General features: G+C 45.4%; 1 protein-coding gene across 1 annotated transcript; it reads left to right on the top strand.

Annotated features, from left to right (window-relative positions):
* Positions 1-26,880: 26,880 nt before the first annotated feature.
* Positions 26,881-98,787, top strand: GPR50 (G protein-coupled receptor 50). The gene is made up of 2 exons (XM_077825568.1): positions 26,881-27,055; positions 97,919-98,787. The coding sequence occupies exons 1-2, from the start codon at positions 26,881-26,883 to the stop codon at positions 98,785-98,787; spliced, it is 1,044 nt and encodes a 347-aa protein (XP_077681694.1).
* Positions 98,788-144,179: the final 45,392 nt, after the last annotated feature.

Genomic DNA, 144,179 nt, shown 5'->3' with positions numbered 1-144,179 from the left:
ATCCCCCTGAGTTGTGCTGTGTGCTCAGGATCAGGGCAGGGAAGCCTTTAGTCTGAGGAAGATGAGATGCAGGTTTGGAGGTGACAGCCCAGAGCATCTAGTTAGTCCCAAGGCCTTTTGTGGGTTACCTTTGACAATGAGCTGTTGAGAGCCTGAATACTCTCCTTATCCTCCACCCCCAAAAGGAAGCTAAAGCCTCTATCAATAATAAGCTTAGAAGACGGTAAATCTTGGTAATGAGAAAAACAGAAGACAGCATCTGCTCAACGCAACAACCGTGTATATGGTCTGGTAAACAGCTACTGGAATTATCTGCCTGTTATTACATGGGGTGCATCTGAAAATTTCCCTACATAAGTAGCAGACTCCACATTATTTTTTTAGAGTTGCTGCAAATTCTAATATACACACAGTCCTTTGTCAGTAGAGGCTTTGGCCTGGTACTTACAGCTTAAATTTACATGCAGCCTTAATCACAAAACTAACAACTAGCTGCCATCTTTGTGTGTGTGCGAAGTGTAAAATGCAAGACAAGAAAAAAAGGCCACAATAGATACACTATCCCCCAGCAACGCTTGGCATTCCTCCTTCCTACTCCTCCCCACTCTAATTTCAATACCTTCTTTTACAGATCTGGTTAAAGATTTAGGCTTCAGAGATTGCTTGTTTGTCTATTTATCAATGTGCAGGAGAACTGGAAAATGTGTGTTTGTTTTGATCTGTGAACATGAGCTGAGCTGACAGATTACAGGTGTACTGGTATTTTGGATAAATGTTTTGGACAGATGGTAGTTAAAACACTGTGGTACGTGGAGTGAGTTGGGAGGGGGACACACTAGATCATCATCTAACATAACTGCCTTTCATTCTTGGGCACCTCTAGGTGATGGTGCATAGCAGAGGGGTGGATATTTAGCTACAGCGAATAAAGTGGAGGGTGGCTGGACTGCAGAAAGTCACAATTTTGCTTTAAAAAGTGCATAAAGCCACATCTGCAAAAAACGGGAGGGTTCTGGAGGAGGAATCTGCATATGGTGTGTAATGCTTTTATGAATTGGGTCTTTAATAATTTACATTACCAGTTTAATACTTTGAATACAAATTATCTTGCCCATATGCTATGCTGACAAATATAAAAATGGAGTAATCAAAGCTGTAATAGCTCTACAGCAAAAAGACATAAAATGCCACTAGAAGGCTTAGGATAAATTATTACAGGCACACACTAGCTATACGGCTCCCTGGTGCCATTGGATGCAGTGCAATTTCTTTCTCAGTCTTTGCATTTGGGTTCAAAGGCTGCTGCAGTACAGTAATATGACCACACAAAAAAAAAAAATCTTTGAGACACACAGTGTTCTTAAAAAACCCCAGACCTGTTTCATAAACACTGCAATTTAAATTCTGCTCTGGCATTACATGGGCTGTAAAGAAAATATAGTCCTGCTCTTATTTGTAGGGAGTACCTTATTTTTCAGACATGGTTATTTGCATGTATGATAAATCACAGTGTTCTCTTGCCATCTTCAGGGAGCTGGTGTGTACTGCAGGTCATTGCTGGTTCATCAGCAACATTGGGGGCCACAGCTACATTCTGTTACAGTGCAGCATGATGCATTAGTGCCACTTCTGTTTTAACCTCTCTCCTGGGGAATACGTAAACCAAATGTTGTGGGTTTCCGTTCATTGCTGTCAGCCTCCTCCTCTGTCTCTGCTGGAAGAGCGCCTAGCCATGCTGCCGTCGGAGAGGGCCAGTTGGCTTTCCTTTCAGGGAGTTTACATTGTGGCTCTTGCAAGTAAATCTGGACCCCAGAACTGCACAGGCTGGGTTCCCATGTTTAGATGAACGCTTGATTTAAATCAGTACAGGAGTTCTGGAAGAGTTTCCTTCTCATCATTCCAGCTTAGTGGGAGAGATTCCCCTGCAGAATAGGCGGAGGATTTTCTCCCTGAACTACAGGCTCTTGGAACATCCATGGAGGCCTCATGTCTCTGGGCTGCTGCCGCTGCCTTCCCCCAGGGCAGTCCCCAGTGGTTAAAGTAGACTCCCACAGGAGGAGAGCTCTCCCTGCTCCAGCCAAAAAGGGGGAGCTGAGGGCAAGCTCCAAGCCAGGGAGGGCAGGAGGAACTCCCCCTCTTCGATGAGAAGAGGAGGCAGAGCTGTGCTCCCCACCGTTTTGCCTGACTTCAGACCCCACGTGCCATGCAGCCATTGTCTGCCTCCCACCTCTGCTGTGCAGAGCCAAGGGGACCAAGTGATAGTTAATGCTGCTTAGAGTCTGGAGGGGACTACGCTGTGGAAAGTGGCTGCTTGCTGCTTCCATCTGATCCTGTCTCCCTGCTCTCACCCCTTTAACCACAGAACCCAGACCCCACAGAGCTTGCACTGAAGGGCTTCACCAAGGATCCAGGGAACAGGGAACCCAGCTGTGAAGCTGGCTCTTCCTGGCTCAGTGCTCCTCTGGTGGGGTCTGACAGCCCCTTGTCTTCCTGTGAGCAGAGAGGGGAGCGCAGCCTATGCCTAGCATGAAGGGATGGTGGGGCCTCTTTCATCGCCTTGGTACGTCTCATTTAATCCTTTCCATACCACTGCGGGGGCCTGGAGCTCTGGTGCACCTCGGTCCTTCCTTTTCTCTGCCTGTGGCCCATAATTGTCTAATTTCCTGAGGGTCTCATTGACTTCAGTCTCCTTTCTTGTGTTGGGATGAGTGGGCAGGCACTGGGTGGTGTTGGGGGAATGACAGACAGGAGGGATCTTATGGTACATAAACTCTGACTCTAACAGAGTGCAGCAGAGGGCTCTGAGACTGTGTTGTTAGCCTGCTATCTTTCAGTTGTGTAGCCATTGCTTAACTTAACTTAACTGGCACTGTAAGAAAATGAAGCAGCTGTGGAGAACAGAGGCACAAGCTGTACTCAGTAGGAAAAAGTAGAATAAAGAGATGCTCTTATTTGTTGGATAAAAATGTAGACATCAGGAGTGTGTATCATGGGAGATAGCAGTTTGTTTTGTAAGAACCACTCTATTCACTGCTGCCAACTCATGTCCCTCCCCAGCTTAATCCTCCATAGAAGGAGCCAGTGAAGACTTCCATTTGCACTCATTGAATTTCTTAGCTTTCAAGGTTACTCCATACAATGATTTATCCTAGGCTTCTGATATGACTGGCTCTAAATAAAGCCTCTCCCAGACTAAATCATTAAGGCATGGCTGGAATTGCTGTTCTTCTGTCCAAAGTGAGGCTGATGCAATAACTTATTTCCCAAAGGATGGGATCTTTCTTATTGTATACAGCTGAGTGTCTCAATCTAGGTACTCCTGTGGGCCCATCACAGTGGTATCTCTGTACCTCGGGAACATTAGTGACTTTATCTGCACTACAGGCCAAACATCAGTAGACCCATTTTACAGACAAGGGGACTGAAGCATAGAGAGATGCTTGCCCAAGGTTACACAGAATCTGTGGCAGAGGTGGGAAGTGAACCCCCGCTCACTTGAGTCCCTGCCCAGTGCCTTAACTACAGACCATCCTTTCCTGCAAACTGTTTCATGTGCCAGTAATAATCACTCATCCTTTGTCCAGTACACCCTTTGGAACACCTTCATGTGACTCAAGAGGGTATAAAGATCTACAGAAAGCCACAATAATTATCTCCTTTGTAAATTGCTTTGGGATCTCTGGAAGGAAAACTCTGTGTAGGAGCCAGGTATTCCTTGGGCTGGAAGGCACTACTCAATATAGGCAAGGGTGGTGGAATCAGGCTCTAAATTAAATGCTTTTGGGGTGAAACCATTCCTGATGCTTGAGCATTATGTGCCACCTACATCCATGAATAACCCAGAGGACCAGCCATTTCTCTAAAAGACCAAACCAGTACCTCCAATCTACTTTTTCCAGGACACTTTCCTGCCATGATGCAGGGGGATACCTTGTAAGACATTCTGTTACTACACCTCTGTATGCTGCGTATCAAAATAACCTTGACGTGAAAAAGCATGGTGGAGGAAAGGGACCCTCCTCCAACAAAGTTAGCTGATAGCTCAGCAAGAAGTTTCCAGTCCCCATTAATTAATGAAATGGCAGAACGGCTACTACACCCATCTGGACATTGCCTTTGCTTTTGAATAGGTGTAGGCTTTTCCGAAGGGTGAGTGCCAGTGTCTTAGATCTAAAAAACTTTCAGTAGTAATGAAGGTGAGGGTTTCTCACATGGTCAAACACTCATAGGAATCCATCCATCAGTCCTAGAAGCTTTGCCCATTTTAAGATTGTTTTCATCGCCTACCTTTATACAAAATGGGGAACTAACTGATCACATTGCCCCATAAATAAATTGGATAGCTCAAGATCACAAGGAAAAAATATCCTCATCATTCAGAGAGGGATTTTCAGCATAAAAGGTTTTATAGGACTCATAAAATATAACATTTATCTCTGTGTGAGAGGTAAATATTTTCCCCTCTGAATCTCTAAGCAATGCAATTTTGTTTGAAGTCTCCATTTGTTTAAGGCTGTAGAAGGCAATAACTCACCTGTTTTCTCCCATGATTCCCCAAACTATTGTGTAAGTCAAAATAGAGCAAACTCAGCTTATGCTCTATGTAATTTGTCAACTTCATATCTCAACTGAGTCCTAACTTGGAGCTTTCATTTGGAGTTTACACAGGGGGCAGCTACCTAATCTCTATTCAGTTGCTTATATCATTGGTAAACAGCCCCAATTTTGCCTTTGAAATCAGATATACAACACAACCCCTGACAATCACCTCCAATATGGCCCAGGAAGGGGAAATATAATGTAATTTAGCTCCAAATGACTCATAATTTCACAATTTAAAATTTGCACCGTGATTTGCCTTCCACAAGAGAAGCACGAAAGTGCCTTCTCCCTGGCATGCGCTTCTCAACGAACAGCCCAAGGAGACCCACTCCAGGTCAGAGATCATAAATGAACAAAGAGAAGCCTTGAGTAGTCAGCACCATCAATCTGCAGAAAATCAAACAAACAAAATAAAATAGAATGCATGTAGTGTGATCGGCGGAATAAAGGGATAATGTCCCTCTGTAGGGTTTATTAAATCGTCACTAAGCTCATAGACCCAACTACACATCTCAGCTCTAACAAGGGCTCAAAACCAGGCTAGATATGTGCTGGCTTAGGTACAGCCCTGTCTTTTGGAGGCTCTGAAAACAAAATACAGTCACACAACATCAGTGGTGGAACTCAAGAGTAGTCTTTGTCTGGAACAAAAATGCCCCATTCTGGGGTCTGATACTCCATGGTGAGCATCTCTTAGCCCCTATCTCCCTGGTGGAGGTAATAACAGGTATATGTTATGCTGTAGCGAATGGAAGGGGTCCAGGGAGCACAATGTCTGTCTTAGCTTTCCTGGCTGTATAAGAATGGAGAGACACTTGGTCTTTAAAACATTCCCTTTCTGGAGCTGTGTGCTCTCCTGTACCACTGATTCTATTAACTTAAATACTTTTTCTGCTGGGATTTTCTATATCTTTGTGATGCCATCCACTATTGTAAGGGAAACATAGAACTCTGAACTCTGACTAGTCGCAAAAAGAAAAGGCGTATTTGTGGCACCTTAGAGACTAACCAATTTATTTGAGCATGAGCTTTCGTGAGCTACAGCTCACTTCATCGGATGCGTATATGAAGTGAGCTGTAGCTCACGAAAGCTTATGCTCAAATAAATTGGTTAGTCTCTAAGGTGCCACAAGTCCTCCTTTTCTTTTTGCGAATACAGACTAACACGGCTGTTACTCTGAAATCTGACTAGTCGGTTACAGGAAAAGGAGCTGTTTTCAGATGTCTTGTTTGAATGTGTGTTCATTGATCCTTGTTTTGAATCTGCACATATATTCTGCTCCTCCTCCGCAGTCAGAAAGGGCTCTTTGTTTTCACTGTTATTTGCATTCCACTTTCAAGCTTGGAGCTTTGCTAGCTGGCATATTGGCCTTTGTGTGTTAATTGATGCATCACTATCTCTAAAGTGGCAATGTCCTTGTCCTGCTGATTAAAATGCCAGGTCAGAGGTCTCCCTAAACTCTGTATTCTTTGAAAAACTCATGCTTTCAAATACAACAGTTCCCAGTTAATTCTAATAGTAATAATATTTCCCTCCAATATAGCACTTCTTATACATAGATCTCCGTGTGTTTCGCAACAGTGGTCAGTAAGAGTTCTGGCACCCTATACAGTAGGTCACGCTATACAACTACCAGAGGAAGGATGGGTTGGTGGATAAAACACTGGACTGGGACTTAGGGGATTTAGGTTCACTTCCTAGCTGTGCTGCAGATTTCCTGTGTGGCCTTGGGAAAATGACATGCTCTTTCTGTGCCTCAGTTCCTCATCCATAAAATGGGGATAATAATCATTCCTTCCTCTCACATCCAGTCTGTTTGGATTGTCGACTTTTTGGAGCAGGGCCTCACTGAAACACAGGCAGCAAAAGCCTCCAGAAAATGAAAATAAAGTGCCAGGCCTGATTCTCACCCAGCTGAACTCCAGTTTTACATCAGTATAACTCCGTTGACTTCAGTGGAGTTACTCAAATTTTTGCACCTGTGAAAGGTGAGATCACAATCAGGCCTGGATCCTTTTTCTATGGCTGCTGCTCGTGTCTTTTGCTGTGCTGCAGAATTGTTAACCCAGCCTTCCAGAAAAGGCCTCCAGCCAGAGAAAAGCAGGTCCAAGGGCATGACTTCACTCCGCATTCACCCCATTTATTCCACTGCATGTGAACTCTGCTATCCAGAACCTGATTCATCTCCGTGATGTGCCAACATCAAAGACAATGTCAATGCTACCGTTTCTTTTTCTGGCTCTATTTTTTAAAAAGGAAATTGGATCCAAAGCCTACAACAATGGTGATGTTATCAGTATTAGTAGTTTTTTCTATTTCAGTAGCTCTTGGAGGCACCAATCAGCACCTCCCTGTGCTAAGCACAGCACATACATATAACAAAGAGACAGCCCTCACCCCAAAGAACTTAGGGAGGGATAATATTTGTTAAAAATTGAAGGATACAAAGTTAAAGTTCTCATAGCGACCTTATCTTGCCCACATCACTTGTAGATTGCTAGTTATATAAAATGTTATACCTCGCTATGATCAGCAACTCTTTCATTCTCTTGCTGTTGAATTTACATTTAATTTAACGTTCACTGTACCTCTCTCTATGGATTAACGCACAGCTCCATAATTAAGACTTGAACCTAACTTACTATTGTAAGCCTGATTTTTATCTTCCTCCCTCAAAAAATGACCCTCCTGAAATTTCACATCTCATGCCAGAGTAGAGTTTTCCTGAGAAACCTTGTAAAAATCACAAAAGGATTTTTAATTGCACGGTGGTTTTAAAATTTTCCTGTTCATTTTTAAAATTTTTGTTAACTGGACTTGTTGCATCAACTGGCCTAAAAGCTCCAAATTTGTTTTCTTTAGTCGGCTTTTAAGAAAACGGACACTGAGGGCTAGTCTACACTACTGTGTACATCCATGCAGCTGCACCGATCCAGCTGTGCTGCTGTAGTGCGTCTGGTGAAGACGCACACTCCCATCGGCATAATTACTCCACCTCAATGAGATGCAGAAGCTAAGCTCCGCTGACTTAGCGCTGGTGTGGACAGTGCTTTGGTCAATGTAACTTGTGTCTCTCAGGAGGGTGGCTTTTTCACACCCTTGAAAGATGTAAGTTACATCAACTTAAGCAGTACTATAGACAAGCCCTGAGAGAACTCTTCAGATGCTCTAATTGTCCTCCCCGTCTTTAAAGTAAGAGCAATGGAGTAAAAATACTTTCTGCTTGAATATTTCACCTAAGCACCTTTAAAACAGCAAAACAATCAGCTCTTGTAATGATCCCTGAGATCCATTCCTTGATTCTGGTAAAGCAGAAATGAAAACCAACTTTTGTGAGACAAAAGATTGTATTGTCCTCAGAAGACTTGAAAAAGTGGACATTGACTTTCTGTCTCATTTGGATAATGAACTGAGAAACCAGAATTGCTTCATGTGAAACACCACTTCTGGGTGTGTCTGTCTCCTATAGTGAATTTCCTCTGCCGTCCCGTATCTTCCAGACATTTCTAATCAGAGGAGAAAAGCCTTACCCCTGGGGAATAATTACTCAAGGAGGTTCTGATTAATCTGATTGAGGCCAGGGAGAGTGGTGAGCCACTGGTTCAGTTTCTGCAAGATAGAAATTCTGGAGACATAAAATTATATTTGATAAAACCTGGGAGATAAATCTCTGGGCTGGGCACAGAGGGGATCCCAACCAAATGTAAACTGAAATAGAGACTTCTGCATGCAAGAGCTTCTCTCTTCAGCCTCATCATAGGGACTTGCTTTTATGGTGCAGTTATGAATGGTTGGGAGCTTATACAAGATGCTACTGGGAAAGTCACTGAACTCCTCGGGTTCCTCTTTCTCTTTGGACAGCTCCCAGCACATCCCCAGTGCAGCAGTAAACCTGACAGGGAACTTCTGTAATACTAATGTTAAATACTCATATCACTACTAATAATTATCTGTATCATCTATTTAGATTTTTGCAAGGTCATCCATCACCATGGTATCGGAGCACCTTCAATGAAAACTAAACTCTCTTTTCCAGCCTTCACATCAGGAACAAGTTTAAAATTATAGTCGAGATTACATATGTGTGTGTGTGTGTGTATAGTGTGTGTTGGGAAGCTGATATGTTTGAGAGGTTCATAGCAGGATATCTAAGTGGAAGAGATGGGATTTGCATTTAGCCTCTGGAGCAGCAAGTTATTTGAGCATGTGCCTAACTTTAAGCACATTGGGAAAATTTTCAAAAGCACCTAAGTCATAAAGGAGCCTAAATCACCTTAATTTTCAGTGGGCTTTTGGTGCTTTTGAAACTGGGACTTAGGCTCTCAAATCACTTAAGCATTTTGGAAAATGTTACCCATTGACCCTCCCATGCTTAAAGCTGGGCATATGCTCAAGTACCTTGCTGAATCAGGGTCTTAATTATGAATGCACTGAGGATGGAGGTCATTTTTATTTCATCTGGCCATAGGCTTGCTCTGGAGCCTATGAAAGTCTGGACTCCTGTGGCTATGAGTCTTCCCCTCACTCTCCCCAGCTTTATTTTTCCAGCCGAGTGATGCTGTCGTGTGAGGTCATCATGATGAAGAGAGAGGCTGGGCCCAATATAATGCAGGGCTGGGAAAATCTGTACAGCGACCTTGATTTGGACGTAGTGTATCAGCACCAGCATAGGGAGCACCAAATTGGGGTGATATGTTCTTGGTCAGTGAGCAGATGAGGTGCTGGTTTCTAGTGGCCCTCTAGCATACGTAGCTTCCGAAGGAAAGCAGCACCAACATTACAGTGCCGGTGTGAGTATTTTGTGGGTTACTGCTGGTTAATAATATCATAGCCGTTTCAGTCCTATTGTTCAGAGGGAGGGGAGGGAAAGAATCCCAGCTCAAGAGCAAACTTGCTGTAACCCCTTTGTTAACATTTTCACATTCCTTTAAGTGCCGCACAAAGCTTTTGAATGTTGCTACAGAGAGTTGTATTTTGTTAAGGAAGGCCACAGCGGGAGGTACTCGTTTTAGAAGGATGGTGCCATTCATGATGCTTATCACCCTTGTCATCATTTATCTCTCTTGACCTATCCATTTCCATCAGCGGTTTTTAAGCAAGTCTGCCACTGGGAACATAATCGCGTCTCATGTACACCTATTACACTTTCACTCCTAGTGAGCTCAGGGCTGTAAAGCTCTCCTCTCATAATTGACAGGCAAAAGCAATATATTTCATACGATGAAACATCTCCAATAGTCGCCAGCTGCTATTTCCAATAATAAGAAGAAAATAAAATGTAATCTAGCTAGTGGGACTCCATTAATGCAAGTGCAGTGGTGTTGCTTGAACTGGGCTACATAATTAAGAGATCAATGTTCTGACTAGACGTGTGCAATCCCTCTGTCCTTTTGGTGTTGTCTGAGCCGGGGGGGGGTGGGGCGGGCTTGCAACAAGATGCTTACTGCCAAGCACTTGTAAAGTTTGCAATAAAGAGTCACAAATCAGCCCCTGGGCTGCTGAGCTGTCAAAATATTTCCTAGTGAGTTAGAGTCCACCTAAGGTTCTGCAGCTATTGGGTGTCATGAGCTCATTCTAGAGTCATGGGTGGTTTTATTTTTGTTTTGTGAGGAAATGAAGAGAGGGGAGGGAGGGGAAAGCAGAAATAGGAGGAGAGTCCCCCTATAGAGCGCTGTCTTGAGCAATTTTTTAACTTTCACCATCAGAAAGACCAAGGGACAGAAGGAAAAAGGGGAGGGATTAGGATCCTGAGCTTTTAGAAGGCATAGGTAGAGAGTCACCAAAAAGCAGATTTAATTAGAGCTGTGAAAATCTGGGTGGGTTTGATTCACGGGGGATTCATATGAAACCCTTAATTCTGTACCTCATAAATTTACACCCCGTACATTTCACTTTGAAGAAATGCAAACTCTGAAGGCTGGATGTGACCGGATCCACCAGTTTTGGCTCAGAACCATGTGAAACCCCAGTGTTTCCACCTGAAACTCTAAATCTCTCACTGACCCACAAAGGAGTGACTATATTGTGGTGGTGGAGTTTGTTTTTAAATATGGAAATTTCACTTCTGAAACAACTCTGGAAATATTTGTCCTTTTTCCAGAAGAAATTATTTGTTGTGGCCCAATCCTGCAAATAGATGTACTGGTGCACACTTCAGTGAGACCAAGCATGGATGTTGTGGGTGGCACAAGTGTGCATATGTGTGGAATTGGGTTCATTTTTGCAACAACAGTGTGACCGCTGCAAAAGGGGCTTTTTGAAAATAATTTATGGAAAAAAGGCTCCAAAATTGGAGGTGGTTTTCACAAAAAGAGCAACCAGGCAATTTTCTTTTTTTGGCTGATTCCCAGCTCTGCTCCTAACTGTGAGCTGCCGTGTCTGGACTTTGCATGCTCTGTGCCACTATTTCCACATGGTACAAAGAGAAGTAACCCTTTCCTTGGGCATAAAGCACATCTTGAATGTAAATCTTTGTCTTGCAAGTCCTGTTGGTGCTGCTGTGGCAGTCAGAGATAAAATCCAGATGGAAAACTTCCGGGGGGAGGGGGTTAATTAAGCTGTTAGACGGTAGTAATGTATTCTACGAGCCCCCTCTAAATTGCTTAAAGATCCTGAACAGAAGGCAGATTTTATAGCTGCAGAAGGTGAGACTCTTGTGGAATAAAAGGGGCTTTGGGCCCGATCCTGCAGTCCTTAGGCAAAACTCCTGTTGACTCCAGTAAGAGTTTTACCTGAGTTTGGACTTCAGGGTCAAACCCTGTTAAGAGTATTAGGGCCAAATTATGAGCTCCAGACTCAGTCCTAGAACTTCAAACCTCATGGAAGAGGTTGTGAAGAGGCAGAGGCTCCTCTGATGGGAGGAGTTAGGAGCCTACAGATTTTGAGGCCTGTACCCCCCACCCCAAACCCAGTGGAATTAGAGCCATTCCTCAGGCAAACCTCGTCACACCCATCCCCAAGCATGGCAACATAGTTCCTGCATTGCCATGGGCTAGGCTTTAAGGCAGGTAGCTCAGCAGCAGCCACAAAGGGGACAAGGAACAGAGTGAGGTGGACAGTAGAGCTGAAGAAAAGAAGGAGCGGAAAGCATTCTTCGGGGCTTAAGGAGCTACAGTAGAAATCCCAATGGAAAAGCTATTAAGGCCTGGGCTACACTAGAAAATTAAGTTGGCATAAGTACAACGTAGTTAAGCTGAGCTAACCCCTGGTGTAAGGGGCTGTGTCGGGGAGGTGGATTACCTACACCATTGGGGGAATCCCTTCTGTTGGCATAGGTAGTGTGTACACTGAAGTGCTACAGCAGCACATCTATGCCTCTGTCGCATTTAAGTGTAGACAAGCCCTAAATGCTATTCTTTTTGTAACAGAGAAATGTCCCCAGGAGGTTTCAGTCTTAAAGGGACAGGCATTTGACTGTACCCTCAGTCATCCCACTCTTACACTTGGTGTGTAGCCCCTTTAATTCACATTCTGCTTTTCAACACATTCTCTGGAGATGTCTCCAGATGAAGCTGAGAAAGGTTCCTCTTTTGCTCTAGTTAAAAGCAGAGCTTGAAGCCAAAGAGGGCCTTCCTCCCCAAGGAGGTGGCCTGTCATGTGAGCAACTATTTTATTTAGTAGGCCTCTGAATTGTACCGTTAACATCTGCTGAACAAGCAGAGCCTGAAGTAACTCCTCCATTCTTAGGAAATGTAAAGGGAAAGTTCCTCTTTGCTAAATAATTAAACCACTTAAAACTTTTCTAGGATTCAGACTAGTCACCAGATGTGTCAAGCATTTCAAAGTGGACAGAAGACCTTCCATGCACACACAGCTACTTTATTCTGTTGTCAGCAATCATGTTGGGTTAAGCGATTACAGAAGTTGGGTAAAATGCCTTCCCCTACCCCCTCCTCTTTTACACGTAAACAGGCTATTTCAGTGGCCTTGACACATGGCAACACTTCCTCAGTGAGGAGTGCCTCTGCAGCTGGGATTCCAAGCACCCAGCAACAAAACCCACCAGCTTGATTATTTGTATCTTTTTCCTTCAGTGTGATCCGGGCTTGTTTATATTGATAGTCTATACAAGAAATAGGGTTGTCAGTTGTACAGAGATTTAAAGCCTCACTCAGGGAAGGGGAGGGTCTCTTGTTTGGGATTCACTGTAAGGCCATTTTAAAAGTATTTCATGACAGTGGCAAGAGATTTACAGTTTCACTTATTTTTAATTGTCACAATGCAGGACACTACTGATGTTACTGGTTCATGTGCATGCATACACACATATGCACTTTCTCACTCCTCAAAAGGATTTTGGGCTCCAAAATGAGCACACTAAAATCAGATCTCTAAAATCATCTACTTGACACACCCTGTCAGAGGGCAACAGAAAAAATATACACGCCCTCTGCCCTGGAGTTAAGATGCCAGCGTTTTAACTTCACAGGATTCCCTTGCATGGTGATACGTATAATAGCTTTGGTAGTCTGTATATACGTTTCCATCTTCTGCTTGAATTCAATGGGGCTACTCGGAGAGCAGAATCAGGCACTAATTAAGTACGAGGACAGTGGAGCAGACCCTGGAACCACTGAAGTTGATGATTTTTGCATTTGACTTTTATGGGATCAGGATTTGGCCTGATGTTTCAGATTCTGTTTGAATTTTTGTTTGTTACATAGCTTCTGTGCTCATAGTGCTATTTGTATGTACAGCTTGCAGCGTGCACGCTGACTGAGTTGCAAACCATGGACCAGCCACTATGTTTAATTAATATCGCTAGCTATTCCACCGCTTATCTGGCCACCAGGGAGGGGTGAATACAGTGGCTATGAAGTCAGTGGAGTTATGTCAGGAGGAAATTTGGCCCTCTCTCTCCATGTACCAAAAGTGTTGAGTCTTTTTTTGAGATGAGCCCATAGAAATAATATGCATAATTCAGTCATCATCTTACAAATCCTTCAATTAGTAAAAGCTTTTTTGGAAAGGAAAATTTGATCGCAATCAACTTTGCCCTAGATGTGTCAAGAGCTGAGATTCCCAAGTGTCAGTTTGTAACCTTCGGATTAGAGCTGCCGTCACTTCCTTTTTAAGATGTGAAGTAAATCTAGGTCATCCTGTGTATTTGTTTTTAATATGCCTAATTCAGATCTCATTCATGTTGTTTGCCCAAGTTTGAGATGAAAAAAATCCATGATTGGAGGCAGTAAGTCAGCATCAAAGTCGTTCTTTTAAAATCATATACCTCTCTGAGCATCTGAGCAAAGGAAGTGGTTTGATGTTTCTTCCTTAGGCAACGTTTACAGTCATTTAATATTCAAAGTATGAGAAACACAAAGTGGGTTGTTTTCTTTCAGATTTCTGCATTAATATGTTGAGTTGAATGAACTGGCTGGTGTCTAGTCACCTCTGGTAACTTGTTCTCTGGGCAATCACTGAATGCCCAACATGAGGCTGATGCTCTGGAAATAGAAAAGGGGAAGTGGCAAGACATGAGGACTCTGGTTGGTCTGATGGTACTGCTCCTCTGGGCATGAAAGCATTCAGTGGGTTTTGCTTGTTTCTTGCTGATATCTCTTTGAGGGCATCAGTGCCGGGCCATTCATCTCAATGTGCAATTTTTAAAATGATTTGTCTTACAGTAGCAACTAGTGGCCCTCCCTCAGTTGGGAGGCTCCACTGCGCTTGGTCCTGTGAAACACCTAGTGAGAGACAGTCCCGGCACTCAATCCAAATAGATGAGACACCTCCACACCCTGACCTCCCCTCTCGTCCAGGGCCAGGTGAGACCTATTTTGCCCTTCACAATGTTTAATGAGGGATACAAATCAAACCTAGCCATCCTCTCCCTGACTGTGGGTTGGTTGGTCTTGCCATGCAAGAACAGAACACATGTTTTTAGATGAGCTCTCTGTCACTTTCTAATTCCAGACTGTGGAGACAAGTGGACCTGCCCTGACACTGGGCAAGGGAAGTCAGCAACAGGCCAGGTTGAAAACGAACAAACTAATTAACCCTTTCATTTCCGTGAATGGATTGGGGTCATGTAGAAATGGCTATTGAGATTGGAGCGAATTTGTTCTGACTGGGGCAGTTGGAAGAACTGCAAGGAACTATGTATTCTCAGTGGAATAAACACCACCTAAACAGCTATGGAAATCTCTACAGTGTGCCTGTGATGGGCTGAATATGTCTAGATCGATTTGCAAACTCTATTATGTTTTCTGAATGCCTTTGGCAGGTGGACCAGGCCCTGAGTCCCCCTGCTGGAGGCTTCACCGCCCTCTCACACCTTGCCCCAGAAATGGGCAGTGGAGAGGGTCCTCCAAGCTGCCTAGAGTGGCACAGCCAATCAGAAAGGGGCTGCAGAGAGCAGCCAATCAGGGCCCAGCAGGCTATTCTAAGGCAAGCTGAAGGCTAGTGTGAGATCAGTTCCTTGCAGGAGCTGGAGGCGTGTGGCTGGCTGAGTTACAGGCTCTTGAACAGAGCAGGGCTGCAGAGACCAGTGGGAATGAGAAGGAGCTCTGGGCTGGTGGCTCTCACTCAACCAGACAAGGCCCCGAGGTAAGGATGAAGAACGTGTTTGTGCTGCAGGGAATCATAGCAGCATTGCATCTTGATTAAAGGGACATGGCAGATGGCTGCTATCTTTAGGGTCTCTATGCTGGGACCTGGAGTAGAGGGCCTGGGTCCCCCTCAGCAGCTACTGGAAAAATGGCCTGGGCTTTAATGCACCCCAGAAAGGGAACAGAACTCTTTTATTGGCCCAGAAGGAGAGCTGGGGCCTGAGAGGGTGATGACATTGCCTCTAGGGCGGGAGCCTTGGATTATGGCTCAATGCCAGGGCTGAGGCTATTTTAAAGACTGCTGGACTAATTAAAGGGCTGAGCCCAGGGAGGGCTACAGGGAAAGAAAGGCCAACCGAGGGGTACTGAGAGAGGCTCCTGTCAGACTGTTTCCCTGGAAGGTCTTTTTATTTCACATACAGACTGTGTGACTAGGCCGGAGGGCTGAGTCACTGAAGACCCACCACAAACAGAGAGAGTGTGTGTGAGCACATACACTTGGACAGGGGGCACTCGAGAGAGGCAAGTGAGACCCCATTACCATGCCATTTTGGGCCCAATACAGCAGACTGGGGTCTGGGGAGCTCAGCCAGGGCTGTAACCGTGGCGCTGTGTGAAAACGAGACGGGTTGCTCTGCTGCGGCCTCGTAAAACGCTTTGTGTGTTGGTCTGTGTGGGTTACTCACTATTCTGAGGAGTTTAATTTTGGGGGGTGGTGGTGGTGGGGAATCGCCTCTTGCAGTTTGATCAAGGCAAATACTAATAAATGTAGATAAAACAGCAGCAGCAAAGTCCCACGGTGATGCCTAGGAATTGCTACATATATGGGGATGTTGGCCCTTGAGAGTACTTGCTGATGGCCCAAAATACTAGGGCTGTCTTGCCCCAGAACTGTGGCTATTCAGTACTATGGTGGCCCCCATGTCTCCAACAGGGTGTTTATCTCACAGGCACCTGGCAAAGATGGACTTTATTGCACCTCCCATGAAAGCACCCAAGGGAGACCTTTGTGAGCACCCTCTTCTGGAGTCCTCCCTCCCCCACTCTTCCATAGCGAGGAAAAAGGAGGAATTTTCCACTCATAAAATGGAGTAGCAGTTCAGTCCTCAGAGGCCATGGACAGATTCCTCCCTCCCTCCCCCCCCCCCCACATTTCCACAGGAAGTCCTGCACCATCCACGTGAGCCCTTTGGCCTCTGTGCTGGCTCTGGGTTCTTAGCTCCCTTGTGACATGGTGTCATCAGGAGAGAGTCCCACCCTCCCTGTTCTATCCCTGAAGCCCAGAGAAGCTCCTGTGCAAAGCTACAGTACAGAGACTGCTGCAGGGTCCTGGGGAAAGGGAGATTTGCAACTGGTGGAGGCAATGGTGGGCTGGAGAGTGAGCCTGCCCTGCACTCACCTGGCAGCAGAGGCTCCTGTCCTGCTAGGCTGGGACTACCTCCCCCATTCAGAGTGTTGCAACCTGGCAACAGGGCAGCTGGGCCAAGTTTGAGTGAGTGGCATTGCAACGTGGCTCACTGCAGGGCCACATGACCCTGTGTGCCAGGTCGCCACACGCAGAGTGGGGAGTTGGGCAAGATCCCATGGGACAGGAACCGCCGTTGCAGGGTGAGCGTGGGATGGGCTCACTCTCCAGGACCATGTTGTACACCTCCTCTTGGCAACTGCATAACAGGCTTGAAAAGGCACCACATATACCCAAAGCTGCCTGGGTGCAGTTGCCCCTTTTCTCCCCTCCCCCCGCCTTGTAGCTCCGCCATAGGGAGGCCTAACTGTTCCACCACGGTTTGCTCAGGGGCAATACTATTAAGTACCCAGCGTGCCAGAACAGGGCATGAATGGCTACGGGTGCGGAAGAGGGGCTTGTTGTATTGCCCTGCCCGTCCGTGTTGTGACTTGGCATTCCCCAGGCTACGAGTCAGCTGTAGTCCTACAGAGATGTGATGGCCATCTTCATCCCCGAATCCCCTTGTTTAGATTTACACTCATCTGCCAGCCCCGAGAAGCACTCGCTCATCCTTCCATGTAAAGTCGCGATTCAGTGACCAGAGAGCCACCGAGAGAAAACAAATTCCCCACAGATCAGGGGGCATCTCGTTTTGGGAGCAGACAATTTGCTGCATGATGAGGCTCTTCTTGCTGCCAGCCGCTTGGAAGGCGCTGACGGTGCAGCGTGTGTCCCAGCTAACTCCGCTTTTCTCAATGGCAGTGCCGTCGTGGGAGCGCTGCTAACAATCCTGCCAGGAAGGGGCTGTTTATAGGCTGAGCAGAAATTCCAGTGCCAAGCAGCTCGTTAGACTAGGAGTTAGCCCCATTCAGATCCTGTGTTTGTGAACTCAACCGTGTCCCCAGTGCGTGTGCATGTGTTGTTTTCAAATGCCTCCTTCCCTGGGAAATGCAGTGGGAGGAGAAAGGGAATGAAGCAGCATGCTGGTAATAGCTCATCTAAAGTGATCACTCTCTTTACAATGTATATTTTTTCATGGTCTGTGTGTATATATAAAATCTCCTCACTGTACTTTCCACTTTATGCATCCGATGAAGTGAGCTGTAGCTCACGGAAGCTTATGCTCAAATAAATTGGTTAGTCTCTAAGGTGCCACAAGTCCTCCTTTTCTTTTTGCGAATACAGACTAACACGGCTGCTACTCTGAAATCTCATTCCTAACATGAGAAGCTAGCCTCAACCATAACTCTTGAGGGGCTAGTCCCTCCTACAAGATCACTAATAGATTGGTAACGGGAATTTAGCATGTTTTGGCTAAGGCATAAGAACTAACCACATTGATCTGTGTACTCGTACCTGCTGGTTGTCCTATAGAGACTTTACACCTGCTTTAGACACAGCTGTAGTGGCAGAAGCCCTAAAGCCTCAAAGTTCAGGAAAAGCATTTTTGGACAAAGTGAGAAGGACTGTCCCCTCAGAGGGTTAAAACCATTGCAAATCCACCTAGCTCAGGCATAACTGTGGGAATACATGGGATCCCATTTCCCTCCCCATTCAAAATTATATGCTTCAGGTTGTACATGTTGTAAATAAAGTAGATTACAATGATCTATGAACTCTGTTTCTGTGTCCACTGATTTCTCCTTTTTAGAAGGAAATTACTTCTTGCATAAGCCCCAACATTCCTTCCTGTCTCAAATTTGTTTCCCTCCTGTGCTCACCAGAAATGAAATTTGCCACATTGGTACCTAGCAACCCCATTGCAATGGGAGATCTGGAATTCTATTTACTTGAACACGTACATATTGTGTCTGAATCCAAGATTTTGATTAGGCACTTTATGGAGCAATGGCTTTGAGCAGTTCAGACCCAAACTATGACCGTGTTTAGATCCAGGGACCTGAGCATGCGGTTGCAGGATGGGACTAACTCTTATCACACCTTAACGTAGCGGGAGCCCTGCTGCAATTCAGTGGGAGTTATTAGTATCTGATGAGCAGCGAATCCAGCTACAGGTTTCTTGCTCGGGCCCATTCTCCAGTGTATTAATGACTGTGCCATAGCGCTCTGAGCAGGACCTCAGCTGTAACCAAGAAGCTCGTTTTAGAACAGGAGATTGGGGGTGGGGGGATCTCCCCTGATGCTCCAGTTCATGAATCGTCTCATGGGCTGACTGCCCTGCCTCTGAAATCAATCACCCCAATGAAAGCTTTTATTACACTCCAATTTGGACTGTGATTTCTCTACCTCCCCCCCCCAATCATCAGGTGCTGAAATACCTGCTCCTCTCGTCTTTAAGTGAGTGTTAATTATTTTGGCAAGCACCAATAGCTCCCCAGATTAGACTAAAGGAAATAGATATGTCATTTTCACTGAACTGGCTTGGCTACAGGGAAAAGATAAATTGGCCTGAAATCTGATGAATTAACTATGGTGGTGTTTGTGGAGAGCAATCATTATCTTTGTATATTTGACAAAAATTAATTGTCTTGCCTACCTTGACTGAGTCAATGTAATCAGCTTGTCTCTGTGCAGAAAAAAAATCCATCATTTCTAAGTGATTCATTAAGCAGTATTAAAGCTGTCTCTAAAGACAAAATAATCTATTTAAGGAGGACTCTTGGTAGCGAGACAGCGGATTAACACCTCAGCTATTTTTCAATTATGAGGGGTTTCAGTTGTTACAGTGTACCTAGTTTAACCCTTGCTGAGCTAAGTGATGTGCTGGGTATGGACAGGAAACGGGGACACTTTCAACCTAGCCAGCCAGTGACACAGTGTTGCTGAGATGGATATGTACTACACAGCAGCAGGGAAAGGATTCACTCGCTTCTGACCTGCGCAGTCTAGACATCAGTGCAAACTGCACAATTCCAGCAGCATCTTTCCCAGACCTTAAATCCAGCATGGATAGAGCTTGGCTGTCCTCTGCTTCGCTCCTGGTAAAGTCCCTAATGTTAGATCTCCAATTGACACTAGACTTCAATTTATCCACCAGGCTAAAAAGAAGCAGCTCTCAGAACAGTAATTGTCAGCAATTACGGCTACGTTTTATGTCCTGTAATGATGTGACTAAACAATTCTGCGCTTCCCGGAAACTCAGGGATGGACAATCCTCAGGCGTTTGAACTCCCATGTTGTTTAGACCTGCTCTCAGACCAAGTTCTCAAAAGTGATTTTTTTGAGGGCCTCTGTTCTTAGGAGCACAACTTGACACCCTATAAAGGGTTCTGATCTTTCAGAAAGAAACCCCTCTCTGAAAATCAGGCCCCTTTAAGGCATCTTGAGTCAAGAACCCAAAAATCACTAGTCACTGTTGAAAATTGTGGCCACTGTGGTTAAAACTCCACTGGCTGCATGCTAGTGGCTATGCTAGAAATCTCTCATTGCTCCCCTTGTGTGGCAACAGTCTCTTTTTCACCTTTTTTTTTAACACAAGTTTCCTAAGCAGCCTCTTCTGAAGGACTGTTCCAAGAGCTGTCTGGATGTTTAAATGAATTATATTAATTGTTTTCTCCTTTAATATACTCTTCTGTTAATTCTTGCCAAGAATTTTAACAGTTCAGATCGGACTGATTTACCCTTCCAGGAGTCAAGCTGGCTTGTTGCTTAAATTATACTTCTGAGAGACATTGTCTCATCCTGGTCTAAGTATGCAGGAGCCCCTGAATTCTGATCCTAGCTTAGATGCTGTCATGGTCATGTGTATGGTCCTGGAGGCAGAGGAGACTGTCAACTACCTTTGCGTCCTTGGGGTTCCTGGCTGCTCTGGGGGCCAAAATACCCTGTTGACTAAATTAGAGCTGTCTCAGGGAAGCTTGAATTTAGAGCATCCTCCCTAGAGCTGTCTTAGGGTGGTTCCAAAGCACAGAGTCTATGCCATACCTGCAAGCATCCCCTCTCGGCATAGTGGGGCATCACAAGGCAGGCAAGGGTGTGGCTGGAGTACATTGTATTCTGGCAATCCAGGATCAGAGTAACAACCCAGAGCAGGTTGTTCCCACAGCTGGCATAATTTAGAGCAGCTCCCGCCTTAGCCCTAAGATGATGAGTGAGGGAAATGGAAAGTTTACGCGAAGCTACCTTAGGATTAAGCCTATATCAGTCCATACAGATTCACAGCACAGCTCTGCATATCCGCACGTTTCCCATGTTGGTTTTCTATAACTGGAAAGGCTAAATTCTGTGACCTAAATTAAAATCCATGGTGATTCTCCCTCTGCACTAAAGCATATGTTAAATGGACTGATTGAAACCTCCCTCTTTAATTCTTTTCACCTTTGTTTCCTGGTATAGCCGGGTTGTCTTAACTAGTCCAGTGAAGACATGGAGAAAACAGTCTGAAAATTATATGAAATACTCTACTGAAGAAAAATGCTGTTCACTGCACTTTATCATCATTTATGTGGCAACTTCTGTACTTAGCAGACCAGAACTTCACACCTGTCTAACACCAGGGCAAACCTCTCTTTGCTACTTGGAACTGGTGAAGATCAGTCTAGTTAAGTAGAATTCATACTAATACTCTCCTAATTAAGCAGCAATCAGCTGACATTTGTTATTGTTAGGCCAAACTGGTTCCATGGGAAAAATCTTAATTAAGGGTTTGTCTCCATGGGGAAATTGACCAGCATAGCTATAGTGGCATAATTATTCTTCCCTGGTTATGCTGGTGTAACTCTCCTGGGTGGACACGCTATTCGGGAATAAAAGTGGCTTTATTCCACAGTCAATTATTCCTTTCTATGCTGGTCAATTTCCTCATGTAGGCAAGTCCTACCCAGATTCCTTAATTCAAAGTGTCCCAGTGTAATAGACCATACACATCAATCCAGGATCTGACCGTGTGGCAGAAGAAGGCCAAATGCTTAATTCAGAGCTAAGGAAAACAACTCTTTTGCAGCCCTAGTTAAGATGATTGTCCTTGCTTCGTTTCATATTTGGTTCTCTGCTCGCTCTTCTTGCAAACTTATCTGATGTCTTTATCTTTCCTTAGCTTCTCTCATCCCCCAGCTCCCTAGCCAACATTCCTCTCTTTCACTAACAGAATAGAATCCTTTTTCCTTCTCAGGCTCTGATACGCTAGCCCATGCTCTGTGCCTGACTGCATGAACTGCAGATCATTACAGAAGCTGTCTAACATTGCTTGCATTTCCTTCCGTCCCCTGACGATACTTAGACAGGCCTGACCTAAATTATGAAACAGTCTTACTTTGTTCAGTTGTTCGTTAACTTGAAAGACATGCTTAAACACAAGGTAGGATAAAGGAGCTGCAGCTTCCAGACAGAGGTTTGGACCAGTTTCAAGGACCAGAAAGCCTCACTACTATGATTTTGCTTGCCTTACTCACACTGCTAATCCCATTGATTTAAAAGGATCACTCATCTGAATAAAGACTAGGCACTGAACCAGCCCCGGGAATGGGGGCAGCAACCTTAGGCCTCACTCTCTCCTGTCTTGCAGCTTGTGTGGTTACAAGCTTGTGTGCAATATGGGTGTAAAATGCCACCTTTCCAGTCTGGTGCTGAGTTGCATGCCCTCAGCACTCAAGGCCCAGTTTCTGAGCTTAGTCCAGGCTGTGCTTGGTGCAGCTCAGCGGGGGTGGGCAAAAGTGTCGGTCTGCATTTCATCTTGATGCCTCGGGTTGGCTGGGGCCTGGGCAGCTCTACTTGAGGCCCACATGCCCAAGCCCCAAGGGCCCAATCCAGCAAGCAGGAATAGTTGGAGGGCTGAGCTGCTCAGGAGGCAGGATGGGGTAGAGCCTCTCTGCTCGCCTTCTGCCATCCAGGGAATCCCCCTACCCAGGGAGAATTCCCAGACAGCCAATCAAATTGACTTTCCAGCTGGGTTGAAGCTGTGGGAGCAGGGGGTTGCACAGGTGTAAATGACTGTCCGAGGCAGCAGAGACTCCAAGCACTTTCATGTGCTTGGTATGTGTATAAATGAGTTTAAATAGACCTGAATGTGTCTTTTCTCTGAGTCATAGAGTTTAAGGCCAGAAGAAACCCCAGATCATCTAGTCTGATCTACTGTATATCGCAGGCCACTCACACGCTAACCCAGTGGAAATCAGGATCTCAATGGAAGTTGCAGATTTGCACTCTGAGCAGATTACCCCATATTCAAAGTTTTATACTGTGCAAAAGCTGGCTGGCTTTCTGCCCAGCTGTCCCTCATATCTGCCTCTCTAAGCAGTGATCAGTGCTAGCAGGGGCTGTACCTTTTGGGAGGAGGTGCATTTAGTTGTACTTGTGCTGTGGAAAGAAACCCAGCATAGAAAGTAAGGTGGGGCTTGTGTACACATCTTCCCCAACAGCATGTAGAATAAGTCTCTCTCCCCTCCCCCCGCCTTGTTGATGGTGCCAGTTCTTCATACATCACATGTAAAATAATAGCTATTCCCCAGGTGATGTGGCCTAATGGCTAAGCCACAGACTGGCATTCAGGCAGCCTGGTTCAAGCCCCAACTCACCTAGCTGAGTGACCTTGGGCAAGTCATTGTCTCCCTCTGCTTCATTTTCCCTGCCTGTAAACTGGGGTAATCATACTGGCCTCCTTTGTAAAGTGCTTTGAGATGTATGGGTGAAAGAGCGAGGTATTATTGTTTGGAAAGAGTCCAGACTCTTCTCTCTCCTGTTCAATGAAGTGTCTTTCGCTCCCTCCCACCTCCCGTGTTTCTTTAAGAATTGAATGCTAATCAACCACCACCATCATTCTTAAACCACATTTCTTCCGACATGCTTCATCTTACTGAGGACTAAACCCAGGGGAAGTCTGAATTCCTATAAATTCATGAATTATTTAATTATTTAAGATTTAAAATAGATCCAAAAACTGTTTTAAAGGGTTTAAAAATAGGGAGCTAGAGCAGGACTGGATTAAGGTAATCTGGGACCTAGGCACACTCCCAAACGAGAGCCCTTGTTGGCTGTATTCCCACATGATGGTCACTACTCCATGCCGTGGTCGTGCACTATGACTCAACACTTCCTGGGGGATTTGAAGCAGTAGTGGAGATTGCCTGGACAAGAACTATTTGCAGGACTGGTGGGGGCCTCATCCCCATTCCTACTGGGGGCGAGTAAGATCCATCCCCATGCCATCATCTCCTATCTTCAGGCAGGATGGGGTCCGTCCCACAGGAGGGAAGACTCAGTCCTCACTTGCCTTTATTGGCAGGTGGGCTCCTTCTGACGCCATCCCAGCAGAGCCATGATAAGTGTTGTGGCGGGGTGCACCCAAAGAAACAGGATTCAGAGTTAGCAGTCCATTGAGATGAATGGGACAGTTCACCCTTCTCAGAGCAATTGTTTCAGCCCCTCTGCAGTCTCAGGCAGACATCACTGCATCAGGTCACTTTTTTGAGGTTCTCTCCGCAACCGGAAAGCCTGGAGATCTATTTTTAAAAGTGAAAACCGAGAGATACATGACATCAGAGGACTCCAGGAACTGGGGCCCTAGGCACATGCCTATAGCTAGAGCCTATGCCTTAATCTAGCCCTGGGCCTGAATCTCCTGATACAGACAGGGCTAAGGAGAGAAGCTAGCTGACAGCTTACCTCGCCCAGTCCCTGGCGAGAGAACAAGCAGGTGAGTAAATTAGACGGGGGCTTTGTTTGCACTGTGGATTTTGGGGGAATGCCACTGAACTGATTGTAGCCAGTTGGAGCACCAGTATAAACTGGCTGCCAGCCTTCCTATAAGACATCTGGACCTGCTGAGTTACCCAAGACTGTGCTAAAGATAATGGTAGCTGATGTGTGATAAAGCGTCCTCAACATCTGGAACCAGCAGTGCTGCCATACCCCTGCTACAGCAACAAGCAGGAGATTCCAATAAAGGCCTCAGTTACTCTGAGTGAGCGCCTGGATACGTGTGGGGGAATTCCTTCTACTGACCTTTCAGGTACAAATGCTGCATGCTACAGGCTGTACAGCAAACAAAAGCATGCGCTCAGGTGGGTCAAAACTACTCTCTGTTTTCTGTTTTAAAATCTCACCCCCCCAAACATCTGCACAGTCAAGTGTTGTGTGTTGTCTCCTGCCCCCCTCCCCACCTCGCAATCACTGAGATACAGTCTTTTCCATCTTGGTGAATCAAACACGTAGTCTGGGTGGTGAAATGGGGAACCTTGGTGGAATGAGCCCATTTTACCTTCTTTTGTTAAATACGCTGTTAATTTAAGTAAGCCATGTCCAGTGTGTTTGGTACAAGATTGTAGGAACCTGAGATTTTGAAAAATCACCCATGATTTCCTTTAAACATGGGTTATAACTTAAACAAAAAGAAGGGGTTTGAGAGGTTCTTCATTGGTGGCTGTAGTTTATTCTGTGTACTTTTACATGGCCTTGTATTAGGAAGACAAAGTAAACACCTGTAAGGCCTCAGTCCTACAATGAGTTGCTGCTGACTTCAGGGGAGCTCCCTGCGAGCACAAGCGTCTGCCCACGTGCAGCTCATTGCAGGATCGGGGCCTAACACAAGACGGCACAAGGCAGGTCTGAAACCAGCATTAAAAAGTTGAGAGAGAGAGAAAATGAAAATGCCCTTTCATGGAGTCCTCGAGAGGATGCCCTTATGGAACTGCGCTTGCGAAAGGAGACCGCGTGGTGGCGCCATCTGACAGCTTTCCCACGCCCTGAGACTGGCAAAACTTTTTTTTCCCAGCTGAGATTCCCACAGAATAACGGAGTTGTCTCTGCCTTCCAGCCCCGTGTCCTACACCAGAGACCTCCAACTGCCTTGCAGACCACGTCTCTTGGCTGCCTCCCCTCCCATTCAGGGTTATCTCCCCATCTGTTCACAAGCCCATAACGTCCCTATGGGCCACTCTCCAGCAGTGATAACTGATTTCATATTCAGTTAGGTTCATGTTAAGGTCGCCCTAGAGCCAAGCCTTAGCACAACTGAGCGCGCCTGTGACTCAGTCCCTGGCTGGAAAAGAAATATTTCCCGCTGCCTTTTCATGAGAATGCTCAGTTGGAAGCAAGGAGAAAAGCCAGGGGTAGGTGACCGGGAATAGTTTGGCGGGGCACCGTTTGGAGATCTCCATGTTAAACTGTTGGACAGTGCTTGGAACCTGAGATGCTCTCAGCTGGGAGCTGCAGTGGCTACGTTCACTTCTCTGGTTTGCTGCAAATTCATCTCCGGGGCTGACTCTGCTAGTTCTTTCTCCCCAGGCCCGGGAACACACAGCCCAGCCCTCGCTGTGTCCAGGCCGATCCCAAAGGTTGCTGGGGTTACAAAGTCCAGCTCTCCCCCCGCACGGAGGAGTCAGTCAGCCCTGGGAGCGCTGGCCCAGGGTGGAGGTCTCTCCGGCTTGGACCTGCTCTTTGCCGGGTGGCTGGGCCCACCTGTCCCTACCCCTGTGGTCGGTCCAGGCAATGTACCCTCTAATTTTTGACAGTCCGTCTGTGCAAAGAATTTCCTCTGTGCAAATTGTTGTGCGGATGGGCAGATCTTTGTGCCTGCCCTGTTTTGCCGTGTGCAGCGGGTTTGGGATTTGTGTGCACGCCCACAGCTTAGAGGGAACAGTGGTCCCAGGCAGATGGGTGCTCTTCTGTCCCCCCCGCCCCCTTTCCCCAGCTGGGGTCAGTAACAGGAAGCGGGGAAGGCGGCGGAGAACCGGGGCGCTCTGTATCCGACTGGGGCCAGCCGGGTCAGCCACCTTCCCAGGCAGGGAAGGGCGCCGGGGCAGCCGCTGCTCGGGGCCGGGCTGGGAGCCCGTGGCCGGCGCGCACCGCTGGGAGCGCACCTCTCCCTGAGGAGGCGCACGGGGGCGTGGCACCGGCGCTCCCCCCTCCCGGGCACGGGGGCAGGTGTCAGCCCCGGGCCCGGCCAGGAAGCCCCGCCGTTGCGCACGGGGAGAGCGGCGACTCCCCGAGGGGGGCGGACACCGCGCGGGGGGGGGTCCCCGAGTGGCGGGGCCGCGCAGGAGACAGGCCGGGCTTGGCTTGACGAAGGTGGGTGTGTGCGAGCGCCCCGGGCGGCGTGGGGCCGGAGGGGGGCAGGTGCCCGAGGCGAGGCGAGGCGGGGGGCGCCCTGGAGAGGTGGGGGGACCTCTTATTTGGCTGAGCGCTCTGCCGCCAGCGTCTTTGTCCGGAGCGGGAGCTGGCAGGGGAGGGAACGGGCCGGGGGGGGGAGTGATGGCTCCTGGCTGATGGGGTGGGACGGGCAGCCAGAGAGGATCCGGCAGCATGAAGAGCGGTGTCAGAGGCGGCGCTGCTCCCCGGGGAGGAGCCTGAGTTTGGGGGCTGGAGGGGCACCCCTGGGAGCGCTGCACATGGAGCTGCGGGACGGGAACGGGAGCTGCCGGGACTGCAGCCCGGGGGCTCGCCCGTCCGCCGGGGCCACCACCGCCTTGGCCGCGGTGATCATCTTCACCATCGTCGGGGACCTGGTGGGCAACGCGCTGGTGATCCTGTCCGTGCTGAGGAACAAGAAGCTCCGCAACGCCGGTGAGTTCCGCGGGGGCGCACGGCGCTGCGCCTTCAGGTGCCAGGCCAGCCTGGGACTGGGGCTGCTCCGACCTCCGCCCGGGGCTGCCCCTCCAGTCCCGGGGCCTCAGGAGGAGGCACTCGGACCCCTCTCCCCCGGCTACGTGTGGGGAGCAAACTCCCGGAACCCCTGGGCCATCTGCCGGGGGGCCTGGCGGCTCCCAGTCTGGAGCTGCGGGGAGCCCGGGGGACGCGCACTGGAGCTTTGCGAACTCTTCCGCCGCGCCGAGCCCCGGGGTGTGCTCTGCGCCCCTGCACGGACGGAGCCGGGACTCAGCCAGGGGGACTCAGCCAGGGGGGCGCTTGGCCGCAGGGAGCTGCCCGTGTTTCAGATCCACCCTGCGTCAGCAGGAGAATCCCAAGGGCAAGAGAAATCGTCTCACCCCAAGCCCGAGGCTGCTCCGCTTTGCAGCGGATGGGAGTTTGGGTACTGACTCCCCCACCGGAGCAGGACCGGCCCCTTCGCGCTGCAGGTTCTTTCCCCTTTGCCTTCACTGTGGCTATATTTTTGGGGCTGATGGCTCCCAGCTGTTACCGCTACCGAGCCCTCAACCAGCTCCGGGATTCCTCTGGGATCCTAAATGCGAGGGGCATTTAGGATTTAAAAATAAAATGGAAAGCGAAACAAAGCAGCAATTGTGCCCCATTGTAATCCAGCTGCAGGGTGATTATCTGCAATTAGAGGAACTGCAGAACTAAAATTTGACAATGAAGGATATAATCAATTTCTTCCTTGGGATTATGGTTTTAATTGGGGAGCGAAACTAGTCCAAATCCTTTATTCTAATTAATACTCTGCATCTGCAATCTCTTCAAGTCACTGAGCACCATATTATTTCACTAAGATACAATCACACCAAACTTTCAGGGCTTTTTCCAAGTTGGCATAGCTCAATGTATCACTTTCCCTGACTTCCTATGTGCAAAGCTCAAAGTGTCTATTTAACATGATGACCTGATCCTGCTTCTAGTGAAGTCAGCTGGAGGAAAAGAAGCAGGATTGGGCCCTCACTTTGTGTGATTAAAATATTAAATACTTGTCACTTGTAGCATTTTTCACGGGTACTCTTTAAAATGCCTTGCAAAGAATTTGCCTGTGACTATCCCAGGCTTCTTAGCTGATGAAAAGGAGATGGGGATCAAGGTAACACAGCTAGTTTGTGACAGTGGGGGAAATAAAACTCAGGAGTCCTGACTCTCTGCTCTGTGCCATTTCCATTAGACTGTGCTGCACCTGAGTTACAAACTTGCTTTTCTTTCTCATGTTGCGTTTTGTCTTCAAACGGCTCGGAACTTTTTTCCTTTCTGTCTCCCAGGGATAGCTGCAAACAAAGGACCCAGTCCTGCAGCCATAATTTTGGTAAAACTCTCATTAACTTGAATGGGAGTTGTCAAGGTTCCTTCCCCACTCTGAACTCTAGGGTACAGATGTGGGGACCTGCATGAAAAACCCCCTAAAGCTTATTTTTACTAGCTTAGGTTAAAACTTCCCCAAGGTACAAACTATTTTACCTTTTTTGCCCCTGGACTTTATTGCTGCCACCACCAAGCGTCTAACAAATATATAACAGGGAAAGAGCCTGCTTGGAAATGTCTTTCCCCCCCAAACCCTGCACCCCCTTTCCTGGGGAAGGCTTGATAAAAATCCTCACCAGTTTGCATCGGTGAACACAGACCCAAACCCTTGGATCTTAAGAACAATGAAAAAAGCAATCAGGTTTTTAAAAGAAGAATTTTAATTGAAGAAAAAGTAAAAGAATCACCTCTGTAAAATCAGGATGGTAAATACCTTACAGGGTAATCAGATTCAAAACATAGAGAATCCCTCTAGGCTAAACCTTAAGATACAAAAAGACACAAAAACAGGAATATACATTCCATTCAGCACAACTTATTTTATTAGCCATTTAAACAAAACAGAATCTAACGCATATCTAGCTAGATTACTTTCTAAGTTCTAAGACTCCATTCCTGTTCTGTTCCTGGCAAAAGCATCATACAGACAGACAGACCCTTTGTTTCCGCCCCCCCTCCAGATTTTAAAGTATCTTGTCTCCTCATTGGTCATTTTGGTCAGGTGCCAGTGAGGTTATCCTAGCTTCTTAACCCTTTACAGGTGAAAGGGTTTTTCCTCTGGCCAGGAGGGACTTTAAAGGTGTTTACCCTTCCATTTATATTTATGACAGGAGTCTTGCCTGAGAGAGAACTGCAAGATTGCTCTCAATATGAGCATGAACACATGCGATCTGGGAGGCTGGGGTGCAAAAAAAGAGGGATCATGAAAAAGAGAGAAGTCCCATGACAATTGTAAAGACTTGCTGGTAGGACCCTGCTGTACATGTAGTTAGCATACTTGATCTTCACTGCAGTTGGTAATAACCAAATAAATGGGGAGTAAAGATTTTTCCAGTTGCTTGTCACTGTATACTTTGAACGCCGTATTGGTGGTTTTAAAACCCTACTTCCTTGACACACATCTGCGTTCAATCTCCATGACTGAAACCACTTTTCATGTTTTTTTAAATGGCAAGAAAACTAGCAAAATCAACACCAGTATCAGTAATGTCTAAGTGTGGCATTTATTGTTCCTGGGGTCCATTAGTTTGGTGAAAAGAGCTGGCTATAAATGGTTCTGCAGTAACTCTGTGTATTCCTTGCGTTGGCTCTTAAAAATGCACCATTGTGTCTGTTTCTGTAGAGGGAGCGAAACAACCTCTAGCTCTGCAGCTAGTAAAATATTTTAGATATCAAGTCGCCACTACTTGCAATGTGTTCAAGAAAGTCATTCATAACGTGGGGACACTTTTTACCTCCATGATCTCTGTGTAAATCTGGAGTAACTCAATAGAGATCAGTGAAGTTACTCTGGAATTAAAATGGTTTAATGGCAAACAAAATCTGGCCCAGGACATCCACTCTATATGAAAACATTGCACCAGGCTTATGTGAGTTTAAATATTCAGTTGACTTAAGTTTGGTTTCCAAATCTGATCCGTGTTCATGGGAAGGGACAATAGAGAATGCTTTTTATAAAAACTTGATAATCAGTAACTTGTATGTTCTGAGTAGAATGATAGAGGTGTGAAATTCAATCACTTGATTGCATTTCAGATTTTAAGAGGCCCTTTCTAGGAAAATCGAGGTAAAACAGAATCTAAACATGAACACAGAGAGGTTTTTTCATTAAGTGATAATGGGGAATATTTCCAAACCTTAATGATTCCCAGGAGCTCACTGCTTTAAAAATAAGACAGAGGGATCTACTGTTAATAAATCCCATGAAAATGACCCTCTTCATTAACAGTCTTAAGTTTTTATTAAATTGTTTTATAAACTGAAATCAGAACATGGCTAGTATAGAATCAACAGATGTAACTTTGGAGCAACAACTGATTTCAGGGGACAAGTTCTGCACTCCCTCATGAGTACTATTGCCATTGTAGTGAGTGGGTCTGATCTTCATCCCATTTGCAATGAATGGCATAAATCTGGAGTAACTTTGAAGTCAAACAGGTATAAACAGTGTGAGTAAGTGGAGAACCTTGGCCCTACTTTGTCTGGCTATATCAAAAGAAGGACAGGAGATACTTCACATGGGTTTAATCAGGCCGCAACTTTATTATTAGACGTCTGGGAGCACCCGGCAGAGAAAAGTGTACAGTGCAAGCAACTCCGTGTTCATTCAATAATTACCTGGTGGCTTCTGCCAGCTCCCCTTCATTTTCCATCCACGTCCCTCAGCCAACCCACAACCACCTTATTATCCACCCCGCCTCGTAGAAGGGTTAAGGTGGGCTATAAGAAAAGGGGCTTGGCTCCCTGCTGTGCCAATCGTTGGACCCCGAACCACCGTACCCGGTTCCATTCCTTTAACCAACACCTCCTTTTTATGTCCTTTTCCAAGCCATTTGTCCGCTCACTGGATGCTTTCTCTATGGAGTACCTGCACTGGACATCTGCCCCACACTTACAAAATAAGTTGCGACATAGCCTACCCCCTTTCCTCCTCACTGTAATAAGAACTCCTGGAAATCTCGTAGGGAAGGTGAAAAAACCCCACTCTGCCTAGATCAATCTGGTGGTGAGGGAAAAATTACTCCCCAGCCCCCACTAGAAAGGAGCGACTAGCGCAATACCCATGGCAGGTCCTAAGCAAACCTGCTAGTTGCCACCTTAAGGGGAGGGAGGGTCGGTGGGTGCTGCTTTGCCCACTGCATGGAGAAAGGGTGTCTACTGCCTGGGCTTGCCCCTTTTAAGGCCTTCTGCACTTACATTCCCAGGGGATGAGTTAGCATCACCCTCACCCCACTTTTCTGCAGCAGTTTCTGACCTCCTTCCCTCCCCCCACCCAAAGCACTGCTACCTTCCTCCAGCAAGCCCAGACAAAGTCAGCGTCCCCACCCCCTTCAGGTGCAGTGTGGTCATTTCCATGGTGATAGTCCCACTGTAGCCCTAACAGAGACCTCTAATCATTATGAACTGAATATATTTAGACTGTGACAACTACAAAATAGTGACAAATGGTTCCACCAGCCTCCGGCAGGTGTGTGTTAAAAATTCTCTCTTGCACATTCCGTTGGCTTGATAACATTTGAGCTGAATGTGGATGAAAACTTTTGCTAAAGGAGCATGTTCTTCAGGCTGAAGCTCCAGTAGTACCCATCTCCAGCTTTCTTGAACACGCTAAAAAATAATAGGGCATAGAGCCTAGTCCTGGGTTCCTTGAAAACCCAAACCTTCCACTGGCATCCCGAGGAGCTTTTCATGTATGAGAATGCAGGATTGGGCCCAAGACTGTAAATAGCCGAACCATTGTTTTTATTAGCAACGAGAAGCAGGAAGAAATATAATAACACGTCACTTTAGTGCTGCGACGTGGCAAGAGGGCCGAAAAGTGCACTGTGCATTTGTATAAACAGTTCTGGCTATCTAGTGACAAGGTATGAGTTTCTGGTAGGCGCTGTGGATCTTTTATTCTTGCTTTATTCCCCAGGCGTTCTCAAAAACGTGGTTAGCCTGTTAACTGTTGCCCTGCCAGTATCTTTATATTAATTCAAGATTCACCTCATCTTAGTTTCTGAGCATATTTTGCTATTTTATTGCCAATAAGCAATTTTCTTTGTTACCAGGGGCCCAGTCCTTCAGTTCTAACTCAGTCCTTAGCCTTACAACCTCCCCATCAATTTAAATAGCTGTTGTTCCTGGCAAGGACTGAGAACCTGATGCTGCAAAGACTTATATGAATAAGCCCTACTTATGTAGGAATTTGTAGGATCTGGCCCTAACGAGGGGCTGGAAGATCAGGTCTCTGATCCTCCCACAAATATATTCATTTATGTTCAAAGTTGGGGTTTAATGAAAAGAGTAGGTTGCAAATTAGCTAGACTTAAGGGTAGAGGGCTTATAAACTGAATTTGGTGGATGCCAGATATATTAGAACATAAGAGTGGCCATAATGGGTCAGATCAATGGTCCCACTAGCCCAATATCCTGTCTTCCAACAGTGGCCAACATCAGATACTTCAGAGGGAGTGAATAGACCAGGGCAATTTATCAAGTGATTCATCAGGTGTCGTCCAATCCCAGCTTCTATCAGTCAGAGATTTAGGGACACCCAGCATGGGGTTGCGTCCCTGATCATCTTGGCTAACAGCTGTGGATGGACCTAGCCTCCATGAACTTATCTAATTCTTTTTTGAACCCTAGTTACATTTTTGGCTTTCACAACATCCCCTGGCAACGAGTTCTACAGTTGACTGTGTTGTGTGAAGAAATACTTCCTTTTCTTTGTTTTTAAACCTGCTGCCCATTAATTTCATTGGGTGACCCCTAGTTTGTGTGTTATGTGAAGGGGTAAATAACACTATCCTAATTCACTTTCTCCACACCATCTGTGATTTTTATAGACCAATATCTTATCTCCCCTTCGTCGTCTCTTTTCCAAGATGAAGAGTCCCAATCTCTTTAATCTCTCCTCATAGGGCAGCGGTTCCCTAGCCCTAATAATTTTTGTTGCCCTTCTCTGAACGTTTCCCGGTTCTAATGTATCTTTTTTGAGATGGGGCAACCAGAACTGCATGCAGTTTTCAAGGTGTGGGTGCGCCATGGATTTATATAGTGGCATGATGATATTTACTGTCTTCTTATCTATCCCTAATATTCTGTTAGCTTTTTTTGACTGCTGCTGCTGCACATTGAGTAGATGTTGGAATGATCCATGATGACTCCAAGATCGGTCTTGAGTGGTAACAGCTAATTTAGACCCCATCATTTTGTGTGTATTGGTGGGATTAGATTTTCCAATGTGCATTACATTGAATTTCAGCTGCCATTTTGTTGCCCAGTCACCCAGTTTTGTGAAATCCCTTTGTAACTGTTCACAGTCTACTTTGGACTTAACGATCTTGAGTAGTTTTGTATCATGTTCTAACTTTGCCACCTCACTGATTACCCCTTTTCCCAGAACATTTATGAATATGTTGAACAGCACTGGTAAGTGTAGGTTCAGTAGCAAGGTCTCCATTGAAGTTGCTCGTATGTGGTGGTGGGAGCATTGGGTCTAAGAAGTACTGCTCAAGCGGGCAGCTCCTAGGGATATCCTAGAGCATAACCCAGTGTCAGGAATGAGAGCCAGCAACTGAGCCTGGGACTAGCTAGCTCAGTCTCCAGCCAGACCAATGAACACAGGTGAGCTCCAGCAGAACTGCCTGATTGGCTGGGGGGAACCAGCAGGTGTGCTCGGAAGCACACCAGCAGCAGGTTGTTGCTTGCTGATCCATGCTTAAGCCTCTTCCAGCGATTGCTTCTGTGCCTGTCTTGCTTCCAGCCTTGTTCCCTTGCCTGACTTCTGATTCTGGCTCTGACCCTTGGCTGTCTCTCCTGATTCCTGGCCCTGGCTCTAACCACTAGGAAGGACTCTGGCTGTAACCACTAGGTCAGACTACCCATATCCAGGTTGCTGACACCCAGCCTCTACTGGACACACACACCCTGGGCTAGATTATAATTTACAATCTGCTCCGAGTTTGATCTAGTGTGCAGTTGCACCACCCCAGGAGCAGACCAGAGGCAAACTGTCACTCAGTCCCAGTTCCTCCCCTGGTGAAATATTTCATCCATTTCCTGAAGCTGCCTACTCCCTGCCTTTTCACCTGGCCAACTCCTCTGGACAGCAAGTTAGAGGGGCAGGGCAAAGCCAAGGCTCTTCCCACTGCCTGCCCCTCTCTGCTCCAGCCCTGCCCACTAACTAGGTAAGTTCATGGAGGATAGGTCCATCAATGGCTATTAGCCAGGATGGGCAGGGCTGGTGTCCCTACCCTCTGTTTGCCAGAAGCTGGGAATGAGTGACAGGGGATGGATCACTTGATGATTACCTGTTCTGTTCATTCCCTCTGGGGCACCTGGCACTGGCCACTGTCAGTAGACAGGATACTGGGCTAGATGGACCTTTGGTCTGACCCAGTCTGACCGTTCTTATGTTCTCACTCACAATGAGGTGCAGAGGATGAGAAGTTCCTGCTCTCGTGCCAACAGCAGTTGCCCAGTCTGTGCAGTAAAGGGGGACCCGCTTCGCTAGGCAGGGAGTGAAGTCTTACAGTCGAGTCCTCTACCAGTGGTGTTTGAAAGATACATGTGTGACAACAAAAGGAGCTGCACCTGTTCACCGTGGTCCCTGACACACTAACGACCTCAACAAAGAGCTGATCAATATAGTTTATCAGATGACTCTTTTCTAGCAAATTCATGTTTTATTCTCTCTCCCCACTTCTGTATTTATAGTTACAAAAAAAATCACTATTATACACAGCAATGAATCTGTTTTTTTTTGTAGATAGGTTTTTTTTTAATTCACATCTTAATTTGCTTAATTTCATGATTACTGCGTAATTCTCACTCACACCTTTGCATCTGCTGAGGCAGCATGCAAATTTTTAGACGGGAGTTAAAGACTCTTGGGAAACTTTGTTGGACTGTGTGTCTAGTGCTATTGCTGTCTGCCGAGTATATTAGCCTCATGATCTATATTTGCAGCTCTCACTAATGCTACAGGCCATTGCAAATGTGACTTTCCCCCTCACGTGTATCCCTCATGCTTCACGACAGAATGTTTGTTTGAAACGAAGATAGAAGAAGAAATGTCAAGCGCTGCAGTGCACTGGTCCATTTCACTCTGGCTTTCTTTCTCTCTTCACTTATGTATCTTCCCCTTGTGTTGTGGGATGCTGATTGCCTTAGTTATGCAGTATCTGGCACAAAAAACCCCCACTCTCTTCAAAAGTACATGTATAAAAGTACATGCCCTTCCACTGACCTATGAATGATGTTTGGCTAAATGTGTATTTGAACATTCACTTTCTAATCTGGGCACAATAATTCCTCTCTGGCCTACCAGAAAAGGGAATGGCACAAGTGTGACAAATTTAGTTCTGCTCTGAAAATTGATCATAACAGTGGCAACAAGATTCCATTTTACTGTGTCTCAGTGATGCTAGATTGCACTTTCTTAGCTTCCTGGTAAAAAGGTGTTTTGGGGTTTATTTTTTCGAACTCTGAGAGCGAAGCTGTTCTTTCTGGCTCATGTTTCATCATCAGAATGAAAAGATGCTGCCTGTCTTAATGTCAGTGAAAGCTCATTGGGTCAAATGATCATTGGTGTAGCTCCAATTAAATGAACTAGTTCAACCAATTTTTAATCCATTTAATATGGGCCACGGTGACTTTTGTGTAGTGCTAGTTTTTCATTATCAGAATGTCATGTAAGATTAAGTCAAATACCTTACCGAAGTCTCAAAATATTTGGCAGTACAGTTGCCTTTTAATCAACCAAACTTGTAACCTCATTAAAAAAAAATCATTTGTTTGACAAGACCCAATTTTCCATAAAACTGTATTTATTGGCATTAATTCTGCTACCATCTTTTACTTCTTTGATAATTTCATCCCATATCAACCTTTTCATGATTTTGTGCGGAATCCATGAGCTTATAGTTTCCTGGGTTACCACGGGCAGACACAGAATTGGATTCTGTATCCTCTCCAGAAGTTGGTCACCCTCATTCTTGTTGTGCTTTGTCCTCTTTCCTTTGCTAGGGCTAAGTCTGAACAGGAGCACTGAGGCCATTCCCATTGAGCTTTGTGGCTTGAGCCCAGCCCTACCAAGGCCTGGCCTACACTCAGCTTTTGTGTCAGTATAATTAGTTTGGATGGGATTGTGTGGGTTCTGTTTTTACAGATAGTTACATGGTAAGGTTTGTACTAGTGTATGCAGTAATACTGGTATAAGGCACCTTTATACTGGAGTAGCTTATTCCCCCTCATATATAGTAATAACTATACTGGTCTAAAGTGCCTTTTTTCCAATATAGCCGAGCATAACTTTGCCAGCATAAAGTGGTGCAACGTGTGTGGAGACAATATGCTGAGCCCACCTTCTGAGAGCTCTGGTTTTCTGTCAGATGCCAAGTATTCATCCCAGGCACTCAGCAATGCCTAGTTATCTTTGGCGTTTGAACATGCCTTTCCGCAAAGCATTCTTCTCGGTTTTTGAGGCTGATATTCATAATGCAAATCACAATGGATGTTTCTTTAAACAAGTAAAGTCTGAGAGGGTTGCCAGTCTCCACAATGCTGCCCTGTGCCAGCTGCTAAATTGTGCTTAGGAGTGAAACATTATGCCCTAGGGATAGGCAAACCAGCCTAGTCCTCTGTCTGTTCCCAAACTGAAATGATTCCAAGTGTTGTGCTGGATTCAGATCCTTGTGGATAGAGGAGCTTGTCTCTCTCTCACTCTGGAGTTGACTCCTTCTCTTCCTCCATGTGACTTGTCCACCTTTGTCGCACTTCATAATCTTCCAACATATCTTGTTTCCCTCTTCCTTCCTTTCTGCAGCAATGCAACAGGGCTTCCCATCTTTCCACCTAACCTACGTAGAGCATTACCGCTCCAATCCTCCGAGCCGCAAAAGGGGTTTGAGAGTCCCAGTCTTGCCCCTGAACAGACATCAGGAGCTGCTCAGTCTGGATATTTACTTCCAGTGTCGAGAGAGTTTCCTTTAATATATTAAAACCCAGAGTTCTTCCTGGGAATGTTCCACATGTTGAAACAGGGCCCCTGAGCAGGCAGACTTGCAGTGACACCTAAATGAAGGGGAAATTAATTTAAGGCATTTTTGTTTTGGGTCTTTTGAAATGTGTTCCCTTGTAATTGTGGGGATGGGCAAATAAAATGGGGTGCCCAGAGGCTGTGTTAGTGGGTCCCCAATTTGTAAAAGTGCCCGTTGTCTGAACTGTTCTCACCACCCTCCTCCCTTCATAAGAACAGAAGAATGGCCATACCGAGTCAGACCAGCAGTCCATCTAGGCCAGTATGAACCAACAATGGCCACTGCCAAGTGTGTCAGAGGGAATGAACAGAACAAGGCAATAACTGAATGATCCATCCTCTGTCATCCAGTCCCAGCTTCTGGCACTCAGAGGCTTAGGGATGACGCCCAGAGCATGGGGTTGCATCCCTGACCATATTGGCTTACGGCCACTGTTGGACCTATCCTTCCCACTTGTCTTTACTTCATGCTCTTTTCACCCTAACATAATCCAGGCGTTGCTATTGTTTTTATGACCCGGCCACTCGCATCTCTTGTGAAAGATTTGCTCTCTGGATTCCTCTCCAGGGATTCTGATGGCCTTCCCACGCAAGAGCCCTTACTCTGAAAACCCTCTTTTAACAAGCCTGGTCTCTCTGTGTTCTATCAGTGATGGCTAGTCCCGTCCCAGGACCCATGGCAATTGAAGGGCTACTAATAAGGGCTGGGCTATGCTTTAGGCTTGTTGGGGAGGGAATGAGTACTTGGTGGATGCCCCAGCAAAGCCGTGAACTGTTCCCTTCCATTAACTGGCCTGTTAGCAATGGGCATGCTCCTCTGTGGAGGGTGCAAAATGAATGCAATGGGCTGAATGTAAATTCCTCTTGTACAAACACTCCTGCTCCTTAAAGCTGCTGATCTGGTTTTGAATGACTGAGGCGTTGCCTTCTGAGGGGCTTGGACTGAACATTTCAAATGGAAATCCTGTTTGTCGCATGAATGAACTTTGTGCTGAATCCCAGATCCACGCCTCCGCTGTGTCAACTTCATTTATTGTCCCCTAAGGAAGGCACAGCCTTTTTGGCAAACGATCTCTCCTCTTAGCCTGTTGGGTTTTCTTATGAAGCTCCACATGTGAAAGGAGAGCTTGGGCTTAGTGGGTGATGTGTAAGGGTTAGTTTGTATTCTTCAACGCTTAGCCGAACAATCAGCTGGGGCGATCGTTCGCTATTTGGTTCATTCCTGCATGGCCGCAAGGGCTTGATAGCCTGAGAGTCCAACACTGGAATAGACTTAATGAACCCACGTAATAGGGGGTCTGCCTCTGGGCTGCCTCCACCCCTCGGTTGTTGGAATTTTATCCCGGATGTTACAAGCCACCCGGAGAACGCTGGAACGTCTTGTGACAATGGCCCCAGTTGTCTGTAGACCGGAGCGACCATAAACATCTGCATTATAGATGAAGTCATTCCACTTTATGCCCAATATATGATGTTGGCATTTTGTGTGGAAAGCCTCCAGCTTTGCCCACTCTGAAAGGAGTAGTGTCCACGTTTCGCAGCCATACAACAGTACGGGGAGGGCACAGCTCGAATAGATCCTGACCGTGGGTTAGTTTAGTTTAACTTATTCTCCTTTAGACCTGCTTCCTGCCCTGCTATCAATTATAAAGGCGCCTCAGAGGGTGTAACTACCACACAGAGTGGGACCTGGAAGAAGGGATGTATCAAAGTCGGACGGGGCTTCTCCTTTTCGCTCATTGAATCGTGATGATAAGTAGTTTCGCTGACCTCAAATGCTCAGATATCATGAGACTGTCTAAAAATCATGAAATATTGAGGTTTTTTAGGTTGCTTTTTGTTTCCAAGCCTGTAGGGTTCATGTTTTCATTTTTTTTCTTCGTAACCATGATGACTAGAAACTCTTGTTATGGAAGCTGGGAGTCCTGTGAATCACATGATTCCACCAGCTGGAGCTTTAAGAAAAATGCCCAATATTGCAAGACTCACAATCCAATGGCGAAAGCTGGCAACTCTAAGTTCTAGACCTTTGTGATAGGCACTGTCCAACCTTAATAATCTGTGTAGGAGACTCTTGGAGTCTAATTTCTATCACCTTGCTCACTGCCTCTGTATTTGTCCCTGAATGCCTCATTGAGGATTTTATTTCTGCAGATATTTTCCTAGAAAGAATTACAAATTTAATCTTAATGGGGTAAGTTAATGCATTTAATGTAACTCTAGCTAAGATTTTAACAATTGGAGTACTGGTATGTATTTACACAGTGGGCAGGGGTACTTGATGGATACAGCCTCTACTCCCAAGACCTTGCAGTCTGTGGCCCTGATCCTACAAAGGTACCTCACAATAGGTGGTGGCTGGCTGCCCTCTGCTCCTAGTGAAGTCAATGAGAGGATGTATTGAGTTCCTTGCCGATTTGGGCCCTGCCCTAGATGGTGCCCAGACACAAAGGGCCATTGGAAGGAAGACTGAGACAATTGTCACTTTAAATCCTTATTTGAGCTATTTATTTATTTACTAAAACAGGGCCAGTACCTGCTCTTGGATACAACATAATCAGACAAATCTAGTTTCCAACAAGCTGTATTAAATGGCTCTGAAAAAGGCCAGAATCATGTATAACAAGGATGCATTGGCTAGTGCCCGCTCAGTTACAGAGGCTTAACCGACTGACATACGTTACGATCTGTCATGCAGATGCACGTCTCTGGGTTAGTTGGATTAAATAATTCTGACCTCAGAGTTATCAGTTACTTGGTTTGTAGTGCATTCAGTCCAGTTAACTCTAGCGAATCCAAGCCGAATAATACTTGGGTAAGGTAATGGGGAGGAAACAAACCATAAAGCGAAGATATTTAACCTGCAATATTAACTTTCTGTTCTTTGTTACTCGAGGGGTTTTTTTTTAATGTATTTCATAGAGTGGGAGGGAAAATGGTGGGAGTAACATTTGCTGTTGGAAATGTAACTAAGTCTAGACCCAAGAGAGGTTACAGAACAACCTCCAAGAATGAAAGCAACTCTGCTTCTGAATGCAAGGGGCCTCTATTGCAGGGTCACCTGGATGTTGACATTATTCACCCTGCTTGGGCATGTTGCCTGAGTCTGTTGTACAAATGGCATTTTGAAGTGTTTTTGCTGCTGCCTGAGGCAGATCACTCCAGGGGGAAGGCATAGGGAACTATACAGAAAGGGGAAGAGAAAGGCATATTGCATTACTCTAAAGCTTCTGTTTCAGGGTTTAAGCCCATCTGTAACTATTGCAGATAAAGATTAGAGTTGTGAAAGGGTGTAGGTGGGAAATCCGATCATCACACATCTGCTTACTGTGCCGTTCTTGCACGTTCTTCTGAAGCTTCTTCTGGACACTGTGTTAGGCTCCAGGTCTGAGCTAGTATGGTAATTCCTAGCCTTTAAAAGTCTCTTCCTAGTTCTGTAGAACATACCCATTACACACGGGCTATGGGGTCCAAATTGGAAATCCCAGTGTTTCTTTTTCTGGAAAACTTTGTAATGGCCTTATTGAACCATTCTGTTTTGATGATGCTCCAAAATATTAAATATCTATACAGAATACATCAGAACAAAATGAGTAAGGAAAATGAAATTCTCCATCTCAAATTGTTTTGGAACTTTTCCATTACATTTTATCAAAATTGACATGTTCCGGCAAAACACTTCAGGTTTGACTAAGTAGCATTTTCTGATGGGAAAACTGTTTCACCAGATTTTTCCACCAGCTCTGCTAGGGAGCATTTGAAAGCTTCCAGTCCCTACCTTGAGAAGCTGAGCCTTCCCCCAAGTCGCTGAACCAGTTCTGGCCTCACCTCTTCTCTGCCAGGAATTTACCCTCCCAACCTGGCCTTCAACCCTTCGCTTCTGGGCTCTCTCAGGCCAAGAAGCAGCAGTGAAGCTGGCAACATCAGTTAACACCAGAGGCCTGGGATAGAGGGTTGCTGGCCTTGAGATGGGGGGTGGTTCCATTAGCAAGGCCAGTCAATGGCAGAAGGACAAGGCCATGGAGTATGAGGCTGTCTGCCCACTATGAGCTGGTAAGGGGGAACTCTCTCTTGAGAAATACGATGGAAGAGGTAGGGGTGGGGGGGCGCCAGGTGGCAAGGCCTTGTGAGGGGGAAGGGGCATTGCAGAACGTGGAGAGCAGGAAGGCTCCCTCTCAGGGTCCCACGGTTTAAGAGAGGGTGGGATTGTGGAGAAGTGGCACTTCCCCCTGGTTGGTGAAATACTTTCCGAGTAAAGTCCGGTGTTGATCTTGGTTGGTTTAAAGGAAAATTGATTAGACAACATTCAAAATATTCACTCTCGGATTTGAATAATGTTGTTGAAATAATGTAAATACAGTTTTTTTTCAGAACCCACTGGTGTTCCGTGACAATGCCAGCTATTTATCTGCTGGTATTGCCAAGCACGTACCCTGAAGCCAACATGCAATGGTCAGGGCTCAGTCTCCAAGCTGCACAGAGCCCTCTACTTCCACTGCCTACATTACAAGTTGAGGGTGGGCAGGACTTTGATGCCTGTCAGCCAGTCTTCCGTTTTCCAATTGAATGTCTAAGTGGCTAGTGTCTAAATTTAATTGTTTTACTTCAAATTAAGTCAGTTTCTTTTTTCAGAGCCCAGTTCCTGGGATCTGCTACAGTGACTTAAGGAGAGGCATGAAAACAAAATGCATTCAGTAGTGTTTAGTCTAGGCTGGCATGGCTGGAAAGTCTGGGCTCTGTATCCTCCATTCCATCCCCTCTCCTTCCCTCCCCTTCCACATCTCCTGCTCTGCCTTTTGCTAGAGGGCAGATGATTCTCATGCTAACAGAATCCATTCTTGTTGAGCTAAAAACAAAGCCTTTGAGAATGAATACATCTTAACCTGAATAAATGAGCAGGGTGATCTCAGGGTGAACATCAGGAAAACTCATGAAGGGTAGATGGGGGGTGGAACTAACAGTTCTTCTTTCGTTCATTCATGGTTCAGATCTCTCTTCTCTAGAGCCTCCTGGAAATAGTAACCATTACCTCTAAGCTGCTCAGTGCTCAGTTGTACAATGAGCATATAAACTAATATATATGGAGAGAGTGCACTTTATGTGAATATAGCTATATCTTGTAACCAGGGAATATGTTCTGGCCTAGCAAGAGATAGATTGAATGATGAGAAACCTTTCCCCTCCAACCTCTAATATGCGAGGATAGACCAGCTGCAAGTCTAGCAAATATGTCCCCAGGTAGACACTTCTGTATCTTATCAATAATTAAGTGTTTTGGCTAATCAAGGCTGAATCATCTCCAGGGACACCCTGACATCAGCATTCCCACTACCCCCCCTCCCCCAACCGCTCTGCACAGCCAGCACTAGGGTCCTGGGAGCAGCTGCAGGAGCAATGTGGCTGCAAAGCAGCAGTGGGGAGGGGCACCTGAACACATGCCACCAGATTTGCGTGGCTCTGCTAATCAAGTGCACAGCATTTGAATCACTCCTGGACAGCTGCCTAACTGCGCAGCTTAGCGGGAACAGAGGTGCTGTTATATGTGGCTACCTAGATCAGCCTGAATCCTAGGTTAGACAAGGCCTTTGAGAGTAGTGTGGAGGTGTAAGTAAAGGGAATGAAGCAGAGGAGATCCTGGAGGACAGTCCTCAATACAGTCATTTTACGTAGTCTCTAAAAAGTTTGAAACTGATACATAAAACCAACCGGAATGGGCAAGCAACAAACAAGCCCTTTACAAAGTACTGGTCCTCTCCAGCCTCCCTTGTGCAGATCCCCACCTCCCTAGCAGTCTCTTGTCCCTTCTACATATCTGTGTTTATTGATATACCAAGAGACACATTCCTCCCAAAGCACATGGAATTCTTAGGGTGGACCATTAATCTTGTGAATTGTTCGTGTGTAGCCATTTCTACCTCTTCAGCTTAAAACTGGGTCACAAGAGTGTTTCCTCCTTTCAAAGGCTCAGTCTGTTAATAGAACCAAGGGCAATTGCAGCTTTTTCTTTTTGTAAAGAGTTTGGGGTCCCAGGTACCAACAAAACTGGGCAGCGAATAGAACTGACTTAGGTGGTGGTTTGACACCTCCCCCCACGCTATCTCTATAGCATTCATAATAATAATAATATCTAGTTCTTTAAATAGCACTTTCCATCAGTAGATCTCCAAGCACTTTACAAAGGAGGTCAGTATCAGTCCCTCAATTTTACAGATGGGGAAACTGAGGCACAGAGCTGAAGTGATTTGCAGCTCTCGAGTGACTTACCCTGTATCTTCACTAAGGGTGGTAACCAGCCCACTTTGCCATTGAAGCAGAACCTGGGCTCTAACTCACTCCCTCAGCTAGCCCGGCTTTCATGCACCACAAAAATTGGGTGACACGGTTTTGTGTGTGGATGGGAAGGGAAGGGGAGTTAGGGGAAACACTCGGGTTAACTCTGCGGTGAAGAGTTCCCTTCCATTTGAGAGACCATCCAACAAATATTTACAAACATTGCTGCACTATAATGGTACCTGGACTGTGATGATTTGAATGTCACAATTTGCCAGAAGCTGGGATTGGGCGACAGGGGATGGATCACTTGATGATCACCTGTTCTGTTCATTCCCTCTGGGGCACCTGGCACTGGCCACTGTCAGAAGACAGGATACTGGGCTAGTGAAACGAGGCAGGATAGGATGTGGAAAAGTGCCATTTTCAGAGCTGCTAGATGTAGCTGAACAGCAGATCCAAGAAAAGGTGCCAATGAGGGGAGACAGTTGGCAGTATCATACAGTTCTATATTTGGAAGCCCTAAGCCACCTTTTTTGTTTTAAGGGCTTCTAATTGGACTCGTCCAACTCCTGGACTCTTTGCTTCCCAAAGGAAGGTTTTAATCACGTGCTGCTGACTCCTTTTAAATGAATTGGGTGTGATTTGAATTGGCAGGACGCGAAACGTTAAGTAATTCAGTGGCAGAGCTGCTCTCGTTCTGGCAGTCTGGATACAACCCCGCAGCAAGAACATTAATTTCCTCCCATTTACAGCATAGGAAAAGAAGGTTTCCTGTAGGTCACAGTGCCCTAATTGGTAAGTTCTGGAATCGGCACCTGAAAACTGTCCAAGAGCCAGCACCGAGCTCTTGAGTGATGTTTCTATCAAAAGGCTGGATGGTCTCCCTTTGGCTCTTAGCCTTTGTTCTGTTAGATCAATAAATAGAGGCATGTCCACAGCAGCTTGTAAATCAAGGTTTATCTACCTGGGAAAAGTGACCAGCAGAACGAGAGCAGTATAATTTATACTACCATGGCTCTGCCGGCATTGCTCTAACTCCCTGTTTGGGCGCTTCACTTAAGAATACAAGTGACCTTTATTTCAGACTAACCCCACTGGAATGGAGTACTTGTGGCACCTTAGAGACTAATCAATTTATTTGAGCATAAGCTTTCGTGAGCTACAGCTCACTTCATCGGCTGCATACTGTGGAAAATACAGAATGTTTTTATACACACAGATCATGAAAAAATGGGTGTTTATCACTACAAAAGGTTTTCTCTCCACCCACCCCACTCTCCTGTTGGTAATAGCTTATATAAAGTGATCACTCTCCTTACAATGTGTATGATAATCAAGGTGGGTCATTTCCAGCACAAATCCAGGTTCTCTCCCCCCGCGCGCCCCCCCCCAAATCCACTCTCCTGTTGGTAATAGCTTGAGTGGGGTGGGGGGAGAGAAAACCTTTTGTAGTGATGAACACCCATTTTTTCATGGTCTGTGTGTATAAAAACATCTTCTGTATTTTCCACAGTATGCATCCGATGCAATGAGCTATAGCTCACGAAAGCTTATGCTCAGATAAATTGGTTAGTCTCTACAGTGCCACAAGTACTCCTTTTCTTTTTGCGAATACAGACTAACATGGCTGTTACTCTGAAACCCACTGGAATGGTCGCTTCTATCCCGAATAGCATCCATGTGGAGTTATAGCTGCCCCAGCCTACATTCTAGTTCTGCTGGGCAATTTCCCTGCGCAGCTAAGCTCCTACTTAAATCTTGCTGTGTTCTCTGCCTGAGACCAAACACACACAGCTGTGTAATGCAGAGCTCAGCTTCAGGGTTCGACTCCCTCTCCGTGCCTGGCATGGATCCCAGCAATGTGGCAGGTTGGTTCATTGGCATATTTGTGCCTTCCCCTCTGTTAGGGCTTGCAGGGCAGTGCTAGATGACTGGTCATCTTCCCTGCAGGTTCTCGTATGTGGCATCCTTCAGGTGTCCTGCTTTGTCATTCAGCTCATTCACTGGGGCTGTGATGCACCTAGGGGAAACTGAGAGGTGTGTTGGGTTGCAGTGTTGTCAATATGCTCCGCATACCTAGTGCTGTGTCTTTAATTCAGGGACTTTGGTCTCTTTGTTGCCCCTGTACCTTGTTTAGGTAAAGATCTGGATGAAAATAAATGGGCTGTGACACCACCTGGATAAGGCAGTGGGATGTACTACAGGAGTGGGTGGAGTTAGTCTACATAAATTGACTCAACCTGCCTTTCATCATTGAAGGTTCGATTGCATCCATTGCTGCTCCTGGCTTCTCAAATAAGTTTCAGTGGCCCAGGGTCCCTATCCATCTATTGCTGGCCAGGGTGCTCCTATCTAATGTGATCCTGGAAGCTATCATCCTCACCCTTGCCATCTCCAGATGCATTCTACGTAGGGTTAGCCTGAAGTCCACCTGAAAGCTTCAGCCAGTGCAGAGTGGACCTGCTCACCTCCAGTTGTTGTATATCCATCCCACGGGCCCTGTTCACTTCTGGGTGTAATTCCAGCCGGTGGTGGTCTTTAATCCCTGAATGTTCTGTGACGCTGTCACTTGCCGTATATCATGTCATGACACTTAAACTCCAGGATCCAAGAGCCTCCCAATTTTAACATTCCAGGACTCGTACCAGGGTCTCGGATGAGCATCCCCATCTTTGGAAATTATTTTCTATAGCAGCCTGACCTACGCAGGGTCTAGTGACCACTCAGGCATGGTGCACCACTCCCTTATTCTGCTTAGAACTGGATTATCTCCTAGTTTTGTATTTTAATGTGCAATGAAAGCACCGAGATGCCATGCTGATTGGCAAATACCCACATGAAACAAAAGGCTGTGTAACGTGTGAATGCTAGGTATCGAGCATACGTATGGGTTTGTATGTCTCACATGAGAGAATCTGTACATGGGCCCTTTGAGAATGATGAAAACTGAAAGGAATAAGGAAGAGAATTTAATGGAATGAGCCAGCATGACTGTCTATCTCATAGACATCCCCAAGAGCTCAAAGTACTTGAGAATCTCTGCTCTAATGGAATCACAGGTGCCTCATGCTATTCTTGAAAAGAGGCAGCACAAAACACATCTGATTCAAAGCTTTTCGTCCTTCCTCTGAGTGGTAAATGACCCACTTTACAGCAGTCTAGCCATCTACTGAGAGGTATTTAAGGTGGCAAAAGAAGAAGAATAGGTTAACGATCAGAGTGAAAATTCAGTGCAAAGTTAATGCCAGGATGCCACGAAGTTGAAATCTAGGTAAATTATATGTGTTAAAGTAGTTTCAGGCCCCAAACCTAGCCCTTGAAGCCCCGCACAATTTTGTGCTTTTGAATGTATATGTCTGTCTGCTAGAATGTTCTTCACTGCTCTGTTGCTGCATGGAAAGACCATTTAGAAACTTGCTGTTCAGGAGAAAAACGTGTAACAAAAACTGTGCACCAAACAAACGTATATTTTTCTCTCTAAATGATGGTGTTGCAAGTAACAATAGTAGGTGAAACACTGTTGGACAGAAGTGATTCTTAAATTGCTGATGTCTTTAGTTGTCTAGGTAGTCATACTTGTGATAATAAATCAATGAAACTTCCGTGCCAGGTATTTTGGAAGGCGAGCCATGTTGCTCTGTCTAGTTATGTGATGTTCGTATCTTCAGTGCCAATGATATGAGAGCCTGGATAATCTTGAAATACAGGCCAGGAATACTTCTTCCAATCAGAACACATCTATATTAAAAATTCAATACCTCATGTTTATGATTTGTAGAAGGCTTGTTGTGAAGGTGACTAATTTTTCTCATACGGCTCTTGCAGGGTGACTACAGCTTGTGTTCTGTAATGGTTAATTTATAATCTTCATTGTGGTTATGATGTGAGTAGTTGGGAGGGAGGAATACCCATCAAACGGAAAGGAGAGGTACAGATTCTACAGCACCATGTTACTTATGCTCAGGTAGAACAACTTGTTTTGCTACAGAGATTCCAGAAGACCAAAGGCCAAATTCTGGGTAATGTTCTCCCCCCTGGCGGTGCAAGTGACTTTTGGCTGGGGTAAGAGAATAACCAGGGGAGGGAGCTTTTCACCTCTTCGGTCTGGTCCCCAGCATCACTGGAACCCTACGAATTTGTCTCTGCCAGGGGAGGGTGAGAAGCAGGTGATCATAGAGCTTCCCCCAGCTCTCCTGCAATCTATATGGCTCTCTGGAGATCACTTGGGTTCTTTGACTGTGTGCATGCTAGGTCACCCTCTCCTTCTGCCCCTGCTTGGGGAGGTGCTGGGTGTCAGGCAGACAGAAAGATGAGCAGGAAGCTCTGCCGCTCAGATCTTGTGGTGTCCTTTCTGTTATGCATAGTGTGGGAGAGAGGGCTAGCACAATGCTTGTGCTGTGGCTTAGTCTCTACCTAAGCCATGAATGTTTTAGGGGCAGCCTATATTGTGCCTTGGGTTGGCTCTCTGCACAGGGGTGTTGCTGTCTGTGGGCTCTCAGTATCAAAAATTGCTGAGACCAGAACTTGTCCAGTTATTCACATCCAGGCAGGTATTACCCCTAGCCTCAATATGTGGTGTCCACGCCAAAGGAAAACACCATGACAATGGGCATTACCTGACACAGTTGGCAGTCTCAGCAGAAGGATAAAGACTGAGTAGGCCTGGTAACCTGAACTTCTAGTGATGGTCTCTGTGGATAATACAGGCACACTGCTGCAAGGCAATGTGAAGAAATTTGCACTGCTGTTGACTATGCTACCTGTGGATAAACAGGACGTCATTCTCCAGCACTGTGCAGCTGGCATCTTTCGTGAGTATTAAATTAATTGGCTTAAAAAAAATAGCCAGTTGTAAAAAGTCTGAGTGATCCAAATACCTCAGCTATCTAGAGAAAGGCTAGCCAAGGTATTTGTTTGCTGCTGAGTCCACATGCCACAAATGTACTGTAGTGCAGAACCGCTGTAATAACGGGGGTATTAATACTCTGACGTTGGTGTATTTTTGGTGTCAGGCTATATGGAGAGGATAGGTTGGCAGTCCACGCTGCTGTAACTTCCATTTCAAATTGTATTAATTTCTTTACAATTGACCTCCCTGTTAAAATTCTGTTTATTAAATGATTCCCCAAACTTTGGAAGTCTAGCTGTATTCCGGAACTCCTCTTAATTCAGCATAGGCTTTCTTGAGTCTCCCTACATGGTCTGTGATGCCAAGTATTTTACAATTCATCAGGCATCATTCCAGTAACTTCCCACGTCTGAAATACCGAAGGGTCACCTAAATATGGTAGGGCAGCGTAAATGTTAACTCTCTGATTTCAGTAATGGGCACCCTCCGAGGAAGAGCCTATTTCAGTTCTTTAGGTCAAGTCTTTTAGACTCTACATTTATTCTGTGTCTTCCGAATACCTGTGATCTTTTAACTACTTCATTGATTTGATAATATTCTCTACAAGGCTCTGTTGGCGGGATCTTGAGAAGTAAGAAGCAACCTGAAGCTCAAAGTACCTGTAAGGCATCCCTGGCAAAGGACTTAAAGGTGTTGTAAAATATACTTAACAAAGACATAAAAGTTGTTGGTTTCAAAAGCTCTTCTGTCCTCTGTTCTTTACTTGAATAGTAAATGATCTACTTTAAAGCAGCTGAGCTAGTCATTAAGATGTATCTATATTAAATAGCAAAAAGTTATAGAAATAGAAAACAAAAATGTACCCAGCTAAAATGAATTTTAAAATAACTTTTGGCATTACAAATGACAATCCAGGTTCTGTCAGAGTAATTATGTAGGAAACCTGATTGTTAATGTCACTTTGAGAAGAGTAATATTTTTAAAAGACAGACAACTCTTGGCATGTAGAATTTATATACAGGTGTTGCTGGTTAATCCAATATATTCATTGTGCGTCTTTGTAGCGGGGTCGTCATCCTGCTCCAGCCTGGGAGAGGTTAAAGCAGCCGTGAAGAGGGTTGTGGCTGGGAAAGGCTAGGCTGATACAGGGAAGCAGCCACAGGTGTGGCCAGCTCAATCAGTGCCCAGCTGGCCCTTATAAGAGGGCTGTGGGCCAGAAGCAGGCAGAGTCTCACTCTGGCCTTGGAGTGGGAAGGGCTAGCTGCCTAAGAAGTACCTGAAGTGGAGCAGGGCTGGGGAAGGGTAAAGGGAGCTGGGGAGCTCCATTCTGGTAAACCCCCAGGCTGCAGGCCTTGTGCAAGGCGCAGAAAGGTACTGGGGCTACAGAGGAGCGGCTTGGGAATAGGCAGAGGCAGCTGGTCCTGACCCCTTGCCGATGATGAGTGGCCATTAGACTGCAGTTTGCCCCAGTGAGCGGGGGCTAGATGATGACTGGCAGTAGCCACTGAGGCAAGGTGGGCTTAGAGGGTTGGGGAGGGGAGACCCAGAGTCGGGGTACTGCTGGGGCAGAATCCCAAGGGAAAGGGGCACTGGGGCCTGGGAGGGACATGGGCCCAGCAGCAGGTGAGACACCTGCCTGCGGTTGGGGAAAAAAGCTAATTCCCAGATGACCAGCAGGAGGTGCCACATGGGTGAGTCTTCTTGCTACAGTCTTCTTCAAGGAGGTCATCTTAGAACCTGCATTGCCAGGAGTGACTTAGTGACCACATGTACTAACCAAACCCTGCAATGCACTGATGGCAGCTACTTGATTTAAAGTATGACAAGTATGTAGCAGAGAGTGAAATTTTATTATGCATTTAGGGTGTCACTGTCAATTTCAGCAGGATCAGGATTGCACCCACATGAAGTACAAATGAAACTGTACTGGTGACCAGTTTCAATAGTCACCCTAGCCCATATTTAGTGCTGGTGTGAGGTGGTGCAACTGAAATCATTGGACTTGCACCAGCTTAAACCAAATCTGAGTTTTCCCCCCCCTCATCTTAAGTGGCCGTTATAAATTATCCCAGGAAAGGACAATCTAACAACCCAGCTCATCCCTTACAGGTGTCTGGTGGATTGGATTGCGAGAGGGACTTGTGGGTGTTTCAGGATGACCTGTGACTCTTCAGAAAGGCTGGGTAATGGGACAAGGATCCATCTCTTTAAAAAGACTGTATGGTAATGATCTCTCTCCTTAGTGTTCTCTAAGCATGTGGGGAGTGGATTTTGGCTTACATGTCTGTTCACTGGTAAATCTTCCAGTCATAATTTAAGGGAAGGATTAGTTAATTAAATGTCTACCTAAAAAGCTTGGCTGTTTTTAAATAGATCTCAAGCAGATGTCCTGCTCTTGGCTTTAAGATTGGCACCTCCTAGGTGAGGAGCTCTCAGACATAATTATTTGGCAGATTGTTTTGTTAAGGACCCTCTTGTAGATGGCCTCCATTGTCACCCTCCCAATCCACCGCCAGGTCTTCTGACTCTCTCTCTGGAGAGCATGGACCAAGGCGACTCCAGTCTGGAGAGCAATGTGAAGCCAATGGTCAGGGTTAAACTGCATGTAAAATCCACTCTTCTTCCTTTTTTTTTTAACTTGTTCCTCTTCTAGTCTTCTCCTTTCTGTTTTTTTTCTGTAACCTTTGGGTATCCAGTTAAGTAACCTGTACCATAATTGTAACAACACTGTTAGTGGTGTGGTATGTAATGGCTTTCTCTGTTGCGTTCACATCTGTTACTGGTTAATTTACCTGATGGATGAAGAAGATCATGTATGTTAGCAGCGGTGGTACTCAAGAAGTCCTTTAAAGGGTTTCAAAATAACTGAAACGACTTGTGTTTTTTTTTTATTTAAATCCCTCAAGCAAATGATAAAAATTGACTTTCAATGTTTTATAATGTTTTCTGGAACTCTACTTCAGATAGCTTTGAGAAGAGACATGAAAACCAAATCTAACCTGGGGGTATGTCTACACTGTTCTCTAAGCCCAGGTCTCTGGGACCTGGGCTCATGGGCTTGGTGTTTCCAAGCATGTGCTTGAACCTCCACACTGCATTGTAAATCTTGGCTTACAGTTGCTGGACCTGGGTCTCATGTCTGTGCTAACAAGTCCATACTGTGCTCCGCAGAACTTCTGATTCAGGTCAGTGGCTTGACCTGCCCCCAGACTGCAAAATGATGGGCCTTGGACCTGAGTTACAGCAGGACTTGGGCTCTGATCCTCCCTCACCCCAGCAGACTCCTAGGACCCACGTTCTGAGGGTTTGCTAATCCGAGTCAGACTTATTTGTGTATGGATGGAAGCAGGGTTTGGGCTCAAACCTCAGCCAGAGCCTGGGCTTAGTGTGAAGTGTAGACATGCCCGTGGTATCCAGTTAAGGGCTTAGCATTGGGTTCTACAAAACTTGAGCTGGAAAACATATGTGAACAGGATAGGGCTGGAAGGTGGGATACAAGCAGAATGTATGTTCTATCCCTGTCTTCTGTCCTGTGTCTGTCTTGTCTATTTAGATTCATCTAAGCTCTTCAAGGCAGAGACGGTCTCATATGTTTGTACAGTGCCTAGCACAAAGAGGCACCGTTCTTGGTTGGCCTCCAAGCACTATCATAATAAACATGATACTTTTTTTTTTTTTTAAAGTGAGTCAGAATCTTTAAAATCCTTCCAAAAGCTGCAACTTCATTAAAAATTATTTGGTCAGTGTCTGGATGCCCAGTGAGTTGTACTAACGGTTTCCATAAAAATTAGAGCGATAAGAATGCACTTCATCGGATGCATAGAATAGAACATATAGTAAGAAGACGATATACACATACAGATAAGTTAGAAGTTGCCATACAAACTGTGAGAGGCTAATTAGTTAAGATGCGCTATTATCAGCAGGAGAAAAAAGCTTTTTTCTCCTGCTGATAATAGCTCATCTTAACTAATTACAGGCTTCAGAGTAGCAGCCGTCTTAGTCTGTATTTGCAAAAAGAAAAGGAGTACTTGGGGCACCTTAGCGATTAACAAAAGCTTATGCTCAAATAAATTTGTTAGTCTAAGGTGCCCCAAGTACTCCTTTTCTTTTTGCAAATACAGACTAACAAATTTATTTGAGCATAAGCTTTTGTTAATCTCTAAGGTGCCCCAAGTACTCCTGTTCTTAACTAATTAGCCTCTCAGTTTGTATGGCAACTTCCAATTTATCTCTGTGTGTGTGTGTATATATATACACACACAATGTGTATATATACTTCTTACTATATGTTCCATTCTATGCATCTGATGAAGTGAGCTGTAGCTCACAAAAGTTATGCTCTAATAAATTTGTTAGTCTGTATCCGCAAAAACAGGAGTACTTGTGGCATCTTAGAGACTAACACAGCTGCTACTCTGAAACCTGTTTAATATCCAGATGCTAGTGAGTCATGTAATGTTGACAATCAGGGGTAACACTTTGTGCTCTCCTTAGGAGTATATCCAAACCGTGATTTCTTATGTAGTTATTTTAATTTATTGAACCAGGTTATGATTTAGAAAGTTTCCTTGGGCAGGAAAAGGAATGAAAAACCATAAATCTGTTTGAACTCTAGTGGCCTGATTCTCCATTGTCTTGTGCCGTTGCTTCCTCCTGTAAAAAGCAAACAGATCAGAAGGGTTCTATTCTGCATGCTGTTGGCTCAGATGCAACTCTGTTGCCTTGCAGACTTGTGCAGAATAGGACCCTATGAGAGAGAACATCTGCTCTCACTTAGATGCATGTTAATCATCTGGTTTCTGTGTGGTGAGGGAACTAATGTAAATGTTATCAATATGACCTTTCTTTTAGAAATGTCTCCATATACAAAAAGCCACTTACAGACTGTCACTGTAAAATACATTAATAAAAACAACATCATTGTGAAAACAACATAAATCTCCCAGAAAGAGCATAGTAAATAGGCTCAGAAGGATTACGTTTCTATTAGTAAATATAGGAAAAGTTGATTTCATCATAAACACACAAACCTATTGAAAAAATATTTCCATCAACTAATAACTGAAATTTACAGATAAGAAAAATGCTGCTTGAGAACTTATTAGAGTTTGATTTAAGGATATTTATTTACTTTGTATAGTTTTGACATGTGATGTTGAGAATTTCAGGATGTTGTAACCATTGGGGTCCTGCTCCAAAAGGGGATCGTGTGTGTGTCCCCCAAAGCTGTTGTGAGGGGGGGTTTGCATGATTGCCATATTCACTTCTGTGCTGCAGAGTTTTCTGCAGCTGGAGGAGGCTCCCAGAGGTGTAGATAGATCCGATCTCCCCAGTGCTGTTGGGAGCACCCCAGCTGGGGGCTCCTAGCTGCTAGTCCAGGCCAGTGGTGGATTAACGCATGGGCCCATAGGGCTGGTGCCAAGGGGCCCTGGACAATTTGAAAAATGGGTGCCCAGATCCTGGCAGGAGCTACAGGGGTTGAAGCCCCAAGCCTGGCCAGGAGCCAGGAGGGAGTGCAGAAGGCCTGAGCATGGGTGGCCCAGAGCCCGGTCAGGAGCCGTGGTGGGCAGCAGTCCTGAGCCTCAGCTGGAGCCACAGGAGGTGGGGCAGAAGCCTGGAGATTGGGCAGGAGCTTTGGGGGGCGAAAGCCCTGAGTCCCGGCTGGAACCTGGATGTCCCCAGCCCCAGCAGGAGCCATGAGGGGTGGGACAGCAGCCTGGGCAGGAGCCACAGGGGTGGCGGGGGGACAACTCTGAGCCAGGCTGGAGCTGTGGGGGTGGCAGCCCCAAGTCCAGGTCCCTGAGGCCAGGCAGGGGCCGCAGCCACTGCACCCCCAGCCCCGACAGGAGCTGCAGGGGGGAGCAGCAACTCAGAGCCCAGGCGCCTAGAGCCCTGGCAGGAGCCACAAATGGGGGTGCGGCGGCAGCAGTGGGTGGAAGCCCTTTCACTAGGGAGCCCCAAGCCCAGGCAGGAGCCGCAGGAGGAGGGCGGAAGTCCTGGAACTAGGGTGCCCAGCCTAGTACCACCCTCACTTCTGCACTGCCTGTGGAGGTGGGTCTGATCTCCCCCCGCCCATAACAGCCGTGCAGGGGAAGGACAAGTCCTGTCCTTCCTCAGCCCGGCTGATTTTGGAGAGGTCAGATTTCATGGGGAAGGGCTTATTTCACGGCCTGTGACATGTTTTTCATGGCTGTGAAATGGGTAGGGCCCTAGTTATAAAGCTTAAATTTTTTGAATCTCAACATCTACTGTCATGAAATAGTTGTCCGTTTTTTTTTTTTTTTCTGGCAACTGTGTGAACATTTAAATGTCTAAAAATTGAAAAAAATGCTTAACAATAGATGTCGATATCATCAATTAAAATTATACAAATTGAATTTGGCCAAGCCTACTTACATAAGACTGCAGCAAATGCTGAGAACTGCATTCGCTGCATGTATGGGTCAGTGGGAGTTAGAAATGTGCAGCTCTGGTAAATCAAAAGCAGTCTGTTTCGTAGCTACATACACTACAATATTCATGTTCTGTGTTTCTCACATCCAATCTTTCTGCTCATCTGTAAGCAAAACTTTCATTGGCTTCAGTGGGGAGTCCCATGGTGAAAACTATTGGAATTGCCAGCAGTTAAACTGGATGCAGTCACTTCTAGATGTACCCAGGAAAATTTTAAAGACCCCTTTCCCCCCCTCCCCCCCCCGCGCATGGTTCTTTAAGACTTAATCTGCAGTAAAGCTAACAAAGTGAGAGAATTTCACTTTTCATAGTCTAAGGAAACAAAGAAAGCGTTGTAATGAAATAGGCAAAAGACAGTGGGGCAATGTGGAGGTCCTTTTTCAGGTGCCACTGTTGGGGGACAGAGGAGGGGAAGGGACAATGGCTCTGATCCTGATCCCCCTTACATGGGTCTTACACTGGAAGAATTGCATTAGTTTTAGTGAAGTTTTACAGTGATGCAAGTGAGATCTGAACTGGGTCTAATAGGAGTTTTTGGCTGAGTAAAAACTGAAAGCACAATAGGATTTGGACCAATAAATATAGTTTAAAATAATGTGGCCGGATACTTTATTGACAAGTTCATCTAAAGTTATGCTACTAATGCTTGACGCTCTTACTGAGTCTAAATGCAGCACCTTGTGTAAAAAAACAAAACAAAACCCCACTCTTCAAACATCATGATGCGCAAACATTTTAAGAGTTTAGAAAGAAATCAATAAGCACTGATAGTTAGCATAATTCATGTGCACATTCTGCATACAAATGTTTCAAAAAGCTTTAGTCTACAATGAAACTGAGTGTTTTAGCTATCAGCCAGCAATACAATACAATACTACATGAAGGAGATGGGCATACCAAACAAGGAACTTTTAAGCCATGAAGAAATCCATCAATTCAAATCAGCCGGCAGCCACGATCGTGTCCCTTTTGTTAATGCCCTATAATTCAATCTGTTTCAGAACTAATAACAGTAATCACTCCTAACCAAAGGAGGCAAATGCTGCTTCCATTTACAAGGGTGTAAATCCATAGTCACTCAGGATTCACACCCCTGCGAATGAAAGTAGCATTTGACCCCCCCCTTTCCATAGTGACCAAACAGGTGTCACAGGTCATATCACTCTAGTACTTTCCCCACCTGTACAGGCTCCAGCCCAAGCCTGAACATCTGTATTTTAGACCATCCCACAGCTGCCCTGGGCTCCGAGACTCGGTGCTGGGGGCTTTTTATCGCAGTCTAGACGTAGCCTTAGGCAAAGAAACGTTAAACAGTTTGCCCTAGGGGGTTGGGATGCAGGACATGTGCAGGGTTTGGGCTCCAGCTGGGCAGTGCTTCCCTCAGGCAGCTCCCAGTCCGTGGGGCTAAGGCAGGCTTCCTGCTTGTCCTGGCTCCATGTGACTCCTGGAAGCGGCCAGCATGTCTGGCTCCTAAGTGGAGGAGCCAGGGGTCTCTGTGTGCGCCCACAGGCACCGCCCCCATAGCTCCCATTGGCCGCAGTTCCCGGCTAATGGGAGCTGCGGAGCTGGTGCTCAGGGTAGGGGTAGTGCGCGGAGCCCCCTTGGCTGCCCTTGCACTTAGGACCCAAACATGTTGACCACTGCCGGGAGCTGCGTGGAGCCAGGATGGGCAGGGAGCATGCCTTAGCCCTGCTGCACCGCCGGCTGGACTTTTAGCAGACTTTAGCATTCCAGTTGAAAACTGGACAGCTGGCAACCTTACAAGTAACCCGATTCCAGTGTCTTAGTATTGTCTAACATTTGGGGATCTTTATCCCTTTTCATTGTAAAACTTTGTTCTTATGCAAAAAAAAAAAAAATTCTACTACTGAAGTATATTAAATCTATACTTTGAAGCTGGTTTTCAGAGAGCAAAGTAATGGGCCTTATCTACCCACTGAGTCAATGGCAAAACTCACATTGACCTCAGCAGTGCAGATCAGGCCTCATGTGGATTTGTTTGCCAACAGTTTGTTCTATGATCAGCTACAGAAATAAAATGGGCCTTGCAAAATAGAAATGGAGAGCGGGAGTTTAGAATCAGGAAAACTCATAGCATTTACTAAAGAAATTTGGAGCTAAAACTCCCAGCCAACCTTTTTCCCTCCTGGCGTTGACTCCAGAAAAAGGAGGGCGACTATAATGTATGCTACAACACTTAAAATAACAACAATAATAATAGCGTAAGCTAAGGACGGAATAGGCGTCCCAATAACATGGAGCCATCTGGTAAATATTTATGGCAATGAAACTTGGCTGCTCTCAGATGTCAACATTTTATTGTATGTTGTGGTACTTGGAAAGTCTGTAACAATGTATAATATTACAGATACACTTGGTCAAAGTCCACTGAAGGAGAATTCACTCAATGTGTGCGCACACAACAATGGATAGGAGCCAGAAAGGAACAAATTAAAGTTTCAGTGGGGACCAAAGTGTGCAGTAGTTAGGTAAACTGTAGAATAATGTGAGCATCTGCCCACTGGAGCATCAGGCAATGATTGATTTATTTGAGACCTTACTGATTTGTGTGGGCTAAAAAACTGAGCAGAAGGTGGGAGAATAAGAGGTAAAGGGAGAAGAGACCAAGGGACAAGAAGGAAAGAAGATGGGAGGGAGAATATCAGTGAAGAGTTTCTAGCTTGTGGGATGTAGACTTACAATAAAAGGAGCTCTTATGTTATGAATGTTCTGCAGCATCCCCCAGGATGGAGAGAATTGGTCTAGCTTATCTCTTTTTGAGGGGATGATGGTTTACATGATAAGCATGGATGCTAGTTCCATATTCCCTGCTTTTCTGTGTCACAGTAAAACTCTGTTATAGAAGATAAGTTTGTTTTCCGTAGGCAGGATGGATCACCCCCATCAAGGCCAAGGTGATCGAGTACCTCTCTGAGGTATGGGCGTGCGTAGTTATCCAAATGAGGATTATCATATGTCAGAAGCAAAATATACTTACCAGTGAGTATGTGACCAATGGCATGTCCAGTGAACTGCAGAATCTACAAAGCTTATGACCTGTGGTCGGCTGATGTTCAGTAGATTTGTTTTGATATTTTGTTTTAGGTTAAATGTCTGTTGGGTGATGCTGGAGTGTGGTTTGTGTTGTCCCACACTACTTTGCATCCCCCAGAGAGCTATTGAGGTCTTAATTTTGGACCAGGGGTTGATAGATGAGTTGGATGATTTCATGACCATCATAAATCATAACTAGATAAGAATACCTTGTTCAAAAACAAAGCCTTGATATGATAGTCTAGCATTGTTTACATGGATGCTGGAGCTGTTACAATGTTGACGTTAAGCAAAAGCGCCACATCCAATGGAAAAAATTTAAATAAAACAAAATATCTTCCACTGACACTGAATCAAAGTTATGCTTCATTGGACTTGAAATAATGGCAACAGAGCAAGTGCTTTCCAAATAATTTTTCCATTTAAAATGAAGACTTCAGTTCATAATGAAGAGGAAATCCCTTCAAAGCATTCATAGCAAGATCCTTCACCATTCCAATGTGATTCTTCTTTATCACTTACCTATTGGAAGAAGTAATACAACTGAATTAGGATAAATCTCTAGAAAAGAAAACATACCAATTTCTGAGGCTGATGCAATTTGAAACTACCGAGTTCATAAAGGAAACCTCAACCTGACCCTTAAACTATGAGATTGGGAATATGATGCTCTTCTATTGGAGCAGGGGTCCGTGCATCCTGACAATAACCATGATAATTTAATAACCTTTTAGCTGAAGAGGCAGTCCTAGAATTATAGTGAGTAATGACAGTTTATAGAGCTGCTGGCACTAGTGCCTGAGTGATAAATCACAGGCTCCGTGGACTTTTATTATGCCACAACAAAAGTGAGAATAGACAATCAAAGTTGGATTTTCTTTATAGGAAGATTGTTCACCCACAACAAGGCTCCCTGACGATAATGGTTATTTCAACCATCTAAGTAGGCTCCAGGCAGGCAGGAGTTGAGGTGACTTCATCACTGACAGGCTGCAGAGGGAGCCCGTTCCAAAGGGAATTTGAATTAACTGATATGACCACATCCAGTCCTAAAATGGTTCCCGGCTTGCCACTTCTGCTGTGGGAAAACTGAAATTGAGCTGGCATTGAGTCAGCTCCGGGCCTAGCCTGCTGCTCCTGGTTGAAGTAGTAGATGATTCATTCTGCAAGCCAGCTGAACCAGGTGTAAGAGGTGAGGATTTTGCGTTTTGCAGCGGCATTGCTGCTGGCATCGAGGGCTAGGAAAGGTGATGTGAAGGGATGTAGCTTGGCGGGGTCTCATGCAACTAGTTATTGTGGGGTAGATGTTGTTCAACATGTACCCAAATGCACAAAACCTGATGTTTTCAAGAACCCGCAGCCTCTGCGTTAATTCTGGAAGGCCTGTTCTGAAACTCCTGCTGTTTGGGTTCATGGCAGCGCTTTGTGGACAAAGCACTCCCAAAGCTGCCTATTGTGGAACTAAATGTACTGCACCCTGCAGAGTGCACAGTGACTAAAATGGAACAGGTTTGGACCCCTAGGGCAGAGCAACTGGCTCCTGAGTAGCTAATATTCATTAAGTCGGCTCAGATCAGTAATCTGAACTGCAGAGGGCCCAGTCCTGCTCCCACTGAAGTCAGTAGGACTCTTGTCACATTTCAGTGACAGCTGGATTGGGCCTTAGTCTGATGGGGACATGAGTCTTGCATTGTCTTGAACAGGGGTGGGCAAACTACGGCCTGCGGGCCGGATCCGGCCCGTCAGAGCTTTGGATCCGGCCCGTCAGGGCTTTGGATCCTGCCTGTGGGATTACCACCTCTGTGGTGCTGCAGGCCCCGTGCCGCTCCCAGAAGTGGCTGGCACCACGTCCCCGCAACCCCTGGGGAAGGCGGGGGGCCGAGGGCTCTGCGCTGCCCTCACCTGTGGGCACTGCCCCCCACAGCTCCCATTGGCTGGGAACAGGGAACTGCAGCCAATGGGAGCTTCGGGGGAGGTACCCACAGGTTATGGCAGCATGCGGAGCCCTCTGTCCTGCCCCTTCCCTAGGGGCCTCAGGGACATGGTGCCCGCCGCTTCTGGGAGTGGTGCAGGGTCAGAGCAGGCAGGGAGCCTGCCCTGGCCCTGGTGCGCACCGCTGCCATCCTGGAGCTGCTCCAGGTAAGCAGCGCCAGGCCAAAGCCCACACCCCGAACCCCTCTTGCACCCCAACTCCCTTCCCTGAGCCCCCTCCTGCACCTCAACCTGCTGCCCTGAGCCCTCTGCTGCACCCTTCCTGCACCCCAATCCCCTTCCCTGAGCCCCCTTGTAAACCCTGCACCTCTCCTCTGCCTCAACCCCTTGCCCTGAGCCCCTTCCTGCACATCGGACCCTCTCCTACACCCTGCACTCCCTCCCGCACCCCAACACTCAGCCCCAGTCCTACATTCATGGCCCTGCATGCAATTTCCCCACCCAGATGTGGCCCTCAGGCCAAAAAGTTTGCCCACCCCTGGTCTTGAAGGTGGCAAGGTTGGACCTTGAATGGTAGTGAATTGTACATCCAAGGACCTTCCAGTGAGTACCCTGTCTCCCTGCTCATTCAAACCTGTGTCCCACCACCAGGGCATTCCCATATAACCCAGCTACCAGGGGTACAGCAACTGTACCTGAGATAACTAGACCCTAACCCACTAAGGGCTTTAAAGATAAGGAATGGGTCCACCAGATGGATTCAGAACTGGATTAGCAGCCAGTGCACACAGCACTGGTGTGATGTCTCTTGCCAGTGTGTCTTACCTGGCCTCAGGTCACTGCAAGTATTGGACACACTGCAGTCTCTGGATGGGCTTGATGGTCAGCCCAAGGTTGAGTCGGCTGCAAAAATCTAACCTGGAGGGGAGAAAAGTAGGCAGCTGCTACAGCTTGGTCCACACATGAGGTGGTAAAGGAGTCTCCTCCCAGTTGAGGATGAGCTGATGGGAGCGGGTGAGGGGGGGGTGCGCAGAGAAAAGGCCTGTCTGCAGAGTCTAATAATATATTAAGATTACTCCATGTAAACAACTAAAATCCATGTTTTAATTATTGTTTTGGCAACAGTCTCCTCTTTGCAAAAGGGCCGTCTTGACTAACTGAGACCAATGCCATAGCATGAGCTCTACCTTCAGAACGCTTCCTTCTGCTCACTAGCACCACCTCTGGTTTACATGGATTGAGCTGGAGGTGGGTAGTTTTAATCTTTCCCTCACAGTCAGGGAAAGGGTGTTGGCGTCTTTCCCTGCTTTTGCTGCACCTCACCCCACTGACGTTTTAGAGAGATTTTTGTGAAAGATTACAATTGAGAGGCTCTCTCTAAAAGGGCAGTATTATGAATAGGGCCCTCCAAATTGATGGCCATTAAAACCACTGTCTCTAGCTGGAGGATGCATGGTACCTTAACTACGGTTCTCTGTGGACTTGATTTTTTTTCATTCAAATCCTTCATGTCTCTTTGTTATGATGCCTGCATGTGCACTTCCTCTGGCCCTGCCCTGCCTCCTTCTTTTAAAGTGAAGAATTAATGTTAAAGGTTCTAGAACACCTCATTGCTGCTCTTTCTTACCGCTAGAGCTCATATGTTGAGAGAGAAACTATATAGATCCAAATCTCCGTATTGTCCCCAGGGCTGCCGGTCTAGTCAGAGCAGTCTGGTACTTGCCAACTCTGAGCCAAACTTGCTTTTCCAGTCTACTTTAGGTGGCTCAGAACACCCGGTGACCAATTACGACTTGAATAAAATGTAGCCTTCAATCATCACAAGTTGGGTTTTCACCTGTTCTGTTTTCCAGTCTGTGGGGCTATATTTGGACCCATCCATTTTCTCTTCCAACAGGGGAACATGGCAAAGCTGCCCTTCCACTGAAGAAGGCTTCTTATTCTGGTAGGCTCTTGGGCCACATGTTAGACCACAACTAGAAGAATTGCATTTGTTGCTGTGCCAGGTCAAATGACCTTGTCCAAGGCAACTGGTTTCTTGGTACATTTTTGACACTGGCCTCTGGAATGCATCAAACAGCCCCCTTTTAAAAGAGGCAATGAAAAGATGGCAGTGAGACTCAAGATGCTAGACTCAGCCATTCATCCCAATTTAAGTTTTACAATCACTGTTTTTTCGTGTCTTGCTTGTTTGCTAGATGAGCTAATAAAAATGCAAATCCAGAAAGCAATTTGCCATCCATATTAGTGCTGTGCAATCTGCCTAGGCAAGACATGCATTGTGTGCCCCAGGATTGGCTGTGCCCACAGGACAATTCCATCCGATCCCCACATGCGCACACAGATGTTGTTTTGTAGAACAAAATGGCATCCTCCACACAGCGTGACCTCACAGGCACCGTATGTGCATGGTCCTGCCTTGTGGAGGGCACCATTTTGAATGTGTAGAATTGCACGCCTGACTATAAATGTCTCCGCATGCCACTGTTCATCTTCTGGAATTGGTGAATTTCATTTCTGTTAGAGAGAGGGCGTTAGAATGGGTTTGTCAGAGCACTGCCAACTCATAAAACTAAGTAACAACCCATTAGCGAGCACATTCATTTACATCAGCTAAAGCCTTGTTCACCTTGAATGCCAGCAAGTGCCTTCTGCTTTTCTCCCCCCGCCCCGAGGTAATAATTTATTTAATTCAGCCAGGTTTCTACGGCACCTTTGCTCAAATAGAAAACTATATAATGGTTGCTCCTTTTAAAACTAGATACTGTATATAGCCCTCAGACTCTTAAAATCCATGTTTTAATTAGTTTTGGCAACAGTCTCCTCTTTGCAAAAGGGCCAGTATTTGAAAACACATGGGACCATATTTCTGGGAATACAGTCATAGTTGTCAATTACCACTTCTCATGCCTGTAACCAAGTGCCTCTGTTACTGTGCGTGTAATTGAGAGAGCCCTGTTTCTTCGTGTCAGCTTGAATTCCCATTCAGGAGGGGTGCTGATTCTACAGTTTGCACGGCAGGCTGGATTGCAGTTAGCTTTCTTGCTTTTTTCAGTCTCCTTTTGTGTTAATGGTACTTACTTAGGGCTGGATCCTGCCAACGCTACCCAGGATAGTACTTGCTATCCTCAGTAATCCCATTGACTTCAACAGGACGGCTGAGGGTAGTAGACCCTATGTTGGATAGATAGTAAGTGTTTGCAGGATCCAAGTCAGGGCAAGGGATTAGCTTCCCCAACACGGGGCTGAGCTAGTGAAGAAAAATACCTCTGACTTTGATGCCAGCAGGAACCTCTCAGCAATGCCATATATTGTCACTAGTTTTCCAGTTCTCTGCCATCTCAATAACGTTATAACATGAGACACACAGCAGATGAGTACCAGTGATGTGTTGGGCTTGGATTCATGCTGAAATGCCCTTTTACTTCAAAACTCACCTAGATCAATATCTACTGGGAATAGCTATAACTCAGAGTCTGCACCCCCATGGGTATCTACCTCTCCAGAGACCTCATAATTCCTTGTGGGGTTCAGGATACATCCATATTTCACCTTTAACATTGCCAGACTTGCTCCTCTGGCAACTGGAGTAGGAATCAATCCTGTCCAGGAAGCCAAATGTGGGCATCTTGTTAGGCTTTGGAGTCCCCAGGCCATGTGGGTCTGCGCCTCCTCCCCTTACTCCATTTTCCCCTAGGGTTTCAGCTTTCTCCAGTGTAAACTGGGCACACGAGGCAACCACAATTCCAAGCAAACACAAATTACTGTCTGTCCCTGGCTGCTCTTTGTGATGTGGCTGGTCTGAGTCACTGCAGGGTAGCTCATGTGGGCTGGTCGCCTGGTAAAGGCACTGCTGGGCACAGTTTCTGCTGCAAGTTTGTGGAGCACTAGTTCCCGCTTATATCCAGGTGTGCTGCTTTGGAAATGCTTTGGCGGGCAAGTTTTCTAGGCCATGCCCTCAGTGCATTGTTTTTTGGCAGGTGTACCTCATCTGAGCCCCAGGGCTCAGTCTTTACAATCTCAAGCAACCAGTTTTAGTGGTGCAAAGTCATTGAAAATTTAGCCCAGCAACACTCCGATGCAGAAACTGGAGGCACTGCCATCGCCATCACTTCAAAGCTGCTGAATCGTTCGAAAGTGGGGTCTGGTTCAGGAGGCTGCATTATTGGAATTGGCCTGTTGGAGACCAGCATGGTTTAAAATGCTGCCAATACCTAGAAGCAGCCAATACATACCATGTCTCCACCTTTCAGGCTGCTAGGCTGTGAAACAAGTAGGATTTACCATAACATGCAGCCCCTTATCTCCTGTAATGACCAAACAATGTGGGAATTGTCTGGAAAGTACTGATAAGAGGCCCAATAAGTGGGACAAGCAGAATCAGTATATTTCTGTCAGAGAATGCTTCAAGGTCCTTGGTGTTGCTCCAGCCATAGAGCATAAAGGCTTATTCCCAGAAACTTCAGATAATGGCATAGAGAGTACATGTATAAAGTTTGCAGATGATTCCAAGTTGGAAGGGGTTCCAAGTGCTTTGGAGGCTAGGACTAAAATTCAAATTGATCTGGACAAACTTGGGAAATGGTCTGAAGTAAATAGAATGAAATTAAATGAAGACAAATGCAAAGTACTCCACTTAGGAAGGAAAAATCAGTTGCACACATACAAATTGGGAAATGACTGCCTAAGAAGGAGTACTGTGGAAAGGGATCTGGGGGTCATAGTGGATCACAAGCTAAATATGAGTCAACAGTGTAACGCTGTTGCAAAAAAAAGCAAACGTCATTCTGGGATGTATTAGCAGGAGTAATTGTAAGCAAGACACGAGAAGTAATTCTTCCGCTCTACTCCACACTGATTAGGCCTCAACTGGAGTATTGTGTCTGGTTCTGGGCACCACATTTCAGGAAAGATGTGGACAAACTGGAGAAAGTCCAGAGAAGAGCAACAAAAATTATTAAAATTCTAGAAAACATGAGCTATGAGGAAAGACTGAAAAAATTGGGTTTGTTTAGTCTAGAGAAGAGAAGACTGAGGGAGGGGGAACACAACAGTTTAAGTACATAAAAGGTTGGTACAAGGATGAGGGAGGTAAATTGTTCTCATTAACCTCTGAGGATAGGACAAGAAGTAATGGGCGTAAATTGCAGCAAAGGCAGTTTAGGTTGGATATGAGGAAAAACTTCCTAACTGTCATGGTGGTTAAGCGTTGGAATAAATTGCCTAGGGAGTTTGTGGAATCTCCATTGGAGATTTTTAAGAGCAGGTTAGATTTAGTTCTGCCATGAGTGCAGGGGACTGGACTAAATGACCTCTTTAGGTCCCTTCCAGTTCTATGATTCTAAGACCAGCTGTGTGTGGGTGGTCTTATGTGAGATCCACTTGGAGCTGTGTGAGCAGCAGGAGAGTTTAACAGGAAACCAAGACATAGCAAAGTCTGTTCTTGAGGCAGAGTTGCTCCCTGGGAACCAGGCATTTGTTTTGGGCTGAGATCCCTAAAGAGGGGATCCCCTGCATGCTGCTTGTGATCATCTCTATTCCACAATTGGCATAAATTAAACAAGTCACACTTAGACTATACCCAAACTCCACATCACTGTTTCTTCCTCCACTGAGAAGCTGACCTGCAAGGCCCTGGATGTCTGCTATCGCTTCGCTGAGGGCAATAGTATGTACTTGTGTAGCTTGACTAATAATTGACTTTTAAATGCATATAGCATGGTTTCTTGTGGTGAGATCTCTACACACTTTGCAAGCTGTAGACAGGAATCCCTTTCTGCTAATGCAGAAAGGCAAACACCTCTGGGGTGAAATGTGGCATGACTCAACAGCATACAGCTACACAAGAGTTTAGGGCAGGAAGTGAAGAATTCCATATCCATTTAAAACTACAGAAACATGCTGAATGTAATTATCCAAGTTAAGACTTGGCCAAGCGTAAGAACTCTACTCTTAAGGTGTGTCTGTACTGCAGTCAGGGTGCATAATTGTGGCAAGTGTAGACATACCTGAGCTAGCTTTGATCTAGCTAGCAGGAGCACCAAGAGCAGTCAGGTTGTGGTCGCATGGGCTGTACAAGACTGTTTGGGACCCTCAGAAAATTACTTGGGTGCCAAGCCTGTGCTACTGCAATTTGACTGCTATTGGGAGTTAGATCAAAGCTAGCTGAGGTATACCTAGATGTGCTGCAGCACACCTCCTGGTGGCCGTGTAGACACACTCCGCGGCACTCTAAGGGTATCTAATGACCCCAAGCGGTCATGAGCTCAGTTTTACATCACAGCACAAATGGCCTCTGACACCTGGGTGGGATATTGGCTCGATCCTTAAAGGGAAGAGCGCTGCCTACTGACTCTCCAGCACTAGGTCCCGCAACACCAACATCTCTGCTTTCCTTGGAGGGCTTTCGTCAAAACCCGGCTTAATTCAGGAGATTAGAAAGGATTCCAGCACAGGACAGTATGGTTACGCAAATTGCTCCCTTTACTCAAATTGCATGGTGTCCTAAGGCTGGTAGGAACTCTTCCACATCGGTACCGACTCTTCAGTGTCAAGCGTTCAGCAGTTCAGTGGAACGACTTGTGTGCCTAAAGCTGAGCACATGCATAAGTATTGGCGGATTTGGGGCTGCAGTGACTATTTCCTACTGTATTGTATTTCTGTACCACCTGTCATCTAGTACCAGTGATTTCAAACATCAGTGAATGCAGGGAAGTATTCTCTACGCTTTCCAAAGGGGAAATGGTCCAGAGAGGAAGTGACTTGTTCCAGGCCAGGCAGCAAGCCAGTGCGCAAGTCATCACTGGAAACCAGAACTCCTGTTCCCTCCAGTCTGTCGCTCTAATGACATCTGTACTTCCTCCTGTGCATAACAGATTGGTTGAGTGTGCTCAGAGCAGAGGGTGGAACTCGCCTCCGATTAGCTGAGTGTGAAGGTGGCTTGCAGTGCATTATTTCCAAAGGGATACAGAATTCAAAATGACATACTGTGTGATCCTGTGCACTTCTGGAAGACAACAGCCAGTAACTTCTACTCTTACTTTACACTACAGGTTTAAAAAAAACCCCATGGGCATGGCCATTCTTCACCAGGCATGGAAGAACATGGTTCTTTCCCTTTCAGGAATTCCAATGTTGATAAAATGTAACTCACTCTCAGTTAATATTTAACAGTCGTATTTGTCTTATCTGTCGAGAAGTCAGGAGCAACAATAGTTACTGTACTAATTCTAAAATATAGTACCCCCCAAAAAAAGGGGGGGGGATGACGACCCAATCTGATCAGATTTATGACTTTGATATTGGAGTGCTGTAGTTAATACCAGATTAACATCCTGTGACAGACCCGGACCAGTGGGGTACAGGAGTCTGGTAGAAAGCAAATATACTGGCCACTGGATGAATAGTTTTCTGTTGCCTGAGTGACCAGAGCAGGGGCTGCCCTAGAGCAGTCAGGAACCTGCTAGAACCAGTTAAGACAGGCAAGCTAATCAAGACACCTGGAGCGAATTAAGAACTTTCTAGAATCAGTTATGGTAGGCAAGCTAATCAGGACACCTGGTTTAAAAAGGACCTCCCATCAGTTGGGGGGGGGGCACGTAAGGAGCTGGGAGTGAGGGGATGTGCTGCTGGAGGACTGAGGAGTACAAGCGTTATCAGACACCAGGAGGAAGGTCCTGTGGTGAGGATAAAGAAGGTGTTGGGAGGAGGCCATGGGGAAGTAGCCCAGGGAGTTGTAGCTGTCATGCAGCTGTTCCAGGAGGCACTCTGGACAGCTGCATTCCCCAGGGCCCTGGGCTGGAACCCAGAGTAGAGGGCGGGCCTGGGTTCCCTCCAAACCTCCCAACTGATCAGACACAGCAGGAGTTGACCTGGACTGTGGGTTCCACCAGAGGGGAGGTCTCTGGGCTGTTCCCCGACCTACATGGTGGATCAGCAGAGACTGCAAGGTTTGTTCTTCTCTTTTTCCGCATGCTGGCCAGTGATGAGGTTATCTGAGTGAACAGCAGATTTGAGCCATGAAAGTGGCCAAATCGAGGGCTGCCGTGAATCTCTGAGGCAAGCAAATCTGCCAATAAGCGCAGGACCCACCAAGGTAGAGGAGGAACTTTGTCACAATCTGTAGAGTTTTAGTAAACGCTCTGGGATATGTTACCTTTTTATATCTAAATCTTTACAAGGTTCTTGAGTTACCGTTAGGATTGCAGCACTAAAAGCTTTGTCTGTTTTCACAAGAAATTGGATCCTTTACACAATTTGATTGCATGATATTTCGAAACTAAATATGAAAGGAGGAAAAATGGGTCTGTCGTTTTAATGGGTTCCCTCTGGTTTAGCATCTTAGTTTTTTGGCTAGTGTTGCTGTCTTCGGGGCCTGTTTAGATTGTCAGTCATACGGAGCTTTAATGAAGTGCAAAATTTTTTCCCCAGCTGTTCTTTGTCATTTAGTATAAATCTGCCTCATCACAGTTTGTTACCGAATGCATAAGGACCTTAAGTATGAAAAGGCAGCACTTGGCATGCGTTTCCACTTTATCACTAGCATTGAAGTAGCAATTGCTCACATTGGGAAGACTGTTTGTTGCTGGATTCAGGAAGGACTTGGAATTTCTTGGTTCGGACAACAACCCTACTCCTGTTGCTTCTGTGGTGCAGTCTTAATTAGCAATTAAATTATGTTCCCTGTTCTTCTTCTACTCCGAACCCTGGGCTTTGACATCCGCTAGAGACGAAGGCGGAGTAAATAATGCAGCCAACCAAACATGCTTCTCCTGGGCACACCTCTACAGAAGATGGCACCACACTGATTACACCCTGGTCTCGGCTTACAATTGAAACTGACCGAGTGACATTCCTCACAGTGGTGGAAAATTCACTCCCCCGAGGGCTGTAGATAAGCCAACCTAATTCCTGGTGCAGATGCAGTCAATGGAAGGATTCTTTCACCGACCTAGCTACCGTCTCTCGGGGAGGGGGACTGCCTACACTGATGGGTGGGGGGCAGAACCCCTTCTGTCGATGTAGGAAGCATCTGTGCTGTGGGTGCTACCACAGCATCGGGGCACCCGTGCTGCTGTAGGGCCCATCGTGTAGCCATGCCTGCTGAGTTTCACATTGTATTATCTCTGGGGAGCTCTCAGAGGCAGGGAGAGCGCTGTTCTGCAACCAGTTGACCTTTTTCCAGGTTCTTAGGTCAGTTACACTCCCTTGTCATTGGAGAACATCACCCAGTTTTGTATAGGTGACACTATCTGACTCAGATGATGTCCCCTCCCATTGTACTCCATATGCCAGGGCTGTTTCTTGGGCAGAACAAACAGGTGCAATTGTTGGTATGTCTGTGTTCTGCAGGAAAGTAGTGTCTGCCCTGCCACGCAGGGAGACACCCCTTAGTTTAATTACCCTTCCTTAGGGTCCCACCAGGCATGTTTGCTGGGCTCTATTCTGCTTTTATCAACATTCTCACTGGCTTCTGATAATGCACCACGTCAATTTTTCTGACATTATTTCTGCGAAGCTCTTTAATGCAGGCTAAGTCTGCATCTTAGATGTCTTGTCACGCTGCTGCTCGCTTTTGTGGGTTGCTCACGGAGCCTTTTACAAAGCGTGAGCTCTTTTAATCTACATTGATAGCATGCCGATTTGATCTTTGCTGAGGCTGGAAATCCTATTTCTTTCTAAATCTATAGTAACAAACCCATCTTTTGTTGCCTTTTTTCAATGGTATGTGATTTGTAAAGTGTCCTTAAGGATTCAGGGTGAAGTTGCCATACAGCAGTTTGTGTTTGTTTTTGCGGTTTTCTTGGGTACCACATCATCTCGGCAGAAGATAGATTATTAAACACAAGTTATTTTAGTCCCCTGAAACAGAAATACTTCATTGGCAAACTAAAATGTGGAGTTTTGATAAACCAAACACTAATGCAGTGAATCTTACCTGAGAGAATCAATTGGGAGGTGTGTGTCGGGGGGAATAAATTGGGAGAGGGGCTGAAATTGGGAGAGGGGCTGAAACTATTTTTATGATGCCTCTTGAGTAATAACTCTTTAAAAACAGGAAATTGCCACACTAAAGTAATTACATTTAATTCAAAAAGGGCTACATTTTCAGGATGGCCTAACTGAAACCTCTTTGTGGGTGCAGATAACTGCAGATTCAAATTGTGATTTGGACCCACAAAAATGGAGGGGTCAGCATCAGAAATTACAGACCAATTCTCTCCCTTCTTCCCCACTACAGTCACCTGATTGGAGTTGGACAACCCAGAGGCAGTTGAAAACTTTGCAAAAATTCCAAAGTTTTCAGGAACTTTTTAGGGTTTCACAAAACTATTTGTGTGACTGTTTCTTTTCTATAAATGGGGAGTAGAGGAGAAGGATGGAAAAGGAGGTAGCTGTTAAGCATTCATGCAGAATGAGGTTTTTATCAAAAGCTTAGTAATCATTACTTGTCTCTCCTTGTTGGAGAGATGTGGAAATGAAGGCATGTCCCCTAAAGTTTACAGCATTAAAAATCACTACAATTTAAAAATGCAGAACTCATTTCATCTTACATACATCCCATCATTCTGTCTGGCTGGGGAGAATTCACACACTAATGACATGAGGATTCATGCCTTCACCTTCTAGCTCACTCAGCTGGTCTATCAACGTATTTAGGATTAATATGGCTTTTAAAAACTTTTATTGGGGGTGTTGGACAGAAGTATTAGGGTATTTAGGGTTGTAAGTAACAAGAATTCATGATCTAGTGTGGCGATGTGACACTCACCCCTGCAGCGCTTCCTGTGTTGTCCTGGGAATTAGCTCTTTTTTTTTTTCAGCCTTGGAGCACCCTCTGCAGGCCTGTGTCCTGCATGCCTCAGGCCCCCATGTCCCTCCCGGACCTCAGTGCCCCTTTACCTTGGGTGCTGCCCCCTGGCCATACACCCACTCTCTGGGTCTCCCCACCACGGGGAACCCCAACCTTCTATCCCCACCTTGCCTCAGTCTATGGCTACTGCCAGTCACGATCTAGCCCCCGTTCACTGGGGCAGACTGCAGTGTACAAGCCATTCATCATAGGCAAAGGGGGGTTTGGACCTGCTGCCTTGGCTTACTGTGGGCCGCACCTCTGCAACCCCAGTACCCTTCCTGGCCTTTCATCAAAGGCCTGCAGCCTGGGGGGTTTCCAAGCTGGAGCTCCCCCAGCCCTGCTCCACTCTAGATGCCCAACCCCCTCTATTGCCAGAGAGAGACTGCCTGAGCTCCTGGCTCCCAGCCTCTTTATAGGGCCAGCTATGGCCTGATTGGGGCATGGCCCCAGCTGTGGCTGCCTTCCCAGTCAGCCTAGCTTTTCCCCTGCCCCAGCCCTCTCCAGGGCTGATTTTAAGCCCTTCAGGGCAAGAGCAGGTGACCACCCGGCTACAGGAAGGAGAGGTCAGTCTGTTCAGGCTGCCCTGCTGGCTGGAGCGCTCTCCCTTCCTGGGCTGCTGCTGTTTGGAGCTCCCTCCCTCCCTGGGCTGTTGCTGCTGGCTGGAGCTCTCTGCCTCCCTCCCTGGAGGGCTGCTGCTGGCTGGGACCCCTTCTGGGAGCCACTGCTGTTGCTATTGCTGTGGGGAAGGGGGCCTTGCCGGCCTGTCCCCCCCCCCCTCCATCCCCACCCCTTTGGAGGGAGGAGAAGCGAGGACCCCACCACCACCACTGTCATCCCTTCTGCCTGGGTCCTCGCCTGGCTGGCTGCCGCCCGCTTGCTGCTGCTGCTGAGCCGGCTGCCTCGTCGAGGAAGAGGAAGGCCGCTGCGAGGAATTGTGGAGGGGGTCGGTTGTTGGACTGAGTGACTTTAACAGCTGTGCTCTTGGGGTGGTGGTAGCCTTTTGCTGCTGTGGGGGGCCGGGGAAGAGGCGTGGAGCCCTCCGCCAGTCTTGCTGCCCCCCACCACATCTTCCTTCACCACCACCCCTTTTTGCCACCGCCCCCTCCACCAACCCAGCTGACCATCAACACCTGCTGCTCGCTCCTCGACGGGGCTGCTTGCTTCTTCGCCCACCACCATTTGGGACTGTTTCCAGCAGCGAGCAAAGACTGGAGTGAACCCCACAAGTGCTCATGGGTCCCCCCCCTTTTGTTTGGACTTGGTCCCCCTCCCTCAGTTGTATTTGTCAGTCTCCCCATTACCCCCCCAGCCCAGTTTTCTCCTCCCATAGCTCCCGGGAAGATTTTTTCCCTGGGTGTTTGCCTGTCCCACCCTGGCCCCAACCTAGGTTCCTGGGTTTGTTTTGTGTGCCTGCCCCGCCCCAACCCTTGCAAGTTTGTTGCTTTGCCTGCCCAGCCCTTCCCCAGGAGTTGGGTTCACCCCCTTGTGCTCTACTTGCCCCACCCTCAGTTGTTTGCTGTTCCCCCTGACTCCCGCTGATCCCTGCCCCGCCTAACCCGCAGTTTGGTGTGCCCATGTCCCCTTTCGAAGCGCTTGTGGCCCCCCCCCCACTTTTTAAGTTATTTACCCTGATCACTGCACCTCCCCTGATGCAATTATAGTCCTTCCCCTTCCGAGTGCAGCCGGAGGAGCCAGCGCCCCGCCCTGCGCCCGTGATTGTCTCCCTCTCCTTTGTTGTCCCCGTGTCCTCCTGTTGTTAGCACCCTTCTCCCCTGCCTGCAGCCTAGTGGGGAGGAGTGGTTGCTTCTTCCCTTCCCCCAGGTGCCCCCTACAATTCCCCCCCCGCCCACGCTAGTGCCCTCCATCCTGCATAAAGTCTAGCAGGGAGGAGTGGTTGGCCCTGTCCCACCTTCCCTATTCCTAATACCCTGTTTGCTGGACCCTCCTCCCCTGCCTGCCGTCTATTGGGGAGGAGCAGTTGTCCATTGTCCCACTCCCGATTTAGGGCCTCCTCCTGCCTCTTTCCACCATGGAGGAGGACCCTGCCTCTGCCCCTGGCCCCATCCCTTCCCCTGCTTCTGCCCCCACTGCTCCCATAGTTCCTCCCCTACCTGCCCCTGCGGCTACCCTCTCAGCCACTACTAGCTTAGACTCCGCTGCTGCCATGGCTGCCCCTTCCACTGGCAAAAAGGGCCAGGGGAATAAAAAGGGCAAAGGCCCCGCCCAGAAAACACAACATCCCATTGGCGGGGCCGCCTTCCTTGCCGTGGCCCTGACATCTGCCGCAGTCCCTTCCTCCCCAGCCGTTCTCTCCACCAGCTCTGGGGGCGCTCCATCTTTTGCCCCCAGAGCGTACGCCCAGGTAGCCACCGCCCTCCTGCATGCCGCCGCGCCATCTGCCCTGACTGCCACCTCGGTACCATTTCTGGTGGCCAGGGCCCCTTCCCCCTCGCTGACCAGGAGGCATGGCGTCCGCTGTCTCCTGGTGTCCACCTCGCCCCACGTTGAAACGTACAGGTGGGCGTTGGTGAGGGTGGTAGGATCCACAGCCATCGTGGCAGCCTCCAAGATGTATGGTAAGGTTGTGTTCTTCCTAGTGTCGGAGGCCACCGCTCAGGAGGCGGTAGAGAAGGACATGGCGGTGGGGGGCGTGTTCATTGCCCTAAACCCCTGGAGGACTTGGGCGTACAGGTGGTATTGACCTCTGTCCCGCCCTTTCTGCCCAACATTGCCCTGTTGCCTGCCCTCTCCACCCTGGGGAAACCCATCTCCATCATCAGCCCTCTCCCACTGGGCTGCAAGGACCCCGCCCCCCGCCACGTTCTCTCCTTCCGCCGGCAGGTGCAGATTAAGTGCCGCCGGCGATGCGTGGTGGGGTGGCGCTCGAGGGGTCCTTCTTGGTGCCCTATCAGGGGGCCCATTACCCGGTCCACTATTCAACAGGGGAGGCCCGGTGCTTTCTCTGCTGGGCGACAGGGCACGTCTGGAGGGACTGCCCCCTGACCCGGCCCAGAGGAGCATATGGGACCCCTGAGACCTGGGAGGGCGCCGGCCCTGCCACCACCAGCGACCCTAGCAGCCCAGCTGCCACTGCTGCTGCCCCTCCTTCCATGGAGTCCTCCTCAGCACGGACTACAAGGTCATAGCGAAGGCCATCTCACTGCGGCTGGGGTCCGTGCTGGCGGACGTGGTCGAGCCCAATCAGACCTACACCGTCCTGGGCTGGACCATCTTTGACAACTTGTATTTGGTCCGGGACCTCTTGGAGCTGGGGCGTAGCGATGGTCTATCATTCGCCCTCCTGTGCCTGGACCAGGGGAAGGCTTTCGACAGGGTGGACCACGGGTATCTCCTGGGCACCCTGCGGGCATTCGGCTTCGGGCCCCAGTTTGTGGGCTTTCTCCAGGTGCTGTATGCTAATGCGGAGTGTCTGGTCAGGATCAACTGGACCCTGACTGAGCCGGTCAGCTTCGGGTGGGAATACGGCAGGGGTGCCCCCTCTCGGGCCAGCTGTATACTCTGACGATTGAGCCCTTCCTCCGTCTCCTCCGCCGGAGGTTGACGGGGTTGGCACTTCGGGAGCCGGAGCTGCGGCTGGTCCTGTCAACGTACGCCGACGATGTGCTCCTCGTGGTCAAGGACCTAGACGACCTGGTGCGGGTGGAGGCCTGCCAGGCCGTTTATTCGGCAGCCTCCTCCGCCCGGGTCAACTGGGTCAAGAGCTCTGGCCTGGTGGTCGGGGACGGGTGGCAGGCGAACTCCCTCCCACCCGTGCTTCAAGCCATCCAGTGGAGCGTGGGTCCGCTGCTCTATCTTGGCGTTTATCTCTCCGCCACGCATCGTTCTCCGGCGGAGAACTGGCAGGATTTGGAGGCCAGGATGGATGAGCGGCTGCGGACATGGACAGGACTGTTCCGGTGAATCTCCATGCGAGGGAGGGAGCTGGTGTTGAACCAGCTGGTCCTGTCCATGCTCTGGCACCGACCCAACACCCTGAGCCCGGCTCCCGAGGATGGCTCTGGAGTTCTTCTGGCCGGGGCTGCAGTGGGTCTCTGCAGGGACTCTGAGTCTCCCCCTGGAGGAGGGAGGACAGGGCCTGGTTTGCTTGTGCAGCCAGGTCCATGTCTTCCGCCTCCAGGCCCTGCAGAGGCTCCTTTACAGTGCAGATAGTCTGGCATGGAGCACGTTGGCGCACACCTTCCTCCGCTGCCTCCGAGGGCTCCGATATGACTGGCAGCTTTTTTTTCTCCATCTGAGAGGCCTTCCACGAGACCTCTCCGAGCTGCCGGTCTTCTACCAGGACCTCCTCTGGACCTGGAAGCTTTTTATGGCGACCAGGTCATTTGTGGCCACCGAGGGAGCGGACCTTCTCGTGGAGCCCCTGCTACACAACCTCAATCTCCGTGTGCAGGTGGCAGAGTCTCCCTTGGAGTGTCGGAGGCTGGTCCTGGCAGAAACCACAAGAGTCAGACCTCCTGGATTACGACAGGGGGGATTGGGTGGAGCCTCGCGTGCTCGGACGATTCATGGGGCTTTCCACCCTTCCGACCCCTAGGTGCATACTCCAGGAAGTGAAGGCCGCCTTGTCACCCAATTCTCTTGCTTTCCTGTGGCGAGCCCTGCGAGAGGGGGTTCCCCGCTCACCCCTGGCCCTCCGGACATTTTTCTTGGGCCCCGTTCCGCGAGCCCCCCTGGCCTCCCTGCTCCCACACTCCGAGTCAGCTGCTTACCCTGCAGCCGGTCCGGTTCCGAACCACGCCCAGAAACCATCTATACACGCTCGTGCTCCATATGTTACATTTCCTCACGCTCGTGTCCTGCCCCGACACCAAATGGCGGGACTATCTTCCTCACCCTCTTTAGGTGGAGCCCCGGTGGGCCAGCCTTTATTCCACCTTGGTCCCACGGCTCGCCGGGGACATTAGTTGGCGGCTCCTTCATGGAGCCGTGAGCATGGGCGTGCACCTGATGCGGTTCACCCCTACACCTGAGGCCTGCCCCTTTTGCAGCGTAAGGGAGAACCAGGCACACGCCTATCTCGAATGCACCAGGTTGCAGCCCCTATTCTGGCTCCTCCAGAACCTCTTGTTGAGGTTCTGGCTGCACTTTTCCCCACACTTGTTCCTCTTTGCACACCCTATCTGTGGCCCCCCGAAGTCACAAGACCTCCTCATCAACCTCCTCCTGGCTCTGGCCAAAGTCTCCATCTGCAATACCAGGAGAAGGACGGTGGACGAGGGGGTGCTCTGCAACTGCGGGGTCTATTTCCATTCCTCCCTAGTTTCACGCATCTGGGCAGAGTTCTACTGGGCAGTGTCCGCGGGCTCCCTCGACAGCTTTGAGGAGCAGTGGGCGCTGTCCGGGGTTCTCTGCTTGGTGTTCTCATCCAGTATCCTCATTTTGAACCTCTGACCCTCACTCCGGTCCCTGTTTTTCCTTAGTTGTCCCCCATAATCAGTTGGTCCCTGGGTCCAGTGGTCCCTCCCGCAAGGCTGGGGAAGGGGCCTTTAGTAGTGGGTGGAAGTGCGCCCACCCACTTCCCAGGTTTTTCAATAAGACCCTGCTATGTCTATATATATTCCCTTTTATTACTGGTCCAGCTCTAAATGGCACTATCTGAGATGCACTGAAGGCGGAAGCAAAGTCTTTCATACCCACCACGAACTGAATTTGTGTCTTAAAATCAACAAATGGTTAGTATTCAAAGACTTGCTCTGTGCCTCCATGGTCTGTAATGAGGCACATGGCTAAAGCTGCACATTACCACTTTGAAGGCTGTAGGTATAGAAGTTAAGTAGCTTAAGTGTAAAAGAGGAGAAAAATCCCTGTGATTTTTTTTCTGGGTGATGAAAGTTTAATGACAGTACAAAGGGAAATAGTGGAAAAAGTCTGAGAAAACACTTGAAAGCACCATTGCCTGGTGGTCATTATAAAACTTAAAAAAAAGTCCGGTCCCACCCTTAAAACCCCCCAGAAGCGAGAGCTGGGAAAGCTTTCCAAATTTAGGCTGCCAAACAAATGTTATTTGCATTTCTTTGGTCTGGATCAATGGGCTTTCTTTCAAGATTTTGTCCTTTCCTGGTTTTGGCTGAGATGAAATGTATGGGTTTTTTTTTCTATTACTATGACAATAGAGTAGTTGTTTTCAATCTGTGGTCCACGGACCCTTGAGGGTCCACAAACTATGTCTAAGATTTCCGAAGAGGTCTGCACCTCCATTCGAAATTTTTTAGGGATCCACAAATGAGAAAAGGTTGAAAACTACTGCAATAGACCAACGGCTCCCAAAGTCTGAGTTGCGACCCCAAATGGGGTCGCATCATCAGCAGATGGGGTCGTGGTGATCCCTCGTGTGCAGAGGATGCCATTTGGCATCACACAGTGTGACCTCACCTGTATGGTGCATGCGAGGTCATGACACATGGAGAACACCATTTTGCTCTACAAAATGGAATCCTCCATACAGCATGACATTACATGTACCATATGTACGAGGTCATGCTGTGCAGAGGGTACCATTTTGCTCATAGAGGTCTGGGGTCCCGGGAGGAAATAATTCATTAAAATGGGGTCTTGCCTGCAAACATTTTGGGACCCTCTGCAGTAGAGCCTTTTGTGGCAGATGTTGTGCATACTCTTAAGAGATGGTCCTTGTTCTAAGGAGCTAATCTAAATAGACAAAGCCTGGGTGGGGAACAGAGACACAGACAGGGGTGACTTGTTCAAAGTCACACAGTGCGTCAGTGGCTGAGCCAGGAATAGAAGCCAGATCTCTTGACTCTCAGTCCAGGGACTTACTCATTAGGTCATGTTGCTGACCCAGTAATTAATGGTCTTCTTCAGCGTGTAAAACTGAGTCCCAGAGCAGTGCCCCATGCAATGCAGTTACAGCATCAGGCCCCCTAGGGTGGAGAGCTTTGACGTGCCTTTCTAGTTACTTCTAATGGCTTCTCCCTATCATTTCAGGGTCTCTCTTCCTGTGGCATCTTGCCTACATTCTAGCCCATGAGATGTTGTCTCCACTGTCTCCTCTTTGAAAAAGAAACCCTAGAGCACACCTATTGCTTTACTGCAACATTGTCCTAGGCACATAAGTCTATGTGAAGAAACAATTGGCAGGATCTGTGGTGGGTCTTCAAGTGCTAAGCTCCTTGTTCTCCTTTTAATATCCTCACATGTTCAGTCTTTCAAGAACTTTTTCCATCATATTTGTCATCGGCAAAACCAGAGAAGCAGATTTCTTTCAGCAATAAGTCTAGTAGCCCAGAATTTCCAAAAAATCTGCAGCTCCTTGTCATGCCTAGCTTGTCCCCAGATTTAAAACTATTCCATAAACCCTGAGATATATTTGGAGCAAAGATCTCACCACTAGCCTGGGAGCGGAACTATACCAGCATCACTTGTGCTAAAACTAAAAAAAGTCCTTTAGAGCTTGTGTGGTCTCTTGATTGACTCAATTAAAAAAAAATCCCTTATTGTTCGTATTGGACCCCAGCCAATATGACTTATGCATCTCAAAAACGTTCCCAGGTGAAAGGGACTCTTCATTTCTTATGGGATTGCTCAAAGATTTTGAAAGAATTGGATGGTCCCTGAGAGATTTTTGTTTCAGGTTCTAGTTTTCCACCTAAATGTGTTGCTTTTATGCATTTAACTCCTGGGTTCTCTTGCTGGCTTATGTGGCCTTGGGCAGGTCATCAATCCTTTCTGTGCTCTCATTTTCATCTTTTGTGATATGTGGGAAATAATGCCTGTCCCTCAGCAGTGTTGAGGCTTACTTACTACTTCACAATATCAGCTAACGCCTGAAAAACCATGTTGAGACACTCTGATGACAAAAGCTGCATAATGGTAGGATATAGGTGATGTAGGATACATTCTTCATGGCTAGGTCCACAGATCCTACAGTAGCTCTTGAAACCCTTCTAGCTACTAGAGCTAGAACTAGCTTGGGACTGAGAAGAGCTGAGAGCTTGCTGTTATGGAAGAGAAACAGAACTCTCAATGGACAACTTGGGCTTCTGTGCAGAAAGAGAAATTAGAATGGTTTTCTTACTTCCTGCTGCAGTAACAACTAGGTCATCAATCTCTTCTTGACCTATGTTGAGTTCAGTCCTTATTACCAGAACCTCTGTATTTAGTCCTGAAAAATTAAATGGAGAAGAGTTAGGGTTGTCACCTCTACTAATTACTGTATCAGATGTGCTTCAACTGAGTCAGTTTTGGTCATGTCCTCAGAAAGTCAGGCTTACTAAGAAGTTCAGATAAAGTGGATAACGTTTGAATAAATAGTTGCAGTTTCTCCAAAGACCTTGGAGTTACTGTGGGAAAGGAATCGGCTCCACGGTGTGTTTCAGTATTTTAGAGCTGTAAGTATGTGTATAAGGTAACACTGCATTGTATAGTCCTTCTTTTTTATGCCAGAAGCCTAGATTTTGCTCTGTTCTGCTGCTGTGCATCTGGACTAATACCGCTGGTGTCAGTGGAAATAGACGAGGTCTGTAATTTTCTAAGAAAGGGAGTGAGATGGAGAGCTGTGCAAATGGATTTTTTTTCAGTTAGATGGCAATTTTGGGAAAAAAACCTTGTTTTGGGGGTGAAGAAAACACTTCCTTTTGACACAATCCACACATTTGTAGTTTTTGGTCCATTTTTACATAAAACTAAAGGAAATTTTGAAACAAGTTTTTTTTTTTTCAAACTGAAAAATCAAAATATGTTTAGAAAAGGTTGAAATGAAACTTAATTTTGGGGGGGAATTGTTTTGTTTGACATGAACAGTGAAATCAACACTAATTTGCAAAACATTTTGTTGCCGATTTAGCATTTTGCACCAAAAAAAGTTTCGTCCAAAAATTTTCCTCCTAGTTTTAGGTAGGTACCCAGATCCCATTGATATACAGTGGGAATTGGTTGCCTAACTCACTTATGCTCCATTGAGAATCCCAGCCTGCGTATAAACCAGTATAACAGATCAGAATCAGTTCTACAAGAATCATAAGCCATATGAATCTGTAAATCAGGTATTGTATATCTTGTCCATACTCCTGGTTTTATCTTATCTTATCAAGATTTGCATACTCAAGTAGAGAAGGACTCCAACAGCAGAATATCTATCTGGATTTGAAACATTTTCAAACTTTGGCGGTGGGGGTTGGGATGCAAGGTTCTGGTGCTGATCCATTTCTAGTTTTAAGCTATTTCAAATCTGAAAACGGCACAGTAGAGAATAATTTAAATCTTAATTTGAATGTCTCTCAAATTAAAGCCCCAGGAGTATGACTCTTAGCATACATAATAATATATTTGGCATTTAATTTTCCTTCTGATTTACATTTCCTTGGATGCCTGTTGATGCATACAGAAGATCTTGCAATGATTGCAGTAGGCTTTGAAATCCTACATAAAGCATATTATGCACCCAGGGTGCACTTATTAATTAATATTTTAATAAAATATGACTCAGTGTTGTGGAAGACTTCCAACATTATTTGTTCCACAGATTTAAATCTAACCGCTATTAATTTGTCGCCCTTTCTCCTGAAAGGATTTGGCATGATAAATTCAATCATTGTCTATACAACATTTTAATCATGAAGTTTCTGTTGTGGCTGGTTAATGGTGAAATAGTTTAAGGCCTTTAAGTGCACATAACAATTTCAAGATGTTCTATGCTGGTTTCCACTAGCTGTATGTTTTTTGGCTTTATGGGGTAGTGCCAATACAAATTGGCCAAATTAATATCTAGTGTAACAACTGAATTAATGATTTATGGCTCTCAAGGTAATGGACCTGATTCTCCATTGCCTGGCACCTGATAGTCACTTTGCACTGGTGGAAAAGTCTGTTAGAATGGTAGTTTTGCATCCAGTTTGCCCAGGTGTCAGTGCCTAAGCAGGGTTAAAAGTTGTACTGGCCCCAAAATGGAAAACGTTCTTTAATGAAAAATATTGAAGTCCTCTTCTTCCCTCCCCCTCTCCAGATTTCATAAATAAACAATGCAAAATTTCCACAAGCTTCTTTTGGAACTTTATTCCACTCCACATGCTCTCTCCTCCTTCCCTCCTCCCTTCAGAGGCAAAGTGGAACAAAGGAAAAATTATGAAAAATGTACAGTTTTTGGGGGGTTATTTTCCAGTTTTGTCAAAAAATAAAACTTCTAAAAGGTTTTGGTGGAAAATTTTAGACGTTTTTGTTGGGCATGGGGGAGAAGGGAAGAGGCCATCTTTCTTTCTTGGGGTGGGTTGGGGAGGGGAAGGGAAATGTCAACCAGACTTAATTGTATGTGGAAAATCAGGTTTGGAAATCAGGGGAGTTACATTAGGATGTAGCCCAGTACACCTTTTAAATTAGAAAAATTAGAGAAGCCTGTTTTGAGCAAACCCACCTCTGCTTTATCTATAATGTATGTGAAATAATATCATTGTACCTATACAGGCTATTGTCTAACTGTGTTTCTTTTCTTCTTTTCAGTTATTTTCTCTTCTCTGTCCCTGGGTCTTTTTCTATGTTGCAATATTATTCTCTTGAGCACCTCAGGTTCTCCAATGTTGCTGGTGATTTTAGACCCACCCTTCTGAGCTCTGCATAGAATCAGACCCTCCTTTCCATGCTCAGGATGGCTTTATGGTCAAATGGGGCCTTAGCTTCCTTTCTCCATCCCCACTTCCTTATGAGTACTTGTTTCCTTTCCCCCCTCTTTAATGCTGCTTTCCACACCCTTCTCTTTCATTGCTTAGTGACTGGGGACAGAACTAATTCTCACACAAGGCTGTACACTTTTGGCCAGAAATGATGTCCATTATGTGGAATATATATACCAAGAACATAGTAAATAAATATTGTGATAAACACTGATCTGTTTAAGCAGCAAAGACCTGTGACACCTTATAGACTAACAAACTTATTGGAACATAAGCTTTCGTGGGTGAATACCCACTTCGTCAGATGCATGTAAACTGATCTGTTTGTTATAAACCTATTCACCAGTCACGTCAATGGGGAGCTGGGTGCATATTTAGTGGGGGAGAGAGACCCTAACTGAGGTCCCCAAAACAACTTCAAACTTCAAAACTGCTTCAATATTTTTGAAGTGTTCAGGGGTCATGAGGCTGTATCTCAGTTTCTGCCTTGCTTGGAGAGAAGCATGAGCTTGGAGTTTAAAATATTTTACAGTCTGTAGAGAGGTTAGATGCAAAAATGGAGCAAGAGGACTTCTGAGATTTCCACCAAGGAATTATTATGCAGACCTCCTTTCAGGCACCTGCTCACTGGGAGGTGGTATGTATTGGCCTCAGCCTTGCTAACTGCCCCCAAGCCCTGAAGAACGCTGCCTTCACTTGGCCACCAAATAGATCAGTCAAAACCCAGACTGTTCAGGTGACATCTGAATGGCGCTCTTGACATGGTAGCGCAGGTGTAGGATCTGAATTAGCAGAGACCTCGTGAGGCTGTGGTACAAACTTCCTCTGCCAAATGTGAAGTCTGAGTGCACAGCTCCAGAGTAGTGGCCTTGAAGAAAATCTGAGGGTGAGGAATATGGCTCAGAAGGACATAGATCCCCTGCCGGCCCCTCCTTACCAGTTATTTTATACAGCACTTACCTGATGCAGTGTTTGAGCTCATAAATTACGCTGTTGTGTTTTAAAGTGGCTAAAATGAAGAAGGAATTTTTATGTTAACATTTCTGAATTAGATAAACATTCAAGACAAACGCAGTGTGACTCGGATATGATGCGATGGTAAATGTTCATGTGCTTGTGGAATGTGAATTGAGACCTATTCACACTGCAAGTCCTCTGGAATTGGAGTGGTAGCATACTTCATGATGGCTTTCTTTATTTCCAGTGTATATTGTGACCACATTCTTCTCTGTAGGGTCTGATCGTGACACTGTCACTCATGTAAATTGTGCTTAAAAGCACGATTAAGGAATACTCTCGTGAACGGGGAGTTTGCAGGGTCAAGCCCTTGAACACTGTTTCCCTGGCAGTTTTATGGGGCAGACCTTGAGTTTTCTAGTGTAAATGAAGAGTAAATCCTTCAGTGAGTTTATTACTGATTTACAGTAGTATACTTGAGAGAGATTCTAACTCTCAAGGAGTAGACCTTATTTGCAAAATTTAAAATGTATAAAGGAAGGCTCCTAGCTAAAACCCTTTCCTAGTAGGTAGTTTAGCAGTCTGTACCACTACTATTGTTAGGTTATCCTCTCTAAAATGCACATGCATGCCCACTCCACAGCCAATAATTTCCAGCGTGCTCTATTTATAATGGTCATGAGTAATAGGAACATGGGAACTTCTTAGAATGGAAAGAGGCCAGACAGGGATGTGTAGGACCATCTATTGTTGGACTCAGGAGTAGTATCCGACAACACTCTTTCAACTAATGCCACTTAAATTGTTGTTCCTCTTCATCTCCCCGCATTGTAGCTCTTGGTAATTTATTTCACATGTTAACTTTTCATCTAAAAGAGAAATTCTGCTTAAATGTGGTGGCTGTCTTGTTTTGGTACCAAACCCTTTGTGCTTGTTGGACATAGTGTCAGATACAACCATGGCACAGTTTAGTGCAAACATTATAAGGTGACAATGGCAAAGGTCTTTCCTGAGGCCACATTAATAATTGAAGCCCCAATTCAGAACAGCATTTAAATGTTCTTCAGTATTATCCCAAACTGTGGCCTTTATACCTTCTGACCAAAGCACAACCCTCGCCAGGTTCGCTCTTGTCTGTTACTATTTTATTACTCTCACTCTTGAAGATAACCTTGCAAGACACAAGTTTGTATGTTAATAGGAAAGTTGAATCTGATTAGTATAGTATCAGTGGGAAGGTTAAAGCAACTAATACATTACATGGTGGCAAAGAAGCAGGCTTGGATGAGTGCTTGAAGTGCATGCTACACAAAGTATTCTGATAAATTTATATTAACTTCCTGAGACAGTTGTGTTTTCTCACATCTAGCTGAACCTTCCATTGCCTATCATCCAATCTGGGAACCATGAATGATCACCAGCTATAGACTTTGAATGCTGCTCAGACCAGCCAGCTGTCTTTAAGATCAGAGTCAGAACAATTACTCAAACTCAAAATTACTAGCTGCTCTGCTCAAAAAATGTATTTTTTGTAATGATCTCTCTTGGACCAATAAGGGTCTGTGCAGAATCAATGACAGTATGGCTGTGCTCTTCCAAGAAGCTCTGGAATAAAGACATCTGGGGTTCCATTTTTTTGTATCTACGATTTCCATATAAAACCTGCTCAGCTTACAAGCAAAAAGAAGTTTCCCGTTGTCGAGGGTTCCATGCATAGTCCCTTTTGGGTGGCCTACTTTTACCAAACTGGCTCTCCTCTGTTTAACTCAGAGTAGACCAGTCCATCAATTTAACATAAAATAATTATTCAGCCCCTAAGCTCTGGGCTTACTGTCTTCCTTATCTCCCATTTGTTTACTTGAAAACAGCCTGAGATAGGGCTATTGTCCCTCTGCTGTCCCAGGCCCGTCTGCTTCCCCTTCTCTCCTGCTCTTTCCTTTATAGCTGGGCATGTTTTCCTTATTGGTCCCATCTGTGGGGGCTTGTCTCCATGACTGGCAGTTCTGGCTGCTATGCTGCAGCGCGATCAGCCTGGCTTCCTGTGGGCGGGGAAGACGCGCGCTCTCTCCCTCTCTTCTACCTAGGTTCCATGTGGGGTTTGTAAACTCCATGATACTCCGCCATCTCTCACTGCCAGCCCTGCAAACAACTTGGACTGGAGAGAATCATGGCTAATATTATAGGTCCTGCAGGTTAAATTAAGCCTTTGGTTACAACGGTGCAACATTCATTGCCTACAGAGGATTTCTATGCATGCAGTTGATTGGGCCTGACGCTTGATACAAAGTTTCTTAAAGATGCAGAAGAAGGAAGAGCATTCAGCTCCCTTTTTTGTTAGTTGTTTGCTCTGCAGAGCTAACAGGAACAGTTAAGCATTATTTTTGTCACTAAAGTTGGCTACAGATTCAGCTCTGCCTTTGGATTCACACTGGTTAAAGACCTGTTCAGTAGAAAGCTGATACCGGCATGTGGTCACTTTTCAGACTAGAAATGCACTTTAACCAGCAGCAATAGCTGAAGAGCACTATTACATCTCTTAAATTGAGTTCAGACATTACTTCAGAATGGAGGGTAAAACAAAACTGGCCAACTGAAAAGAAAAATAGCAGATTTTAAATTAAAAAAAATAATCTAAACCTTAAATGCACGAAGGATAATTATTAGTGATGGGTGAACCAGTTCATAGAAAAATGTGAACTTCTACTAAGTGGTGGATTTTTCACCCTTTGAGATTTCAGATCCAGACTGGATGGCTTTCTGTGAGATATGCTTTACCCCAGCGCAAGTCATTGGGTTCAATACAGGAGTAACTGGGTGAATTTCTCTGTTCACACAGGAGGTCAATCTGCATGATCTAATACTCCCTTCTGGCCTTAACACGAAAATAAGAAATTACCCAGACTGTTGCTCCGTACATGAATCAAGGGTGAACTGAGCCTTTTTGGATGATTTAAAGATGGGGTAGTGTAACTATATATTTTCAGGTTTCAGAGTAACAGCCGTGTTAGTCTGTATTCGCAAAAAGAAAAGGAGGACTTGTGGCACCTTAGAGACTAACCAATTTATTTGAGCATGAGCTTTCGTGAGCTACAGCTCACTTCATCAGATGCATACCGTGGAAACTGCAGCAGACTTTATATATACACAGAGAATATGAAACAATACCTCCTCCCACCCCACTGTCCTGCTGGTTTCAACAATTTCCATCCCACCACCAACCTCAGCCTGGTCCAGTCCACACAAGAGATCCACTTCCTGGACACTACAGTGCTAATAAACAATGGTCACATAAACACCACCCTATACCGGAAACCTACTGACCGCTATTCCTACCTGCATGCCTCCAGCTTTCACCCTGACCACACCACACGATCCATCGTCTACAGCCAAGCTCTGCGATACAACCGCATTTGCTCCAACCCCTCAGACAGAGACAAACACCTACAAGATCTCTGTCAAGCTTTCTTACAACTACAGTACCCACCTGCGGAAGTAAAGAAACAGATTGATAGAGCCAGAAGAGTTCCCAGAAGTTACCTACTACAGGACAGGCCTAACAAAGAAAATAACAGAACTCCACTAGCCGTCACCTTCAGCCCCCAACTAAAACCCCTCCAACGCATTATTAAGGGTCTACAACCTATCCTAAAGGATGATCCAACACTCTCACAAATCTTGGGAGACAGGCCAGTCCTTGCCTACAGACAGCCCCGCAACCTGAAGCAAACACTCACCAACAACCACATACCACACAACAGAACCACTAACCCAGGAACTTATCCTTGCAACAAAGCCCGTTGCCAATTGTGCCCACATATCTATTCAGGGGACACCATCACAGGGCCTAATAACATCAGCCACACTATCAGAGGCTCATTCACCTGCACATCCACCAATGTGATTTATGCCATCATGTGCCAGCAATGCCCCTCTGCCATGTACATTGGTCAAACTGGACAGTCTCTACGTAAAAGAATAAATGGACACAAATCAGATGTCAAGAATTATAACATTCATAAACCAGTCGGAGAACACTTCAATCTCTCTGGTCACGCAATCACAGACATGAAGGTCGCTATCTTAAAACAAAAAAACTTCAAATCCAGACTCCAGTGAGAAACTGCTGAATTGGAATTCATTTGCAAATTGGATACTATTAATTTAGGCTTAAATAGAGACTGGGAGTGGCTAAGTCATTATGCAAGGTAGCTTATTTCCTCTTGCTTTTTCCTACCCCCCCCCCCCAGATGTTCTGGTTTAACTTGGATTTAAACTTGGAGAGTGGTCAGTTTGGATGAGCTATTACCAGCAGGAGAGTGAGTTTGTGTGTGTATGGGGGTGGGTTTTTGGAGGGGGGTGAGGGAGTGAGAGAACCTGGATTTGTGCAGGAAATGGCCTAACTTGATTATCATGCACATTGTGTAAAGAGTTGTCACTTTGGATGGGCTATCACCAGCAGGAGAGTGAATTTGTGTGGGGGGGTGGAGGGTGAGAAAACCTGGATTTGTGCTGGAAATGTCCTAACCTGATGATTACTTTAGATAAGCTATTACCAGCAGGACAGTGGGGTGGGAGGAGGTATTGTTTCATATTCTCTGTGTATATATAAAGTCTGCTGTAGTTTCCATGGTATGCATCTGATGAAGTGAGCTGTAGCTCACGAAAGCTCATGCTCAAATAAATTGGTTAGTCTCTAAGGTGCCACAAGTACTCCTTTTCTTTTTATATATTTTCATTCATGCAAATCTCTGAATTTCCATAATGCACTTGTGTCATAAATATAAAGGGAAGGGTAAACACCTTTAAAATCCCTCCTGGCCAGAGGAAAAACCCTTTCACCTGTAAAGGGTTAAGAAGCTAGGATAACCTTGCTGGCACCTGACCAAAATGACCAATGAGGAGACAAGATACTTTCAAAAGCTGGGGGGAGGGAGAAACAAAGCCGCTCTCTCTGTCAGTGTGATGCTTTTGCCGGGGACAGAACAGATTCTTTTTACTTTATTAAAATTCTTCTTTTAGGAACCTGAATGCTTTTTCATTGTACTTAAGATCCAAGGGTTTGGGTCTGTGTTCACCTATGCAAATTGGTGAGGATTTTTTATCAAACCTTCCCCAGGAAAGGGGGTGTAAGGTAAGGGAGGATTTTGGGGGGAAAGACGTTTCCAAAGGGGCTCTTTCCCAGTAATATACCGGTTAGACGTTTGGTGGTGGCAGCAATAAAGTCCAAGGGCAAAAGGTAAAATAGTTTGTACCTTGGGGAAGTTTTAATCTAAGCTGGTAAGATAAGCTTAGGAGGTTTTCATGCAGGTCCCTACATCTGTACCCTAGAGTTCAGAGTGGGGAAGGAACCTTGACAACCTGAGATGATGAGCCGAAGTGTTGGTGACCCATGGAAAAAACCCGTCTTTCCAGCTTTATGGGATGCAATGTGAGACACATTGGAAATCTTGTGAGCAGACTTGTCCTCGCAGTATTTCCTAGCCCAGCAGTGCAGACTCGAAGGGGTAGGATTTGGAAAAGCACTTTAAATTTGGTCGTTTTAGCCAAAATGAAGTAATGAATCTTTTGAGTATACCCATTGCAAATAATTGGACTAGATGCTCAGCTCTGATTTGGAATTATGCTGAATTATAGTAGTTGAGGATCTGGTTCAAATCTTGTTTAAGAGCAACAGAATTAAACAGACCTGAACTAAGAATAAGTCTAAAATCCGAGAGCAAACCATGAATTTAGTAGTGTAACAGATTCACACACACCCCCCCCCCAGCAGCTAAGCAGTGTAATACACAGGATATAAGAGGTAAACTTTAATCAGACCCAAGTGCTTGGTAGAAATTAATAGGCTTCCACAGTATACAGTGAGAGCTTTTATTACTCCCTAGAAATATATACTCCTTACCATTACATTTAATATTAAATAACAGGCTGGCAGCCGGTCAGTGTCTGATATATTGGAGAGAACAGTTAAGGATGACAACAGTCACCATGGAAAAAGTGACACCATGTATGGCCATTCCAGAAGCCCAGGTAGAAATTCAGACTTAGCACTGCAGGCTTTCTGATGGTGTAGTACAACTTCATTCCAGAAGCAGCGCACTCAGTTAGAGGGGGACCAAACCTGCATTCATTTGGTGCAGGAAGCAGCATTGATAGTTCCATCTTTAAGGAATGGTCATTAAAGTGAGGAAAAAGCTCTGAAGCAGTAGGTATCTCAAAGCATACCCATAGAAGAACACCTATTGACTCCAGCCATTCAATGACTTTTGAATTATTCCAACATATCTCAAAGGCCCTTCACTGCGGGAAAGGAAAACTTTGAATTAACCTGGAGTATCAGCATTAAACTTTCTTATTTGGAAGGACCTTCACTGTGTCCTTGAATTCAGATAGTTCCATTTCCTTTAATCTTACCTCCCACAGATGCATAGACCATTATGAGATTTTTTCTTTACTGTCCGTTCATTACCTCTGTATCATTTTACACTGCACAGCCAGAATTCTGGAACATTTGGCAGGTCATTTACATTTCCTGTTCAACAACAAGAAACTACACTTTATCCTAACCTAAATCCTGATGTAACAATAACCTCAGAGAATTGATTTTTTTTTATTGACTTCTTAAATGTGCAGCTATAGTACTGAACAAGCATTTGTGGAATATGGAATTAGCTTGCCTTACATAGGCTTTTCACTTGCTTCTATTTGATTTGCTCAGTGTCGTCCACCCGCACCATGTACGTTATAGCAGTGTTCTTAAAACGCTGTATTTGTATGTGATAATGGAATTGATCCTAGTCCCATTATCGAAGGACTGTTCCTAAAACCCCCTTACTCAAGGGGGTTCAAATGAATCGTTAGCCCCGCCGAGGCTATAGCTACCTTGTGGAACCTATGTCGACATAGCTATGCTGGCAGAGCCCCCTATGGTAGATGCAGTGTGTACCAATAGTTTTTCTACCGGTTTAGGAACACAACCTCCCTGAACAACATTGTGCCCACAGAAGCACTCTTCTGGGGATTTTGTGGTTATAGCTCTGTCACTGAGGGAGTGTGTGGGTTTTTTTGTTTTTTTTTTCAAACCCTGGCCAACATACCTATAACAATAGAAGTTTTCAGTGTAGACCAGGCCTGATGTAATGATGCAAGGCCTACACATTACAGTTAGGGTTGCCACTTTTTGAATGGCACAAAACTGAACACACCTGCCCTGCCCCACTCGCTCCATCCCCTCCTCCCTCTGTTGCTTGCTCTCCCCCGCCCTCACTCATTTTCACCAGGCTGGGGAAAGGGGTTGGGGTTAGGGTTCGGGGGCAGGGGGGAGGATGAGGACTCCAGCTGGGGGTGCAGGCTCTGGGTTGGGGCTGGGGATGTGGGGTTTGGGGTGCAGGAGGGGCTGCAGGCTCCCGCTGGGAGTGAGGGCTCTGGGGTGGGGCCGAGGATGAGGGGTTTTGGGTGTGGAAGAGGGGTTCAGGCTGGTGTGGGCCACAAATGAGGAGTTCAGGGTGTGGTAGAGGGCTCCATACTGAGGCAGGGGGTTCAGGTGCGGAGGAGGAGGTGAGGACTCTGTCTAGGTGCAGGATCTGGGGTGGGATGAGAGGATTGGGGTGTGGGAGGGGGTGCAGGGTCCAGGCAGTGCTTACCACAGCTACCAGGGAGTGGCCACCAGGTCCCTGCAGTGCAGCCTCTAGGCGCATGGGTGGCCAGGGAGGCTCCATGCACTGTCTCGCAGCCACAGGTGCTGCCTCTGCAGCTCCCATTGGCTGCAGTTCCTGGCCAATGGGACCTGTGGATCCAGCACTGGGGCTCTGGCCGCCCATGCTCTTAGGGGCCACAAGGACAAGGTGGCCACTTCCGGGATCTGCACAGAGCTAGGGCAGGCAGTGAGACTGCGTTGGTCCTGGGTCCCCGTGACACCACCGTCCGGACTTTTAGCGGCCTGGTGGGTGTTGCCGACTGGAGCCTCCAGAGTCCCTTTTCGACCAGGCATTCCAGTCGAAAACCGACCGCCTGGCAACCCTAACTACAGTAAGGGCTTGCAGCATGAGGCCCAAATAATACTAGAGTATTTCCATTACTAACCCAATACATCATAGCTGACAGTTACTACCACAGAATATTAGTGCTGTGTGCTGTCTGTAGAATATGAAAGAGGAGCGCTAATGTAGCTTTCTGGAAGCTATTTGTATGAATTTTCCTTTACTTTAGAGAACTGATCTGTTGTGTCAGTAGAATGGAGGTCAGTGACATATAAGTGAACGTGCATCAAATGGCTAGTTAAAAACATTGAGGGAAGGGGAATATCAAAGCTAATGAATAGATTGTTGTCATGTGCTGAACAAAGCTTTTATGATCTTATAGTTTGCTTGGGGGCAAACATTTAATTTGTTTCCTTTTTGCAGCTTACACAAGCTTTGATAGGTTAAAAACCTTGCGTTAGGTTATAATAAGCCTCCTTCATAGTGATGGCCAGTGAAATTGTTTGCCAAGCCTTAGATTTGCCTCTTTCTGTTGGTCTTTTAGCCTTACTTCTTATTTATATTTCTTCCAAAACGTGTTTCTATTTTTCTGTACAATCTGAGAGCGGAAGCTTATTGTTTAAAATGCTTTTGATTATGTGACAGTAGTCGAGATTGTCAAATCAATCACCCCCATAAACCTTTAGCTTTGTCATTGTGTGTCTTGGTGTGTTTTTACCAGCATAGACTTTTGTGCCTGCTGGGACATATCTTTAGTTCTGATTATGATAAAAAATGAAATAAACAAATGAATTTGATCTCGAGCTAACAAGTTGCCAGTAGTTTATCGGTGTTTTTCTTTTATTTAACTTCCATGATAAAAGCTATCAAATAGGACGCTTCAAAGTTTGCTGCCAGGTTTGTGTGTGGAAAGAATAGAATTGTTGGTAGATAACACCACCATTTCTTTCAAGCTTATTTCAAGCTTATTTCAAGCTGCAAATAATACGCATTTTAATATGGCTAAATGTATACATTTAAGGACAAAGAATGTAGGTCATACTTACAGGATAGGGGACTCAATCTTGGGAAGCAGTGACTCTGCAAAAGATTTGGGGTTGCGGTGGATAATGAGCTAAACATGAGCTCCCAGTGTGATGTTTTGGCCCAAAGAGCTAATGTAATCCTGGGACTCATAAATGGGAATCTGGACAAGGAACAGAGAGGTTATTTTACCCCTGTAGTTCATACTGGTACAACTGCTGCAGGAATACTGTGTCCAGTTCTGGTGCCCAGAATTCAAGAAAGATGTTGATAAATTGGAGGGAGTTGAAAGAAGAGCCACAAAAAATTAGATTAGAAAACATGCCTTATAGCTATAGACCCAAGGAGTTCAGTCTATTTAGCTTAAGAAAGAGAAGGTTAAGGATGACTTGATTACAGTCTGTACCTACATGGGGAACAAATATCTAATAAGGGGCCCTTCAATCTAGCATGAAAAGGTATAACATGATCCAATGGCTGGAAGTCGTAGCTAGATAAGTTCAGATTTGAAATAAGACGCAAATTTACTGGTGAGAGTTATTAACCATTGGAACAATTTAGCATGGGTCGTGGTGGATTCTCCATCAAGTTACAATTTTTAAATCAGGACTGGATGTTTTTCTAAAAGATCTGCTCTAGGAATTATTTTGGGGAAGTTCTATGGCCTGTCAGGTCAGACTGATCACAACGATCCCTTCTGGCCTTGGTATCTAATCTATCTATCTATCCTAACTTTTTTTATCCTCAGTCTAACATAATTTTCTAATATTTCAATTTCCTTGATGAAGGAATGTGGAGGCGGGGTGTGTGTTTGTGTGTGTGAGCAGAGCTTTGTATGGACAAAAAAGGACAAGGTAATTACTTGCCTTTCATCTGACTTGTTCAGGTGTATCGAACAGAGACAGTTTAGAGAATGTCAGTTCCACCTAAGTGGGTGGATGTGAGGTTTTTTTTTTCCATCCAGCATTTAAATCAGGGATTCCTATGATGCAGCCAGAGGGCCAAATGTGGATCCATGGCCCAGGACTATTGCCTCTGTAATTGTAAGGAAAAGAGAGAGCTCCATAATTAGAACTCAAACATCAAGTATTTTCTATTAATCCATCAAGGCAAACCGTGAAAATACAATGCTTATTTGTATTTTGATGGTCATTTATTCTCTGATGAAAATGATGCACATTTGTATGGAAGTTGAGTGCAGCTTTAGGAATGCAGACAGAGATTGCCAAAGAAGACTTTCAAATATTGGGCCCCTGGATCGAAACTGCAACTTTAAAAGAACTGAAATGTGGCTTGTATTATACCGTCCCCATATTAACCCTAATTTTGATAGCTGTTTGGATTTCTGGCATAAAGAGAAGCAATAACTTCTGTTTATATTAGATGACAGTCAAAACCAATTGTGATGGGGCAAGGCCAGATGGCTATAGAAAAGTAGTGGGAGATAGATACATTAGCTCCAGGCTAAACAAATCCCTGGTACCAGGATAAGTTAAATGCAGCTGCTCCAGGTCAATTAAGACACCTGGGGCCAATTAAGAACTTTCCAGAAGGCAGGGAGAATGCTAGGTTGATTGGGACACCTGAAGCCAATCAGGGACTGGCTGAAACTAGTTAAAAGCCTCCCAGTTAGTCAGGTGGGGGTGGATGTTAGGAGCTGTGGGAGGAAGTTGTGCTGTTGGAGAGACTGAGTAGTACACAGCTTATCAGGCACAAGGAAGGAGGCCCTGAGGTAAGGGTGAAGTGGAGCTTGAGGAAGTGGGGGCTGCTGTGGAGAAGTAGCCCAGGGAATTGTATGTGTCATGTTTCTAAAAGGTCACCTACCATAGCTGATACTATTAGGGTCCCTGGGCTGGAGCCCGGAGTAGAGGGCGGGCCTGGGCTCCCCCCTTTGCCCCCCCCCCAATTAATCAGTGAGACTGGGAGACAACAAAGACTGTGCAAGGGAGGATAGATTCTCCTCACCTCCCTCTCTGGCTTATGGTGAAAATGGCTCAGTAGACTGTGACCCTTGTCTCTAGAGAGAGAAGGGTTACATGGAGGGTCACAGTGAGCCTCTGAGGCTAGCAAAATCCGCCAGGGACCCACGGAGACAAGGACAGATATATATAAAGGAAGTTCCTGCTAGGAAGATATGAATGTATTATTTGCAGGCAGGATTCTTAAAGGGGGAAAATTGTAAAAGGATTCTATTGTGACAACTGTGTGATCACTCTAGGTTACCTTTAATATTAAATGGAGCTTTATAAATTAGAAGTCTGTACAGACTGGCAGCCCCATCTTACATACCTGTACTTTCCTGAGCAGCCTCAGAGAGCTAGATTCTGATCTCATTTACTATAAGGTAAGGAAGAAATCAGCATCCTGCCCATTGACTTCAGTGAGTGCCTGACCACATGAACAGTGCCTTTGATGTTAAGGAGACTGCTTGTGCAAATAAACACGACTCATGTGAGTAAGGATTTTCAGGCTGAGGCCCCATCCTGCTAAGGCCCCTTCTTCTTGCAGGAGAAGTTCTTATTCATGCGAGCAATCCTGTTGGACTCAGTAGGACTGCTTGCATAAGTGTTGTAGGGCTCTTTGTGTTTGACATTTTAAGGCCCAGATCCTCAGCTGGTGTAAACTGATGTCGCTGTGTTGACGCAAATGGAGTAATGGCCATTTCCACCAGCTGAGGTTCTACCTTTTGATTCTGCAAAATTACACTCACATCATGAGTGCTCCTTTAGAAATTAGGGTGGAAGGCTTAACTTCACTGGGGCTACTTGGTTGAGTAAGGGTTTCTCAGTATACAGGGGATATCTTTATCATTTTAAACCTTATTTCTAATAAAGCCATCTCTCCTTCTCCCAACCCAGGTGCTCATAGTGACACACAAAGAAACCACTATCCGAATAACAAACATTCTTGTATGTTCCAATACACAACACAATCAAATAACTCACCCCTTGCCCTTTCTGGGAACTTCATATCTTCATCTAATTTTGTCTCTAATTTGATTCCCCTTTTACTCAACCACCCCAATTTTGTGAGCAGATTTGAGCAAAATTCAGAGCCTGGTGCCACCACTTCTCCAGGGGTCTGCAAAATGATTTGGTGCCTGATTCAAAGCCCACTGATGTCAATGGAAGTCTTTTTCTCTTGACTTTTGGTGGGTTTGCGGTCAAGCCTGTTGACATGCCAGCTCAGGTAGGGGATATCTAGACAGAGGGTTATCCCAACTGCCATGGAAGACTGTACTAGCTCAGCCATGAATTCTTTGTCAGGATCACTGGTAGCATGACTTGTCTCTCCCTGGCTTCTAATATCTCTGTTACTTAAGTGATGCTAAAGGTCTGAAACCGGATGTGAAATACCCATTGTGCAGTGAAGCTGATGCTTTGGAAGAGAACCCCTGTAATTTTCCAGTTCATTTTGGTTTAACGTGTTTTCGCTGTTTCCTATTCTCAGGTTTCAGAGTAGCAGCCGTGTTAGTCTGTATTCGCAAAAAGAAAAGGAGTACTTGTGGCACCTTAGAGACTAACCAATTTATTTGAGCATAAGCTTTCGTGAGCTGTAGCTCACGAAAGCTTATGCTCAAATAAATTGGTTAGTCTCTAAGGTGCTACTTGTTTCTATTCTCATAACTTTTAAAATGAAAAATGGCTTTTCAATGAATACAAATATTTTGTTTCCTTGGAATTTTATTTTTTTACTAAATAGCAAAAGTAGAATTTCTCAGAGGTTTTTTTATAACAAATTTTAGTGAGAAACTTTATTTAAACTTTTATTTCTTGGGAAACTTCAACAATAATTTTGAAAAGCTTCTTGCAAAAAGTTTGGCATTTATGACGGACTCTGCTCATTTTTTGTCTTCATTGGATTATTTCTTCCCTTTGTTGCTTCTACACCTTGCAAATTTTCCCTAAACTTTGTAGCACATGATAAAGTGTGAATCCCACCTCTTCCTCCTCCCCCCCCCCCCAATGTGACATTTCATCCTCTTGTCCCCCTGCTGAACTCAGCCTGCACCTGGTCACGTTCTTGACTAAGCACGGCTTTGTGATCTGCCCAGTCTGACACTGGAGGTGCTTCTGTTTTGAAAGGAAGAAGACAACTGGTGTTGGAGTCTCAGGAATTGTCTACACCTGAAAGGTAATTCATATTTAAAGTGCAATAACTATTCCAGAAAAATTCCATGTGTAGACAAACCCAAAGGGGTTAGTCTCCAAAAGCCGCTCTTTTTCTGGAGCTCTTGTCCCTATCTTCAGTCCTGCCAACCTTCCTTCCTTCCTCACCACTGCTGCTTTTTTCTTTTCAAATCTTTTCCAGACACCTGTATATTTACTTTGTGGTTCATGCTTCTATTGGCAAGGCAGTAGGCAGACCCTTCATACATTGGGCAGGTGCTATCAGTTGCTGACTAGCTTCCTCTCTCTGCTGCATTATAGTGGCTGTTCTGCAGGACAGGTTATACAGCTCTCTTCCTTTATTCCTTCATAGAACGCATAAATGGCAATGTCTGCAAGACAAAGAATTAATTGGAACCAGAGTATTTTCAGAAGAAAGGGGGATAACATTTCAGTCAGGAGGAAGGTACAACCCAGACCGTGGCAGAGAGAAGCTTTAGTAAAATAGTCCAATTGAACCTCAAGAGTTCTGAGCTGGCAAACAAACTATGTGAAGACGGCACAAAGGGTTCATCTCAATTCACTTGTATCTTACCATATATAATGCTGTGTAACAGGCCTATAGACTGTAGGTCACATCCCCTTCTAGTTTCTAGTTCACATGAGCTGGTGGTCTCCTATGGCTGCTAGCTCAAGCAGTAGACGTCTGTTCAGGTGGTCCTGGCTTCAAACATTGCTGATGTGCCATAGTGGAGGTTCTTGCAACTGCAATCCAGTATCATAAGAAAATACTGTATCTAAGCAATTGTGGGATTCCACCCAGAATAAGCATAAAAATGGGAAAGATTCTTAACCAAGCAAGATCCCTTCTTAAGAGGAAAATTCAATCCATAAGCAAGTGTAGGTTTCACCTTGTCACTTAAAACCACCATGCAGGCAAACCAACATGCATTCACTTTTTTTTTATTTCTAAGATCAGATTCTTGTGAATGTTCACATTTCCCATTGCAGCTGCAAGAGATTCACAGAAGACTGGGATGGGGATTGGCCCAGCATTAACCTTAGCATTTAATATCTTCCCAAGTTCTCTGCTGTCAGGGCTGTATGTTACACCTTTGAGGTTAGAATCGGAGAGCCCTTGTGTGGGCTTAGAAACCTTTCTCTGGGGAGGAAAATAGAGGGAGCTTGAAGATTTCCCTGTAACTCAGAAAAGTGAGGTCTCGTGATCAATCCATTATCATACGGAGGGTTCAGAATGAATGGCGAATAACAATGTTTTGTAAGGCTAATTAGTTCTCCTTTCAGTGTAAATCCAATGTAGCTCCGCTAACTTCAGTGGTGTTACTCTGGATTTACACTGGTGTAGCTGAGAGATTGGCCTGTCCATGTTAATTATTCTTTGCATAACAGTAGCTCTGAGGGACATGGCCCCACTGTGCTAGGTGCTGTATGAACAAAATATTAATGTTCGTATGAGAATTTTGATGGGAAAATCCTCAGGATCAGAAGCGTCTCTTTCTCACTATTGAATGTAAAGAGAGGAGTTTAATGATCTATGATTATTACTTTTTCTTTTATTCACGGCTGCTCTGTTGAAGACACCCAGTACGTGCATGCAGTGCTAACTCAGTTGTGTCTGTTACAACCCTAAAGAATTCTTCCTGGTGAACTTTCTCCAAGCTAGTGTACTGGCCCCAAACCTTGGGTCCCACGTGCTCCTGGTTTGCTAGGGCTGGGCAGATTTTAGTTTCTGGCTCTGGGCCAGTAGGCACGCTCCAGGTACAGACCGCATGTCTGATACCCCTCTTGGTAGTGGGGACCCCACGGTACAAGCACCAGCTCTCCCAAGCCTCTGCAGTAGCTGTTGAACTCTCCTAGAGTTTCACTGAAACTGTGGACCCTCTGGTGTAGTTTCTCCCTTTGGGGACTGTGTGGCAGTGAAAGCAAAGGACACACAGACTCTGCACAGGAATTTGTAAACACACACACACTTTACTCTTAGACAGCACAAGGGCTATACAGAGCCACAAAAAACAACAAAACCTGCCTGCAATCCCTGTCTGTTTCATCACTAATCCAGGAGCCCTTTGGCATGTGGTCAATGTCTTTTCCAAGTGGTCCAGTATTCCTCCTTGTCGCCTCTGGTCCTGGTGTGCTCCCCACCCTCTATGCTGGAGTGACTCCTTTTCGTAATGTTGCAATCCCCTTTGTCAGGTGATCAGCCCTATTGGCATCAAGTGATCTGTTGCTTGGTTAAAAGCCCACCTGGGAAAAGTAGTTTTTTGTTTTATTTTTTGTAGTAGTTAAGTAGCTAGCTTATGTGCTTAAGGGGTTTCTATTTGAATGGAAGAACATCCAGGTTAATGAGCCTTGATCGCTTTCCTTTGTTAGCCTTCCGCTGGCTGCAGAAACTTCTCCTGACACCACCTGAGGTTTTCAGCTCAAGATGGGGAGGCTACAGGGCCAAGGTGAAGGCCCAGAACCATTTTACAATCAAACTGGCATTCACAAAACAAACTGGAGTTCGTATTTTTGCTATAGATGTATACAAACCTATGCTAACCTGTCACCATCTCTCTTCTCCCTTTTTTGTAGGTAACCTCTTTGTCGTCAGTCTATCTGTAGCGGACCTGGTAGTAGCGGTGTACCCTTATCCTCTCATCTTGAGTGCCATTTTCCATAATGGATGGACACTGGGAAACACGCACTGCCAAATCAGTGGGTTCCTCATGGGCTTGAGTGTCATTGGGTCCATTTTTAACATTACAGCCATAGCAATCAACAGATACTGCTACATCTGCCACGGCCTGTGGTACGATAAACTCTTCAACCTGAAGAACACCTGCTGCTGTCTTTGCCTGACCTGGATACTGACCTTGGTGGCAGTTGTGCCAAACTTTTTTGTTGGATCCCTGCGATATGATCCCCGGATTTATTCCTGCACCTTTGCCCAGACTGTAAGTACATCATACACCATAACAGTGGTGGTGGTTCATTTTATAGTCCCCCTGTCTATAGTGTCATTCTGTTACCTACGGATTTGGATTTTGGTGATTCAAGTCAAGCAGCGGGTAAGACAGGAATCCAGGCAGAAGCTAAGAGCGGCTGATGTTCGGAATTTTTTGACCATGTTTGTGGTTTTTGTCCTCTTTGCCGTGTGCTGGGGGCCGTTAAACTTCATTGGTCTTGCTGTCTCTATTAATCCTTCGGAAGTAGTGCCAAAAATTCCAGAATGGCTCTTTGTCCTGAGCTACTTCATGGCCTATTTTAACAGCTGTCTCAATGCTATGATATACGGGCTTCTCAATCAGAATTTCCGAAAGGAGTACAAAAGAATACTACTGACTCTATGGGCTCCGAGGTTGCTGTTCATCGACGTGTCGAAAGGTGGGACGGAGGGACTGAAAAGCAAGCCCTCCCCAGCTGTAACAAACAACAACCACCAAGCCGAAATACACTTATGAAATCAGAGCAATGCTGTGTATTCTGGGGTACAGTTGTGTATATAGTATGCAAAAGCTTTTCTACCTGTACATTTAAAAGCTGATATCACGGGGCCCAATACCGCCAGGATTTACTCATCCGAGAACTGGGTCCGTTCCTACACATGGTGTCTGAGTGCCTTACTCACTCACAGAAGTACAGCTTTGAATAAGGATTTCCAGGATGGAACCCACAGACTTTATTTTTTCTATGCCATTTTTCACCACGTGCCTAGGTGACTTTGATGCACTTGCCACACTGCTTCTCACAGATGGTTAGTACCTAAGCATTCAAAGCGCATGTAGATGCAGTTGTAGTTGAAACTATAAGACCTGGCAAAATTAGCCCTCTATTTTGAATTTTTTTTCTAATTCCATCCTTTTTAGCATTAAGTAATGCTGAACCAAACGTACAAGATCTGAGCTATAAACTGCATGACTAACTTTGTACCTTTTTAGGTTAGTAGGATTAGTCAGTGGTCACATAATATGGGCATGATGGCTTCCACTGTCTCTTTACGGTTTAGTAACTAGCCAGTATGAGATGCAAGGCAAGGTAAAAGCACTGTTTTTGATTGAATCTATACAGATGTTGAGTACACTTGCACTTCCTTTTCCAGGCCATGAATAAGAATACAACAAGCGACCTAATCTAATTGCAGAAAGAGGTTCCGAGCCTAATTCTAATTTTAGGCAATATTCAGTAACGGCCTGCATTCATTCCAAACATCTCTCAGAAGTCCCTGTCATGTGAATGTAATGAACTGTAGCAGAATCCCATCCTTTTAATTCAGATGCCAACTTTTAATAAATAGAAAGGAGAATTCAGTGAAAATAATATTTGCACTTGCAGACAAAGGCAGAAAGAAAAGGGAACGTTTATCCCAAACATGTCTGCATTCATGTAATGGGCACACGCAATGAATGAAAAAGGCAAGTGGAGAGTTTTTTCCTTCTTTTTACTCTTGCACAGAGTCACAATATGTAAATGGGGGTGTGGAAGCTAAGTAAAAATATTTACACGCCCCGAAAAAGAGCGGGAACATACTCATTTAAAGCCCGAGCTCTGCCCCTTTGTGGTTGCTGTCAATGCACTGCAGTATCGTGTAGGTCCGTGTTACAGGCAAAATATATGCACAGTGGGCAGAGTTGAGGCTTCTTTAATTGGTGGAGGGCTTTGTCTGTAAATGTGAATTTTTTTTCTTTTTTTACCCTTAGACCAAATTGAGTTCCTTCTTGAGAGGTCTTTTAAAAAAACTGGTAGCAGAACAAAAAGTGAACTACTCCTGCTCTCAAGCAGTCCCATTAAATCAATGGGGAAAAACTCTGCTGTCAGTTATAGGGTGTGCTTCAGTTCATACCAGTAGAATTAGGCTGGCTTTACATGGGTGTAACAGCGACACTGAGCCTGCTCCTGTTGACGTCAATGGGAGCTACGCTGTTGATATTGATGGGGGCAGGATCTGTCCCTTATGGCAGTTTAGCCCAATGAGACTAGTCACATAAATAAAGACAGAAGGATGTGACCTGGTCTCTTGTCAAAGAAAGGACCCAATTCTGCATTAGTGAAATATATATATTTTTTGCCATTCATGTCAGTGGGAGCAGGATTTGGCCCACAGGTCTGATCCTCTGAGGCACAAAGGCCAAGATTTTTCAAAGATTTAGGCACCTAATATAGACGGGTGCCTAGTGGGATTTTCAAAAGCACTTAAGCAGGTTAAGCACTTCATTCTCATTGACGTTAATGGGAGTAGGGAGCTTAACCTGCTTACACCCTTCTGAAAATCCCACTAGATGCCCACCTGCATCTGTAGATACCCTGAATGCTTTCTGAGAGTTGCTGAACATAGCTCCCACTGAATTCTGTCAGGGAGAGGACTTGGGAGAAGTTGTCCGTTGAGGGACGAAGTCCAAAACAATGTACACAGCACATCTCCTAAATAAGCAATACGGTGTAAGAAGCTGTTCTGTGGCTTGGCTTATTGCAATACAAATTGTATTTACAGGGGGCTATGACAATGTGGTACTGCACATTTTCAGACTCTGTCTCAGCCACTTCACATGATAATTGTGTTTTAAATACTTGATACAATTATCTCATAATAGGAGCTAAACTGAGTCATGTTTTTAAAAATTGGCCTTTGGCTCTTCAGAGTATGGCCAAATAAGGGTATCTGATGTGGGAATTGGTCCTTTTCGCTTCAGACAATACCCATCTGAATGAATTTATATTGTTCTATGCAAACGAAAAACATTGAGTCAAACTTGGATGCAAAAAGCACCAAGGAATTCGTAACCACAGGGTTGAGAGTTCAAGTTGTACTCGCACAGCAAGTTCTGTTGCGCTGTGATTATCGTTTCAACTGGTTTGCAATTAGTTGTTCATTAGAATCACATTTGCAAATAATATCCTTAAAAAGGAGCATATTTCGTTTACTAAGACAATCATATGGAATCCTTTAAAATTTTCCAAATGTCTCCAATTCTCTGTGCCCCACTACTGAGATTTGATCTCCTGGATTCTTTCTCTTTGTAACAGAATGTTCAGTGAAGGCCATGTGTTTGTTTGTTTTTTTTCTAAAGCTTGCATTTTGCATTATGTCTTATTCGAAACTCATCAGAAATAACAGCCAGTCAAAGTCAGAATAGAACTTTTTAACGCCAAAGACACTCCCAAGATTTGACTGCTTGGGATATCTGATCTAGTCCTGTAGCAACAGGACTGCGTTATGGAGCCCAAACTGCCTCGGTGGAACAGCACTCCAGGCCTGGGCTGTAGGAATTAGAGGTGGCATACTCCTATGCATCGAGAACAGTTACTGCTAGACAATGTGACAGTACAATATTCTTGCTGCAGCCATTGAGCACCCTCAGCTCACAGTGAGGTCACTGAGAACTGCAGGTACTCAGGGCCGTATGGGGACATGGTAGGTATCTACTGCACTGCAACTGCAGGTCCTTTAATCACCTGGGCAGCACCTGACGAACACAGGGTCTGATCCTGCCCCATAAGAGTGGGATTGGGTCCCTTAAAGGAACTTAGCGTATCCTACAAAATGTAAATGTCACTGTAGTGCAATCATTTCAGAAGCACTTTGCGTGTCTCAGTGTAAGTTAAGGTTGCCTGTAAATGACCATGGTGAGGTAGGTGGGACCTTGAGCCAAGCTGCACTGAAGTTGATGTCTGCAACATAAAGCAGGTTAAAAATGGAGAGTTCAGCTTTGAGGGGAGAACCTGGTGCCATGATGCCGAGAGTGCTTGGAAGTATAGATTGACTCTCCTATTAAATTCATTTAAGAGTGCCCCAAGAAGGAGTTCCTTGTTTGAATTTCTGGTTATGGCAGCCTAGAAGAGACTGCGAACTGGGTGCCAGGAGCTTATTTGTTAACATTTGTTTATTGGAGAAAAGGGAAATGGATCTTAAATTGGGGATCCTGAGGAAAAGTCTGTGTTTCCCTATTGGAATCCAAAGTGGGGTTTTGAAAGTGATCCCACAGCTTAAAAGGAGCTGTGTCAACTGTGGATCTGGCCTTGAGCCTTGGAATGTGAAGGTCATATTGGGATCTCCCTTACGCCAGTAATAAACCATTTACTCTAGATTAACCCTGGTGTCCCTGAATACTGAATTTGGGCCATAATTTTAAAATTGCCATAGTAGCCATGAGTGAGAGAATTTATTGCCGTGAAGGGAGATGAATCTCTTGCCATTTGATGATGCCAATGAATGTTTAATCTATTTAAGAAGAATGTAGTTGAGGTATTTATATACAACTCTATACAGTGTTTCCATTTCACCATTTGGCTAAGAATTCTTCACTTTGCTGATCTATTGCTGTTCATTAAGAAAAGTATTTGTTCCCTTTATCTATCAAAACTGTAATATAACATTGGATTGTTTGTTATTTTTTAGCAAATATGTTTTTTGAAATAAATATCTGAAATGACTCATTGGCTTTTGGTTATGACTAGAAAGCAGATTGATATGAGCAGGTACAACTGGTTAAAAGTGGGAACTGAATTTTTCCAGGACGTACATGAGCCTTGACTGCGAAATTCCAGTCTGGAATTAGAACACCCAAAAATCTGGGGAATGTCTTCAGATCCCTGCTTATGGTCCAAGTCCACCTTCAATACGGGAGGATGTTGGGGAACAGGAGTCGTTATGCAATGATGTCTCATTCATAAGTGGGGGGGGACTCCCTTGCTCAGAACTACTATTGACTGGGATGGCTCTGGGGCCCTTTGCCATGTGTGTTTGTCATCTAGTTGTGGGATGCCGTCTGCATCTCTTTATTACCCATTTCTTGTCCTCTCCTGAGAGATACTCTATAAAATTATCAATATGGCTGCAATGGTGCAGAGGAACCCTTTTATAAAATAGCAGAAGCAGACTATAAATTGTGCTACTGACAGATTTTTTTCAGAGTTGGGATTTAGACCAGTGTGTTCTCCATGCAGTAAATGAATATTCACTATCCTTCTGGATGTGAAAACAGGCATTCGTACACTAGGTTATTAAATCACTAGTGAGGTCTTACACAGGAGTCCTGTATAGTTAGGCAGGATTATTAAATTATCAGTGTAAACTGATCTTTCTGCCTGTAAGCATGCTGGCATCCCTGACTTCTGTTAAAATCTCTAAAAATAATGCTATTTCTTTTATTGAATTAAAAATTATTTCATGGTTTCTGTATGCATCACTCTGGGATGTATTAGCAGCCGTGTGTGGGCAAGACATGAGAAGTAATTCTTCCACTCTACCCAGCACTGATATGTTCTCAACTAGAGTACTGTGGCCAGTTCTGTACATCACGCTTCAGGGAAAGATGTGCACGAATTGGAGAAAGTCCAGAGGAGAGCAACAAAAATGATTAAAGGTCGAGAAAACATGACCTGCAAAGAAGGATTGGAAAAAAAAATGGGTTTTGTTTAGTCTGGAGAAGAGAAGACTGAGGGGAGGACATAAGTCTTCAAGTACATAAAAGGTGGGGTGATAAATTGTTCTCATTATCCACTGAGGACAGGACAAGAAATAATGGGCTTAAATTGCAGCAAGGGAGATTTAGGTTAGACATTTGGAAAACGTTCCTAACTGTAAGGGTAGATAAACATCGGAACAAATTACCTAGGGAGGTTGTGGAATCTACCTCATAGGGAGGGTGGAGGGGTTTAAGAACAGGTTAGACAAACAGCTGTCAGGGATGGTTTAGATCAGGGGTTGGCAACCTTTCAGAAGTGGTGTGCCGAGTCTTCATTTATTCACTTTAATTTAAGGTTTCACATGCCAGTAATACATTTTAACATTTTTAGAAGGTCTCTCTCTATAAATCTATATATTATGTAACTAAACTATTGTCGTATGTAAAGTAAACAAGGTTTTTAAAATGTTTAAGAAGCTTCATTTGAAATTAAATTAAAATGCTGATCTTATCAGTTTAGTGCAGTGGTTCTTAACCTGGGATGCACACACCCCCTGGGGGTGCGAGATGCCCTTTCTAGGGGTGTGAGACAGGCAAGATTTATTTTTTAGAAGGCAAATTATCAAAAACACAAATTAAGCACAAGCATATAAGTACCACTACTTTGTTTCATCAAACCTATGTATTTATTAACATAGATTTTTTTTTAACGATTACCGTAATATACAAACAAAGTTTTCAAGTTTTTAAGCTAATTGTAGTGTAATTTTGATAAGGGGTGAGAGAACATATTTTGAGAACTCCAGACCATGAGCGGGCTGAGTGGGGCCGGGTGTAGTGTATTAACAACCCCAGACTGGCGGCGGGCTGAGTGGCTCAGCCCGCTGCCGGTCTGGGGTTCCGTCCGCTCGCTTCTGCCAGCTGGGGTCCCGACCGCTGGCCCCGCTCAGCCCGCTGCCGGTCTGGGGTTCCGTCCGCTCGCTTCTGCCAGCTGGGGTCCCGACCGCTGGCCCCGCTCAGCCCGCTGCCGGTCTGGGGTTCCGTCCGCTCGCTTCTGCGAGCCGGGGTCCCGGCCGCTGGCCCCGCTCAGCCCGCTGCAGGTCTGGGGTTCCGTCCGCTCGCTTCTGCCAGCCGGGGTCCCGGCCGCTGGCCCCGCTCAGCCCGCTGCCGGTCTGGGGTTCCGTCCGCTCGCTTCTGCCAGCCGGGGTCCCGACCGCTGGCCCCGCTCAGCCCGCTGCCGGTCTGGGGTTCCGTCCGCTCGCTTCTGCCAGCCGGGGTCCCGACCGCTGGCCCCGCTCAGCCCGCTGCCGGTCTGGGGTTCCGTCCGCTCGCTTCTGCCAGCCGGGGTCCCGGCCGCTGGCCCCGCTCAGCCCGCTGCAGGTCTGGGGTTCCGTCCGCTCGCTTCTGCCAGCTGGGGTCCCGGCCGCTGGCCCCGCTCAGCCCGCTGCCGGTCTGGGGTTCCGTCCGCTCGCTTCTGCCAGCTGGGGTCCCGGCTGCTGGCCCCGCTCAGCCCGCTGCCGGTCTGGGGTTCCGTCCGCTCGCTTCTGCCAGCTGGGGTCCCGGCCGCTGGCCCCGCTCAGCCCGCTGCCGGTCTGGGGTTCCGTTCACCCAGGCTGGCAGCCGGGACCCCGGCTGGCAACAGCGTGCCAGTAAAAATCTGCTCTCGTGCAGCCTTTGGCACACATGCCGCTGGTTGCCGACCCCTGGTTTAGATAATACTTAGTTCTGCTTCAGTTCAGGGGAGTGGACTGGATGAGCTATTGAGGTCCCTTCCAGTCCTACATTTTTATGATTCTGTGTTCATTCCATTGAAATGTACAGACTATTCAGATTTTATGAATGGCAGTATCCGTGTTTGTGCTATCGTGCTCTGGGCGTACATGGATTCCCAATGGTTAATGGACTAGTAAAATGAAAACTGCTTAAAAACGAGCGCAGAAGAACGGCAAGTGGCAAGTTACCATGTTTGATTTTGTTGATTGTGTTGTGAGGACTTATCATTCCTACCGGCACCTGTCACAGGATAGGTTTTGGAAAAACATGTTAAAGAAGGTATCTGAGGGACACAAAGGGATGAACTTTCAAATGTGAGGATGGTAGTTTATCTAGAAAAATGCATGCTCACCCCTTGCGCATGCAGCTTGGTTAGGTGTGGGTTAGATTCACAAAGAAACCAAGGCATGGAGATGCTCAGCATCACCACACTTAACTTTTAGGTACCTAGAAAATCAGCGGGATTCTTAAAGCCTTAATTTCGCTTCTAGGCTCCATATACAATGAATGGGAGGAGAGAGGATTCTCAAAACCCAGTGTACTAGATGGCTCCTTGCCTAAGCTAGACAAGGAGAGATGCCAAGCCAAGGGGATGTGTGTGTGTGTGGGGGATGCTAAGCCCCACCCCTGCTTCAGAGATAGGCACCTAAGTCCAGACAGCAGTGAGGTGCATCTCTCTGTTTGGGATTCTCAACTGCAAACCCTCTCTTGGTGTTAGGTGTCTAGACTGTTTTTGCAAGAAGCTGGTGGGGGGGTGGCGGCGGGAAGGAGCAGGAGGATGATTTCCCTCATAACTTTTTGCACAGTGACTGGGGTACTCACCTGGGCTATGGGAGACCCCTAGTCCAAGTCCCGCCTCTACCTGAGGGGGAGAAGGAATTTGAACTGGAGTCTGCCACCTCTCAAGTGCGTGCTCTAACCACTGAGCTATGGGACACCCTCACATAGGGTGCTCTGTCTTCTCTGTTCTCTCTCTCCTGTTGGAGCTGTTCCACGGTGGATAAATAATGTAAAGACTCATTGGGCCAGAGAGCAAGTGAGCAGGAGAATGACTCTGTAGCCTAGTGGTTAGAGCACTTTGGTGGGGGACCCAGGATCCAGTCCCCCTGCCCTGCTCCTATGATTTTTAAATTATAGAGCCAAAGTGGAGCAGCTTCAACAGGATAGACAGAGGGTGCCCTACATTGGAATGTCCCATAGCTCAGCAGTATAGGTGCTCTCTTGAGAGGTAAATCCCAGTTCAAATCCTTTCTCCCCTTCTAGTGATGGTGGGGGGTGGGAAGTCTCCCAGATCCCAGGTGAGTACGGGGCTAACTGTTTTCTCCCCCACTGCCATCATTTTGTGTAAGCTGTTCTATAGTGGCCTGACCTGCTAGGTGAGGTTTGAGCACAGCGACCAGATCAGGCCCCATAGGTGAGTTAGGTGGAGGAATGCCTATCTTCCCCTGGTTCATGCACGCTCTGGGGGGTAGGTGTCCGGATGCCTGGCATGGAGCTGCAGTGCATAAGCTCAGGGGCAGAAGCATAGGCTGCCTAGAGATCTTCTACTCTAAGTTTCAGAGTAACAGCCGTGTTAGTCTGTATTCGCAAAAAGAAAAGGAGTACTTGTGGCACCTTAGAGACTAACCAATTTATTTGAGCATGAGCTTTCGTGAGCTACAGCTCACTTCATCGGATGCATACCGTGGAAACTGCAGCAGATATTATATACACACAGAGATCATGAAACAATACCTCCTCCCACCCCACTGTCCTGCTGGTAATAGCTTATCTAAAGTGATCATCAAGTTGGGCCATTTCCAGCACAAATCTAGGTTTTCTCACCCTCCACCCCCCTACACACAAACTCACTCTCCTGCTGGTAATAGCCCATCCAAAGTGACCACTCTCCCTACAATGTGCATGATAATCAAGGTGGGCCATTTCCAGCACAAATCCAGGTTTTCTCACCCCCCCCCACCCCCATACACACACAAACTCACTCTCCTGCTGGTAATAGCTCATCCAAACTGACCACTCTCCAAGTTTAAATCCAAGTTTAACCAGAACGCCTGGGGGGGGGGGGGGGTTAGAAAAAACAAGGGGAAATAGGCTACCTTGCATAATGACTTAGTCACTCCCAGTCTCTATTTAAGCCTAAATTAATAGTATCCAATTTGCAAATGAATTCCAATTCAGCAGTTTCTCGCTGGAGTCTGGATTTGAAGTTTTTTTGTTTTAAGATAGCGACCTTCATGTCTGTGATTGCGTGACCAGAGAGATTGAAGTGTTCTCCGACGGGTTTATGAATGTTATAATTCTTGACATCTGATTTGTGTCCATTTATTCTTTTACGTAGAGACTGTCCAGTTTGACCAATGTAAATGGCAGAGGGGCATTGCTGGCACATGATGGCATATATCACATTGGTGGATGTGCAGGTGAACGAGCCTCTGATAGTGTGGCTGATGTGATTAGGCCCTGTGATGGTGTCCCCTGAATAGATATGTGGGCACAGTTGGCAATGGGCTTTGTTGCAAGGATAGGTTCCTGGGTTAGTGGTTCTGTTGTGTGGCATGTGGTTGCTGGTGAGTATTTGCTTCAGGTTGGGGGGCTGTCTGTAGGCAAGGACTGGCCTGTCTCCCAAGATTTGTGAGAGTGTTGGGTCATCCTTCAGGATAGGTTGTAGATCCTTAATAATGCGTTGGAGGGGTTTTAGTTGGGGGCTGAAGGTGACGGCTAGTGGAGTTCTGTTATTTTCTTTGTTAGGCCTGTCCTGTAGTAGGTAACTTCTGGGAACTCTTCTGGCTCTATCAATTATTATCAAGTATTTAGATGCACAGAGTGATTTTTAGATGTGTACAGTGTTCAGGAGCAGCTGAGGGGGGCTTTTGTGACCCCCAGTGGGACCTGTCTCTAGGATTTAGGCACCTAAATTATTTTGTGACTCTAGCCTTTTGTGTTTAAGAGAAGGCTTTGCGGGTGAAATTGGAGGAGAGGGGGTGGTAGTCAGGCACTATATTTGTGGAGATGCACCTACTCCATTTCTCTCTGGAAATTTGGCCCCAAATGTCTAACTGTTGTAATTATATAGCAGTATTGGAACTCCCAAGTGGTCCGTTGGGGAAATTAACTTCCCTGCACACTCTCCAATTAAACTGAGTCTTTGATTCATAGAAAGCACTGCTATTAGGAAATTGTTTCTGGGGAGCATTTTAAATAAATGAACATTTGCAGTTCACAGCTGAGTCACCAGGTGGCATGTTAGTTTTATAAGGGAAGTTAAGCTAGGGAGGCTCTGGTTAGAGTGAGTGGAGTCGGGACGTAGCTAATGGGTGAAATGTGATAGGCAAGTGTCAGCCCCTTTATGGAGCAGAGCTGCACTTTGAGGATTGCACTCTGGGTTGAGCTGACCAAATAATTCGCAATGAATAATTTATTCAACAAACTGCACTCTTTTCTGTCCACAAATTGTTCCTGAAAGTCTCGAATTTCTTCATACATTTCTTCAGCCGATGGTTCTTTAGTTTGCAGATCATTTGCAAGCAGATAACTCGGTATATTCACAGTGTCAGTCTGTGGTTGGCTGGTAACGTCCCTCGGTATTGTTTCTGGTCCCTAACTGGATGGATGACTTGAGTAAGCGAAATGAGAATGCAATGGTTGAATACACAATTTGAAATTTGCACCATGTTTGTTATGTGGATTAGGTGCCTTGTTTTTATTCCCTGACCAGACAACCTGCACAACGAACAAATGAATAATTGTGGACAGTTATTGCTGTGCTGTGGGTCTGGGAAGCCATGTTTACTGGGTGTCAATGACCCTAGATTAAATGTGTATGGGAGTTTTGTTGTTTAATTACCAGCCCTACAAATTCAACATGGGCTCTGAGAGTCCAGCTTGGATTCTTTCTGGTAAATGCATGACTGCCAGTAATAAAGATTGTGCAGACTAACCTCTGCCAACTCTTTACACCTGTGCAGCCCTCCTGAGGTAAATTAATCCCTGGTATAATTCCATTGACTTCAGTGGAGTTACACCATGATTGACTTTATGCTCAAATAAATTGGTTAGTCTCTAAGGTGCCACTAGTCCTCCTTTTCTTTTTGCGAATACAGACTAACATGGCTGCTACTCTGAAACCGTGACTGAGTTTTCCCATTGTATTAAAATGTTGACCTCAGTTACACACAGGCCAAATTTGGTCCTGCAGTTGGAACTTAGTTACCAATTTTGTTAACTTGGGAGCCAGCACAGACTCAAACTCTCTCTCCCATAGACAGGTAGTGCTGCTGTGCTGAGCGGAGTAAAGAGGTAGCAAAAACTAACATTTGTTGTTTAAAATAAGAAATATAGTAAAACCTCAGAGTTACGAACACCAGAATTACGAACTGATCAGTCCACCGCACACCGCATTTGGAACCGTAAGTACGGAATCAGGCAGCAGCAGAGGAAAAAAAAGAAAAGCAAATACAGTACAGTGGAGTGTTAAATGTAAGCTACTAAAAGAATAAAGCGAAAGTTTAAAAAAAAAAAAGTTTTGACAAGGTCAGGAAACTGTTCCTGTGCTTGTTTCATTTAAATTAAGATGGTTAAAAGTAGCATTTTTCTTCTGCATAGTAAAGTTTCAAACCTGGATTAAGTCGCTGTTCAGTTGTAAACTTTTGAAAGAACAACCCTAATGTTTCGTTTACAGTTATGAACAGCCTCCATTCCCGAGGTGTTTGTAACTCTGAGGTTCTACGATACCGAATATCCCCCAGGGAGTCGATCTGAGTGAGAAGGTGCCATTTGTTCAGTCGCTTTTCAGAGCTGAGCCATGTGTTAAGGTTAACCCATCTGCCTCTCCTTTTGCTAACCTCCTCCCTGGAGCATTGCAGTTGATTGTATCTGTTGCTTTTCCTGCAAATTCAACAATATCTGGGGATATGCAGAAAACACAATTTTATACTAGTTACATATCTTGAAATATGTTAGTGGTGATCCCTCAGAACCTACAGCTGAGTGGAAATGAATGAATAGAATTGTCTTTAACAAAGAGACTGTATTTATTTTTCATGCAGAGTTTAACTGATGGCTGATAAAGCTATAACTGTAAAAGACACACAGGTTCTATAGCTCAGAAACACTGGCAAAACTGCACTTGCAGTGACTGTTTTCGAAATTGCTATTTGTCCTAATGCAGGTTGCTTCCAGGATTAATTTGTACCAAGAAGCCAGCTGATAATGAGCAGTTGCAGATGTATTCAGTTTCTCATTGGAGAAATGTAAATTAATGCACCTAATGAAATATTCATTGTGAAAACCCCCCTTTCAGTGTTATAACTAGATAAGTGTAGTAGAAAGGATTTTTTTGGTAAGAACACTGAGAGGGGATATGCAAATAGTCATTAGTAAGATCTGTAAAATCTGAATCACTCGCTTATGAATGAAAGCACCATCACATTGTTTCCATAATTGTTACTTTTTGTGACGCCTGTTTGTAATATCCATTATTCTTGATGTAATCAAGTAGCACACTGTAGATCTGAGAGAATTTGTAATAGTGTTGAATTGTTAGTATTCAAACCAAAAAGAGTGTCACCACAACTTTAATTGAAATGTGATTCTTCATGATCTCCAGAAATTGGTCTTCTGGTAGGCTTCTAAATTCAAATAACTACTTCTGAGGGCTTGGGAAACGTGAATGTCTTTGAGATGGGTAGTGAGAGCTGTACCACCACTGCTGTCTAAAATTACCTCTTAAATAAAGCTGAGCCATCAAACCACATTATAATCCTTCCGTTGAAAGCATGTCCCAGATCTTGTATTTTTGTTAGATTATTATTATTATTATTTATTACTTATTACATCCTTCTCATGTCAGTGTCGGTGCACAGGATGGAAACTAATCTCTTCCATCCTTAGTCATTAGCTGCTGCTTCCGTCTGCTCGGTGGTGTTGGGAATGACTGTCCTGCCCTCCCTGCCAAGGGTGGCTCGTAAGGTTTCTCTTGGGCTCCCTCATTTCCTCATACCAGTTGCTTTCCACCTGACAGATTTTGTACACTAGGCTATTTTATATGTAATGACTATATTTAATAATTCATACTTTAATAAATACTGACATCCATAATCTTGTGTGATACATGGGTGCTTAGTTTCCCCGCAGCAATGTCCTATAGAAATGAAGCTGACTGCAAACTGATTTCTAAATCAGAATAAGAGATTCACTTACCTCTATATAGGTTCCCAAGGTGCTGGAGAAGCTGTACGGTATTCAGCAGCTGCTGGAACTTGCCCTCCATTCTGCAATACAGAAGCAACGCACACCAGGTTTTTAAGGCAAGGGATCAGAAAGCGTCCTTTCCAACTGAAATGAGGGGCAAATTGAATACAGCAAAAGATGTAACCACGACGAATTCTGAAGAGAAAAGTAATAGTACAGCTACAAATACAGCAAACTAACCCTGACTGTGGAAACATTAGATCCACAGTGCTGCTGGTGGTGAAATAAATGTTTCATAAGATCTTTTCCTTAAATAAGTTTGAGAGCATTTTCTATGACCTTTATCAATCTTTTGGAATGGTGGAAAACCACAATGTCAAGCCATTCTGAAGACTAGAAAATGGTTTTCATTGTACTTATGATGTTGTACTTCTAGGTATTAATAGAGTAGTAGTTTAATGGCATGGGTTGTGTTGTTTTTTCAGTCCTAACGATGCATGCCCTATTAAACGAATGACTAACCCTTCCTCCTGCCTTGTCTCTCCCCCCCTTTGCCACCCAAGCCTTAGGAGGGAGGCAGTACCAGCAAAGGCCTTCACCTTCATCTTCTCAGGCCCAATACTGCAGAATTAGGGAAGCTGGAGGAGGAAGGAGTAGACCCGGGGTTTGCCTTCTGCTTCCCTCTTGTGAAAATGGCATCAGCTGTGGCTGCTCCTTTTCCCCTCTCCTCCACTCCCCCCTTCCCCAAACACCTCTGTTCTCTGCCCCAGTGGCAGGGAAGTTGGCTGCCTTTCCCCCCAATCAAAACTTTTTGCCAGGGTCACACGTAGCTTGAAGGCTGGAGTTTCTCGCCTCATAGTAGGAGTGGGTCCAGCAGGGGTTTAAGTAACATTACATCAGAGTTGGGTACATTGCATGGACGCCCTACTGAGATGTCATGTAACTGGGCTCTCTAGCTACCCTGGGGAATCTCCTCCCCCCGGGGCAGACCCTGTCTTTGCAGAGGATGTTTGCGTGTCTGTACCCCACAAAGCCAGTGGGAGTGGCAATGGTTATTAGATTCATGAGCCCCGTTAAGGGTTGCTTCCATACTCCAAGGAGCAGAGGGGACTGCAGGCCCACATTCACCCTGTGTGCTCTCTGGATGCATCTTTGTTCAGGGCCAACCTTATGATAAACAGGGCTCAAAACAAGAACAGAGGCTGATTGCCTGGGGATGGAATTAGCCTTGAGTTGCCACCATTCCAACAGTCCTGCTGCCGAGGAGATGTGCTGTTGGCCAGTGAGTACTTTCCTTTCTACTTCTCTAGCCAGAATTCTCAGAAGCTCCCAATGAGGTGGGGCCCCAAGTTAGTTATAAAGCTAGCCCTGCACTGGAGTAAATGCTCACACGCTTGTGTTCACACTGCCTCAGAAATCAATTGAGAATGTTACACTCCAGGGATCAAAGTACTTTATTCTGGAGTTCGCAAAAAGAAAAGGAGGACTTGTGGCACCTTAGAGACTAACCAGTTTATTTGAGCACAAGCTTTCGTGAGCTACAGCTCACTTCATCGCATGCATACTGTGGAAACTGCAGAAGACATTATATACACAGAGACCATGAAACAATACCTCCTCCCACCCCACTCTCCTCCTGGCAATAGGTTATCTAAAGTGGTCACTCTCCTTACAATGTGTATGATAATCAAGTTGGGCCATTTCCACCACTAATCCAGGTTTTCTCACCCCCCCAACCCCCCACCCCACAAACTCACTCTCCTGCTGGTAATAGCTTATCCAAAGTGACCATTCTCCCTACAATGTGCATGATAATCAAGGTGGGTCATTTCCAGCACAAATGCAGGTTTTCTCACCAGCAGGAGAGTGAGTTTGTGTGTGTATGGGGGTGGGGGGGTAATAGCTCATCCAAAGTGACCACTCTCCTTTACAATGTGTATGAAAATCAAGGTGGGCCATTTCCAGCATAAATCCAAGTTTAACCAGAACGTCGGGGTGGCGGGGGGTTAGGAAAAAACAAGGGGAAATAGGCTACCTTGCATAATGACTTAGCCACTCCCAGTCTCTATTTAAGCCTAAATTAATAGTATCCAATTTGCAAATGAATTCCAATTCAGCAGTTTCTCGCTGGAGTCTGGATTTGAAGATTTTTTGTTGTAAGATAGCGACCTTCATGTCTGTAATTGCGTGACCAGAGAGATTGAAGTGTTTCCGACTGGTTTATGAATGTTATAATTCTTGACATCTGATTTGTGTCCATTTATTCTTTTACGTAGAGACTGTCCAGTTTGACCAATGTAAATGGCAGAGGGGCATTGCTTGCACATGATGGCATATAACACATTGGTGGATGTGCAGGTGAACGAGCCTCTGATAGTGTGACTGAGACGTTCTGGTGAAACTTGGATTTATGCTGGAAATGGCCCACCTTGATTATCATACACATTGTAAGGAGAGTGGTCAGTTTGGATGAGCTATTACCAGCAGGAGAGTGAGTTTGTGTGTGTGGGGGGGGGGGTGAGAAAACGTGGATTTGTGCTGGAAATGGCCCACCTTGATTATCATACACATTGTAAAGAGAGTGGTCACTTCGGATGGGCTATTACCAGCAGGAGAGTGAGTTTGTGTGTGTGGGGGGGGGGGGGGGGAGGATGAGAAAACCTGGATTTGTGCTGGAAATGGCCCAACTTGATTATCATACACATTGTAAGGAGAGTGATCACTTTAGATAAGCTATTACCAGCAGGAGAATGGGGTGGGAGGAGGTATTGTTTCATGGTCTCTGTGTATATAATGTCTTCTGCAGTTTCCACAGTATGCATCCGATGAAGTGAGCTGTAGCTCACGAAAGCTTATGCTCAAATAAATTGGTTAGTCTCTAAGGTGCCACAAGTACTCCTTTTCTTTTTGTGAATACAGACTAACACGGCTGTTACTCTGAAACCTATTCTGGAGTTGTTCGTCTTAGGTTATCGAGATGTATTTACACAGCTTAACAGAACTTCAGGAGAAGAGTAAAAACTACTTCAAAGACAAGTTGTAGGTTTTACTAGTTGGTAGCTAGAGCTGGTCAAAAATACTTGCGTTTCCTTCCCCACAGCAGAAAATGTCAACAAAAATGGAACTAAAATTTGTATTTTTTTTTTTTCTAAAAAACAGCCCAAAACTATTTGGGAAGAAACCTTTCGGTTTATAACTGAAAATTTTGATTTGGAAATGTTGCTGCAGTGGCTCATATTCTCATTCTCCTCTATGGGCCAGGCTCCCTGGTTGGGTTATGTCTCCCATGCTGCCTCAGGGCTTGTTTACACTTTAAACGCTACAGCGGCACAGTTGTGCTGCTGTACTGCTTCAGTGTAGATGCTACCTACACCAGTGCGAGGCATTCTCTTGTCCGTATAGATAATCCACCTCCTTGAGAGGTAGTAGCTAGCAAGGCTGATGGAAGAATTCCTCTGCCAACCCAGTGCTGTCTACCAGGCGACTTAGCTTACCTGGGTTTCACCCCTGCGTGAGGTAGTTAAGCCGACTGAACTTTCGCGTGTAGACCAGGCCTTAGTTTCTCCAGATCCATGATGTACCAGGGTTGCTTAGGGAGTTTCTGGTTGTGGTGCATCATGGGAGATGTACTCTAGATAGGGAACCTGGCTCATAGAGGAGAATGGGGACATGAGCACCCAAACTACAGTTCCCTGAGGTGCTGCAGCAGGGTTTCAGAACTGATATTTTGCTTTTTGGATTAAACTCAGAAACACGTCAGTTTTCAGGTGTTGCATTTTTTTTATTTAGGTCAACATTTTCTTCAGAAAGCTGACACTTCTCAGGAAAAACTTCGGTTTAGTCCAAAACCCGAGTTAACTGTCATGAAACGGTTTTGATGGTAAATTCCCCCACCCCGCTCTATTGGTAGTGACTCCATAGTTAAAGTTACAGTGAGGCTTTATTCTTTAGTGAGATTTAAAACCCTCTATTCACCCAGCTAAATATCCCATTTCAGCACCACCATTGCCACACTTAACTCCACCACCCCATTTTAAATTCCCAAGGAAGCTTTCACCCAAAGTCAGTCTCTTGTTCCAATTTGAAATACTTAGATCCTTCATTTCTTACATTTGGCCTTGCTTGCCTTCCCTTCCCCATGCCCTGCATAAGAGCACTGACAAAGGATACTTCTCAGTTCACTCAGGGATGGATCATAAGAATTACGTGCCTGGCCTGCAAAAGGAATTTAACAATATACTTGTAGCGGAGTGGTCACCCCTTTCTGGCTCAGAAAGGGTTAAAAGCCAGCCTTTGGAGAGGGCTGGGGCTGAGAGCCAATCAGAGCTGGCCAAGCTGGTATAAAAGAGAGCAGACCAGAAGGGGGTAGTCAGTCTGGCTGCCTGAAAGAGCAAAGAGTACCTTGGACAGCGCAGTGCTGGGGACGGGCAGGAGGAGCTGCCGGAGCTCCAGCCTGGCAAACCCCCAGGCAGAGGCCTTGCTGTCAGGGCCGTAGGAGATATTAGGGCTGTGGGGAGGCAGCCAGGGAAGGAAGAGGCAGCAGGTCTAACCCCTTGGCCAATGATGAGTGGCCACTTCAAACTGCAGTTCACCCCTGAGGGAAGGGGCTAGATGAAGACTGGCAGTGAGTCACTGATGCAAGGTGGGCTTAGGGGATTGGGGTTCCCCAGGGAAGGGAGGACCCTGAGTGTGGGGGCACTGCCGCAGGGCAGTACCCAGAAGAAAGGGCACTACGGACTGGTGAGGGACGCGGGGCCTGAAGTACAGTAGTGGAGATAGAGGGCGCTCCAGGGCTGAGAGAGCTAATTCCCGGATGACCAGCAGGAGGCGCCACGGCGGTGAGTGTGCCGGCTGTGCTACAATACTTATTTATAAAACAATGTTTCCCCTTATTTGCCATGTATGTTTTTTTCATTTATGGCAAGATAAGCCATAAGATGTACTAATAGCTGCCATCTAATTCAATTCTGACACTGTGTCTCAGGTTCTGCTTCACCTATGATTACATATAGGGCCCTGTTCCCACAGTATTTGAGCACCTCCATCATTAATAGATATTTTATCTTCACGCACCCTTCTGAGGTAAGGGGAAGTCTTATCTCAATTTCTGGGCACAAGATAGAACAAGTGACTTGCCCAAGGTCACAGAGGAAACTTTTGGCTGAGCTGGGAATTGAGCTGTGATCTTTTAAGGCCCAGGCTAATTCACTGTGGACTAGACCATCCTTTCACACATCCTATATGATGAGCCAGCCAGCCCTTTCCCCACCAGCTTTCTATGGGACTGATCAGGCAAGTGCTGAGTGGGAGTCCTGGTCCAATGGTCCTTGTTTTCAAGTAAGTAATAATAAAATAGTGAAGGAAAAGGTAAAAACTATGGGTCCAATCTAAAGTTCATTGACTCTAATGGCTTTGGATCAGCTGCTCTTAGTATAATTCCTTTTCTTCATTTTATGTACCTATATACACATTTTCCCCACAAGGCATCAGTACCAGTCAATATCTTTGTACCACAAGCCTATGTATAAGCTCTGACTTTGTGCAGGGTGCTTCAGAACAAAAGGCAAATGCAGAAACTGTTAGCAAACTAAATAAATGTGTTAGTCTCTAAGGTGCCACAAGCACTCCTCGTTGTTTTTAATGTAACAGGTGCCCTTTGCGGGGGAGAGGGGGAAGAGTGTTATCTTGTTTGTTCAGATACCTTGCTAACTTAAATTGCTCTGTAACCTAAAAAGTACACATGGAGCAATTAAGGGCGATATCTTATAGATTTACTTATACTTCAGAGACTGAAAATCAATATGTTGCACACAAGGGAAACTGTGTGTGTGTGTGTCCATCCAGAAGCATTGATCTGTTTGTGATTGCTGAGGGGCCATCGTGTAACAAAATTGGGATGTGATGGGAACGGCACTTCAAGAATTAGTGAATGCAGAGTGTAAAATGATCTTTGCTTCAGCTGCGGTAGAATTACTTTATTTTCCTTAACATTTTCAATCAGAGATAGGAAGCCCATTATGTTTTTTTCATGTTTACAGAACTGCATAAACAAAGTGCATTTAGGTGGCTGGCCTTACCTAAGTGAAAGACCTTACCTTTGGTCTTCTCAACAGTCTTGTGGGAGGGGAAAAGGCAGAGTTTGTATTTGCTCAGCAAGGAGGTTCAAGTACTGCAATCTAGTCACTATTAGCACAGTTCTCTTAAATAGTGATCGGGCAACCTTGGAGGTTTTGTAGGCTGTTTGTATAAGAGTCTGAAAGTGCAGATGCTTCTCCCAGAGGATCAAGAACTCTTTAATTAAGAGAGCGAGCTAGAAATCTCATGAGTAGTTTGTGACGTTGCACTCTATATGATTTTATGGAAATATGCTAATGAGTGTGAATAAAATGTAACTAGAATATGCTTCATGCAACAGGTCTCTTGTAAGGTATCATTATAAAGCTTATCTACGGAGTGTGGTCATCCTATTTATATAAATAGGATCACTCTTGTATCTGAAACTAGAAACATGAGATATAACTCTGAGGGCCTATTGTAATTATGCAAAATGTGGGCCATTAACGGTGGTTTGAAATCTTGATGGCTCCCATCAACTAGGACAATTGACTGTAGATGGCTGTGTTTTCCTTGTAAGTATTCCTTCCTGTATACCTGTGGGCTGCCAAGTGGGTAATGAAGTCTTACAGTGACGTGTGATCATCATGTCAGCTGAGCTGGAATCCATCTTTAACCTGGTGCTTTTCCATTTAGAAGGAGGGGTGGGAACCCAGGGATTCCCGCCTTGTGTAAAAGATATATAAGGGGATGGAACAGAACAAAAGGGGCTGCAGTCATGAGAAATCCTCTAGCTACGTCCTGAGTTGGAACAAGGGCTTTACCAGGGGAAAGAATTGTGCCCAGACTAGGAAGGGGTCCAGTCTGTGATAGAAGCTTATTGAAACATCTCTGAGCGTGAGGTTTTATCTCTATTCAGTTTTCTTACTGTATTAGGCTTAGACTTGCATGTTTTATTTTATTTTGCTTGGTAATTCACTTTGTTCTGTTTGTTATTACTGTGAACCACTTAAATCCTACTTTTTGTATTTAATAAAGTCACTTTTTACTTATTAATTAACCCAAAGTATGTATTAATACCTGGGGGATGGGCGGAAACTGCTGTGCATATCTCTTTATCAGTGTTCTAGAGGGTGAACAATTTATGAGCTTATCCTGTATAAGCTTTATACAGGGTAAAACGGATTTATTTGGGGTTTAGATCCCATTGGGAGCTGGATATCTGAGTGTTGGAGACAGGAACACTTCTTAAGCTGTTTTCATTTAGGGGACATGGTTCAGACCTGGGTCTGTGTTTGCAGCAGGCTAGCATGTCTGGCACAACCAGGCAGGGTTCTGAAGTCCCAAGCTGCCAGGGGAAACGGGCTTACAGGTAGTCTCAGCACATCAGTTGGCAGTTCCCAAGGGGTTTTCTGTGATCCTACCCATCGCATAGTTCTTTTCCACGATACCTAGAACTTCTTCATTCTCTCTGCTTTGAAAGTAACACAAGAACAGCCTTTTTCGTGGACTCTTTTTGCTTCTGGTCCCTTTAATAGCCAGGAAATTTAGAGGCAGAAATGGGGATCTGGGCAGGCAATACCCGGAGAAGAAAGAATTTTCTTGTAACTGGATCTTCAAGATGGTGGCCTGCACAGATCCAAACTCCACATCTTTCTTCTCTTTTCTTCTGACGGTCTTCAACTTTTAAGGGTACAGAGAGAAACTTAAGAATGGTTATTGTTAGTTTTATACCTTATATACACACTCTCCCAAATGCTTACCTGAGGAAGCATGTGTGGTATCTAATCGCCACTGCTCACCTAGAGGCATGTTCATCCCAAAAGTATTTGGTACATCATTTTGAACGGTTACAACCAAGTGGCTTTTTTTAAAAAAAGACACTGAGCTGAACAAGAATAGCACGTTCAGATACCCTAATGTGGACAATTAATCACAAGAACTTCAGCCTTCATGCTGCAGAGGAAGTGGTAGTCAGCCTCTTGAGTTGGAAAGAAATTTCCCCCTATGGAACAGCATTCTAATATTGTCCAGGGCTGCATACCTGGTACAGGCTTGGTTGGAGATAGGGTATTCTTTTCCTGCATCACAATTCCTATAGCTCTATTAAAGCAGAGCATCTGCCCAGGTTTTCAGCCATAACTCTGAATTCCTTTACTTCTATGTATTTGAATTCAAGGTTTAACATTGTTTTAATGTGGCAAATTAATCCATAGTGTAATTCCATAGACTTCATTGGAGTTACATTGGGGCAGATTCGGCTGTTAAACCTTTTAGCTGCTAATTAAATGGACTGTTCCTATGTAACCTACAAATCAGTCCATATTCTCCTATCACTGCCAGATGGAATTACACAGGGATTGCCGCAATTAGCATTTCTGAATATTTTAGTTTTAGTGCATCTATAACTATCTTAGCCTGACCATTAATAAATATTTTAATGAGGTCTAATAGAATTTACGTTTGGCTTAACAGGGATGTTAAGTTGATAAAGAGCTCGGTGAAGAAAAGTAAATTAAAACTGAGCTCAGACACTATTTGAAAATTTAAAGCCCAGAGTTATTCTAACCATTTCAAAATTATCCTCCAGCTCCTTTGAAATATACCAAGTCCATTTGTCAAGAAAACTTAATTCGTATCACAGGCACTGGTTTAAATTCCAATTTGGTCAGATGATTGATGGTGACGCCCCCACTTTCCCAGCCTTAATTTGTATTGCTTTTTACTCAGTATTTGGAATTGATTTTGACTTTGTGTGCCTTACAGCAACTTGGAAAGGAGGGGAACGTGGTCTGGTGTTTAGAACGCAGGGCTGGAGACTTGGGTTCTATTTCTGGCTCTGCAACTGATCTAATGTGTGGCTTTGAACAAGCCAGCTAATGCCCGTGCCTCAGTTTCCCCATATGTAAAATGGCGATGATGATTCCTTACATCATAGAGCACTGAGGATGGAGCAATTAAATGGAATTATACTTATAGCTGTGCCTTTCTAGGCTCAGTGAATCCTACTCTCTTACATCCTACCTGAGCCAGACCTTTGAACTAGAATCCACAACAAACACAGTCATTACCCCGGGAGTTCTGACACTGGACTAAGCCATAAGGTGACATAAGTCTATTAGACAATTGTAGATTCAGTATCTGGGACAAAACGCAGAACAGAAGTACAACCACTGCAAAATGAAACTTGCCACAACATCCCAGTCTAAGAATTTCAAGGCCAAAGTGCTGCTGTGTAAAAAAACAAAACAAAAACAAAACAAAACAAAAAAAACCAGGAATACACCTGGAGGTATGTAAACCAATGAACAAAGGACATGTCAGCTGAATTTTGGGCCTGATCTTAATAGAACATGGAACATCCACTGAATCCAACCCCCCTTGTGCACAAATACTTCCCATTACTTGGTATATGGAAGCGTGTCCTACCTGAAGTACAGTATCAATATTTCATGTAGAGCTTTGATATAGTTTCATTATCTGGAGTAGCATAAGGGATAATTTGCCTGTTGATGATAGAGAATGGGGATAGGGTATTTTAATATGATAATTTAATGTTAAACACTAAGGCCAGAGATTTCAGTTCCCTTAAGCCTGTATCCTGCTAGGTCCGTAGGGATGGAGCATAATATTTTGCCTACAGATGTTAAAAGTATTGTTTAGGCACCTAGTTTAAAAAAAGGTGTATTGAAAGAAATCGCTTGAAACTAGCAGACTGTATGCCAAATTTCATTTCATCATGTGTGTAATCATCAGAAACACGTTAAAGTGTCCAGTCAAACCAGTTCATAAATTCCCTCAATTACATTTGCTGGAATTAGTTGCTCCAGAGACCTCGTTGGGCCTTGTTCTGATCGGACTTAAATCTAGTTTTATACTAGTGTGTGCAACTGCACTTGCTGATTTACACCTGATTTAGAATCAAGCCTTTTTTATTTTATGTTGGTGAATATTAGTGGTAGTAATTAAATGTTGAGCTATAGGATTCCTGTTATGACACAGCTAGTAATTGTGCGTAACAAGCAGTGAGCATGCATATGTATTTATAGATTAAATCCTACTGTGAGCATAGAATAGAGTTGGACAGAGGGCTTGCTTCTCTTTTCACAGCAGTGTAAAAGATAACGCCATTGGCATCAATAGTTACACTAATATAAATCTGGTGTGGGTAAGAGGAGAATTGGGCCCCATACAGATATAGTTCTGTCAGCTAGAAATGGACTATTAGAAGTTGTATTAATGGCAACAGAAAATAGAAGGGAGAAGTGATTTAATGATACAAAGATAATTACATAAAAACAACACGTCTTAAATTGATTGCTATGGTAGTTGCTGCACAGATACTATTAATCAGATCAGCAATAAGAAATTTGTCTGAATAAGAATAACTAATTCAGCTGGCATACGGTTATGAATTTAGATGGGGACAGCATGTAGAAACAGCTACCTGCTTATGAAGGTAATGTGGGAATTACTGAGGTCTGTGTTATGCAGAAGGTCCGACTATGTGATCAGACCAGTTCCTTCTGATCTTAAAATCTATGAATATTCCTTTAAGCTATCCTGTATGTGAGGTGGATACTTTCTGAACTGGTGGGGTTTTCTGCATACCAAAAAAAAAAAAAAAAAAAAATGTAGAATTCAGAAGAGTTGCTTAAATTTGTACCATTCCAGGCTTTTTAGGGAGTAGTTCAGTTCCAGGTATCCAAGATTATGTCTACACTACAAGCTAGGGGAGTGGTTCCCCTGCTTGTGTACATGTACTCGTGCTAGCTCTCATTGAGCACTACTGTAATACAAATAATGTCTGTATTTATTGTTCATTTTTCTTGGAAGCTAAAATGTAATTTTTTTCTCATCAAGCTGATTGCTGATAACATGGGGAATAAATCTAGCTGTTAAGCAAGTTTAGACCAAAAACTTTAAGAAACTTCTGTTTACTGTGCAGTGGAGGGAACACTCTCAGTAAGTAGGCAAAAAGGCGTACAACGTCTACAAGGCTGTACGTGACCAAAGCTTGCCCTGAAAGCTCTCTGGTCATGTTATATACATGGTCAGTCAAACAATACAGGAGCTACATAATTACTCAGATCAGTAGCCCCATTGAATTCATTTGGGACTCAGGATTTAGCCCATTGTCTCCCTGCAACTGGGTGACTTGCAGCATCCAGCATGCTGCTTGGAAAATATCTTTCGAAGAACTTCCACAATACCTACAGACCTCAGTGGCAGTCGTAGGTGTGCCTCTCAGGATCTGGTCTAGAGAATTTAAAATAATAAATAGCATGAAGTAAGTATCCTAAGTTTGCTACGAGATAGGTATGAAGCTGATCTGCTCCCTGCAGGAATAATTATCCCCCTCCAAGCACATTCTCTCCCCGACTCCCCCCGCGCCTTGTATTGAAAATGACTTTCATTCTCCCCCAACTCATTCCTGCCTGTTACTGTCTTGTCTGGAGGCTGCTAAGGTCACTGTGGTACTGACTGTCTCCTAATGATAAACATTGCCTACCCCAAAGGAGCCAGGGTTGGAAATGTTACGACGAAACTTAATTGCGTTGAAAAATGCCGATTCGCTGAAGCGAAATGTTTTTGCCACATCTGTTACGGAGTTGACGAAACTGGTTGAAACACCGTGTCCAACGGGCCACAGCTCTGCAGCATAGCACCTGTGAGCCCAGGTTCTTGGGGCTGCTACGCCAGCTGCTTTGCAGCAGTGATCCTGCCAGCCCCAGCAAAACCCAGGTGGAGTTTGGTCTCTCGGAGCGGCAAGGCTCCTTGCTCCAGGGAAGAGTCTAGGCCCCTGGGGAAGACAGAGCAAACAACAGATTTAAATCCTTGTGTTGTGCTCAGGCACGCTGGTGATGAATTTCATATAAGAACCTAGAGAGAAACAAAAAGTACATACTGTTAAAACATTAACAGAGGGCGAAGTCCTGGCCCAGTTAAAGTAAATGGCAAAACCCATTCAACCTCAGCCCTGGGCTTTTCTTCAGCATAGACTGGCGCTGGTGCCAAACTGTGTGTTGATTTTGTGGGGACAAATATCTACAGCGGACTAGAATAAGAGGTGATTAATTAAATCAGCAGTGGTTCAAATGGGGAAAAAAAGAGTTAAACTTTGTTAACATGGCTGAAAGGATAATGCATGGTCTTACGGCACATTTCGTATTTTTATGTTCTAGAACACTGTCTTTCTTGCTTTCTTTTACTTAATACTCTTTTATTTAATGGACCATTAACAAATTCTTTCTATTTTATCTTTTTCTGAGCTGGCCACAGCTAATCTTTCAAAAATAAAACAAAATGCCCCCTCCCCCAACGCTTCCCAAATCTTACTCATAGCACAACTTCAGCTCTGATTTCAGTGATTTATTATAGCTGTGTTGCTCACACCACTGTAATCAAAGGGTTGTCAGCATTTCCATTATAAACTTCTCATCCCAGGAATCTATTAACTAGTCTGTAAAAAGTTTGCCTCGGGTGGAAACTGGGCAATTATGAAGAACCTTTGTCATTTGTTGTAAGAGTGGAACACACTCAGAGTACGTAGTTTCTTGCTGCTTATGAAGTATGCTCTTAAGGCTGATCCAAAGCCCACTGAAATCCATGAAAAGACTCTCATTGACTGCAATGGGCTTTGAATCAGGCCTTCCTCTATTTAGTTAGCATAAGGTTTTGTGCTGCTACTCATCATGGCAGTATCCCCATGAAAGATTGGCAACAACAAGGTCTCTAGTGGATTTTACGGCGGCTCCAGCTCTTCTTCCTTTCAGAGTTGCAGAAAAAGCTCTGCTTGGAGTTGGGTATCTCTTTCCATTTTTGGTGTGGGGGATCGGAGGAAAAGAGGAATGGATGGTAGTGAAAATGTTGCCTTCGTGCTAAAATGAAAGTGTTTTATACTGTGCCAAAATATCCCGTGCATCTTCAGTTGAAAATAGCAGCACAGAGTAAGTCACAGTAAGTAATTCTTAGTAGAGATGAACCCAAACCTAAGTCCTGAGCCTGAATACCCTTAACTTTGCAATCTAACCTTAGATCTGGATTCAAATAACCCCTTCCTTTGGGCCTGCTGAGAGATTTAGGTGCTCGGTATCCTCAACCCTCTGTCCCCCTCAGTTCCAAATCACTATAATCTTATGGTAGGTGCACAGCACCTTCCAGGATTTGGCCTTTTATAACTGACCCAGCCAAAATCTCAGAATTAAGTGCACCTGAACACTGGAGGGTTTGAAAAGTCTGGTGGGCATCCTATTTTGGTAAGGGTGTCTCTTTAAGCAATGCTTCTTGAATTGTGCAAATATTTTTTTAAAAGACATTGTCTTGTATTAGAGAGAAGTTTTGGGTGCTGAAGAATACAGGACTGGGTCTGTGAGGTCAAGTGGAGCTAATGTCCAATTGAGAGGATATTTGTGCACTTTAAATACTGAACTGAAACTAAGGAGAGCTGGACTCAGCTCTGCTACAGACTTTGTGTGTGACCTTGCGCAAATCACCGAGGGACAGATTTTTAAGACTTTTGATGCCTAATGACCGTTTAAATCAATTGAGTTAGGCACCTAAATACATCTAAAAATCTGGCCTTTCATATCTCTGTGCCTCAACTCCCCATCTGTAAAATGGGAGTAATAGTACTCTTTATCTGTCGTCTCTTACATTTAAAGTTTGTTTGGGCAGGAAGGATTCTCATTATGTGTCTATCCTGCTTAGCATCATGGGGCCCTGGTCTGGGTGGTACTTGGATTTGCAAGGGGGCTATGTCCGTTTGGGATTTGCCAAGATTTGCTGGGGCCCTTAGGTGCTATTCTAATGCAAATAATAATAATTGTCAGTTTTCATTTTATAAGCGTCCTTTAATTTGTTTGGAAGTGTTTAGAAAAAAGCTTCGAATGTCTGTCTGAAGCTTCATGATCTCCTGTGAAGCTACTTAGATTAACATTGTGTTTGGTGTTGACATGCTACATTTGAAGGTTGAGTTAAGAATTTAAAAAAAAAATTCCTGTCAAAAAAGAACAACCTCTTCAGAGCAGAAAGTAATGTGAGCATTAATCAAAGCTTACAAGTCAAACTGATGCTGTCAGTTTCAATAAGAGGAAAGAAACGCCACAAAACATGAAAAGCCAGATCCTGCCCTGTGATGGGGTGAACCAGGCTCAGAGGCCCCCTGCTGGAGGCCTCAGGGTCCTACCACAGCCTCTCCCAGAAAGGAGCAGTGACGATAAGTCCTCTAAGTGGCCTAGAGAAGCTGTTCAGGAGGCAGCCAATTGGGGAAAGGCTGCAGGGAGCAGCCAATCAGAAGATTGCAGACCATATAAAAGTAGCTGCAGTGCCAGAGTCAGGCAGTTGCTGTCTGGAGCTGGAGGCACATTGATGGTGTTCCTGGCTGGCTGGAGGACAAAGTTACAGGACTGCAGACAGAGCAGGTGCTGATAGGGACTGGTGGAGCTGTTGGCTGTCTGCAGGAACTGAGTACAAGACTTTAGCCCTACGGTAAAGGTGAAGCATTTATGTAGGTGCTGAGGCTGCAGCGAAGTGGCCCAGGGAACTGTAACAGCATAATGAAGAGTTGAGTTAAAGCAGTATGTGGCTGCTATTCATAGGGTCCCTGGGCTGGTGCCCGGAGTAGTGGGCGGGCCCGGGTCCCCGCACCTCCCATTAGTCACTGGGGAAATGGCCTGATTATTGGACGGTATTGGACTTTGATACACCCCCAGAAGGGGAACTGAACTACTTAGTGACCCATCTGGAGAGCTGGGGCCAGAAGGGCCCAGCGAGGGCAAAACCATTGCCTCCAGGGAGGAAGCCCTGGGGGTACGGCTTGATACCAGGGCTGGTACTGTTTAAAGACTGCAGACTGAGATTTACCATTGAACTGTTTTATCCTGGAAAGGGTTTTGTCCATAGACTGTGTGTGTGACTTGGCCGGAGGGCTGAGTCACCAAAACCACCTGAGAAACCACTGACAGGACTCTCCCCATCTGGCCAGGGGGTGCTCACAGATGAGTGCCACCCATTACATGCCCACATTAGAGTCATTTTAGCTAATCAATTCCATGGGAGCATGACTGGGCTCTGTGTGTGTGTTCCATTATTTCTGGCTAACGCCTGCTCCCACTGAAGCCAGAGGCAACAATTCTATTGACTTCAATGAGAGCAGGAGTTGGCCCTTGCGCTAGATCAACAATAACATCGAGGTCTCAGAGCAGAGTTTATTCAGTCAGAATTCCCACTGACATCATTTACCTGAGTAAAAACTGAGTGAGGACTTCAGGGTTTGGCTCTCTGCCAAACTCTTTGTCGTGAGGGACTACTAACATTCATCATCACTAGCAATATGTAGCTAACCACAAAGAGATAGTTTGGTCATTGGTGTCTGATCTTTCCACATTGGTATTTTCCTGAAGTATTCAGGTCATGCAGGGAAGGTTTCAGAAAGCAGAGCATACCTCTCCCATTGACTATTTTAAACAGCACATTTGTAAAATGAAGTCTCAAATTTTGAGGAATTCCTTTAACTCAGAGCCATTTGTCTGTGTCCTGAGTCTGTTGCTATGTGAGTAGCCAGTGGCAGATAGCAAGCCGTTTTTTGAAAACGGTGTGCTTCCTACAGCACGCTATTGCCTTCCAGTTGTTGCAGACGCTCTGCAGTGTAACTCAAGGAGGAGTGTTACCGAGAGAAGTTACAAAACAGCATTTCCGCACTGGATGGTGAGAGGCTTACCAAAGAAGAAACAATGAAACCATGCAGTCTTTCAGGGCATGCACTTATTCACTGCAGTTTCCATTTGTAAAGCAAATTAAGTAACAAATATTGCTTGCTGAACAGTAACCTGCATCTCCGCTTCATAGAGAGAAGTTTAAAGGAGTCAGTGCAGACCTTTGGTCTCTAGTGATCTCTGGTTAGAGCAGAAGTTTCAGCTGTATAATTTGTTTTTAAGATGCTTATTTTTGTCAGTTATTTACAGTGTTAAGTGACCACCAAGTTTGAGGTGTGTCTCTCCGGTTTGGCACTGATTTTAGCTCCACCAAAGGAATAATTCCATCATTTCCAATGCATTCAGCTACTATACGAATGGTGTACTTGTGGTGGGGATATACAGTTGTGGAGGCAATAAGTGCTCCAGGCTTATTGCTTAGATTTGCATGACTGTACAATTTCCTGAACACACTTTCCTGGGAATGAAGGATATAAAAATTCAGAAGAACAAAGTGATTTCCTTTGCATGTTTGGAGTAGGTGAAGAACGTGCTTTGAACATGCATCCAGACTGGCAAACTTGTAGATACACTAGATACACATGTAAGACATGGTATGGGGTGAATACAGTACAGTTATCTTCGTCATCTATTTGATTGGAGCTTCAAGGCACTACTAAAATCTGTGCTATTTTTATATTTCTCCTGTTCTAAGCCCTATCAAAGGCTCTTCTTCCATTTTCCCCTCAAACTCTTTCTCTCCCCCAGGGCCATCACTCTTCTAGGCACCATTCTTCCTTTTGGGACCCATCAACATGTGCTCTTCAATGTTTGCCAGAATTTCTTTTGGGTGATGGAACACACATTCTCCCCCAGGGACATTATGTATTTCTTCTTGCTGTGTTCCCAGCCCCGTTTGTCTGGGAAAAGAGTGACTGGGACTGGAACTGGAGTCTGCTACAAAAAAAAGCCCTTGACTTGACTTGGCCATAGCTCTGTTAACACACAACCCCAAGTGTCTTGTTGGCATTATAGAATCCGCTGGCAAAAGTTCATTATTGTTTTAAAGCCTTTATTTTTAGTTTGATATGGAAAAATAATGCAAAGTTGGCTAAAACAGGGATTGTCTTCGAAGCTTAAAAGCAAATCCAAACAATTTTTTTATCGTATTTGGCTAAAAACGAAGTGCTTATCTACCACATAAAAATATTGACAAATGATGCTCCACAATGCTCCTGGCAGGATTGGTATTATTCCCATATGGCAGATGGGAATGAGATCCAGAGACTGTTGCTAGGCTGTAACAAAGCGGCCTGTGGCGGGACACTACTGAGAGTATCAATTTAGGACAAATTCCATAGAGCAGGGCAGTCACAGCCCAAGGCTGGGGGTTCTTCACTACTCAGGCACACCAAACCAGCCAAACAGCGAGGACTTCAGTTTTACCCCACTGCCTAACCAGAAGTCATACAAGCAATTCCCTTAGACACTCCAGTTTCCTGGTATCCCCACCAGCACCGCTCCTTATGGGGATGAATAGTCATGAAAACCAATACCCCAGTAAAAGTTAAAATTGGTTAAATGGCCTCAAATACATACAACAATTGCAAAGTTCTTAGTTCAGGCTTGTTGGGATTACTGCTGATTCAAACTAATTAAGTCTCTGGAGTACAAACATCCCAGCTCGGATGGGTTGTTCAGTCCTGTATTCAGAGCTTTACTTTCAAGCACAGTTCCTCCAGAGGTCAGAAGCAGGATTGAAGACAAAATGAAGGGATTTCCAGGGCCTTTTATATCCTCTGCCATGTGGAAGGACCCCTTTGTTCTTACTGTGGAAAATCACAGCAGCAAGATGGAGTTTGGAGTCACATGGGCAAGTCACTCAGTTTGCAGGCAGCAGCCATTGCTCACATGCTACCTTGAACGTTTCCAGGAAGGCTCCTCAGATGTGGATTGGAGTCTCCCAAGGTCCACTGTCAGTTAAGTGTTTCTTGATTGGGCACTTATTCAGAATAGTCCTTTCTCAAGAAGCTGACCAAATGCTTCACTGATGTTACTTAGAATCAAACACATTAAGATACAAGTGCATAGCCAATATTCATAATTTCAAATACAAAAATGAAACACACATACAGATCACATAATCATAACCAGCAAATTACAACCTTTTCATAGACATTTCACTTGACCTCCTTTGTACAAGATTTGGTGCACCTATAGGACCTTCGTTTCAACAATGATCTATATGGTCACAGTTCACGTCAATAACGTCACATAGGGCTACGTCTAAGGCAATCATATGGCCTCCCACTTCTGTAATGCTTGAGCACCTCATGATCTGTAATGTGTTTATTCTCACAACACCCCCGTCCAATAGGTTGTGTTATTATCCCCATTGAACGTGTGGGAACTGATGCATGCAGAAACTAAGCGACTTACTTAAAGTCAGGCAGGGACTCTGTTGCAGAGCAAGGAACAGAGCCCAAGTCTCTCAAATCCCCATCTAGCACCCTAACCTCTGGACCACCCTCCTTCCTCATAGGATCTGTACTATGTTTTCCTCTTAATTTCATACCATTGCTAGTGGTATCCAGGGTAGGGTGTTCATGTAATCTGGCTGCAGGTGTTTCAGCTGCTATGTTCAGAGCAGATCTAAACAACATGCTGGAGGCTGCTAGTGGCTTCTTTATATGGACTCTCCCATCGCTGCTACGCTCAGTGAAGATGTACAAGTACTAGCAAGAGGGGGACATTTCAGGGGAAAACTGTATAGCCATAGGCAAGGCCAGAGAGGTTAAGTGACACATGTAAGTTTCATAGCTAGTGAGTGAATGTAGCTGGCTGCCAGTCCTGGACTCAGGACACTAGACCATGCCGCCTTTCTAAGCAGACACACACCATGGTTTAAAAAGAAATTGTTAGTGAAGTTGGCCAAGACCTCGAGGTGTAGCGGTGGCTATTTATGGAAAAGGATGGGTGCTTAATAAAAGTCCCATAGAGCATAACTGTAATGCTACAACTGAGCCCCCTTTGAGAGAAGAGATTTCAGTGACAGTCATTAGGGAAACAGGAAGAGAAAGGAAATGACTCTGAGTTCTAGAACACATATTAGCATATCAATGGCTTTATAAGCACCTTCCGCGTGGTCTCTTGCTCAAGCCAGAAAATTTGCTACAGCAGCAATAGGAGATTAGATGGGGGAATTGAAAAACCAAGGAGGAACAGTTGGAAAATAACAGCTGAAAATGTAGATCTCATTAACCCTTAGGAATCTGGCTTAGTCCCAGGTGGATGCAATCTGTGACTGGACTAATTTCCAAGGGACTAGGGTAGCTCTTGGGGGATGTTGTGCTACAAAGGTGAGAGCAGCTTACCTATTTTTTGCCCTTTGTTAGGATCACACAGAATCTCTGCTAACATCTCCTGGGATCCCAGTTCAATAAAGAGATTAAAAGGCAACAGTGAAGATACAGAGCAGTTTGCAATCAAAACAGCATTCACCAAATGGGGTTTGAAGTTTGATATAGGCATGTTTGCACTAAATCATCACAGCCCCTTATAGGCGTGAGCGATGATGTTTAGTTCTGAATATGTCCACTGCTTAGGAGTGGTGGTTGGATCTGCGGTTCCATTTTGGGCCCATCTCTGTTGTTTAAACGCCTTGCTTACTGACTCTTGAGTTGCACCTATGTTAACTAGTGATACATCTCCAAATCAGGGTCACTTTCATCTGAACCTGATGAAGAGGGAATCCATATGATTCCCAGATTCTTAAAGTTCAGTTGATACATTCTGTCATCATGGAGCACGGGCTTGTTTTTAAATAGTTCTATTTTGACGAGTCATTTAAGATTCCACTCCACAAGTGTCCTCAGGCAAAATTAGGCATTTATATTGTATCTGCATTATTATGATCAAATATCATTAAATGAAACAAAAATTCATCAGTTGTGGATAATATATTGTTTGGGGTCGGGCAAAACAGGCTAGAAAATGGGAATCAGAAATTAATTTATGAAAATCTCAAAACATTTTTGTTGTGGTTGAAGTTCTGTTATCTTTTGTTTCTGCAGCAGCTGTCTCTCTTCAGGATTAAAAGGGATAAAATATTTCATTTCTTTTTGAAACTGCTCAGCATTTTATTTTTTTTTAAGAAACTAGGTTATTGTAAGCTTATGTCTGGGACTTAGGTTTTTATGTTAGCGATTTCAGGACAGCTTCACCCCTCTCTATTACTGCGGGCAGCAGATATGTTACTTGCTACATAAAGAAATAGACAGCACAGGCTTTACTTTGTAAAGATACTAAATATTTCCACCTAAACTATTTCCCACTGAGTAACTGGGAATAGCATGGATATTAGATGAGAAGGTGTCATAAATATAAAGGGAAGGGTAAACCCCTTTAAAAACCCTCCTGGCCAGAGGAAAACTCCTCTCACCTGTAAAGGGTTAAGAAGCTAAAGGTAACCTCGCTGGCACCTGACCAAAATGACCAATGAGGAGACAAGATACTTTCAAAAGCTGGGAGGAGGGAGAGAAACAAAGGGTCTCTGTCTATATGCTGCTTTTGTCGGGGATAGAACAGGAATGGAGTCTTAGAACTTTATTTAAGTAATCTAGCTAGGTATGCGTTAGATTATGATTTCTTTAAATGGCTGAGAAAAGAATTGTGCTGAATAGAATAACTATTTCTGTCTGTATCTTTTTTGTAACTTAAGGTTTTGCCTAGAGGGATTCTCTATGTTTTGAATCTAATTACCCTGTAAGGTATCTACCATCCTGATTTTACAGAGGGGATTTCTTTACTTCTATTTACTCCTATTTCTATTAAAAGTCTTCTTGTAAGAAAACTGAATGTTTTTTCATTGTTCTCAGATCCAAGGGTTTGGGTCTGTGGTCACCTATGCAAATTGGTGAGGCTTTTTACCAAACCTTGTCCAGGAAGTGGGGTGCAAGGTTTTGGGAAGTATTTGGGGGGAAAGACGTTTCCAAACAGCTCTTCCCCAGTAACCAGTATTTGTTTGGTGGTGGTAGCGGCCAATCCAAGGACAAAGGGTGGAATATTTTGTACCTTGGGGAAGTTTTGACCTAAGCTGGTAAGATAAGCTTAGGAGGTTTTCATGCAGGTCCCCACATCCGTACCCTAGAGTTCAGAGTGGGGGAGGAACCTTGACAGAAGGTAAAGGAAGGGAAGGGCTGAAAGCAGAGGGCACAGTATTTTACTGGCGGCAGAGAGTGCACTGAAGCTTTGCAGAGGACGAGCAAAAGAGGGAAGCGATGAAAGATTCGAGGTCGCTCACTATTCTGTGGGAAGCTGAAGGGAAATAAATTTGTTAGCCTCTAAGGTGCCACAAATACTCCTTTTCTTTTTGTGGATACAGACTAACACAGCTGCTACTCTGAAACCTGGAAATAAATACGTTTCCCCTAAGTGAAGGGCAAATGAGTTAATGAAGAGCAACTGAAACTTTGCTGCCCCTCTCAAACCAGTGCCACCAGGACAGAAAAACATCTGTCTGTGCCGGGGGGGGGGAGGAACATGGGGTTGGGTGGCTAGCTGAGGGGTGGAACAAAATGCTGGAGGAGTCTCAAACCAATCCTGGCCTGTCACTGTTCCCAGTTTCTCCTTGATCCAGCAGAGGGAGCAGTAAAAGGGGTGACACAGAAGCTGCCTGGTTGCTGGCAAAGCAGGCTGCACGGTGTCCTCTGGCCGCAGTTGCAGCCTATTCCAGCCGCCCATCTTGATGGCTGACACCTCAGTGAGGATTCAGGAGTGTGTGACAAGGCTGCTAAATGCACAAATGTCATGCTAGATAGGACACTTGGCAGTCCCGGTAACAGGAGTGCATTATAGCACGTAGTGCTATTGAATCTTGGCTGAGGAGCAGGTTGAAACTGCTGTGTTCTGGGTGCAAGTCATCAGGTTTATGGAGTAGCAAAGTGAGTAGGATCAAGATTGTACCAGCCCATCTCCCAGTTGGGTTTTTATTTTCATGCTTGGTGCCTTCGCTCTAGCGCTAGTTTTGTGCTCAGTTGGCAGCTGAACCATAGATCAGGGTCTCATCGCATGGAGGGAACGTGTCAATGAATCCAATCCCATTCTAGCCTACTTCCCTCCGCTTCCCCACCACAGGGCCTAGTCCTTGAAGTGCTTCCTTCAGACAAAACTCCCATTAAAGTCAATGGGAATTTTGCCTGAGTAATGAGTAAGATCTTCAGCATTGAAGTCAGAGCATCTTCAATGAGACTGCATAATGTTGTATAGAACAGAAGCAAAAATGAAGCCATCTGTAATGCATAATAACTTTATTGAACCTGCTCATTTATGAAAAATACATGTTCTCATTTTTCTGTAGATGGTGCTCTACACATTAACTGTCTACATATCAAAACAATCTTTTATATTGCATCCTTGTGACAACTACTATGGTTACGGCTGCGTAAGCATTTCCAGTCTATCCCTCTGATTTCAGCTGCTTGTTATTTTTGCTTAACATTTGCTATTTGGACTAAAATTTTCCAAGCTTGGTGTCCTGGCCAAAGTTTTTGTTTTTGTTTTGACTGCTGAATTCAGCAATGTTTAAGTCTGAGGAGTGGGTGGTGGTAGAGGAGGATCAGAAGGTTTTGTTTTTTAAGTACAGGGCTAGCACAAAAAAAATAGCTGGGGGCAGAAAGTTTAAATTTGGCATGGAAATAGCCCCTTGGATATAAAAGGTACTTTTGAATGCCACAGTAAAAACTTTATTGATTTGCCCTATTCGCATACTTTTTCCACTGAATTTTCTTCCTAAGCTTGTGAAGTCAGAAGTTGTACATTTGTGCATGGTTAACATAGTCACATCAGTGAAGATACACAGCAGATGAGGCAGGACACAGTGAATGGGTGTACAAACTAATCCTTTGCAAACAGGATTAAATTAATGTGAACTAGGAGCCTTCTAGTTCATGCCTGCAGTGTCCACCCAAGGTAGTTCCAGTGCAGCACTTGGGCGCACACTGCTATTCAAACCCCCCAGTCTGAACCGCAGGGAAGTGCTGACATACAGCCTCACCCATCTGAAGCTATGTTAGGCTACCTTAATAGGGATTTTCAAGATAACATGACTGAAAAGCACACCCTCTTTACCTGTCAGGACATACCCAATGGGACTCTCATTATCACTTCAAATGAGCTTTGAGATCAGGCCCTTATGCTCTTTTGTGGATATTTCCTGATCTGTAAAACTGTATTTAATTTTTGGGGTTGACAGTAACTCCCTGTCCCACAGGAATGTTTGTGAAGTGCTTGGATGGAAGGTTCAATAGAAGTCCAAAGTATCTATTACCACTATTTTCTTAAGGTCTGCAAAGAGACACTTCCAGTTGAGAAATGCTTAGCACAGCTGCTATCATCCTGCCTTATGCAAGTTCAGTTGCTTCCTGTAAGCGGGGGAATCGTCCCGCTATTGTGGGGAACTTTCCTGGCTTCTGTACTACCCCGGCGAAGTGGGCCAGCGAAAGGATCTGAGTCCTCGCTCCCACTTCCTTTACCCAGTGGACTGCCTACCCTTGAGGACTCCCCTTCCACTCTCCTGTCTGGCAGAGTCCTCGTAACCCCAACAAGGCTGGGCCCAGGATTCCTGGGGGCCTCGACCCCCAACCCTGCTGTGGTCACCTAGGACAGGGACTAGGGTGTCCCCACTCTGGGGTACTCTCTCTGCACTGGGCACTTCTCTGACCCACTGACCATTACCTACAAGTTAAAGCAAATGCAAGTTATTTAATCAACAATTAATTTTAAAAAGAATAAGGAATAATGGGAAAGGTTAAAGGAAACACATCACCCCGCTCTGTGGCAGGGAACATCACAAACAGTGTCTCTGGAATGCCAGGGCAGTTCACAGTCTGTTCCTTGTAAGTCCCAGGCCTCCTGCTCAGGCCCTGGCTGTGCTGCAGGGATGCTGTGGGTTGGACACTTGCTCTGGTGGTGGCCACACACTTTCAGGCTCTAAGTGGTAGGACCCTTCTTCCCAGTGTCGCCCCCGCCCTGTCAGGGTTACGATCCAAGCCTGGCCTGCAGAGCCTCTTGGCTGAGGCGTCTCCGTGTGCTGGGCCCACTGCCCAGGGTCCCCCTCGGTCTCCCCAGCTGCTCTCCGCACCCAGCTCCAGACTGCTCCAGCCCCAGCTCCACCACTCTGTCTCACCACTGCTGATGCTCTGCCTCCAGCTCCCTGGGCTGCTCCTTTGGCCCCTCTGGCTCTGGTTGCTGCAGCTCTGCTCCCAGGACAGGTCTGCTCTGCAGGCTGCTTTTGTGACTCTGCTCCCAGCACTGACCTGCTTCCTGGGCTGCTTTTCTGGCCCGTCTGGCTCTGGTTGCTGCAGCTCTGCTCCCAGGGCAAGTCTGCTCTCTCTGGGCTGTGCCTCTGGCTTTGGGGCTGCAGCTCTGCATCCAGGTCAGGGTCTGCTTTCTCTGGGCTGCTTTTCTGGTTCCTCTGGATCTGGCACAGCTCTGCTCCCAGCTTAGCTTGGGCCCCTGCTTTCTCCCTAGCTGGGCCCCACTCTGTCTGAGCCAGGCAAATCCAGTTCACACGGAGGACGGGACCTCCCTGGCCTCCTGACTCCCTGATTAGCCTGCTTGCCCTGTCACTCAGGCTGACCTGAAGTATTGACCTCTCCCCATTGTTCCTGGGGCCTGGCAGTCTCAGGGTCCTGATTCCCCATCAACCTTTCCCCCTTTTTAGTACTGGGAGCTAGCAACTAAAACACCCCCACTGAATGTTAGTAAGGGGGCAACACTCCCCTTACATTCCTGTGGACTGTGAGGGTCTTGCTTTGAGCCTTAGCTACAGTCCTGTGTAGGCAGCAAAGCAAATCCACCTACCAGATGGGGGTAGGGGCCCTGTTTCCTGTGTCTGAGCAAAATAAAGATCTATATACTGGCAACATTGAACAGGTGGAATGAATAATAGATTCTTGAACTATTGTGTTTGTGTGGGTCCACTGAGACAATTGACTTGTCCAAACATATTATGCTCAGCTCCTGCACTACATGGAAAGTTCAGTTTTAGCATTTCTTTATTGAAAAGCAATTGATAGTGCATCTTAATTATTAAGAGTAGTGAAGCACAAATGATGGGCTTAGTCTTGTCTTAAGAAGTAAAATGTTGTTGCAGGTTTCTCTGAAGTGAAATTAGTTCTGGAGACCAGAAGGACTATTGAAATTCTAGTGTTATAATGCTGGGGATCATCATTGTGAAGATGGTGGTTGCACATGTGGCCCAGTCATGAAAGATTAAAAAGAAGTTTAACTGGGAAAAGTGATGTACACCTGAGATGAATGGGGGTGTGCATATGACCGCGGTGAAAGTAACTTAAAGGACATAGCAGTACGCAGGAGTCCTGAGCAGGGGGCGGGGCCTCAACCAGAAGAGGCGGGGCCTTTAGCGCCCTGGGCCCTTTAAATCAAGATTTAAAGGGTCCTGGGCTGCAGTAGTGGCGTCTGGGAGCCCGGGGCCCTCTAAATCACTGCTGGAGCTACCAGCTGCAGAGGTGGCTGGGAGCCCCGGGGCTTGAGGCCATTTAAAGGGCCTGGGGCTCCAGCTACCACAGCGGAGCCAGGGTCCTTTAAATTGCTGATAGAGTCCTGGGGGTCCCGGCTGCCACCGCTACCCTGGGGCCCTGGCAGCGGGGCTCAGATGGCGATTTAAAGGGCCCAGGGCTCCGGCCACTGCTACCGCCCTGGACCTTTTAAATTGCCGTCTGAGCCCCAGAGCCGGCGGAGATTTAAAGGGCCCGGGGTGGTAGCGGCAGCCGGAGCCCCGGGCCCTTTAAATCGCCACCTGAGCCCTGCTGCCAGAGCCCTGGGGTAGCAGCGGCAGGGCTCTGGCGGTGATTTAAAGGGCCCAGGGCTCCGGCTGCCGCTACCACAGCGGAGCCCCAGGCCCTTTAAATCGCTGCTGGAGCCCCCGGGGTCCTGGCCACCTCCGCTCCCCCGGGGCTCCAGCAGCGGGGCTCTGACAGCAATTTAAAGGGCCCAGGGCTCCAGCCACTGCTGGGAGCCCCAGGCCCTTTAAATTTCCACCTGGGGAAGCCAGTCCAGTATGGCGTACCGGCTTACTTTCACCCCTGCATGTGACATAAGACAGGTCCCTACTCTTCCAAATATGATTCAACTCGTCTTTAAAACTCGTACTACCTTCTCTCCTGTTCCTTCTTTTCTCTTCAGATAGATGTTTAAACTTTCATTCTAGACGAGCAGGGACAGCTTTCTACTCAATGAGTGAAAATTACCAAATTTCCAGTAGTCTTGCCTTTCTGAGGTAGTAATAAGCATTGTTCAAAATGAGCAGAGCCAGTACGTGAACCTGTGTCTAGAGTTAGAATGGGGCTTGGAGGGGCTGAAATTTCTCCCAAATCTTGTAAGATTGGGCGAGTCCATGAGATGATTTTTAATCTATTTTTGAAATGAGGTTTTTATCACATCCAACATGGAAACAGAACATAAGCCCTTTTTAAACTGGCTCAATCCCAGAACCAAAATAGGTTCATCTTCAAATTTTGAAGTGGTTTATATCAATTCTAGGTTTTACTCTTCTCTGAAGATGTTATATCAAACCATTCCCAATTCCTTATTTTAAACTGACAAACTCTCTTTTGCAATTATTTTTGGCTGCTATTGAAAACATTGGCAGGATCTAGTGCCATAACAGACCTTTTGTGTGCAAAGCCAAGAAATAGAGTATTTTTCACCCCTAACTTATTCAACACACCATGAATTCTCCTGGTCGCACAGTTCTGCTCCTCCTCCTCGTCAAACATTTCAAAAAAAATTGATCTCTGCTTTAGTTCAGGTTTAAAGTGTTCTGGATCAGGACCAAGGTTTTGTCTGATTTCCTCTGAATGCCCTTAATTACTCCAAACTCTTTGTGGGTTTTTAGTTGCAACCGTTAGGAAGAAAATGGGGGCAGTGACAAAGGGATAAGGCCATAGAAAAATAAAGGGTTATGGCCTAGGGCAGGGAGAAGTGAAAACAGTCTCCATGGTATTTTTGATGATGGTTATTATTAGTATAATCCAGAAAGTTGCGTTTAAATGAAGGATACACTGATCTGTTATACTTAACCCATCATTCACTCAGTAATACAGTGTGTACTTCCTCTGTACTCACATTCTGCACAGCTAGTTCACGGACATAGCCTGACCACAAACAATGTCCAAAGGTTGAATTTGCTCCTGTTGACGTTTGCAGAAAATCTGTTGATTTAATGGGGAAGCACCAGACCCTAAATGATTAGAAAATGGGTAAGTGGAAACAAGTGTAAGTGTGTGTGTGTGTGTGTGTAAATACACATACTTATTCCAAAAACACATAAACCAAAACACTTTTTTGTTTTTCTGATTTTTAGGGGTTGTTTTCTACGAAAAGTTGAAACTTTTTGACTTTTTTTTTTTTTTGGCAAAACTTTTTGTTTAGTCAAAATTGCTGAATGTTTGCAATCAGCGTTACTTTACAAATATTTAATAAAGTCTCTTTAAAGTGTTTTTGTTTCAGTGGGAACTGAAATACTGTGTTCCCCTTCAGTTCCATCTTAAAACAGTCAGTCCATGTACAAACTAAACAATACAGGGAATTTCAGCTGACACTGAAATACAGCAGTTACGTGATACTATTTACCTCTTTAAAAGTAGTAAGAGTAGAGGTAGCAATGTTTCAGCTTGAAGGTGCCCTTTGAATACCTTAGCCAAGAATCCCACAGGAACACAAAGTCCAATTAAGTTAGCTGCAGAACACATCCATGAAATGGGTATTGTAAGGATTATTATCCCTATTTTATACCTGGGGCAATGAAAACTGTGAGTGGCAGACACGGAGGAGACTGAGGCTGGGATCCATGGGGAGAGGAGAGACTGGAAGCTGGTAAAGAAAAGGGTGGGAAGGGACACTAAGATCAGAGGAGCAGCTTGTGGGACTGGGTGGACAAAGACTAGGGACCAGTGGGACGGGGGGGTAAGGGGTGGGGGGGAGGGAAGGGAACAGCTTATGTGACAAAGAGCTGGGAGGGGGGAACTGGGAATGTGTGTGGGGAGGGAGGGGGCGGGGATTCGGATTCTGATAGCAAGCTCAGAGAAGGAGACTAGGACTGTCTGGGCAAGGAAACTGGGTCTAAGATAAGAAGACTGGGGAGTGGATCGTGGGGCTGGGTAGGCAAGCAGAATGGGATGGGGAAAGGAAGAGGTTGGAAGAGGTGGTACACAAGGGATACAACTTGGGAATGGACTGTGCGCACTTGGACCCGCTCTCCTCCAGAGCCTGGAATGGAACCCAGGATTCCCAAGTCTCGCCATTCCTCTGCTGTCAGCAATGTCTGTGAAACGCACTCTAAGCTATGATTTACATTGATGCCGTTTACCCCAGTTTCAAGCAGGGGTGCACTGCACTGGTGCAGAGAGTGGTTTTGCCTGTCTATACAAGGGGTTTGCACTGGGGCAGCTACCTCTGTGGGTGGCTGCCAATGTCTCTGACAAGGACAAATCCTCATATATATCCCTAGACCGTGGTCTCAGGTAAGCACTGTAGGATCGTGGTGATAGTCTTGCGAGCTAGAATCACAATCCTATCTTCCTTATAGATGTAGGCTTGACAGTGGTGACGGGACAAAGCATTTAGGCAGAAGGATGTAAAGAAAATACTCCTCGTCTGGGGGGTGTCTCAGTAACATACAAGGGTTGTTTTCTGAAATGTTCAGATGGTTTTTTGTTTTTCAGTTTGATTCAGAGCCCTTTGTTCCCTAGAAACTAAATAACAGACCTGACTCAGCAAGAATGTCCCCTGGGCTGGTTAATGAGCGTATTGGTGTCTTGTTTTTGCCATTGTTCAAAACTCTGGCCAGATGTTTTGACAAATTGGTTTTCTGCAGCTTCTCATCATGAGGGGCTGGATGCTCAGAGGGTGTCTGAGTCCAACAGTCAGTTGCTTTACTGGTTAGCTACAAAATACAATCCAAGCGCTGACTAACTGTAAAAGTTGTCCGCCTTTGGCTCTCAATGGGCTTTCCCAGGGCTCAGCAGAAGGAAGCATGGACGGAGTCAGAGATGACTTTGTGCATATCAGTGTAGGTCGGTGGCCTGTACGCCTACAGTGAACTCAGATGTATTGTCATTGATCTAGTTTGAAGTTTTCAGTTGTTTGTATTGCACGTGAGTTTTGTAGCCCTCCTAGCAGGAGGTCTTGCAGCTAAAGCATCGGAGTGGGAGTCAGGAGATCTAGGGTTGATTCCCAGCTCTGCCTCAGACACGCTGTGAGCTTGAGTGAGCTCCTTAGGGCTATATTGTGTCTTTAAGTCTCAGCTGTTTGCACCAACCCTGTGGGAGCTCTGGGATGCATTGTGCTTTGAGCGGGGTGGTGCTGACCCCAGTTTCAAGCAGGAGTATTGTACTCCAAGCACAAAGCATCCCAGAGCTCTGTGGGTATGCAGAGGGAGTGTGGCTGTTTGCCCCATCCTCACCGAGTCACAGTATCCACTCCCTTCTCTGGAGTCCTGTCTGGAGGCGGCGAAGGGCAAACCACACTGATGCTGGAGAGGCCAGTAGTGCTAGCCTCACACTGCTGAACTCAGGAGCACACGAGGACCATGCTGTGTCTGGCTTCCATATAGGGATACAAGAAAGAGCAGTTCCTTGTGCCCTTGTCCCTGCTTTCCACACAGCTGGGCACAGTCTTCTCCTTAACTGTTCTGTGCCTTAGTTACTGCACTGCAGATATTTACCGTGCTCAAAGGGCTGTGGTGAAGCTTAATTCCTTAATGTTTGCAGAGGTCCGTGAGGTGTTGGACTAGAAGGGCAAAGCCTTGTTAATATTATTCATTCTTGTGTGTCTGAGATGTTCCTAAGTGAGATGATGGACTCTCTACTGCTATTCATTTGTATGACAGTAGCACACAGAGGCCCTGAATCCAATCAGGTGCTGTATGAACTTTCCCTTTCTGTGTTTGCTCCTCTTGGATAGCTGCTGTGAACTCATGCAAGATGGTGAGTTACCCACCCAAAGCAAACTGCGGAACTGATGCAATACAAACGGAGTAAAGGGTCCACAAAAGAACTAGACCCCCAGGGAGGACTGGTTTGCTTGTACATGCTGTGCTATAGCGCAGGCCAACGCAAGGAGCATGTGTGCACACACACACAATCACGTGTTGCTGCCGCACGGGTAAGTGCTTTCGTAATGATAGCACAGAAGTAGGGCTGGCTCTCTTTTAGGTATACTGAAGCTATCAAAACATAACCCTTTAAGATCCTACTACTGCAGTATGCAGACTGCAGGATCGAGGAACCATGATCGTAAGCAGTCTAAAATACCGATGTGGTTACACTAGGGCCAACTGTTTTGGAAACACAGAGATGCACTGAACAAGCAGACAGTATTGGAGAACTAGACGATCTTCCTATTATCCCACAAGCTGTCAATATTTGTAGCTTTTTATGGAGGAGACACGTTTGGGAATAGAGCACATACGATTGCCGGTAGTTTTTGTGCATTTTCTGCTGCTAGTTTTTGTGCATCAGTTTAAAGGCACCTTTGACAATGCAATCGTACATCTATTTAACTTATATTAATTATTGTATATGTATCTGCCGACAGACCAGCTGATAATGCTTCCACTACTTTCTTCTGCTGCTACAAACCGAAAATTATGCTTGTGCCCAATATTTAAATCCATCAAATGGAAAATATGAAAGACAAGATGGGGGGATAATAACTTTTATTGGACCAACTTCTGTTGGTCAAAGATACAAGCTTTTGAGCTATACACAGCTGCTCTTCAGGTCTCCTGGGACCAACCTGGCTACAACTACACTGCCAACAGCAAAGGAAAATGTGTAATTCTTTAAAGTTTAGCTGTTTGGCTTGTCCAGTATCCTGTGCCAGCACATCAAACAGGCTATTATGCTGGTTTACTATTATGCTTTGCATTTGATTAATTTTAGTGCTCACAAAAGTGAAAGATTATCAGCCTTAAATAAAGCCAGGCATAATATAGAAAGGTACTATGCATGTTTCTCCATGCTGCATCTCAGTTCTAACCTACCGCGCTCCTATCTATGTCCTGGATATTTTCCCCCTTAGCAAAACCAAAATTAAAAGGGTAAATGCAGAACAGAGGCACCACTCATTAACAAGAAAATTTTAATGAATTTTCAAAAAATGAGACATCTGAGACTGAGCCTATGCTTTGGCCAACAGAACCTTCTTGTCAGCCCCCGCACTGAAGATGCCAAATCTCTCCCCAAGGAGCTATCCAAGTTGGGAAACCATTTAATCAATCCTGAGTGCCTACACCCTGCATCAGAACTGAGCACCAAGTCCCGCAAAGAATGATCATCCTACTTTGCTGAAAAGATCAGTCTCTGCATGTCAGCTCTTGGATGCCTCTCAGAACAACCATGTGAACCGAAAGATTCTTCTTTTTAACAACAGGATGAATGATGGTCACGGGCAGTTTAACTTGCATCTTTACTGTTGGGACTTCTTGAGCTTCCTGTCCTTCCTCGCTGGAGCTTAAGAACAGACAGCGAGCCATCTGTTTTCTGCCACCTTGATGGTGGGTGGACGTGCTTGAAACTGCTGCTGTGACAGTGGCTACATCACTTACCCAACATCTAATTCATTGTTTGTGCCATCAGAAGCCATATGCTAAGAAGAATTGAGAAACAGATGTTAACTGACTTGCCTGAAGCTACACAGCAGGTCAATGGCAGAACCAGTATCCAAACCGAGGAATGTGTGGCACAGGGACAGAAGCCATGTCTTCTAGACCTCACTGCTCATTTAAGTAACAACATAGCAACTTATTTTGCCTGGACACTTTTCCACACAGATGTGAGGAAACGGGTGCTTTATTTTCAAATATTAGAATTATGCTCGCTGAAGGACAGCATATGTCCAAGTTGTATGAATATATATATTTATAATGTACATCTATTACGCAGTAATTCTGTATTGTGATTCCTTTTTTTTAAAACAAAACCTTCTTTCTAAATGAAAGATGTGGGTCTGAAACCTTTGGGGTGGAAGTCTGCTATTCATCTACGTACAGTGGCAATGCAAGTCATTCCTCAACCTGGTTCTGGAGGGACCTACTTCTCTAGGTGAGAGATTTTCAGTTTCCATGGGCTGCTGGGTCTTTAAACTTTCAGCTGAGAATCCCAACAAGGGTTATTCTGATGGCAATTTTTTGTGATTAAAAACACCTAGCATCAAATCCTGGCCACATTCACGTGAATGGGAGTTTCCCCATTTACTTTAGTGGGGATGGGATTTCACCCTGAGTCACTAGATACTGGATTAAGATCTAAATGAAGCTTGCTTCATTTACCATTGAACAGCTGTTGGGTGATGATGACTTCTGTTCAATTGGTTGGAGTGATCTGGTCATGAAGGCCCCACATCCTATTACTTGTCTTGTCTTATGAATTTTAAGGGTTAAAGATGAGCACACACTTTCAGATGTGAATTTTTCTCAGTCCCACCCTGAGTCAGAAGTAATAAATCAGTGGCCACTTAGAAATGTCGTGGGGGTCACTATTCTGTGTAGTCCAGTTGAAACTTCAGGCAAGAGCTGGGACCAAACTCTGATCTTCCTGCTTCAAAAGCCCTGCCTCTTCTGACTTCAGTTAAAAGAGAAGCTGCTAAAACTCTAGTACTATCCAGAACCTCTGAACTATAGTTGAATATAAATACCAGCCAATAGGCTAATCACTT

This window comes from Eretmochelys imbricata, chromosome 9 (assembly GCF_965152235.1).
Source record: "Eretmochelys imbricata isolate rEreImb1 chromosome 9, rEreImb1.hap1, whole genome shotgun sequence".
NCBI classification, from domain to species: domain Eukaryota; kingdom Metazoa; phylum Chordata; order Testudines; family Cheloniidae; genus Eretmochelys; species Eretmochelys imbricata.
This window is presented reverse-complemented; position numbering and strand designations above follow the sequence as displayed.

Excerpts from the sequence above, each read along its gene's own strand:
- GPR50 (XM_077825568.1), top strand. The coding sequence starts at position 26,881 with ATGGAGCTGCGGGACGGGAACGGGAGCTGCCGGGACTGCAGCCCGGGG. Across the intron at positions 27,056-97,918 it reads CAAGAAGCTCCGCAACGCCG|GTAACCTCTTTGTCGTCAGT; the intron begins GTGAGTTCCGCG and ends CCTTTTTTGTAG.